Raw genomic sequence first — 144,179 nt, 5'->3', positions numbered from 1 at the left:
CATCTATGAGGGTGGGGGGAAAGGAGGGGGGCATCTATGAGGGTGGGGGGAAAGAGGGGGACATCTATGAGGGTGGGGGGAAAGGAGGGGGGCATCTATGAGGGTGGGGGGAAAGGAGGGGGCCATCTATGAGGGTGGGGGGAAAGGAGGGGGGCATTTATGAGGGTGGGGGGAAAGGAGGGGGCCATCTATGAGGGTGGGGGGGGGAAAGGGGACCATCTATAAGGGAGGGAGGAAGGGGACCATCTATAAAGGGAGGAAGGGGACCATCTATAAAGGGAGGGAGGAAGGGGACCATCTATAAAGGGGGGGAAAGGGGACCATCTATAAAGGGAGGGAGGAAGGGGACCATCTATAAAGGGGGGGAAAGGGGACCATCTATAAGGGAGGGAGGAAGGGGACCATCTATAAGGGAGGGAGGAAGGGGACCATCTATAAGGGAGGGAGGAAGGGGACCATCTATAAAGGGAGGGAGGAAGGGGACCATCTATAAAGGGGGGAAAGGGGACCATCTATAAGGGAGGGGGGGAAAGGGGACCATCTATAAGGGAGGGGGGGGAAGGGGACCATCTATAAGGGAGGGGGGGGGAAGGGGACCATCTATAAGGGAGGGGGGGGGGAAGGGGACCATCTATAAGGGAGGGTGGGGGGAAAGGGGGCCATTCATAAGGGAGGGTGGGGGGAGAGGGGACCATCCATAAGGGAGGGTGAGGAGAGAGGGGGCCATCTATAAGGGAGGGGGTAGAGGGGGCCATCTATAAGGGAGGGGGTAGAGGGGGCCATCTATAAGGGAGGGGGTAGAGGGGGCCATCTATTTGGGGGGGCAACATAGGGGGACATATATTATTAGGAGGTCACATAGAGTCAGGGCTACCCACTAAATGAGGGTGTAAAGGGGACAGTACAGATGTGCATTGTGTAGAGAGATGAGGATGGTGTCAGAGTGAGGAGACTAATATGTCTGTCTGGCAGATTCTGTGGATTCGTGGCTCTGAGAAGTTCTCATAACGGCCCAGGACGGATGGAGAAGATGATGAAAAGGGAAGAACTCCGATCAGAAAAGACGTCTCCTGTGAGTCACCTGATATAACTGCAGTGTAATGTATATGGTGTATAGAGCCTGTGTAGAGCTGGGGCCACCTCTATATGACTGGATGAGGTGATTTAGTATACTGGATTTGGTCAGTAACAATATGGTGGTGATGGTAGTGGTTGTGGTGTGGCGGTAATGTTTCCTCCCTATATACTGGTATTACTGGTAATATTGGTCTCAGTATACAGGATTTGGTCGGTAACAGTATGGCAGTAATAGGTAATATCTGTCTTGGTGTGTGTGTGTGTGTGTGTGTATGTGTATATATATATATATATATATATATATATATATATATATATATATATATATATATATATACAGTGGTACCTTGGTTTAAGAGTAACTTCGTTTAAGAGCGTTTTGGTTGAAGAGCTCACAGTTTTTCAAAATTGTGACTTGGTTTAAGAGCATTGCTTTGGTTTAAGAACTTCCTGTATTGGGTGGGAGCGCGAGTGGAGAAGGGGCATGGCCTGCATAGCGGGGTCTACAGCACTGTACTCTAAACACCTTCCAAATCATAGCAGATCCCCTTCAGGCTGGGGCTTACATCAGGGGACAGGACTGTGTGTGGGGGGGTAATCTCTCCATAGCTGTAACCCCTCTCTCCCCGGACAGAGAGTGCTGCATGTATGTGCCCACATCTGCCCTGCTCATTCCTTCATACTCCCTGCAGTCTCTGTCCACCCTTGTGTTTCCCATCCTCTTCATTACTGTACAGTACAGAATAATAAATATATTTGGGGTGTGGAACCAATTGTCTGCATTTACATGATTTCTTATAGGAAAATTTGCTTTGGTTTAAGAGTGGATTTGGATTACAAGCACGGTCCTGGAACGAATTATGCTCATAATCCAAGGCACCACTGTGTATATATATAATATATATATATATATATATATATATATATATATATATATATATATATACACACACACACAACAATAGCATCACTTGGTCGTGAAAGGAGGGGGGGGGGGGCCCAAGTTGGCCTCTCGCACCAGGGCCCAGGAGACATTAGCTACGCCCCTGGGCGTGCTGTGTGGTGTTACAGCTAGAGAAAACGGCGTGCTGTGTGGTGTTACAGGTAGAGAATACGGCGTGCTGTGTGGTGTTACAGGTAGAGAATACAGCGTGGTGTGTGGGTGTTACAGGTAGAGAATACAGTGTGCTGTGTGGTGTTACAGGCAGAGAATACAGCGTGCTGTGTGGTGTTACAGGCAGAGAATACAGCGTGCTGTGTGGTGTTACAGGTAGAGAATACAGTGTGCTGTGTGGTGTTACAGGCAGAGAATACAGCGTGCTGTGTGGTGTTACAGGCAGAGAATACAGCGTGCTGTGTGGTGTTACAGGCAGAGAATACAGCGTGCTGTGTGGTGTTACAGGCAGAGAATACAGCGTGCTGTGTGGTGTTACAGGCAGAGAATACAGCGTGCTGTGTGGTGTTACAGGCAGAGAACACAGCGTGCTGTGTGGTGTGTAGACACACACACACACACCAGCACAGATGACAGCATGAACAGCTCGGCAGCACTGCCATACGAGTCCTGTGCTCCTCAGAGCCCCCACACAGAGGCTGCCCCCCCCCCCCCCATCATATGTGACACACTTTCAGTCGTTAGGTTCCTCCCCCTACAGTTAAGGCTACCACGCATGCGCAAATGAGAACTTTGACCCAAATAAGGCCAGCGCTAGGTCAACTAGATGGACACACGGTCAGGCAGCAAAAACCGGGTAACAGATCACTCACCGCTAGGTTTCAGCGACCGATCTCCTGATTTCACAACAATCCGGCCTGGGGCCGAGACCCGGTATCTCGCTACCCTTACGGTGCGTACGCACGCCGGGTGGGGAAAGGAAAGAGGGGGCGGAAACCTCGCGAGAAGAGATCATAAATCCTCAGCTTAGAAATATCAGTGATTCTTTGCTGCCGCCTGGTGGTCGGAATAAGTTTTACAACAGGCTGAAGTTTTCCTATGAGAGCGAGCGAGCAGTATGCAGATGTTATAGGACACTGGCAAAGGGTGTGGCGAAGAGGAGCCATAAAGTGCCTGAAGATTACCATGTGGTAAGACAAGCTGGGCAGGATGAGAAGCTTCACCCTCCAGCACAGGGTCTAGAGGTGTGCCCATAGTCCCCATTAGAGAGATAATTTTAGTGCTACCTGCCTGATCTCGCTGACATTGCTTGTCTGCATCCTCTTTCTACCATTTTCACAAAGGTTTTGTACTGTACTGCAGGTTTATTCACCGCTATCTGGCGCTTTTGTTCCATAAGGGTGCGTTCACATGTAATGGATCCTCAGCGGATTTGTCGCTGCGAAATCCGCCGCGGATCCTGCCCTGTACGTTCAATGGCAGGCAAACTCGCAGCGGGATGCACATCCTGCTGGGATTATCTCCGCAGCCCGCCCCGTTAACCCCCCGGTCGCCGGAGCGTATACATCACCTGCTCCCCGCTCCGGCTTGCTTCAGGACTCTCGGTGTCTTCACGTCCTACTCAGCCAATCAGTGCACTGATAGGCAGAGCGGGACGTGCCGGGAACCCCGAAGCAAGCCGGAGTGGGGTCCAGGTGACGTATACGCTCGGGCGGCGGGGGGGTTAACGGGGCGGGCTGCGGAGATAATCTCAACAGGATGTGCATCCCGCTGCGAGTTTGTCTGCCATTGAATGTACAGGGCAGGATCCGCGGCGGATCTCGCTGCGTATTCGCAGCAAAAAATCTGCTACGGATCCGTTACGTGTGAACACAGCTTAAATGTGATTGAAGCGACTCTGTTACAGGCATTCCACGTTTGTGTTCCGTGCGGAACATAGTGTGGCCTACAGCACTGTACTCTGACCCAGTAAGTCTCCCTCACCTTCCAAATCAAAGCAGATCCACTTCCAGCTGGGGCTTGCATCAGGGGAGAGCACTGTGGAGGTAATCTCCTCAAAGCTGTAACCCCTGTATGTGCCCACATCTGCCCTGCTCATTCCTTCATGCTCCCTGTAGTCTCTGTCAGCCCTTGTGTTTTCCACCCTCTCCATTCCTGCTATAATGTGTCTGCACTTTCACTCAGCTATACACTTTGTTGCCTTAATGTGCCTGCACTCACACTCAGCCATTTACACTGCTGTATCGAAAAGTTTCTGTCACTGTCCTGCACAGCTCTGTGATTCTCACTTCCTAATTGGTCCATCCTGAACACACACCCCTCCCCATTACTGTCATGTGACCACACAGACCTCTGACAGCAACCCTGCTTCTCTATTTTAGCCTATTGTAATACTCTACTGCATTATGGGGATCTGAAGTTTCTTTCTGTATCTACATACTGCTGCTGTTTTTTCAGGTTTATGCACTTACTATACATTATACTCCACATGCTTGTTTCATTTTTTATATGTCATTCAGAATAAAAAATCATTATTTTTGAGTTGTGGAACCATTTGTCTGCCTTTCAATAATTTCTTATGGGCAAATTTGCTTTGGTTTAAGAGTTATTTGGATTACAAGCACGTTCCCAGAACGAATTATGCTCGTAATCCAAGGCACCACAGTGTCTGTATGTATGTGTATATATATATATATATATATATATATATATATATATATATATGTTTATTTTAATGAAGTTATGTTGTAAAGTAAACAAAGTGTGTAGAAGTGGCAATGAGTAACTGCAGCTCACCTCCTGTGAACCAGACCTGAGCTGCAGAAACATATCTCCACCGCTATACAGTACAGTGAACAGAGACAAACTCCATTCACTATGTAGTGCAGGTGCCATGTGTCGACACCCTGCAGATTAGTTCTTTAAACGCCTGATGTCATGCATGGTCTGTCAGTCACTGCTTTAAATAAAAAGTATACTGTTTGAGTCTGTTGCCCTTTTCTAAACAGTTGGGGTTGTGGGATATCAACATATTCTGAACAGATGAATGCCCAAGAGACATCTTTCATATACACTGACAGTACACCACACAAGCGTTGAGAAATCAGTCTCATGCAGACCGTTACTGTGGTTATTTCAGCATCCAGTGCATTTCATTTCCTGGGACAGGATTCACTCTGTACATTGAATTGCATCATGTTTTGTATTCCAAATGAAGTAAAGTGTATTTTTTACTTCCTTTTTACACACTCCACTTTCACTTTTTTCAAACACATTTTTCTCAATAAAGAGGGAGGCGAATTACTGACAGTCCTGACCAGAGATGAGTGAACTTGCCGAAAGATCAGGTTCACACAAACCTGAACAATTAGCATTTGAATCCTGCTGCCTGTAGAATATGGATGCAGCCCAAGGGCTGCCTGGTAAACATATATACACCCTCAGGCTATATACGCCCTATACACCCATTTATTGTCAACTGCCTCCTCCAACATCAATGACCGCTTGAAGTCTTTTGTGGTAGTTGTGGATGAAACTTTTTTTTTCTTTCAGATGGTAAAGCTGCCCATTCTTCTTGGCAAAAAAGTCTCCAGTTTCTGTAAATCCCTGGGCTGTTTTACATGAACTGTACGCTTGAGATTTCCTCAAAGTAAATTAATCATATTGAGGTCAGGAGACTGAGATGGCCACTCAAGAACCTTCACTTTGTTCTGCTGTAGCCAATGACAAGTCTACTTGGCCTTGTGTTTTGGATTGTTGTCACGGAACATCCAAGTACAGTACATCCCATGCGCAGCTTCAGGGCTGATAATGTGCTACATCATCTTGCCTTTACCTTTTGACCAAATTTCCTGTGCCTTTGTTGGTCACACATCCTTAAAACATCAGCGATCCACCTTCATGCTTTACAGTAGGAATGGTGTTCCTTTCATCATTGTTGACACTTTTCCAAATGTAACGTCTATGGTTGTGGCCAAAAAGTTTGATTTAGGTCTCATCACTCCAAATGACCTTGTTCCATAACCTCTTAAGGACATAGGACGTACCGGTACGTCCTATGTCCTCACTTGCACTTCAAAGCGGGGCCGCGCAGCGGCCCCGCTTTGAAGTGCCGCGATCCCGGGTGCCGCGTGTAGCCCGGGACCGCTGCTATTAGCGGGCACGGTCTGATCGCCGTGCCCGCTAATTAGCTAATCGGAGGCAGCTGTCAAAGTTGACAGCTGCCTCCGATTACCGGAGGCAACGTTTCCCTGGTGTCTAGTGGGGGAGATCGCTCCTCCGGGACCTTGTCCCGGAGGAGCGATCTCCGTTACTGATGCCGGCCGGGGACGCGTCCAAGATGGCGCCGTCCTCGGCTCGGCACTCGTTTACTTCCGGCTGCAGCAGCCGAAAGCAAACGAGTGCCGATCTCATGGATCTCTGCAGCATATCTATGCTGCAGAGATCTCAATGAGAGATCACAGTGTATATACTAGAAGTCCCCCAGGGGGGCTTCTAGTATATGTGTAAAAAAAAAAAAAAAAGTGTTGTTAATAGTAAAAAGCCCCCTCCCCTAATAAAAGTCTGAATCACCCCCCTTTTCCCAGGTTTTAAATAAAAGTAAACAAATAAATAAATAAATAAACATGTTTGCTATCGCCGCGTGCGTAATCGCCCGAACTATTAATTAATCACATTCCTGATCTCGTACGGTAAACGGCGTCAGCGCAAAAAAATCCCAAAGTGCAAAATTGCGCATTTTTGGTCGCATCAAATCCAGAAAAAATGTAATAAAAAGCGATCAAAAAGACGTATATGGGCAATCAAGGTACCGATAGAAAGATCAAATCATGGCGCAAAAAATGACACCTCGCACAGCCCCATAGACCAAAGGATAAAAGCGCTATAAGCCTGGGAATGGAGCGATTTTAAGGAACGTATATTGGTTAACAACGGTTTGAATTTTTTACAGGCCATCAGATACAATATAAGTTATACATGTTATATATCGTTTTAATCGTAACGACTTGAGGAACATGCATAACAAGTCAGTTTTACCCCAGGGTGAATGGCGTAAAAACACATTTCCCCCAAATAAAAGAAATGCGTTTTTTTTTTCAATTTCACCACACTTCGAATTTTTTTCTGGTTTCGCAGTGTACTTTATGCAAAAATTCAGCCTGTAATTGCAAAGTACAATTAGTGACGCAAAAAATAAGGGGTCATGGGGGTTTCTAGGTGGAAAAATGCAAGTGCTATGACCTTTTAAACACAAGGAGGAAAAACCGAAAACGTAAAAACGAAAATGGGCCATGTCCTTAAAGGGATAAGTTTTGAGCCTTGTTTTTGTGCTGTTCAGCGTATTGTAGGCAAGCTACTTTGTGGTATTTTTTCAGTAATAGCTTTTTATTTACGACCATGCAGCCCATTTTTATTCAAGCGCCTCCTAATTGTGCATCTTGATACAGCCACACCACTAGTTTTCAGAGAGTCCTGTGTTTCAGCTAACATTGTTTGTGGGTTTTTCTTTGCATCCCAAACAGTTTTCCTGGCAGTTGTGGCTGAAAATTTTGTGAACTTTTGATCAGGGTCATTTGGATGTTTTTGGTTGTCATGATTGACCTTTCATTGGCTACAACAGAACAAAGTGAAGGTTCTGGAGTGGCCATCTCAGTCTCCTGACCTCAGTATTATTGAGCCACTCTGGGGAGATCTCAAGCCAGCCTTGCAAGACAGCCCAGGAATTTACAAAAACAGGAGGCTTTTTCCTAAAAATAAAAAATGGACAGCTTTACCATCTGAGAATAAAAAAGAACCTCACCCACAACTACCACTAAAGACATCAAGCTGCCATTGATCTTAGAGGGGGCAATACCCGGCATTAAGAACTGTGGTATGTGAACTTTTGATCAGGGTCATTTGGGTGTTTTTGGTTATGATTTAAAAAGAGAAAACACAGTAGTTCGACAATAAATGGCTTCACCCAACCATTAACCATAAGTTGAAAATTTTTTTTGTGTTATTCATATTTTCTGAAAAAAAAGCAAGAAAGCAAAAATTCTGCCAGGGTCTGTAAACTTTTGAGCACAACTGTATAAATCCAAATGCTACAAGGAGAACCTTTCTAAACCCCAAATTTGGTATATATTGCTAAAGACAGCTGCTACAGATGCTCAACCTGACTTCAATGTATATGTGTGTAGATTCTGGGACCACCACATTCAGCAAAAGGTGAAGAGCCACTAGAACATTATTTATTTAAATGAGATATGACTGCAAATCACAGCTAAATGTATGAATAATGTAAAGAATCCTGAGGATAGGCCATTAATATAGTGAGCCTGGAAAAAAAAACTTTTAACCACTTATGGACCACCAATACTTTAAAGAGTACCTCTCACTAAAAATAGCTTTTCACGTGTCATCAGGCATGTCAAAAGTTACTGATCACAGTGGGTTTCACTGCTGACACCCACCACGATCAGGAGATATAGCCAGGCAGACAGTGCAGCAGCAGTGTGATCCACTCCCCGACTGGCTAATAATTCTGACCTTGTAGTCTTATAGACTTACATGGTTTGAATAAGCCGTTACGGAGATATGGCCGGGCAGTGAATGGCATGGCAGCCGAGCTCTCTCCCCGGCTGTATCTCCTGATCACAGAGGGTCTCGGCAGTAAGACACACTGTGATCAATAAGTTTTAACATTTCTGATGAGTTATTTATAGTGGAAGGTACTCTTTAAACGTTTCAGCAGTCCACAATTAACATTGTAAGCTTGGGAACGGGTTATAAGGTTAAGGAGGCTGACCTTCCTTCTCCCTGTCCCTCTGGGCTTGATTGACAGATATCTCCTTATTTGTGCATTGGAAGAGACCTGTCGATCAAGGCCATCAGGGCAAAGAGTAGCCAAAAGAGCTAACCTCCTTGATTTTTTACTTTGTTACTGATTTTAAAATATGATTTCTCTGAGAAACTGCAGTATATGTTATATCTTATTGTACTACTGTACTGAGGGTCACAGACAGCTCCCAGTCCGGATGACTATTTGCCGCCCTTTCCCAGTCTAGCGTGCCCGATTAAAACTACCTGCTGGTATCCTCGGAGAGCTGCACAGCCCATCTATACCGTGCAGCTGGGAACCATATCAGCACAGTCATGCTGATTGGTTTCCTTTAAGAAATATTATGACTTTAATGACTTTTTATGGACATGCACTGCATGATATGGCCAAACTACTGGAGCACCTTTAGCCAAGGTTCTGAGCCAATACCCTCCAGTGTTAGATTATGTTACAGCTGTTCAAGGTGGCTTGAGTCAAGTTGTGGATACGTCCTGGTTATATGATATTCTGTGACAATACAGAATAAAAAATTTATCAGACAACCACACAGATTACACTAGTTGGCAGCACATTTCCAGCAACATGTAATGCTGTTGTTTAAGCAGTCACATTGTAACCCAATGGTAAACACAGATGCTACGTTCCAGATCATTTTCACGTTTTTTTTACTGGTTGTTTTTAATGCTCCGGTTGAGTAATGCAGTTTTGCACCTGTGTCATTATTTGCAGAAAGCAAATTCACTTAAGTTGGCCAAGGGACACAGGTCAATAAAGATAGATATGAGTGTCCTGGGCAGAGTGCAGGAACTATTACATTTTAGTATTGCACAGAGTGTATTTATGTAGAAGTATACTGAGACATGATTACTCTGCCCACAAACTACTCATTGCTGTAAGGATCAGCAGAAGTGTCACGTCTACACGTCAACTATTTGTGAGAAATGATGGGATGTTACGAGGTGAACATTTGTGACTAAGTAGTTCACACACTTTTTTAAAGGTTCTTAAAATCCTAGCGTTTTTTTACCACTAAAGGGCCTATTACACCGGTCGTTAAGAGGAGCAAACGAGCGCTCTCAGCGCTCGTTTGCTCCTCGTTCCCCGCTCGCTGCTGACGCTATTCAACGCAGCTGCAGCGAGCGGGTGAGTGCAGGAGGGGCTGCGGGGGGGCTGCCCGGGTGATCGCTGATCGTCCGGGCAGCCCATAGGATACAGCAGCGTCTGCTGCCGATGCTCCTATTCAACGGAGCGACGGCAGCAGATCGCTGCTATATCAATCGCTTGTTTTTCAACATGTTGAAAAACAAGCGACTGCAACGATCAGCCGACATGAACGATGTCGGCTGATCGTTGCACTCTATTCCACGGGACGATTAGCGGCCGATATCGGCCGATAATCCTTTTGTGGAATAGGGCCTTAAGGCCATTGATTGGCTGTGGCTTTACATGCACAATGTATTCCAGAAAGGGACTCTGAAGTGGTGGGCGCACTAGGTTGGTGACAAATTCGAGTGACTAAAATGTTATTTTTTACCCTGGTCCCTGTCTGTCTACAATTTTTATGAACTAACCGAAAACACCTTAAGGCTGGGTTCACACTACGTATATTTCAGTCAGTATTGTGGTCCTCATATTGCAACCAAAACCAGGAGTGGATTAAAAACACAGAAAGGATCTGTTCACACAATGTTGAAATTGAGTGGATGGCCGCCATATAACAGTAAATAACTGCCATTATTTCAATATAACAGCCGTTGTTTTAAAATAACAGCAAATATTTGCCATTAAATGGCGGCCATCCACTCAATTTCAACATTGTGTGAACAGATCCTTTCTGTGTTTTTAATCCACTCCTGGTTTTGGTTGCAATATGAGGACCACAATACTGACTGAAATATACGTAGTGTGAACCTAGCTTTCAAAACAGCATATCATATTTACACCTACAACAATTTGCAGGGCAAAACAGTGTATATGTAGTCCCTCAAAGAGATCAATGGCATTACCAACCAAATTTATGCAGCACCTACATTGGCATATGATCTTATAAATCAATGACTGAATGCACAAAAAATCATGATAAAGTAAATTATATTGAACAACTTATCTATAAAAACAATTAAAAGAACATGGAGGAGACAGGGATACAAATAATGATAAGCAGCAAGAAAAGGTAAGTATAGAAAGTGCCTAGTGCACAGTGAGACAGCAATGAAATTTAACAAACTGTGCCTGAATCCTCCTGTCTGAGGTCCAAATTCCTCACTTGGTCTACGTTTCATACCATACCAATTCCTTAAGAGAGTGCTATTATGTACATCTATGTCCCATTATAGCAACTCTGTACCCACAATCTGACCCCCCCCAAACTGCTTGTACCTTCGGATAGCTGCTTTTAATCCAAGATCTGTCCTGGGGTCCATTCAGCAGGTGATGCAGTTATTATCCTAAAAAACAACTTTTAAACTTGCAGCCCTGTGTCAAATTGGCGTGGCCTAGAGTGACTATGCATTAGGCTGGCACAACCTCTCTGTCCCTCCTCCCCGCCCTCTTCATCATTAGGAATGCTCCAGTCAGGTTTTCTAATATTCATCACCTGATCACTTCACATGAGCTGGATAGTTAAGGCACCTGTGCAATGTTCAGACAGGTGAGGAAAAGAAGAAATTCTGTCAGGGCCATTCCTAATGATGAAAAGTGCGGGGAGGAGGGATGGAGAGACGGTGCAATGTTAGGGCACACACACTCTAGGCCACGGCAATTTGACACATGACTGCAAAAAATTGTTTTTTTAGAACAATAACTGCATCACCTGCCGAACAGACCCCAGAACAGATATTGGATTAAAAGCAGCTATCTAAAGGTACAAGCGGTTAGGGGAATCAGATTGTGGGTACAGAGTCGCTTTAATCCCTTCATGTCAGCCATACAGCTATATATGTTCCTACTGCTGATGCCTTGTGTATATGCCTGGCGTGAGGGGATTTTAATGTGTGCAGTGCTGCTTCAGTGTGAGCTGGGCATAATTCCTTAAACGTTTAGTTCTTAGTGAGAGGAGCGGTACCTGTCACTGACTAATCAGAACCCCTGCAGTGTGAGTGCGGGGGGTCCTGATAAGTTTCCTTGACAGAGGAAGAATATTTACCTTCATCCTGTCGGATCAGCAATCTGCTTCTAGAGTCTCTCTTAGGCAGACTCTACATGCAGAGCGCCAATGGCCTATGCAATAGCATAGCATTGATCAGTATAAGCAATCTAATGATTGCTTATGTAAGTCCTACAGGAGGACTTCAAAAGTGTTAAAAAATAAAAAATATTACAAAACCCCTCCCCCAATAAAAGTTGAAATTACTCCCTTAAAGTTAAGAAAGTCCAACTGCAAAAAAATTCAAACTGAAAAAGTGCATAGTGGCACAACACAACAAAGTTTGTGAATGCATGCCATAATAAATAAAAAAAAAATAAAAAAAATATTTTTTTTTTCTGTTTTAACCCCTTAAGGACAGAGCCTGAAATGGCCTTAAAGGAGTAGTGCGGCGCTAAGAAATTATTCACAGAATAACACACATTACAAAGTTATACAACTTTGTAATGTATGTTATGTCTGTGAATCGCCCCCTTCCCTGTGTCCTCACCACCCCCGCATGTGTACCCGGAAGTGTTAGTGCATTATACATTACCTGATCCGTGTCGCGCCCGTCCGCCATCTTGTGCCACAACGTCATTTTCGGCCGGCTGGCCTAACCTCTCCGAACGTAACGAGTGCCGGCCGCCCTCTGCCGCGTCATCAGATGCTCAGCCGTGATTGGCTGAGCATAACTGTGCTCAGCCAATCGCGGCTGAGCATATGATGACGCGGCAGAGGGCGGCCGGCACTCGGGATGATCGGAGAGCTTCGGCCGGCCGAAGATGACGTCTTGGCACAGATGATTAGGGAAGGGGGTTGGCACGTGACAGGTATGTATAATGCACCACACTTCCGGATACACGGGCGGGGGTGGGGGGACACAGGGAAGGGGGCGATTCACAGACATAACATACATTACAAAGTTGTATAACTTTGTAATGTGTGTTATTCTGTGAATAATTTCTTAGGGCCGCACTACCCCTTTAAGGACAGAGACAAATTTTATGAATATGACCTGTGTCACTTTATCCATTAATAACTTCGGGATGCTTTTACCTATCCGGCTAATTCTGAGATTTTTTTCTCGTGAGATATGGTACTTTACATTTCTGGTAAAATAGAGTCGATACTTACGAATAACGATATAACGAATCTTTATGAAAAACACCAAAATAACGTGAAAAATTGTGAAAAAATGCATTTTTCCAACTTTGAAACTTTTCTGCTTATACAGAAAATGATTATGCCACATAAATTATATATTAAATAGCATTAGCAACATGTCTACTTTATGTTGGCAGCATTTATTAAACTATCTTTCTTTTTTTTTAGACAATAGAAAGCTGAAAACAGCAGCATTTTCCAAATTTTCTGTAAAATTTCTAAATCTGATATTTTTAGGGACCTGTTCAGGTTTAGGCTATGTTCACACTACGTATCTTTCCGGCCGTAGTGAGAACCGCGAATATATGTGTGTAGTTTTGAGGTTGATGCGTTTGCTGAAAGTATACGATATACGGCCGCACAATGCACACTACGTATGAGCTTACGGCCGGATCGTATACGTCGCTGTGAAAAATTAACAAGATCATTGTTTGAGGACGGAAATGTTCCAACTCACGGCCGTGGATTTCCATGTGGTCCCGTACGGAGTACTTATTTCAGCCAAATTGAACATGATTTTTAGATCCAAAAGATTCTGTGTGGTTTACGGGGCTGGGCGAAGATTTCCAAGTAAATGACCTGTTTCAAATCGCTTCGAAACAAGCTAGGGAAGCATAACTGTACTACAAGCGTATGTTCGCGGTTCGCCCGCATGTTCGCAATCCATCCGCATGTCTATTTTTCCCACGGATGTAATTTCAGACGCACATGTACGGCTGCGTACGAACTATGGCCGGACTCATACGTAGTGTGAACATAGCCTTAAAGTATATTTGAGGGGACTGTATGTTAGAAAGCCCCACAAAGCACCCCATTTCAGAAACTGAACCCCCCACACTCTGCAAAAGCACATCCAGAAAGTTTTTTAACCCTTTAGGGGAGTCACAGAAATAAAAGCTAAGTGTGTAAGAAATTTGAAAATTTTAATTTTCTGTGCAGAGATTTTATTGTAATCCAATATTTTTCATAATTATAAACCTATTACGAGAGAAATGCACCCCAATATTGATTGCCCCGTTTCTGCAGTTTATATAAATACCCCGTATGTGGCCCTATTGTGCTATCTGACGCAACCACAAGCCTCAGATGTAAAGGAGAGCCTAGTGAATTTCAACGCTTCCGTTATATTTGGTCATTTTTGACAGTACCACTTTAGGTTGGCAGAGGCTCTGGGGTGCCAAAACCTAAAAAACACCCCTAAAAGGACAACATTTAGAAAACTGCACCCCTCAAGGAATGTAACAAGGGGTGCGGTGAGCATCTGGACCCCACAGGTGCTTCACAGATTTTCAGAACAATGTGGTGTAAAAAAGGAAAAATTCTATTTTTTACACTAAAATGTTGTTCTAGCCTTAATTTTTACAAGGGGATAAAAGAAAAAAAAAACACCAAACGTGTAGCGCAGTTTCTCCCGAGTACGGAAATACCCCACATGTGGACATAAAGTGCCAAGCGGGCGCAGCACGAGCCTCCAAAGGGAAGGAGCGCCATTTGGCCTTTGAAAGCTAAATTTCACTGGAATGGATTTCAAGGGTCATGTCGCATTTACAGAACCCTCGTGCTGCCAAAACACTGGAAACCCCCCACAAGTGACCCCATTCTGGAAACTACACCCCTCAAGGAATCTAACAAGGGGTGCAGTGAGCATATGGACCCCACTGGTGACGGGCACATGTGGAACAATGTGACGTGAAAGTGAAAATTTTCATTTTTTCAATTTCACGGCACAAATGTCATCAAGGGGTCCATATCCTCACTGCACCCCTTGTTAGATTCCTTGAGGGGTGTAGTTTCCAGAATGGGGTCACTTGTGGGGGGTTTTCACTGTCTTGGCAGCACGAGGGCTCTGTAAATGCGACATCGCGTTCATCATCCATTCTGGCCAAATCCAGCCTCCAAAATCCAAATGGCGCTCCTTCCCTTCGGAGGCTTGCCCTGCACCCACATGGCGCTTTATGTTCACATGTGGGATATTTATGGACTCATGGAGAATTGCTCTACACATTTTGTGTGTTTTTTTCTCCTTTAACCTCTTGTGAAAATGAAAAAATTAAAGCTAAACCAACATTATAGTGTAAAAAATGTAATATTTCATTTTCACGCCACATTGTTCCACATTTGTGCCAGTCACCAGTGGAATCCATATGCTCACTACACCCCTTGTTACATTCCCTGAGGGGTGTAGTTTCCATAATGGGGTCACTTGTGGGGGGGGGGGGTTCAACTGTCTTGGCAACACAGAGGCCTTTTAAATGCAACAAGGCCCTTGAAATCCATTCCAGCCAAATCCAGCCTCCAAAAGCCAAATTGCGCTCCTTCCCTTTGGAGGCTTATCCTGCACCCGCCTGGCGCTTTATGTCCACATGTGGGGTATTTTCGTATTTTCGAAATTGCTCTACACATTTAGTGTTTTTTTTTTATCTTTTAACCCCTTGTGAAAATGAAAAAATCAAGACAAGATCAATGATTTAGTGTAAAAATTAAACATTTTTTACACTAAATGTTGGTCTAGCCTTGATTTTTTCCATTTCAACAAGGGCTTAAAAAAGAAAATGAACACAAAACGTGTAGGGTAATTTCCACGGAGTACGAAAATACCCCACATGTGGACATAATGTGCCATATGGGCACAGGGCAAGCCACCAAAGGGACAGAGCGCCATTTAGAGGCTGGAATGGAGGATGGAGGCCATGTCGCATTTAGAAAGCTCCTGTGCTGCCAGGACAGTAGAAACCCCCCACAAGTGACCCCATTCTGGAAACTACACCCCACAAGGAATCTAACAAGAGGTGCAGTGAGCATATGGACCCCACTGGTGATGGGCACATATGTAGAACATGTGCCATGAAAATAAAAAATACAATTTTTTTAAATTTCACAGCACAAATGTGCAAGTCACAGAGGCTTTGTAATTGCATCATGGCATCCTCTAATGGGAATAGCGGCCATACCTATTTAGCTGGGGAAAAGGGACAATTATTAATTTATTTGGGGGTATTAGGCCAATTATTAGTTTATAAGGTTGAAAAGGACAAGAGCCAATCAAATTCAACCTGTGTTGATCCAGAGGAAGGCAAAAAAAAACCCTCGTGAGGCAGACGACAGTAGCCTCATCACTGGGAAAAAATTCCTTCCCGACTCCATAATGGCAATTAGAATAATCCCTGGATCAATGTGACCCCTGAAATAGGAATAAGGGAAGGAATTTAGAAAATGTAGAACTCCAATGACGTGTGGTGCGCCTTGAAGCGATCCAGTATGCAGAGGCCGGGGTGATCAGGACAGGTGTCACACTGGAAAATGGTGTCCTTCCTGATCCCCCTGTTACGCCACACTCTGCACTTCTTCTGGGGTCTCCTTTTTTCCAGTGTGGGGGATGTCACCAGGAAAATGTTGCCCTGGTGTGATACGGGGTCCTTCATATCCAGAAGCGCTGGGTCCGCTCCATGGCTGCTAAATATTAGGGCTCTGTTACTGCTTCTAATATTTTCAGATTGTGCCGCAAGCTACAGTAGCTCGGGCAGCGAGGGAACGGAAGAGGGGGATGCTGGTATAAGAGTTATCCCCGTACAGGTGGTAACCTTTGTCCAGCCGTGGGAAGATCAGTTCCCGAATGATCTTCCCACTAACTCCAAGGATGGGGGGGCATCTGGGTGCTGGATTCGGGTGTCCCTTCCTTCATACACTCTAAGGGTACGTGTACACTGCGAAATGGCAAAGGATAACCCTTTGTGCATTCCGCAGCTGGCATCCGCCGGCGGACTGATGCAGGCGCGCTTCTCCGCTCGTGTCACACTCCATTCTATGCATGGCCGGATTCCGCCCTCTGTCCAGAGAATGAACGTGTTCATTCTTTGGACGGACAACGGAATCCGCCCATGCATAGGATGGAGTCTATGAGAGGGGCGGAGACAAGCGCCTGCATCAGTCTGCCGGCGGGTGCCAGCTGCGGAATGCACAAAGGGTTATCCTTTGCTATTCCGCAGTGTACACGTGCCCTAAATCTGTAAGTTGTACCCTGAGGTACTCTCTCAGAGTTTGTAGAATTTCACGCCTTACCGTCATCTCTTATTGGGACGGTACTGGCGGAAAAGACGTGTCTGGGGGGCAGCGTACGCTACGCTACCCCCAGACACTTCACTGGATGATGAGGATGAGCATGAATGGGGGAAAAAAGGATCCCCCCCATTCATCCTTACTAGCTGTTTCAGTGTCGGAGGCAAAAATAACGTATGCGTCCGACGACTAAAACACCCCGGGGGCCATCTTTATATGGGGATTGGTATATGGGGTATGTAAATGTGTAGTGGTGTAGTGTAAAACTTTATTTTATGTAGTGTGGTGTAATGTAGTGTTTTTATGTTTTTTTGACAGTAAGAAAAAAATATACCTACGCCAAGAAAGTTGTTGCTGATAAATGCCGCACTTATGTGCGACACTTATCAGCAGACAGTGGCGGTAGGATATAGGGGGAAAAAACGCCCCTACGCCAAAAAGGAGGAGTTGCTAAACAGCGGCGCACTTACGTGCGATGCTGATCAGCACTCAACGGCGTTAGGGCGCATAAAAAGAAAAAAAAAAAGGTTTTTTTTAACCCAAAGCAACTGATCAGTGAATAATATTCACTGATCAGCCACTAGGGGGCAGTAAAGCGAAGCTGGCGAAGACTTCCGAAGTCCGAAGAGACGAGGATTTCCGGAAATTGCCGAAGACCCGAAGCTGGACCCAACGGAACCCGGTCGCGCCGAGGATGCTGCAGACCGCAGATCGTCGCTCCGGACGCCGGGATCAGGTGAGTATAGTGCACATACTCTACACACACCTGTTCTGCACCCCTCAGCTACCTATCTGAGGGGTGCAGAACCCGGAAACATTGTTTTTTAACAGTTTGATCGCCGTGATCACGGCGATCGTGGGAGTGGCATCAGCGCCATCTTTCCCCAGTACACTAATGGCGATTGGTGCTGTCTCGGACAGCACCAATCGCCATTGCTTTACGGGTCATCGGGTCGCTGATGACCCGGAAAGCTGTATTCAGCTGCTATCGGCTGATCTGTATTGATGAGCCGATAGCAGCGATCGTCGGCACTGGGGGGGTTAATCACCCCCCGTGCCGACGAGCAGAGATGGCCTGCTATACATTATAGCAGGTCATCTTCCCCGAACGCTGTGTGTGAACAGTTTACGCCCATTTGCGCTAAGTACCAGGGCGTGGGGGCGTAAGTTTCCGCCCAATGTCGTTAAGGGGTTAATATCTTTGTGATATTTTAATATTTAATATTTTAATGCTACGTTTACACGGAACGATAATTCCCCCGATCGTATGATTAACGGTGTCGAAGTAACGTTTTTTTTTTTTCCTAACGATCAGTGTTTAGACCAGCGATGGGCAACCTTTTGAGCTTGGTGTGTCAGTTTTCGGCAAAAAAACAAGTATAACTCCGTGGTGTGTCACTTTGCGAAAAAACACCATAATTTTGTGTTATGTGTAGTTTAAATAACTATTATTATTAATAATTAATAACTATTATAATAATTACTGTGTGAAGTAAACTAAAAACCACAAACACATACTACCCCACCTGACCCCCATCCCTCCCCATACACTACCCCACCTGACCCTCATCCCTCCCCATACACTACCCCACCTGACCCTAATTCCTCCCCATACACTACCCTACCTGACCCCCATCCCTCCCTACTCATACACACAATACCCCACCTGGCCCCATCCCCCCCCCCCCCCACACACACACACACACAATACCCCACCTGGCCCCATCCCCCCCACACAATACCCCACCTGGCCCCATTCCTTCCCACACACAATACCCCACCTGGCCCCATCTTTTCCCACACACACACAATACCCCACCTGGCCCCATCCCTTCCCACACACACAATACACCAACTGGCCCCATCCCTTCCCACACAATACCCCACCTGGCTCCATCCCTTCCCACACACAATACCCCACCTGGCCCCATCCCCCCCACACAATACCCCACCTGGCCCCATCCCTTCCCACACACACACACACACAATACCCCACCTGGCTCCATCCCTTCCCACACACAATACCCCATCTGGCCCCATCCCTTCCCACATACAATACCCCATCTGGCTCCATCCCTTCCCACACACAATACCCCACCTGGCTCCATCCCTTCCCACACACAATACCCCACCTGGCCCCATCCCTCCCCCACACACACAATACCCCACCTGGCCCCATCCCTCCCCACACAAACACAAACTTTACATATCACCTGAACCATCCCCAGACCCCAATCCCTCCCCGCACACACCTACAATCCTACTGCCGTCCAGGATCATGCTGTGGCACCAGGAAACGACACTGCAGGCAGGAGCAGGCGGGGCTGGAAACAGGAGCAGGCGGAGCTGGAGCGCGGCACCGCTCCGGCCGTACTCAGCTATTGTGCCGGGTGACGTCACAGTAGCTGAGTCCGGGCGGTACGTGGGGCGGGGAGTACGTGGGGTCAGGGTGCACTGTAAGGACGCTGAACTGCCTTGGAGCTTTATGCGGCTGCATACAAGCTCCAAGGCAGTTCAGCACACTTTTCTCTATGCGGCCGCATGGCTGACACGCGTGTCATAGGTTCGCCATCAGGGGTTTAGACGGTACGATATATCTTACAGAAATTCGTTTTGCGATCGCTTAAAGCCTATCTCCCACATTGGTTAAATCGGCAAACGACTGTTTACACGGAACGATCTGCAAATTTTTTGCGAATGATCAAAGACGATTTGAGAACTTGTTGAAAGATCAAAATGAACGATTTCTCGCTCATCGTTTGATCGTGCGCTGCGTTTACACGTACGATTATCGTTCGAATTCAATTATGCATTATGATGCTTTTACACGTAACGATTATCGTGCGAATTTGCGCGATAACGATAGAATTTGAACGATAATCGTACGTGTAAACACAGAGAACGATCAAACGACGAGCGAGAAATCGTTTATTTTGATCTTTAAACATGTCCTCAAATCGTCGTTGATTGTTCGCAAAAAATTTGCAGATCGTTCCGTGTGAACAGTCGTTCGCCAATTTAACCAATGTGTGAGATAGGCTTAAGCGATCGCAAAATGATCGCAAAACGAATTTTCCATACGATGTATCGTACCGTATAAACGCTGATCGTTATGAAAAAAAATTGTTACTCCGACATTGTTAATCATACGATTGGGCCAATTATCGTTTCGTGTAAACACAGCATAAGGCTATGAAATGAATGAAAATTGCATTGAAATCAATCTACAATGGCCGGAAATAATTGACCTGTCAATACGTTGTTTGCATTGACTTCAATGCAACACATTTTGTATGACAAGATCGGCTGTTGTTTTAATTGCCTTTATATTAAAACAACAGCCCTTGTTTTGAAATAACAGCCATTATTTGCCATTAAATGACATCCACTAAATTTCAACAGTTTGTGAACATAGCCTTTCTGTGTTTTCAATCCACTTCTGGTTTTGGTTCTAAAATACTGAGCAAAATTGCTGTGTGGGAACATAGCTTTAGGCGGTGGTGGTGGTAGGCCCTAGACAGAGTGTGCACGCATTATTATCATGGTGGTGTTCTCCAGGGGACCAAACCTGTGTCTGAAGTTAACATTCTTGTAATAATACAAGTGTTCATACTGTTTACACAGTACTACCTCTAGAATTTAATACCCTTCTCCATGCTTTCGTTAGTCTGGCACCTTGTTATCACCTGCTCTCCCGTCCGGCCAATCAGTGGCTGCGGCTGGGCAACACACTGATTGGCCGGACGGGAGAGCAGGACGCCAGACCCGTGCAGTGAGGAGAGAGGTAATGTATGCTTACAGTGGGGGAGCCGGGCGGGAGCAGAAGGGGTTAAGGGCGTTAGAATTACATACTCGCTGCGGTCGTTCAGAAGTGAGTGGGAACTGCCAGGACCTGCCGGACTTGCAGCGAGAATCTCGCTGCGAGGCCGTTCGTGTGAATATACCCTTGGGCCCCGTTCCCACTGAGGAAAGGTACATGTTCATTCTTCAGCGCGTACAGAGCAGGAGCGCGCGCCTCCCATAGACTCCCATTATGAGCGGGAGGCTAACGGCATTCCGCGGCGGACAATTCCGTCGCGGAATTCCGCTACCTTTCCTCAGTGGGAACGGGGCCTTATAGCCTTTTTTAAGCAGTGCACATTTCTCCAGCACTCACTGTGTGCACAGTCTTCCTGTCAAAGCCTGACATGTCTCCTAATTTGCTCACAATTCCCAGTCTCTCTATGATTGACATAAAGAGCCTTGTACATCAGTAAAGGAGGTGATGGGAGGTGAGGGTAAGCGAGGAGGTGTGCCAGGCAGTGGCACTTTAGCATCTTGGCTGAGGAATAAAAAGGCAATTCTATAATTTTGGCGACCACCATCCACCACCCTAATAGATACCCCAACAGCTAGCCAATAGTGTCTGCAGCTCTTAGAAGCAAATAGAGCTGACTAATTCCCTTAAAGGGAACCTGTCACCCCCCGTACCGGGGTGACAGGCTCCCGACCCCCCGTTAGAGACCCCTATACTTACCTCATCCCGCCGGGTCCCGCTTCTGGATTCGGTCGGGTCCCGGAGATCTCAGCCGCTGCAGCCCGGCGCGCGCGCTGAGAGATGAGTCCAACACCCATAGAGAATGACAGGAGAGTCCAGCGCTCCGTCATTCTCTATGAGCGTTGGACTCATCTGTCAGTGCGCGCGCCGGGCTGCAGCGGCTGATATCTCCGGGACCCGACCGAATCCAGAAGCGGGACCCGGCGGGATCAGGTAAGTATAGGGGTCTCTAACGGGGGGTCGGGAGCCTGTCACCCCGGCACGGGGGGTGACGGGTTCCCTTTAAGAATTTTTGATTATTTTTTTTTCTCTAATTTTTTTGTTATGTAAAATACTAAAATCTTGCAGTTTTAATATTTGCTACTATGCCCAATAATATGCTGACATTTCCTGATCTATATCACTTTTCAGCAGTTTCCTCTTAAACATTACAGGCAATATTACAATAAATGGTGACACCAGTATATAGATAAAATTGGATCAGACCATTCACAACATATGATGGTCACAACTCATCTCCCCCTTCCCCCTGCACAGGTCACATAGATGTTGATAAGTTCCCTCCGGTATGTGGTTTTCTATGTCCATATAGCTGCTATAGAGTGTTGAGTGTAGTATAATATGTTGCAAGTTGAAGTTAATTCGTGTTAGATTGTGAAGGGTGGTACTGCATTACACATTTTGCAAAAGACTGTGTTATAACGTACCAGGGAGTGTCTTGAAGTCCATGTGGAGAAAAAAAGTGACTTTCACATTAAGCGTTACAATTGTTATATCCAGAAGTTCAAGTTATCTTTTAAAAGTATTCAAGCATATAGTGCCACCTAGAGTAAACTATAACCACAGCACATGTTAAACATAAAAACATAGAAGCTTGTCGGCAGAAAAACACCACTTGGCATTTTAGTATTTCCCTTCTTATTATCTTAGGATATATGTTTATCCCATACATGTTTAAATTCTGTTATTGTAGATTTACCAACCACATCTGCTGGAAATTTCTTCCAAGCATCTACTACTTTTTCAGTAAAGTAATATTTTATGTCATTGCTCTAGATCTTTCCCCCAACTAACCTCTCACTGTGTCCTCTTGTTCTTGAGCTCATTTTTTTTTCTAAAAACACTTCCCTCCAGAACCTTATTTAGTCCTTTAACATACTTAAAGGTTTCAATCATGTCCCCCCTTTCTCTTCTTTCCTCCAGACTATACAGATTCAAATGCTTAAGCCTTTCCTGAAATGTTTTATGCCACACACCCGCCACCAGGGCCGTTTTAATACATTGGTGGGCCCAGTGCACAGCCCTCAAGAGTGGCCCCCCCCCTTCCCTTTCGGCACATTGTATAATGTACTGAATTTGCCCCCACACTGTATCAAGAGCCCCAATACATACAGTAAATACCTTATAACACTATTTCCACCATACAGTGATTACATATTACATAAAAACTGCACTAAACAAAACAGAAAGATATCACCAATGATACCATTACATAATACCGCCACATCATGACCCCTAACACTACAACCCTATAACAGAGTGCAGTTACATCCAGTGACTCACCGGAGGCGTCTTCTCTGATCAGAGTCTGTCACCTTTTCTTTTTCTCTCCATCCAGCCTGGGCCACCTTGAAGTCTTCTCCTGGCTGTGAATCTTCTCTCCAGAATCTGCCAGACAAATATTTTAGGCTCCAACACATACAGTAGTTAGGTCCCTTGTACCCCTTTACAGTAGTTACACCCCTCTGTACCCCTACATAGTTACACCCCTCTGTGCCTCCATAGTTTTAAGGTGTCCCTGTAGTATATAGCCCCTCATGTGCTCCTCCAGTTATATACAGCCCTCCTGTGCGCTCCCCCATTAGTATATAGCCCCCCTGTGCACTCTCCCCAGTAGTATATAGCCCCCCCTGTGCTCTCCCACAATAGTATATAGCCCCCCTGTGCTCTCCCACAATAGTATATAGCCCCCCTGTGCTCTCCCCCAATAGTATATAGCCCCCCTGTGCTCTCCAATAGTATATAGACCCCTATGCTCTCCCCCAATAGTATATAGCCCCCCTGTGCTCTCCCCCAATAGTATATAGCCCCCCTGTGCTCCCCCCAATAGTATATAGCCCCCTGTGCTCTCCCCAATAGTATATAGCCCCCCTGTGCTCTCCATAATATATAGCCCCCCTGTGCTCTCCCCCATAGTATATAGACCCCTGTGCTCTCCCACAATAGTATATAGCCCCCCTGTGCTTTCCCACAATAGTATATAGCCCCCCTGTGCTCTCCACCAATAGTATATAGCCCCCCTGTGCTCTCCAATAGTATATAGACCCCAATGCTCTCCCACAATAGTATATAGCCCCCCTGTGCTCCCCCCAATAGTATATAGCCCCCCTGTGCTCCCCCCAAATAGTATATAGCCCCCTGTGCTCTCCCCAATAGTATATAGCCCCCCTGTGCTCTCCATAATATATAGCCCCCCTGTGCTCTCCCCCATAGTATATAGACCCCTGTGCTCCTCAATAGTATATAGCTCCCTGTGCTCCCCAATAGTATATAGTTCCCCTGTGCTCCCCAATAGTATATAGCCCCCTGTGCTCCCCAATAGTATATAGCTCCCCTGTGCTCCCCCATAGTATATAGCCCCTGTGCTCCCCCATAGTATATAGCCCCCTGTGCTCCCCCATAGTATATAGCCCCCTGTGCTCCCCAGTAGTATATAGCCCCCTGTGCTCCCCAGTAGTATATAGCTCCCCTGTGCTCCCCAGTAGTATATAGCTCCCCTGTGCTCCCCAGTAGTATATAGCTCCCCTGTGCTCCCCCATAGTATATAGCTTCCCTGTGCTCCCCATAGTATATAGACCCCTGTGCTCCCCAGTAGTATATAGTCCCCTGTGCTCCCCCATAGTATATAGCTCCCCTGTGCTCCCCATAGTATATAGCTCCTCTGTGCTCCCCCATAGTATATAGACCCCTGTGCTCCCCAATAGTATATAGCCCCCTGTGCTCCCCCATAGTATATAGCCCCCCTGTGCTCCCCCATAGTATATAGCTCCCCTGTGCTCCCCCATAGTATATAGCTCCCCCATAGTATATAGCTCCCCTGTGCTCCCCCATAGTATATAGCTCCCCTGTGCTCCCCCATAGTATATAGCCCCCTGTGCTCCCCCATAGTATATAGACCCCTGTGCTCCCCCATAGTATATAGACCCCTGTGCTCCCCAATAGTATATAGCCCCCTGTGCTCCCCCATAGTATATAGCCCCCCTGTGCTCCCCCATAGTATATAGCTCCCCTGTGCTCCCCCATAGTATATAGCTCCCCCATAGTATATAGCTCCCCTGCGCTCCCCCATAGTATATAGCTCCCCTGTGCTCCCCCATAGTATATAGCCCCCTGTGCTCCCCCATAGTATATAGCTCCCTGTGCTCCCCAGTAGTATATAGCCCCCTGTGCTCCCCAGTAGTATATAGCCCCCTGTGCTCCCCCATAGTATATAGCCCCCTGTGCCCCCCCATAGTATATAGCCCCCTGTGCTCCCCCATAGTATATAGCCCCCTGTGCCCCCCCATAGTATATAGCTCCCTGTGCCCCCCATAGTATATAGCCCCCTGTGCTCCCCCATAGTATATAGCCCCCTGTGCTCCCCCATAGTATATAGCCCCCTGTGCTCCCCCATAGTATATAGCCCCCTGTGCTCCCCCATAGTATATAGCTCCCCTGTGCTCCCCCATAGTATATAGCCCCCTGTGCTCCCCCATAATATATAGCCCCCTGTCCTCCCCCATAGTATATAGCCCCCTGTCCTCCCCCATAGTATATAGCCCCCTGTGCTCCCCCATAGTATATAGCTCCCCTGTGCTCCCCCATAGTATATAGCCCCCTGTGCTCCCCCATAGTATATAGCTCCCTGTGCTCCCCAGTAGTATATAGCCCCCTGTGCTCCCCAGTAGTATATAGCCCCCTGTGCTCCCCCATAGTATATAGCCCCCTGTGCCCCCCCATAGTATATAGCTCCCTGTGCCCCCCATAGTATATAGCCCCCTGTGCTCCCCCATAGTATATAGCCCCCTGTGCTCCCCCATAGTATATAGCCCCCTGTGCTCCCCAGTAGTATATAGCCCCCTGTGCTCCCCAGTAGTATATAGCCCCCTGTGCTCCCCCATAGTATATAGCCCCCTGTGCTCCCCCATAGTATATAGCCCCCTGTGCTCCCCCATAGTATATAGCTCCCCTGTGCTCCCCCATAGTATATAGCCCCCTGTGCTCCCCCATAGTATATAGCTCCCCTGTGCTCCCCCATAGTATATAGCCCCCTGTGCTCCCCCATAATATATAGCCCCCTGTCCTCCCCCATAGTATATAGCCCCCTGTCCTCCCCCATAGTATATAGCCCCCTGTGCCCCCCATAGTATATAGAACCCTGTGCCCCCCCCCATAGTATATAGCTCCCCTGTGCTCCCCAGTAGTATATAGCTCCCCTGTGCTCCCCCATAGTATATAGCTTCCCTGTGCTCCCCATAGTATATAGACCCCTGTGCTCCCCAGTAGTATATAGTCCCCTGTGCTCCCCCATAGTATATAGCTCCCCTGTGCTCCCCCATAGTATATAGCTCCTCTGTGCTCCCCCATAGTATATAGACCCCTGTGCTCCCCAATAGTATATAGCCCCCTGTGCTCCCCCATAGTATATAGCCCCCCTGTGCTCCCCCATAGTATATAGCTCCCCTGTGCTCCCCCATAGTATATAGCTCCCCCATAGTATATAGCTCCCCTGTGCTCCCCCATAGTATATAGCTCCCCTGTGCTCCCCCATAGTATATAGCGCCCTGTGCTCCCCCATAGTATATAGACCCCTGTGCTCCCCAATAGTATATAGCCCCCTGTGCTCCCCCATAGTATATAGCCCCCCTGTGCTCCCCCATAGTATATAGCTCCCCTGTGCTCCCCCATAGTATATAGCTCCCCCATAGTATATAGCTCCCCTGCGCTCCCCAATAGTATATAGCTCCCCTGTGCTCCCCCATAGTATATAGCCCCCTGTGCTCCCCCATAGTATATAGCTCCCTGTGCTCCCCAGTAGTATATAGCCCCCTGTGCTCCCCAGTAGTATATAGCCCCCTGTGCTCCCCCATAGTATATAGCCCCCCTGTGCTCCCCCATAGTATATAGCTCCCCTGTGCTCCCCCATAGTATATAGCTCCCCCATAGTATATAGCTCCCCTGCGCTCCCCCATAGTATATAGCTCCCCTGTGCTCCCCCATAGTATATAGCCCCCTGTGCTCCCCAGTAGTATATAGCTCCCTGTGCTCCCCAGTAGTATATAGCCCCCTGTGCTCCCCAGTAGTATATAGCCCCCTGTGCTCCCCCATAGTATATAGCCCCCTGTGCTCCCCAGTAGTATATAGCCCCCTGTGCTCCCCAGTAGTATATAGCCCCCTGTGCTCCCCCATAGTATATAGCCCCCCCTGTGCTCCCCCATAGTATATAGCCCCCTGTGCTCCCCCATAGTATATAGCTCTTCTGTGCTCCCCCATAGTATATAGCCCCCTGTGCTCCCCCATAGTATATAGCTCCCCTGTGCTCCCCCATAGTATATAGCCCCCTGTGCTCCCCCATAATATATAGCCCCCTGTCCTCCCCCATAGTATATAGCCCCCTGTCCTCCCCCATAGTATATAGCCCCCTGTGCCCCCCATAGTATATAGAACCCTGTGCCCCCCCCATAGTATATAGCTCCCCTGTGCTCCCCCATAGTATATAGCTCCCCCTCCCATATAACATTGAAAAAAACAAACACTTTTACTCACCTAGGTCCTTGCGTTCCTCTTCTCTTCCCTCTTGTGGCCGCACTTCCTGCGGTCACAAGAGGCTGCACTCCCCTCACCCTCGCGCCGACGCAATAGTGACGTCGGGCGCTAGAGGGAGAGTGCGGCCTCTTGTGACCGCAGGAAGTGCGGCCACAAGAGTGACTGACAGGGAGGGAGCCAATGGCTCTCTCTCTGTCAGTGTCGCTGCTGCTGCAGCGCGGAAGCGCCGCAGCCGCACCGGGCGGGGGCAGCGGCGAACGCCGGGGGGGCCCTGCAGGGGGCGCCATGGAGGGGTAAGTAGATTACCCATCCATGGCGCTCCCCCCTGACAGGCTGGTGGCCGCAGCCCTGTGCGACCGCATTGGTCGCACATAGCAACGGCCGGCCTGCTCGGGAGGGCCCCTTTAACCAGTGGGCCCGGTGCACGTGCACCATGTGCCCTCTGGTTAAAGCGGCCCTGCCCGCCACCATTTTTATATCCTGTCTTTTGACCTGCTCTATTTTATTAATATGCTTTTTTAGGTGAGATCTCCAGAACTGGACACAGTATTCCAGATGTGATATCACTAGACCTCTAAACAGCAGGATCCCAATCTCCCTCTTCCTACTGATTATACCTCTAGCTATACAGCCCAAAATACAATTTCCACACCACCTGGTTGCACTGGTGACTCATTTTAAAGCAGTCAGAAATCACTACCCCTAAATCCTTCTCTTCTGAAGTCTTTGCCAACACAGAACTGCCAATATGATACTCGGATAGAGGATTCCCTCTCCCCAAGTGCATTATTTTACATTTGAAAACAATGAACTGCAGTTAACATTGTTTGGACCACTTATCTAGTAAAGTTAAATCATTTTCCAGATTACTAACACCTTAAGGAATATCAACCCCAGGGCCGGCCTTAGGGGTGTGCGACCTGTGCAACCACACAGGGCGCATCACTGCAGCAAACAAAATGGGGGCGCCAGGCCGGCTGCTGTGCCGACCTTGTATACTATAAGCATGTCTGACATGCTCATAATTAAATTGTGTGCCCTGATTGACAGCGGGACAAGCAGACGTGCCTGTGCGCAGCACGTCTGCTATGAATAATGCGCCCCCCCTCCCTTGGAGGTGCAGAGGGGCCTGTTGTGACTGGGTTGTGCCTGCTGTCACTAGAGGCCACTCTGTACCCCCAGGGGCGGCCGCAATATTCATAGCAGACGTTTTGCTGCTATGCTATCTGCTATGTCACCCGTCTGGAGGAAGACCCAGCCGCCGGAAGCTGTTCTGTGAAGAGCCTTTGGGGAGAAAAGAGGATCTGCTGGGGAGCGCTGTATGAGGTGAGTATGGTTTTATTTTTTTTTCTTATGGGGTACAGTGCATGGGAGGGATGCTGCACATGGGGGAGCTCTATAAGGGAGATGCTGCACATGGGGAGCTCTATAAGGGGGATGCTGCACATGGGGTAGCTTTATAAGGGGGATGCTGCACATGGGGGAGCTCTATAAGGGGAATGCTGCACATTGGGGAGATCTATAAGTGGATCCTGCTCATGGGGAAGCTCTATAAGGGGGATGCTGCACATGGGGAGCTCTATAAGGGGATGCTGCTCATGGGGGAGCTCTATAAGGGGGATGCTGCACATAGGGGAACTCTATAAGGGAGATGCTGCACATGGGGGAGCTCTATAAGGGAGATGCTGCACATGGGGAGCTCTATAAGGGGGATGCTGCACATGGGGTAGCTTTATAAGGGGGATGCTGCACATGGGGGAGCTCTATAAGGGGAATGCTGCACATTGGGGAGATCTATAAGTGGATCCTGCTCATGGGGAAGCTCTATAAGGGGGATGCTGCACATGGGGAGCTCTATAAGGGGATGCTGCTCATGGGGGAGCTCTATAAGGGGGATGCTGCACATAGGGGAACTCTATAAGGGAGATGCTGCACATGGGGGAGCTCTATAAGGAGGATGCTGCACATGGGGGAGCTGTAAATGGGTGATGCTGTATAAGGGGGGATTCTGCACATGGGGGTCTGTATAAGGGGGATGCTGCACATGGGGGGCTGTATAAGGGGGATGCTGCACATGGGGGAGCTGTATAAGGGGGGATGCTGCACATGGGGGAGCTGTATAAGGGGGGATGCTGCACATGGGGGAGCTGTATAAGGGGGGATGCTGCACATGGGGAGCTGTTTAAGGGGGATGCTGCACATGGGGTCTGTATAAGGCGGGTGCTGTATAAGGGGGATGCTGCACATGGGGGCACTTTGTAAGGGGGATGATGCACATGGGGGAGCTGTATAAGGGGGATGCTATATAGGGAGATGCTGCACATGGGGGAGGTGTATAAGAGGGATGCTGCACATGGGAAGGCTGTATAAGGGGGATGCGATACATGGTAGAACTCTATAAGGGGGATGCTGCTCATGGGGGAGCTCTATAAGGGGGATGCTGCACATGGGGAGGTCTATAAGGGGATGCTGCTCATGGGGGAGCTCTATAAGGGGGATGCTGCACATGGGGAGCTCTATAAGGGAGATGCTGCACATAGGGGAACTCTATAAGGGAGATGCTGCACATGGGAGAGCTGTATAAGGGGGATGCTGCACATGGGGGAGCTGTATAAGGGGGGATGGTCACATGGGGGAGCTGTATAAGGGGGATGCTGCACATGGGGGAGCTTTATAAGGGGGATGCTGCACATGGGGGAGCTGTATAAGGGGGGATGGTCACATGGGGGAGCTGTATAAGGGGGATGCTGCACATGGGGGAGCTTTATAAGGGGGATGCTGCACATGGGGGAGCTGTATAAGGGGGGATGCTGCACATGGGGAGCTGTTTAAGGGGGATGATGCACATGGGGGAGCTGTATAAGGGGGATGCTGTGTAGGGAGATGCTGCACATGGGGGAGGTGTATAAGGGGGATGCTGCACATGGGGGAGGTGTATAAGGGGGATGCGGCACATGGGGGGCTGTATCAGAGGGATGCTGCACATGGGGAGGCTGTATAAGGGGGCAGGGCCGTTTTAATACATTGGTGGGCCCAGTGCACAGCCTTCAAGAGTGCCCCCCCCCCAACCCAGCATTATCAGAATCGGAGCTCCACACACAGTATAATGCCCTGAATGCCCCCACACTGTATTAGGAGCCCCAATACATACAGTAGTTACCCTATAACCTTATAAAGATATCACCAATGATACCATTACACAATACCGCCACACCATGACCACTATCACTACAGCCCTATAACAGTTGCATCCATTTACTCACAGGGGGCGTCTTCTCTCAGAGTCTTTCACCTTTTCTTTCACTCCTTCCAGCCTGGGCCACCTTTAAGTCTTCCCCGGCTGTGAATCTTCTCTCCAGAATCTGCCAGAGAAACATTTTAGGCTCCAACACATACAGTAGTAAGGTCCCCTGTACCCCTATACAGTAGTCACCCCCCTCTGTGCCCCTATATAGTAGTTACACCCCTCTGTGCTCCTATATAGTAGTTACACCCCTCTGTGCCCCTATATAATAGTTACACCCCTCTGTGCCCCTATATAGTAGTTACACCCCTCTTTGCCCCTATATAATAGTTACACCCCTCTGTACCTCTATATAGTAGTTACCCCCTCTGTGCCCCTATTTAGTAGTTACACCCCTCTGTGCTCCCACTTAATAATAAGGTATGCTCTGTGCCCCAATATAGTAGTAAGGTCCCTATATAGTATAGGCCCCTCTGTGCAGCCCTAAGGTTAGTATAGACCCGTGTGCTGCCCCCAGTAGTATAGAAAGCTGTGTGCTGCCCCCAGTAGTATAGAAAGCTGTGTGCTGCCCCCAGTAGTATATAGAGCTGTGTGCTGCCCCCAGTAGTATATAGAGCTGTGTGCTACCCCCAGTAGTATATAGACCCCATTGTACTGCCCCCAGTAGTATATAGACCACTAGGTGTTGCCCCCAGTAATATATAGACCCCTTGTGTGTTGCCCCTAGTACTATAGACCACTAGGTGCTGCCCCCATTAGTATATAGCCCCTTCTGTGCATCCCCCAGTAGTATATAGACCCCATATGCACTGCCCCCAGTAGTATATAGACCACTAGGTGCTGCCCCCAGTAGTATATAGACCCCTTGTGTGCTGCCCCTAGTGCTATAGACCACTAGGTGCTGCTCCCATTAGTATATAGCCCCCTCTGTGCTCCCCCAGTTATATATACCCGCCACTGTGCATCCCCCAGTAGTATATATACCCCCTTGTGCTCCCCCAAGTAGTATATAGTCCCCCTGTGCACCCCACAGTAGTATATATCCCCTGTGCTCCCCCAAGTAGTATATAGTCCCCCTGTGCACCCCACAGTAGTATATATCCCCTGTGCTCCTCCAAGTAGTATATAGTCCCCCTGTGCACCCCACAGTAGTATTAATATCCCCTGTGCGCCCCTATATAGCCCCCTGTGTGCTCCCTGACTTATATATACCCCCCTGTGCACCCCCCTTTTATATAATCCCCCTGTGCACCCCTGTTATATATATCCCCTGTGTGGCCCTAGTTATATACCCCGTGTGCCCCCCCAGTTATATATATACCCCCTGTGTGCCCCTAGTTATATATATATCCCCTGTGTGCCCCCAGTTATATATATATACCCCCTGTGTGCCCCCAGTTATATATATATACGCCCTGTGTGCTCCCCAAGTTATATATATATATATATATATACACCCCCTGTGTGCCATCCAAGTTATATATACCCCCCTGTGTGCTCCCCAAGTTATATATACTCCCTTTATATAATTCCCCTGTGCATCCCCCAGTTATATATATACACCCCCTGTGTGCCCCCAGTTATATATATATATACTCCCCCTGTGTACCCCCAGTTATATATACACCCCCTGTGTGCCCCCAGATATACATATACCCCCTGTGTGCCCCCAGATATATATATACCCCCTGTGTGCCCCTAGTTATATATATACCCCCTGTGTGCCCCCAGATATATATACCCCTTGTGCCCCCAGATATATATACCCCCCTGTGCACCCCCTTTTATATAATCCCCCGTCACTTTGCGCTCCCCCAGTTTAAATATACCTCCTGTGTGGCCCCCCAATTATATATACCCCCCTGTTCACCCCATCCCCCCCCAGTAGTATATAGACCCCCGCTGTGTGCTGCCCCCCGTTATATAGCCCCCCTTTGGGCTTCCCCCTCCCATATAGCAAGTAACAAAAAAAACAAACACTTTATACTCACCTGGGTCCGCGCGTTCCTCTTCTCTTCACCTCACTCTTATGGCCGCAGGCAGTGCTTTGCCTGCGGTCACAAGAGGCCGCTCTCCCCTCTCGCGGTGTCGGCGCTGAGTGACGTCACTCAGCGCCGTTACCACTGCGGGAAAGCGGCCTCTTGTGACCGCAGGCAAAGCACTGCCTGCGGCCACAAGGATGACTGACAGGTAGGGAGCCAATAGCTTCCGACCTGTCAGTGCCGCTGCCTGTACCTATGAGCGCTCGTTTGAGCGCTCATAGCTACAGTACAGAGCGCCGCAGGGGGCGCCATGGACGGGTAACCTTACCCATCCCGATGGCGCCCTCCTGGCAGGCTGGTGGCCGGAGCCCTGTGCGACCGCAATGGTCGCACAGAGCAAAGGCCGGCCCTGCTCAGGGTGGGCCCCTTTAACCAGTGGGCCCGGTGCACGTGCACCATGGGCCCTCTGGTTAAAGCGGTCCTGTAAGGGGGATGCGGCACATGGGGGAGCTCTATAAGGGGGATGCTGCACATGGGAGGGGGCTGTATAAGGGGGATGTTGCACATGAGGTGCTATATAAGGGGGATTCTGCACATGGGGGGCTGTATAAGGAGGATGCTGCACATGAGGTGCTGTATAAGGGGGATGCTGTATAGGGAGATGTTGCACATGGGGGGCTGTATAAGGGGGATGCTGCACATGAGGTGCTGTATAAGGGGGATGCTGCACAAGGGGGGCTGTATAAGGGGGATGCTGCACATGGGGGAGGTGTATAAGGGGGATGCTGCACATGGGGGAGGTGTATAAGGGGGATGCTGCACATGGGGGAGCTGTATAAGGAGGATGCTGCACATGGGGGAGGTGTATAAGGGGGATGCTGCACATGGGGGAGGTGTATAAGGGGGATGCTGCACATGGGGGACTGTATAAGGAGGATGCTGCACATGGGGCAGGTGCATAAGGGGGATGCTGCACATGGGGGGCTATATATGGGAATGCTGCACATGGGGGCTATATATGGGGATGCTGCACATGGGGGGCTATATATGGGAATGCTGCACATGGGGGCTATATATGGGGATGCTGCAAATGGGGGGCTATATATGGGGATGCTGCAAATGGGGGGCTATATATGGGGATGCTGCACATGGGGGGCTATATATAGGGATGCTGCACGAAAAAAAAATTCCCACAGGGCACCATCTACCCTAAGACCAGATAGCCCTGATCAACCCTATTGCACACTTTTGCGTCATCAGCAAATAGACAAACTTTACCTACCAAACCTTATCCTATGTATAAACATATCAAAAAGAATAGGACCCAGAACAGAACCAGTCTTTGCTGAGAATATACACCCTTAACAACAACCCTATGATTTCTATCCTTCAGCCATCCACAAATCAACTGAACTATCCAGGGATTAAGTCCAATTTGATCTAACTTCGCTATCAGCTCTTTATGGGGAACTGTATCAAAGGATTTGCTTAAGTCCAGATATCTACGGCACCACCTTCATCCAGCACTTTTGTGACATAATCAAAGAAAAAAATGATGCCATGCTGGTTTAGATCCATCAAATTGTTGATTCTTGGGGATCCATTATCTTCTTTTTTAGAAGATCATCATTTTTACTACTACAGATGTTAAACTAACTAGCCTGTAGTTACTGGGCTCTTCTCTACTCCCCTTCTTGTGGATGGGTATAACATTGTTGTTGACTGTTCTCCAGTCATCAGGAACATCTGCTGTTAGGAGGGACTGGTTATACAGATCTGTCAGGGGGGCAGCAATCACAGATCCAAGTTCTTTAAGAACCCTGGGGTGGACACCATCTGGACCAATCGTCTTATTCAACTTTAAACAGGCAACTTCCTCTGCAACTTCAGCCTCTGAAAATACTGGAGCTGAACCCATACAACTTAAAGGGGTTGGCCACTTTATAGTAAAATAGGTCAGTACAAAGGATCAGTAAGTGTATTCAGTGGCGGTCTTTGGCACCAAGCACCCCAAGCGACCGCTTGGGGCCCCCAACATCCAGGGGGGCCCCCACGCCCCACTCTTGTGCTCAAGACCGCTGAACAGGGCCACTGCCCCGCTCGCTGCTGCCATCTGAACTGTAACTGTGAGCACTTGTAATGAGCTCTCACAGTTACATGCAGCAGCAGCACTGACAGGGCGGGAGACATTGGCTCCCTTCCTGTCAGTCACTCTTGTGGCCGCAGGAAGGGTTTTCCCTGCGGTCACAAGTGGCCCCTTTGTCCTTGTGGTGACGGCGCTCCAGTGACATCACTGGAGCATCGGCGCCAGGACAAGGGGAGTGCGGACTCTTGTGATCGCAGGGAAAACCCTTCCTGCGGCCACAAGAGTGAAGAGAAGACGCCCGAACCCAGGTGAGTATAAGTGTTTGTTTTATTGTGTTATATACTATATGGGAGGGGAAGCACACAGGGGTCTGTTTAACTGGGAGAGCGCACATTGGGGGTCTATATAAATGGGGGATCACACAGGGGGGCTATAGACTACTGGGGCAGCACACAGGGGGTCTATATACTACTTGGGGCAGCAGAATGGGGTCTATATACAACTTGGAGAGCACACAGGAGGTCTATATCCAAGTGGGAGAGCACACAGGGGGGCTATATACTACTGGGGGAGCACACAGGGGTCTATATACTACCGGTGGGGCACACAGGGATTCTATATACTACTGTGGGAACATACAGGGGTTCTATATACTACTTGTGAGGCACACAGGTGGTCTATATATAACTGGGGGAGCACACAGGGGTCTGTATACAACTGGGGCAGCACACAAGGGGTCTATATAATACTGGTGGGGCACACAGGGGGTCTATATACTACTGGGGGAACCACACAGGGGGTTTATATACTACTGGAGGAGCACACAGGGGTCTATATCCAAGTGGGGGAGCACACAGTGGGGCTTAATACCCCTGAGGGAGCACACAGGGGGCCTATATACAGTGGGGGAACACACAGGGGGTATATACAACTGGGGCAGCACACAGGGGGTCTATATACAACTGGGGCAGCACACAGGAGGTCTATATACTTCTGGGGGAGCAGACGGGGGGTCTATATACTACTGGGGGAAGCAAACAAGGGGTATATACTACTGGGGGCAGGACACAAGGGGTATATACTATTGGGGGCAGCACACAAGGAGTATATATTACTGGTGGTAGCGCACAAGGGGTATATACTACTGGGGCAACACACAGAGGTCTATTGTTTTGGAACGCGTGTCGAGGGGGGGCCCCAGACATAACTTCGCTTGGGGCCCCAGAAATGCCAAGACCGCCCCTGAGTGTATTCAATGTATATACTGACAGCAGCTCCCTGTTTACCTCATAGAGCTAAAATCAGACTCCTCTTCACCAGGCTGGGTTGCCCTGCTCTGTTTTGTTTCAGTCCACAAAATGGCTGACATGGAGGAGCATGTGACCATGCCCTGTCCACTGTGTTCTCCATAGACATATACAGGCTGTGTGGTGGACACTGGGGGCGGGGCCTGGTCACATGCTCCTCCATGTAAGGAATCTTATGGACCAAAACACCACAGAGCAGGGCAGCCCAGCCTGGAGGAGGGGAGTCTGATATTATCTCTATGAGGTACACAGGGAGCGGCTGTCAGTATATACAGTGAGCACACTTACTAATACTGTACACTAAGCAATTTTACTATAAAGTGGCCAACCCCTTTAAGCCAATGCTGTGTCCAACCATCCTGTGATTGTGAAGGCCTCCTTCTGAACCACTGAGCAGATGTAGCTATTTAAATAGTCAGCCAGTGTCAGACTGGCAGATTGGCCCACCAGAGGACTGGAGGATCCTCTGGTGGGCCCCCAGCTTTAGAACCTGCACAAACACTGACACATGTTGTTTCTCACTGGTTCTTTTTGGTGTGCCCCCAGAGTCATTTCCTCTGGTGGGCCCCACATACCCCAGTCCGACACTGCAGTCAGCGACCGCCTTATATCTGTCTATAGCCATATTCTCCCCATTACTTATTTTAGTAATGCTGCAGCTATTCTTTTTTCTCTTCCTCTCATATATCTATAAGAGAAACAGATCGCTGATCTCAGGGAGACCAGCCAAACGATAACACTGCCGACTGCTAGTGAAAGCGCTCAATGCAGTGAAATCCTAGAAGCATTGCCCCCTGGGAAACATGAATATGCAAAAGAAAAGCCTGTGGAGCCTCATTGAAGAGTCTCGAAACACAGGGCTAGCCAGATATCCCTCCAGGAAGGACCCAGCCAAAGGGTTGCTCCTGTAAGGAAACCACCAAAACCACTATAATAAGTGGCCCTATAAGTCAATGTAATGACAAGGAAAAACACCAAGGCCAGGTATCCATCCACATACAGCTGTTTCGAGGTGTTTCCCCTCATTGTATATCTAAAGAAGGTTTTTATTAACAGATTTTGCCATTTCTTCTTCATTTGAGGCTTCCACCTGTGTAGGCCTATTATGTGTAACTTTCAAATTGTCACAGTGCAGTACATAGCACTCTGCTCGCAGCCAATAAATAAAGAGAAAAAAAGGCTACATACCTGCTTGAGTTGTACGTCCACTTTACTACCTATACGCCAATGTATGCTTAGCTGCTGTTAGCTAAAAATTGTCGCACTGCAGTACATAGCGATCTGCGAACAATAAAAAACAAAACCACGCTAAACATTGTTACACCATGTAGACTACAGAACACGCAAAGTGCAATACATAAAACTTCAGTCAAATCTTTGTGTGTGACAGTGCTGGGCTAAGGTGGAATTCACATGGGGCAGATTACATGCAAAAATTTCAAGGAAAGGGGAAAAAAAATTACTGTGGGTACTGTATCCAAGTTAGTCAGAACAAACCGCACAAAGAGTGATTCGTGGAGGGGGGGGGGGTTCATGCCACGGTCCTGCTCAATTTAATAACTTGAAAAGACGTAAGTTATTGCGTTATCTGCGGCTCACAGGATTGCCCCCTTTTGGTCCATCCTCTCCTACCTGTCTCCACCCCTGGTTAAGCCTTCCACAAATCGAATTTGAGTCCCTATAGGTCAACTCTCCAAACATTGAAATGGACACCCCTGGGTTGAGTCTTGTGTCGTTTTGCCTTAATTTTTTTTAATGGCCCATAAAGCCGCTGGTTGAGGAGGAGGAAGTGAGCTGAACCATGCACTTCGTACACTTTGTTGAGTTGATAGGGGTACATTGGAATTGTCTGTCAGAGCTTGAGAACACACATGGCACTTTATGTTTTGCTGCTTTCCACCCTTACAGATACAAAGTCTGGGTTCATCCAGTGGCTGTTTATTTTGATAAACTTAAGCTGTCAGTTGACAGGGGGCTGAGCTTATCCGTGATAATGCCCCCAGCTGGGTTGAATAACCTCTGAGAGAGAACACTGGCGGCAAGGCAGGCCAGCACCTCCTAGGTGTAGAGGTACAGTTAAAGAAGCAGTTTCGGTTTGTTTGTTTTTTCGGCCCCCCGGGTAGCCGCTGTCATGTATACTTACAGAAGATGATTGGTGTCCCGTTCCCGTCGGTCAGTTCCCGTCCAGCGGTGCCGTTCAAATCGGGCGCGCCCACGTCCGCCAGCTGCTGCGAGTCCTCTTCTCTGACCAGTGATTATACGCCGGAAGTCACTCGTTCCATGCATTCGCTATGGAAGCGCGTGACTACCGGCGTTCAAATTACAAGGCCGAGAAGAGGAGTCACAGCGCTGGCGGACGTGAGTGCGCCCGATTTGAACAGCACCGCGGGACGGGAACTGACCGACGGGAACGGGACACCGATCATCTTCTGTAAGTATACATGACAGCGGCTACCCGGGGGGCCGAAAAAAAAACTGAACTGCTTCTTTAAAGCTACGTGTCCAGCTTGGACACCCTTTAATTGTAGGGCGAAGAGGGATCTGGGAGGACAGGGTTATGGTTGGCCAAGTACTTACTCAACACTTGTCCCTCCTGCTCCTAATGGCCCCGCAGTGATGGAAGTTTCCCGAGGGGGGGTGCCATGAAAGTGTCCCACACCTTCGAGAGTGTTCCCCTGATGGCTGTGGATTTCCTGGATGTCCCCAAACTCTGCTCGGAACTCTCCTCTCTGCCGCCAGCGATGTTAGGTAGGAAGATTTCCATCATGTTCTGAAGCTGTGCCTTTTGTCGTATTACGTCAAAAGATTGCTCCTCTCTATAAGAGAAGATACGTTATCCTTTGCTTATCCTATCCTTTTGCATGTTTCAAGCCCTGGGATTTCACCAGATAACAATAGCGTCATCGCAGCTGACCATCTTGGTGGACTCCTCAAATATGCATAACACATTGCATATGTCAGCCATCCATGGTCATCAATAGGTAGCGAACTGCGGAAGCTGTGTGGGAGGCACACGAGTGTTTTGGAGCTGATACTGCATTAACGCTGTCTGCTGCTCCCGAACCCTGTCCAATATTAACTTTCTTCAGGGTAGCAGCAGCTACAGTTGATTTATAAAAGGGTGTGCACTTTTAACAGTAGCTTTGGTAGCCTGGAAGAAGTTTTATAAAACATGGTTTAACAACAAGTTACAAAACGTGGGCCGGGCATAGTACGTGTGTGAGTTCTCCAAGCACCAGAGCCACCAACAGGTCTGCTGCAATGCGTGCAGCACCTCAAAGGCGCGGTGCTTGAGTTCATTGTTTTCCATCTTGCTAATTATTTCTGTTTGTCTTCTTCAGGTCATTCTTGCTTGGACTGAATTCGAAATTTAGCATCTTGCCAGCCTAGAAATTTCATAAGACCAGAACACCACAAGGAGGAGAAGGGATTCTCAGAGCTGTCTGTAAGGGTTGCAGAAACCCTGACAGAACCAGGGTCTGAAATCTTGGGTAGCATGTAGCTACCTCCACATTGTTGACCCAGTGTGCCGTCACACTGGAACACTTGCTTTTAGTTTAAAGGGCCGGTTACACCTTGTTCCCCTCTGGTCAGTGTCCTGCCGGGCTGCTACGTGGTCCCTTGGGTTGTTATCACGGTGGGCTGGAGTGGTGTAGTGACCCTCCCGGACTATCGGTACTTCCACCCAAAGACAGGGGAAATGTCCCAAGGAGTGTGTATATACTGTGTTGGTGCGAGGCGAAGAATCACAGAGTCTCTCTATCATAAATAAATCTAAATCATAAATCTGTTGTTTACTTTGTAAGTACTTGTGTGCAGCAGAACATACAACTTTGCTTTGACAGGGTATGTTACACTTGATAACACGCTTTGTAATACACTTGACAATACAGGATCCAGATCTGTGGTAGGAGTATAACGAAGGGTACAGTCGCGCTGACTGAGCTGCATGTTGAAAGATAAAAAGAATCAAAGAAGCAGAGAGGAGGAGGTTGTGAGAGTACCAACCTAAGTAGTTCTGTGCTCTGCCGGGATGTTGGAGGATGAGGTAGAGAGATACTTAAGAAGAAGAGAATACCTGGGCCCGTGTTTTGACCTTTGGGTCTTCGCACTACCTAATGCCCTACCAGTGTCTGGGGACACGTCCTAGAGGGTGACACAAGGTCCCAGACCTTGTTACCTGGGATGAGCGGAATGCTGAGGATTTCCTGCTGACAACCGCATTGCGAGATAGAGTTTCTAGGATCTTAGCAACTTTGCTCTATCCGGATCAGTTCCTAGCTTTCTTTGGCTTTAATGGATACTGTCCTGCACTGTGACTATCCTAGTCCACGGCGTGGGTTGAGATGATCTCTGACTTGTCCTCTCCTGTAGGGGGTTTAACACTGCATAGTGTCTAGTGAGGTCACTGAAGAGAAACTACTAATTGCGTCTTGTCCTGCCTCCTCACCATACAGGAACCTAACACTGATTTTTGAGGCTGGGGACCAGGGGCCAGGGCCCAAAGGGACCACTGTAGGGAGTGTTCGAGCTTGCGTCTTTCCCCTAAGATGTCTAACACAAAAGACCTCTACATTTCCTCTACCCATGTGTCTTCCTATCTCCAGCATATCTAAGGTGCGCTGTGAGTGGATGAAGAGTGCATAAGAAGAAGTAAAGTGAGAGATGATAGGACAGAAAAAGAAAAAACTCCTATAGGTTCACAGATCCGTGTGCCACACAAATAAACAATAAACCTTTTCACCTTCAGCCGTGCAGCATCTTAGTACAGACATCCATGATAGCAACATCTAGTGGTGAAACTTTATCACTACTTTACTTACAATATGTACAGGCTTTTGCAAAGGGTGTAACCAACAGCAACACCTGTGGTGAGACAACACACATTCAGCATTTTTTTTCTATCTACATTATTACTCAGGGTTCAAATTCTATATATCCTGTCTCTTAAAGGGGAGTGCTCAGACTGAGAAACAAAGTAAAAGCTGTACTTACCTGCCTGATCCTCCACTGCTTCCATTTAGTCCCCATTAATCTCCATGGTTACAGTCTAAGGCTATGTTCACACTGCGGCAACAACAGCCGTACTTTCTGCGGAGTGGAACACTGCTTCTGCTTCAATGGGATCCCGGCCGGAGCGTATACATATTGTATACGCTCCGGCCGGGATCCTGTGCAGCGCAGCAAAGAACTGACATGTCAGTTTTCTGCGTCCGCAATTCAATGAATTGCGGCCGTAGGAAACCCTGACAGTTCACACAGTGAAGCAAGCGGCTCATCAAGGTAACCAAAGCATCCTTGCAGGACGTTGTTGGGTCCATCGGGAACGACTCTGTTAATCATACATGGAGCCGCCCCGATGGCTCACTCCGTTCTCGGATTGACTTTGTGTTTGCCTCTCGAGCAGTCAGGCAGACTCTATGGTTCCCTGCTTCTTCTCTGACCACAGGGCCATTCTGTTTCAAGGGGTTCTGGGCCATGGTTTCCCATGTGGCCCAGGCTCTTGGAAGCTGAATTGTGCTCTGCTGGCTCAGGAGGAGGTTCTGGAGGAGCTTAGAGAGGCCTACATCATATGGCGCAACGAGAAGTGTTTGTTTGATCGTGTTAGTGATTGGTGGGAATTTGTTAAGGTTGTATTCCACAGTTTCTTTCAGGCTAAGAGTCGTCAACAGGCGTGTGGAAGAAAGAGGGACTTCAGGAGGCTGCAGCGCAAGCTGCGGTCACTGCAAGACCTTCTCCGCTGCAGCTGGGACGTGAAGAAGGAGCTGGAGGAGATCAAAAAGAGCTTGCAAAGGCACTTTGAGGAGGAATCCAAGCAAATAGTCTTCCGTTCCAAGGTGGAGAACCTGGAGAAGGGTGAGAAATGTAACTCGTTCTTTTTCAGGAAACTCCATGCCGGCCACACGCCCCTGACTGAGCTGCGGGACGAGACCGGAAGTTTGCGGAAGGGCAAAGAGAACGTGATGGGGGTTGTTACTGACTTCTACCGCAACCTCTACACCCCGAAGACCACCGACCCTGAAGCGGCCGACGAGTACCTGTCAGGTATCACTAACGTTGTTGATCCCACAGGTGCGTCGGCCATGGACGCCCCCTTGACGGTGGGGGAGCTGCTCTCTGCCGCTAAATCCTTTAGGCCTGGCAGGACCCCGGGCAGTGATGGTCTCCCAGCGGAGCTCTATGTAGTGCTGGGGGATCTCATTTGCCCGGACCTTTTGGAGCTGTACGAGGAGATGGTGGTGGTTGGCAGAATGCCTCCGTCGTTGAGGGAGGGCATGATCACGATCTTGTATAAGCGGAAAGGGGAGAGATGTGACTTGAAAAATTGGCGTCCCATCTCTCTCTTGAACGTGAACTACAAGATCCTTGCCAAGGTGCTGGCCAACCGGCTGAAGAAGGTCATCGGTCAGGTCGTCCATCTGGACCAGACCTGTGGCATTCCCAGCCGCAGGATCGCAGACAGCCTCGCCCTAGTGAGGAACACGGTCCATTACATCCAAAGCCGCCGTGCACACGCAGCCCTGATCAGCCTTGATCAGGAGAAGGCTTTCGATCGGGTCTCTCACGAGTTCATGGGCAGGGCACTGCGTAGGTTAGGACTTGGTGATATGTTTTGCCGTTTTGTTAATGTTATGTATTTCGATATTTTCAGCAGGGTACTGGTGAACGGCTGGAAGACTGACCCCTTTCCTGTTGTTTCGGGGGTCAGACAAGGCTGCCCTCTCTCACCTCTCCTTTTTGTTTGTGTTATAGAATCCTTCGCGGAGGCTATACGGCAGAATGGAGAGATCAGAGGGATCACCGTACCCGGACACGATCGACACGAGGTCAAGTGCTCGCTGTACATGGACGACATGACCGTCTTCTGCGCTGACCAGCGCTCGGTGACAGCACTCGTCCAGACCTGCGAGAAATTCGAAAAGGCTTCAGGGGCAAAGGTCAACTGCGGGAAGTCGGAGGCTATGCTCTTCGGGGAATGGCACCTGGCTTCCTCCGCCCCCTTCCCGTTTACCATCAAACCGGACTTCATCAAGATCCTTGGAGTCTGGTTCGGAAAGGAAGGCGCGGCCCTTAAGTCCTGGGAAGAGCGATTGGCTAAGGTCAACACAAAGATCGGGCTGTGAAGCCTCAGACACCTCACCATTGAGGGTAAAACACTGGTCCTGAGGAACGAAGTTCTGCCTGTGCTCCAATACACCGCATAGGCCTGGCCCCCTCTTGCCACCGTCTGCAGGGCCATCACCAGGACCGTGTTTAGTTTCATCTGGGGCTCCAAAATGGACAGAGTGAAGCGCTTCGTTATGCACAAGGAACCCCGCAAGGGAGGAAAAGGTGTTCCGGATATCTCTACCTTGCTGCGGGCAGCCTTTGTATGTGACTGTGTGCGGAGGACTCTGCAACAAAAGAATGGCTCTGCGGGCAGGTCCATGTCTCGCCTGTTCCTCCTCCCCCTCTGGAGGGGTCTGAGCTGGGACAACTGGCACACTTCCTAGTTCTACGGAGATGTCGTCAGGTTCGTGAGGGAACACCAACTGGAGGGACTTAAGCCTGACTTGTGGAAACCAAAAACTGTCCACAAGCTCATCAGAGCACAGGACACTATGGAGCTCGTTCCAGAGCTAACTGCGGCCACCGCAGACTGTTTGGACTAATGTGGCTTCGGCGAAGTTGACCAACAGGCACAAGGACTTATCTTGGATGGCCATTCAGGGGGGACTGCCTTTGAGGTCATTCATGCATGCCCGCAACCTGTGCAAGATGCGGTACTGCCCCCCAGTGCCCCTTCGTGGAGGAAGCATCTTTGCACCTCTTTTGGCAGTGTCCGTTTGCTCAGGGCCTGTTGGAAGCCCTGGAACTTGAACTCAGTGATAGTGTGCCCAGGAACAGGCTAACGCACTGCGCGGTGTTGTACAGCCTGTTCCCTGGGAATTTCGGCAAGGAGGCAACCCGGGAGGCCTGGCGCCTTATGAACTGTTTTAAGGACGCTATATGGCTTGCCAGGAACCGCCTCATTTTGAAGAAGGAGAGGATGTCCTTTCTGGACTGCCGCAGGCTGGTCCACAGCCTGCTCAGAGACTGTTCCATCATGGACAGATCGAACCAGGAAGAAGAGGATTGATACCCCTCTCCTTCCCCCTCTCCCCTTGTGTTGTCTTTCAATAAAGCTTCGGGCCTGTGATTTCCCCACCCTACCCCCCTCTTCCCCACTCCCCTTGTCTGTATTGCTTTATTGTTTGTTGTTATAGGATTGTTAAGTTATGCGGGAATGTTAGTGTAGCGGGTGGTATGATGTATAGCGTAGGGAGCCTGTGCTGTATGTTGTACCATGGTGCTGAGTATGTATTGTCTTATTTATTGGGCTGCGCTGCGTCGCAGTTTATGTATGCTTGACGACGACTGATTGTAATAAAGATATTTTCAATCAAAAAAACTGGGGGAGATTTATCAAACTGGTGTAACGCGTAGAATTGGCTGAGTTGCCCCTAGCAACAAATCAGATTCCGCCTTTCATTCATCACAGATTCTATGAAAAATTAAAGGTGGAATCTGATTGGTTGCTAGGGGCAACTGAGCCAGTTTCATAACCCCCCCCCCCCCCCCTCAACTATGTATATACACATATAAGTGCTCAGGGCTGTATTAACAGCTGCTGCTGCCCTAGGCACTAAACCTGGAGACGCCCCATCTTCACGCACCTATTGGCCATACCAGACCTGACCAATACCACCATACCCCCCAACCCCCTGGAAAAGACACCAGATTTACTGGCAAGTCCAAATGGGAGGAGGGAAACTAAAAAAATAAAAACAAAAAAAAATCGTTTTTTCTGTCCCCCTGCAAGGTGCTGCCCTAGGCACCGGACCACGGGTGCCTAGTGGTACATACGGCCCTGTAAGTGCTGGATAACACCAACACAAATATGGCTGCACTGTATCTGACACCTCTGCCAGGCTGTGTATAGGAAGCGGCGCCTACCACACAGTCATACAGTAAGCCGCCCTGTGAATGATACAAGTCCGGTAAAGCAGCCTGAGCCCCGGCTGTTATCACACTACAACTCCCAGCATTCCACACTGTATAATAAGAAGTCTTTAGCTCTTGCTATCCTAATGGACACCATGCACACAGGTCCCTGGCTCAGGACACCGCCTCATCTCCCGGTCACCGGCCGCGCACTTAGGAGCCCGCACCGGGCTAGAGCGCCTTAAAGCGCCCTTGGTGACGTCACGGCTGGTGGGCGGGGCGTGTGATGGCCGCAGCAGGCAGAGGTCTCTGGCCTCACGTACACAGCGGCTCTAGGTGTGTGGTTGCTGGGGGTGGGCCGGCTACAAGTCTCCCTGCACGCCGAATAGAGACTCTATGTGACGGCTCTTTCCAGCCGTGTAGCTCAGTCACAGTGTAAGGAGTCTAGGTAACTTGTGCTTCAGCAACCAATCAGCTCCCAGCGATACAGCGCGCACCACAGCTCCACCTAGGGGCGGCCGGGGATTTGAATGTGGCCGTCGCCCCTCCCCCTTCCCGCCCTCGTCCCTTCTCTCCGCGTCCCACCTCCTGGTTTTACTATCAGCTTTCAGAGCTTCCATTTACACACTGGCGGGGGGGGAGGGAAAACAAGAAAATAATAGAAAAGGCCACAAAAGACTAAACAATAACAATAGGAAGAATAAAAGAGAAGAGCCGGCCTGGTGCGAGCGGCAGCCTGGCATCTCGTGGAGGGCACACGGGAGGGATAGCAGAAAGGTAAGCCTGCTGTGCTCGGCGCTAGCAATGAATGGCTGCTGCTCGGCGCTCAGCACCACCGAGCAAACAGACAAATAACCCGCATTTAAAGGGGCCGCGCCCCCTGTAGCTGAGCCCTGACCCTGATGGGGATTATGATTTATGCACACAACGAAATGAGCAGGGGGAGGAGACAGCAGGGTGTATGATAGGCACATACATGTGTGCCCCCACCCGCCCATGTACTGCTACATGTTAACCCTTAGTGGGGGAGGAAGGGCCAGTGCTGAGCTCTTCTACCCAGGGCCACCCTATGTCCTGTGTATGTGGGCAGAGAGGCTGGCACCAGGGTGGAATGGAGACACTTCCTGGGCCTTCTGGCAGCACACAGCAGCTATTTTATTCTTTTATTATTATAACATTTTTGCCTTTTGTTATTCCCTAGAAATCGCCTCGTGTCCATCTGCAGATAGTGTGCCCCCTTCTTCCCGCCTGCCAGAGGGTACAGTGACCCCTGGAGGCATCAGGATGGCAGCGAGCGCCCCCATACTCTGGGCTGCTGCTGCTTCTCCTCTTCTTCTTTGCAGTATGTCTGTAATTCAGTCCTCCTTGTCACTTCCCCAGAGGCCTCCTTCCTCCTCTTCAGCCTCTGGTAGTCTGTGGCCTCCAGCATTCATTTCTGCTTTTATCTTTATACATTGGGATACTGTACACTTTCTTTGTTACAAGTATCTTATACATAGTGTGACATAGTAAGGATGAGGCGGGTGTAGTCAGACCTGGGAGGGGGGCTTCCTATGCCGTTTGCCCAGACCCTAAAGGTCGGGTTGTTTTATGTGGATTTCTTTTAATATTTTAATGGATAATCCGGATTTGTAGGCTTTGGATCCTGTGGTTTTGCAGCTAGGCCTCTTAAAGAGACAGATACTTTTATTAGCAGTTCTTACAATAAGCGAGGCTCCTGGGCCGGCTCCATCTCTCCTGGAGTAAAATGGCATTTTCTCTGGCGTTCACATGGTCAGGCGGGCTTTGTGTGTTCCTGACATGTTCATTCATTCTGACCTGCATTCCTAGGAAATGGAAACTTGTGCCGCCCCACCTTTACATGGAGGCTTTCTGACACCTTGTCAGGATCATGTAGTTATTGTAAGACGGCGTGCACTTAAGCTGGTTAATAAATCCATTTGTACTTTGACTTTTTAACTAATCCCTGACACATGAAACGTCTTCATCATTTTTCCTGATCTCATAAGAATAAAAAGACGGAGAGCCTGACAGATTGGTGTAGTAGAAAGGCGAAGTAAAGGAAGCAGGAGGCGGCGCTAATGAAGGGGTTTTATTTATTTGTATCATCTGATATTCTATACTTGGTTACATTTAAATAAGTTGTATTCTTTCTGTGCTGTTGTTTTAAGCATGTATTAGAGTTACAATGTAAAATATCATTCAAATTTAATTTTGTATATGACATTTGTGTTGTCAGCAGGTAAATGTGTTTATTATATATTTTTTTTAATTAAGTGAACTATGTTTGTAAAGCATACAGAAGGAGGAGGCAGGTACAGAGTCCCCACTGCCGTATTTAAAAGAGAGATTTTGACTTTAATGGCCAAAAGAAGGAAGTTTTTGTTTTTAGTGCTGGTCTTGTATATAAATTGTAGTATTACAGTGGGTTTCCATGTGTAGTGCCCAGGATGCTGCAACTAATCATTGGCATCAGCATCATGTCCATGTGTTACTAGCCGCTTCACAATATTTTACAGTGCTGGAGAGAAGAAAATAGACGGATTGGATTTACTGAATCCAAATCTGATGAATGGACCGTCAAATCACTATGGTTCACCATGCAGAAAACCATTTACATTTATAGGGTCAATGTGCAATGCCTGGTTGTAGAACAAGAAAAAACACACAAATTGTCGCCAGTGACTATTATATTTATTGGAGGGAAAACCTCTGTATTATTAAGAGGGAAATGTTCAGTGTGAGTTATTGTTAAGACTTTTATGCTTATGAGAATACCAAATATTTATATGTTTCAGGTTTTAAATTTGTTTAATAAAGTTTATTTTCTTTCATGTGTGGTTATTGTTTTGTTTTGTCTTTTTTTTTTTTTATATAAATGTTTTGCTTTTTATTTTGTCCCAATAGAGGACTTTGACTTTCAAGGCCTTATTACAATGAATGACTATCGGCCTTAGGCTGCAGTCCCACATTCTGTGTTTCGCACGGAACGCGGACGTGGAATGCCTGTAACAGACTTCTCCCCGTGCCCAGGCAGAAGCTGTAATTAGATGCTGGGAGCGCGGGGGAACTGTACAGATATGCGCTGCGCTGTAATGAATCAGCCGTGCGTCGCTGTAATTACAGCACGGTGTATATCTGTACAGTTTTCCCGCTCCCAGCACTTTATCACCGTTAGCACTGTTACACAGAACGTGTCAATGCAGCCTAACTTGGCTAGTTACAGAGCGTTCAGGCTGACAATTGTTCAGCGTAATAGCACATGATGAAAGGCAATAATCAGCTAACATGCACAATGTCGGCTGCCTGATGTTACATATGAGCGAATTTACAGTACAAACTAAGCAAAACGCTTTGTTAGCTTGGCAATCAACCGGCTGCCTTTGAAGTCTGTGCCACTTCGCCCCAGGTGCCTGGAAAAGCTGGTCCTGGGTCCTGTCCTGGGAGGAATTATCCAAGACTGGATCCAGTTTTCCCAGGCACCCGGGGTGAAGTGGCATGGACTTCAAAAGCAGCCGGCTGCTGTAAATTTGCTCATCTCTAATTGTGGTCTTTCAACATGTTAAAAGATCAGCAATGGTCTACTGCGCATTGATCACTGTAACAGGAAGGGCAGCAGCAGTCTCTGACTTTAGTGGGCCGCGCATGTGATCTTAGGATCTTTTTGATGGCCTCTCCCACTGTTCCAGGCTTGCTCCCTCCATCCCTCCTCCCGACCCTCTTCATCAATTGGAATGCTCCAGGCAGATTGTCTCCTGTTCGTCAACTGTGAATACTGAACATGGGCTGGATCGTTAAGGACGGTAGAAAATGTTCCAGTGGCATTTCTAATGATGAAGAGGGTAGGGAGGAGGGACGGAGGGGTGGTGCAAAATTAGGGCCCAGATACTCCCGTTTGGCACGGGCTGCAGGTTTAACCCCTTAGGGACCAAGCCTGTTTGGGCCTTAATGACCAGGCTCATTTTTCAAAATCTGACCTGTCTCACTTTATGCGCTTATAGCTCAGTGATGCTTTAACGTATGCTAGCGATTCTGAGGTTGTTTTTTCGTAACATATGGTACTTTATGTTAGTGGCAAAATTTGGTCACTGTCTTGTGTGTTTTTTGTGAAAAACATCAAAATATAATGAAAAATTTGAAAATTTTGCACTTTATGAACTTTGAAATTCTTTCCTTCTAAAAAAAAAAAAGGCACATGACAAAAATTATTAAGTCACATTATCAATAAGTCCTCTTTAGTCTGGCTTCATTTCGTAAACATATTTCACTTTTTTAGGGTGTTACGGGGCTTAGAAATGTATCAGCAAATTATCAAATTTTCATGAAATTTCCAAAACATTTTTTTAGGGACCAGTTCTTTTTTTAAGTTGATTTAGGAGGCTTGTATACTGTAAACCCCCATAAGTGACCCCATTTTGGAAACTAGACACCTTAAAGAATTAATCTAGGGGTATAATGATAATTTACTCCTACAGCCTTAGGCTAGGTTCACACTACGTATATTTCAGTCAGTATTGTGGTCCTCATATTGCAACCTCAACCAGGAGTGGATTGAAAACACAGAAAGGCTCTGTTCACACAATGTTGAAATTGAGTGGATGGCCGCCATATAACGATAAAGAACTGCCATTATTTCAGACGTTGTTTTAAAATAATAGCAAATATTTGCCATTAAAATAGCAGGCCATCCACTCAATTTCAACATTGTGTGAACATGGCCTTTCTGTCTTTTCAATCCATTCCTGGTTTTGGTTGCAATATGAGGACCAAAATACTGACTGAAATATACTGTGTGTGAACTCAGCCTAAAGGGGTTGTCAGGGCAGGATGCATTTTAGATATGTGCCCAGGGTGGGGAGTAAGTAAAAAAAAAAAGTAGGAGGCACTTACCCTCCTGGCTTTTACGCCACTGGTATTATACAACTCCAGTCCCCAACTGCGCGATGCTTTCATGTTCAGCATGCTTGTAAGTAGAGATGACCAAAGGTAGAGTATTAATGAAGCAGAGCGCTTCATTAGCTCAGGTTGGGGGACTGGAAAAGCTGGATCCAATCCTGAGAAACTTCTCCCAGTTTCCCAGGACTGGATCTCAAATTTCCCGTCACCCTCAGCAGCATAGAGTTTAAAGGCAGCAGGATAACAAAGCGATTCTGCTTCATTAATTCGCAAAAAAATTCGCAGATCGTTCCGTGTAAACAGTCGTTCACCAATTTAACCTATGTGTGAGATAGACTTAAGCGATCGCAAAATGATTTTTCCATACGATATATCATTCCATCTAAATGCTGATCATTATAAAAAAAAATCGTTACTTCGAAATCGTTAATCGTACGATCGGGTGAATTATCGCTCTGTGTAAACGCAGCATTATGGTGTCTGATTTGATGAACTCATCAGAATCTCTGCAGGTGTGAACAGAAACTACTTTATGTAGTTGTTTAATGATAACTGTTCGTACATGAAGGACTAAAGAAGTTGTTTGCATCATTTGAATGGCAAGCAAAAGAGACTGGTGTATTTTAAAGGAACCACTTTGACTCTGACATTCATATACCATCCCAAGTGTTCAATGTTCCTTAGAGAGTTCTTATTTTCCAAGTGTCTTAGAGGCTGTTGATTCAGCTATTATTGTTACTCAATTACTATCATCAGTCTCTAGTTTGGTTTCAAAGAGAATACTTTCCCCCTATACTCCTGGGTATACTAATCATTTGACACAAGACCTATATGTTCTAATAAATGCTTTCATAGATAATTATTATAACATATTTTCCAACCATAAGATAAAACTAAGCACTGTTTAGCAGTAGAGATGAGCGAACCGGGTTCGTGTCCAGTCGATCCGAACCCGAATGTTCGGTATTTGATTAGCAGGGGCTGCTGAAATTGGATAAAGCTCTAAGGTTGTCTGGAAAACATGGATACAGCCAATGACTATATCCATGTTTTCCACATAGCCTTAGGGCTTTATCCAACTTCCATCAGCCACCGCTAATCAAATGACGAAAGTTCGGGTTTGGATCGACTCGAAGTGGCCATGTTTTTGTAGCGCTGGACAACCCCATTAAAGCGACTCTGTACCCACAATCTGACCCCCCCCAAACCGCTTGTACCTTCAGATAGCTGTTTTTAATCCAAGATCTGTTCTTGGGTCTGTTCGGCAGGGGATGCAGTTATTGTGCTAAAAAATTACTTTTAATCCTGCAGCGCTGTGTCTAACGGCCAGGGCTTACATTTGTATATGCATTAGGCTGGCACCACCTCTCCGTCCTTCCTCCCCACCCTCCTCATCATTAGGAATGCTCCAGGAACATTAACTGCTGTTTGAGCTTTGCACAGGTGTCTTAACGATCCAGCCCATGTTCATTATGCACACAGGTGGGGAATAGGAAGCAATCTGCCTGGAGCATTCCTAATGATGAGGAGGGCGGGGAGGAGGGACAGAGAGGGTGTGCCAGCCTAATGCATATAGAAATGTAAGCCCCGGCCGTTAGACACAGCGCGGTAGGATTAAAAGTTGTTTTTAGGACAATAACTGCATCACCTGCCGAACGGACCCCAGGACAGATCTTGGATTAAAAGCAGCTATCTGAAGGTACAAGTGGTTTGGGGTGGTCAGATTGTGGGTACAGAGTCGCTTTAAAGGATTTTCCCAACTTGCAAATTATTCCTTTTTCACAGGATAGGGGATCACTATCTAATTGCTGAGGGTCCCTAGCTGCCTCATCCGACTGATGCGCTATATAAACTATAATGGAGAGCATCAGTTGGATAGGGAAGCAGGCTATATAGAGCAAAGCAAACTTCAGTCTGCTATAACACACCTGATTTTAGGACTGAGACCTAGTGCGAACATGGGATAAGTTTCTATGAATAAAGTTTGAGTTGTTGTAATCATTGTAGTCATAGCGCCCTGTATAAATTTGATGTTAAATGCTAACTTACAACTGTGTCTGTGGAAAGCAATAACAGTTGTGGGTATTGTAATGCATTTAAAGGGGTACTCCAGCAAAAATTAAAAATCTCCAGTCTTCTAGTATCAGTTGCTGTATGTTCTGCAGGAAGTGGTGGCTTCTTTCCAGTCCTGACACAGTGCTCTCTGCTGCCATCTCTGTCAGAGATATGAACTGTCCAGAGCAGTAGCAGATCCCCATAGAAAACCTCTCCTTCTCTGGGCAGTTCCTGTCTCGAACAGTGATGTTGGCAGAGAGCACTGTGTCAGACTGGAGAGAATACATTATTTCTGCAGGGCATACAGCAACTAATAAGCATGGGAAAACTTAAGATTTTTAAATAGAAGTAAATTACAAATCTATATACTATAACTTTCTGAAACCAGTTCATTTTAAAGAAAACTTTTTTTTTCACCAGAGTACCCCTTTAGGGTGTGTTCACACGTGCAGATTTGAATCTGCAGATTCAAAGCAAATCAATTCTGGACCATCAAATCTACTGCAGATTCAAATCTGCTGCAGATCCTGTATGTGTGAACGCACCCCAATCTCTAAAGAGTAATTCTCCAATATGGCTCTTGGAGTGGGTGTCCTGAATAGGTGACACATGGACAGCATTTGTCTTCATAACACCATCTCTATAATGCTGGCTATGGGGCAATGTAGTCAGATATGTGCTCTGTACCTAAGGAAATGTTTACAGGTGTATAATATGTCAGATCGTCTAGGTTTTGTTCCTTCACACTTAATAAAAGTATGTTAGTTGTGGGGTGTTGGGCGCCCAAATTGATACAATTATTTCATCACTTGTTTATACAAAACACCCTCATCTTGCCTTTCCTGTATTTCAGAATCCTAATAATAACTAAGCCCTCATGCCTTGAAGACTTGGCACTCCTTATAATTGATTTAGTTCACTATGTAGGTACATTATAGTAATGCAGAACATTGTTGTAACAGCACACTGGCATTGGTTCTCATTTTCTGGTAGCAGAATGTTACATCAAGCAAAATTCTTATCAGTTCCATAAGTTCAGAGTTTTGGACTTATAAGGAAAACATTGTCAGAAGTTTTTATGTGTCTGCGGCCCAAATGTAACCGCACCCACATCCTGAGCCCCTGCACCCTGTGCATAGCACAACTCTGGAGGAAGCTTCTGTTATATAACACGTTCCTATACCCTGCAGTATGCTTCTCACTTTCACTTCATCTTACCAAAAAATAAGCCTATTCCTAGTCAGGCCTTGATTAGACTTTTTCTAATTTTCTTAGCCATTACATTCTATCCTAGCATATGTTATTATAAGCTTTGTATAATTTATATGGATGTTGCTGAGAAATATAGATAATTTTTTTTTATGTTTCTGGTGTAGCAGGCCAAATTAAGCCCCTCCCAGATTATACCTGGTTACAGATTGGCCTAGGCCAGAGTACCCCAGGGTACTATAAAACTATATCCCCCGGAGTGTAAAATAGCCTAGGCCAAACTATACCCATCCAGGCCAGAATATATCCATCTAATGTCAAACCTGGGTATAGTCTGGTTCAGGCTACTGTATACCCCGAGGTATAAACTCTATACCTGGGAGTTTAAGACAGCCTAGGCCATACTATATCCCTCAGGGCCTTAATGTCATTACTTTACCGGTTTTCCCACCTCTGGCCCAGACCACAATATACCCCAGGAGATATATTTTCATATAGTATACCTTGGGGGATAAACTGTATACTTTGATGTGTAAAACAGTCTAGGCCAGACTTTATCCCTCCAGGCTATCACTTCACTAATTTTCTCACCTCTGGCCCAGACCACGGTATACCGCATGGGGTATATTTTCATACCTGGGGTTTAAACAGGCCTAGGCCAGACTATAACTGTTAAACCTATATAGTTGTCGCTTCACTGGTTTTCTCACACTTTCTCTAATTAGTTGAAAAGTGCGCTGTCTCATATCTCTGCAAGGCTTTCGGGGTCACCTGCTCAGTATATGACCTGCCATGTGCTGATCCATGTATGATACATCATGTGCTGATTGGTGCAGGACGCATCATGTGCTGATCAGGTGACCCATGGCAGAGGAAGCTGATGGAAAATAGCGCAAAACCCTTAATAAATCTTGCACAGGTTTTTATGAAGTGCACAAAATCTCATTAGCCAAAAAATTTTTGCAAATGCAGTGAAAAATGTCCCTGATGTGCTTAGACTTTTAAGATTTACAAACTTCTTAACTTAGCAGAATCCCCAATAAAATGTTAAAAAATAAAGTAATTCTGGTGCATATAACTCAATGCTACTGATTTCATGGGGGGAGAGGGTATGAATTGGCCCTAGGCCAAAATATACCCCGGGGTATAATCTAGCCTAGGGCAAATTAACCCCAGGTATAGTCTGGACTGGGGGTATACGCTGGCTTGTTACACCGGGTCAATTTCAAGTTTGTCATAAATACCATGTCTAACATACCTGAAACTTGCTGCCCACCATTAAATAACGGTCCAGGGGCGGACACAGACTGCAAAGAGCCCCTGTGCAAAAAATGTGCTTGGGCCCCCATAACCTGTTCGTTTCTCCACCTTTTTGCCTTGAAGGCGCACAAATATGTACGCCTAGGTGTCTGGTACATGTGTCCTGGTTTCTCAGGAGGGCCCTACAGCACAGATGCCAGGGCCCACTAAAGGACTGTACTGCAGTCTGTGCAGGCCCCAGTGTGGGACTGGGCTACCTGTGGCCCACCAACAGAACTGATCATTTTGGGCACCCAAATAAAGAACCCATCAGAAGCGACATGCTGACCTGGTCCCATCCTGTACTGATGTATCTGTGACCATACCTCCCTGAATAACAGTAACTACAACTCTCAGAATGCCTTACACTTATGAAGCTCTCAGAGAATGCTCGAAGTTGAAGTTTCCAAAGGGGACAACCCCTTGAGTTGTCTGCTCATTTGTACTTCAAATCTCAGCACATCCTGAGGACTTCAGACTGCAGTAAATCCTGGGAGTTGTAGTCCCTGCAGCTGTTGTACTTGGAGGGTCCTGGATGCATTATACCCTGGATGCTGTGTGGGGGATGAGAGTTAGAGATGAGTGAACCTCGAGCATGCTCAAGTCCATCCGAACCCGAACGTTCGGCATTTGATTAGCGGTGGCTGCTGAAGTTGGATAAAGTCCTAAGGCTATGTGGAAAACATGGATATAGTCATTGGTTGTTTTCCAGACAACCTTAGAGCTTTATCAAAGTTCAGCAGCCACCGCTAATCAAATGCCGAACGTTCGGGTTCGGATGGACTCGAACCCGAACCCGGTTCGCTCATCTCTAATGAGAGTATATAGAGTGTGGAAGTGACCCCAGAACAGCACTAATAGGGGATAGAACAAAGGGGCCCTTAATCACTGTTGGGGCACAGGTGGGATACATGTACTGTATGTGGCTGCACAGAGGGGGATACATGTACTGTATGTGGCTGCACGGGGGGAGGGGGGATACATGTACTGTATGTGGCTGCACAGGTGGGAAACGTGTACTGTATGTGGCTGCTTAGGGGAGATGAAATAGAAAAACAACCATGCTGCAGGGTGGAGGGGGGCACAAATATTGGCTAAAAGGCATAAACTTACAACACCAGAAAGGGGGGTGGGGGCTCTGTGCTTTCTCCTACACAGTCCACCCTCTATCTTACAACTTTCAGCTGCCTGACAGACACACTGACAATATTCACTCGCTGTCAGAGCTGCTGCTGTTGCTCCTCTTTACAGTCCTGTCCCTGGCAGCCATAACCCTGCAGGATCCCTCCAGCCCCTGTCATCATATTCTCTCTCTCCTCTCCTCCTCACACAAAATGTGCCGGACAGTAGAGTACAGAAGGGGCTGTCATCACATGCTCTCTCTCCTCCTCATACAAGGTATGCCAGACAGTGGAGTACAAGAGTGGGTGTCAGCAGCAGCGGCGTGCAGAAGGAGAGGAGAACCAGCCCCGACCAGGCACAGCATTCAGTCACTAAAGGGGCCCCACAGGAGCATGGGGCCCGCACTTCCCGGGTGCTGATTCTGCCTGGGGGGCCCACTACAGACATGTGTCATGCTGAGCTGACAATTAAGAGTTTGAGCCTGGTGGGCCCCTCTATTGGCCTGGGCCCCTGTGCAGCTGAACAGGCTGCACAAGTGATAGGTCTGGATAACCTACACCCAGTGCCTGTAACCTTTAGGCCATTTGCTCACACATCAGATTAGCTCTGATTTTCTGTGAGGAATTAGCTTTGGAAAACTGCAATGCAAATGCAATACATGTGGGGTCTTCAATGTGACATATAATCCACACAGATATGAGAGCTTGGTTTAGATCTGGTGCAGACTTTCTTCCTGGAATTCTTCTATACAGGCCGATAATTATCGTTGCCGATAATCGGCCTGTGTAGAAGGACCAGCAATCTGCCTTTGAGTGAGGAGTTGCTTGTTTGTCAAATGTTTTGTGCAGACAATAAAAGCATCACCAGTTGGCTTGCCTGTATGACCGTGTAAAAAAAGATGTGCAGCTGAATGGGATCAAATAAAGGGCCACATGATTGATTGAGCCCAGTAATGCTGGGTTTACACATAGCGATAATTCGCCCGATCTTACGATTAACGATTTTGAAGTAACAATTTTATTTTTATAACGATCAGCGTTTAGACGGAACGATATATCGTACGGAAAAATCGGTTTGCGATCGCTTACGCCTATCTCGCACATAGGTTAAATTGGTGAACCACTGTTTACACGGAACAAGCTGCAAATTTTTGATCGTTATCAGGCAAATTTCAATGATAATTGTTCTGTGTAAACGCAGCATAATGGTCTGTTTTCACAGAGCGATAATTCGCCCAACCGATCGTTTAACAAGTTTGAAGCAACAATTTGGTTTTTATAATGATCAGCGTTTAGACGAAGTGAAAAAAGCTGACATTTATAGGTGTAATATCAGTGTAAATTGTCTGTTAGCATTCTTAGAAATCTGGCAGTAAAAAGAATGTAATGTATTGAAAATAATCACACTATTAATTGGCGCTAAACTCCACCAGGAAGGAGTTTTATAACAAATACCATAGTATAATTTATTGAACAGCAGCACCATTAGAATACCAGTCTGTTCTGATAGCAATCCATTATATCATGTTTAATTATCTACTGACATTATAGAAAAATTCTTATCAGTAAGCTGGGGCAAACGTAATAAATTCTGACATGTGACCATATTCATGCATTGATTTTTTTTTTTTTTCCAGGAAAGATTCATATTTTATTAATAGACATACAAAAGTGTCCTCTGTACATCATAAATGTGATAACCTGTAGATTTATTATCTTTTTATTATCACCTTTCATTAGTTATACTTATTAGGCTATAAGGAATGTTTTAGATATACGGTAGTCTCAGTACTATTGATCTGCTTGTATCACAATACAGGTAAGTGGCTGAAACCCTTTTAAAAATAAAAGTGAAAAAAATATATACAACACTTTGTGTCTCAAAAGCCGTTGCTAAGGGTGGAGTCTGGTTGTAAACTCACAAGCTTTAGTAGACTCACCTAAGGGCCCTTTTACACAGAAAGATTATCTGACAGATTATCAGCCAAAGATTTGAAGCCAAGGCCATTGGATTTGAAAAGAGGAGAAATCTCAGTCTTTCCTTTATGACCTGATCCCTGTTTATAGTCTGTTCCTGATTTTGGCCTCAAAGATCTGTCAGATAAATCTGTCTGTGTAAACGCACCATTACAGTGCGTTTACATAGACCGATTTATCTGACAGATTCTTGAAGCCAAAACCAGGAATGGATCTGAAAAGAGGAGAAATAAGTCTTTTCTTTATGACCTGTTCCCTGTTTATAGTCGGTTCCTGGTTTTGGCTTCAGAAATCTGTCAGATAAATCTGCCTGTGTAAACGCACCATTACCCAGTCCAGAGATAAAGCCCCATTACACAGAGCAATGATCTGTCGAATCAGGCCGATTTATGCAGATTATCGCTCTAAGTAATAAAGACAACAATCAGCCGAAGAAATAATCTGCTAATTGTTGTCTTTTAAACATGTTTAAAAATCATCGATTGCGCTATAGCGACGTGCAATAGCAATGCACAGTTGAGGAATGTGGAAAGAAAATATAAAATTTTATACTTGCCTGTCCGTGCGCCCCAGTGTTGTCCTAGCTTCTCACTGCAGCTACCACTGGCACGTCGAAAGCAGCCTCTGAAGTGAAAGGCCCCTCAGCCAATCACTGGCTGCAGTGCTGTCCTGTCTTGGACAGTGATTGGCTGAGCGGCCTGTCACTTTAAAGATCGGTTTAGACATGCCAATGGCGGCTGCGGTAAACGGGGCCAGCTAGGAGGACACTGGGGAGCACAGTAAGTATGAAGTTGTTTTTTTTTTTTTTTTAAACATATTCCTTAGCCGCTCACTGGTCGTGGTGTTGTCCCATCTCGGCCAGTGATTGGCTGAGCGGCCTGTCATTTTAGACGTGCCAGTGGCGGCTGCGTTGAGTGGTGAGAAGGACACTGGGAAGAGTGGGGAGGTAAGTAAACTTTATTATTTTACACAGTCGAGTAAGGGCCGCACAGACATCGCAAACAATGTCCATGCAACCCTAGCTTCACAATCATTGAGCTGTGTAATAGGCTCGGTAAACCTGCTTACACTAAATTTCGGGCTGTCTGGTCCACCTTGGTGCCTGCATTTACCCTGAAGAACTCACTGCTGTCAGCAGTTCTCACAGTTGGTGATCAGCAGAGGTGTAGCTAGGCTCTCCTGCACCCAGGCAAAGATTCAATTTGGCGCCTCCCCCCCCCCCCCCCCCCTTGTGTGCGCAGTAAGCACAGGGGGGCCCATGTTGTCCCTTCACTGCTGATATATATATATATATATATATATATTATATATATATATATATAATATATATATTATTTTTTTTTTTTCCCAAGAATTATTATTAATAATAATAATAATAATATATATTTTTTACCGCCTGAAATTCCGGGATTCATTACCTAGGCTATTACCTAGGCTAAATCCCAGAATTCCAGACTGTACTCTGGCACTCTGCTCCTTCTCCACGGACCAGGCAGGCATCAGCAATTTAATGCGGCAGGTTTGTGAATGTTTGAATTCGATCAATCCTAGGATTTCCCGAGGTTCGATCAACTCCACTCAGCAGCGGATACAACAGCAGCAATACCTCCAGTAAGGTATTTTATCACCAAATTCCTAATAGAAATAATTTATAAAAATGACTCTTGTATCATGGTCGCTGTATATACAGATACAGGTGCTTTATAGATTGGCGTAGGGAACCTCGGCTCTCTTGATCTCGGATCTATTGGGAAGGCTGGCTACTATATGAGACTACAGGGTGGGCTGGCTACTATATAAGGGACTATTGGGGAGGGCTGGCTACTATATGAAACTACTGGGGAGGGCTGGCTACTATATAAGACTACAGGGGAGGGCTGGTTACTATGAGACTACGAGGGAGGGCTGGTTACTATATGAGACCACTGGGAAGGGCTGGCTACTATATGAGACAATTGGGGGGCTGGTTACTATTAAAGCACTATTGGGAGGGATGGCTAATATGTGGGGCAATTTTGGTTGGGTTGGCTACTACATGGGGCAATATTTGGGGGGTTGACTATTACATGGGTTGGGGTTTAATCATAGCAATTTATCATGTCATTTATCATAGTGCACAGCGCTGGGAGACGCACACCACTGACAGTGCTAGGAACACCGCACACTGCTCTGACAGTTCCAGGACCGCCGCATTCGGAATTGAATAATTATCAAGGTTGGCCAGCGACTTTGTCCAATTTTTTTATATTGGCCCACTGTGTATTTGAGTTTGACACCCCTGCTCTATAGTGTGTTTAGAATTTGTATGCTGCAGAGCTGTGCGTACTGTCTGTGAACATACTGCAAAGTCCTACTGTATAGTTATTAACACATGTTGGGTGCAGCACTTAGCTGAGAGCTTCTCTTCAGAAGAAAGATTCTATAGAACTATAAAGCTTGTTTCCTGCAGCATCAGACATCAGGGAAAAAAAGCTATGAACTGAGCTGTGCCGTTAATCTATGGGGGTCTCAGCATGAAGAATCTGAAAATAAATGAGATTACATGTCTCTGTTTTTTTAAATGACTACATCACTTTTTCACATAAGTGCAGTAGACTTAGAAATGCAGTCCGTACTACGTTTGTGTGGAACTTTTCTACAACCACATCCACCATTGCTAAGGGTCAGAAGGTAACACTAAGCTAAGTACATCCAAGCAGCACACTCCACATGCAGGGCTTATGTTTATTGAAACATTGTGGTCCCGGATATGTCCTACATGTACAGATCTACAATACTGTCATGGATTTCTAGTAAGAAGGGCAATGATTTTGTGTATATGTCGCTGTAGGTGTCTTTACATCACGTTTTAGCCGCAGCAGTCTGGATTTGTGCCTGCATGGTCTCCATCTCCTGTGTCTTTAATTATGGCTGGGTGAGGAGATAAGAGTGCCATGTGGTCGCCATAGTAACAGCCTCCATTTTCTAGAGGTGTTAGTTGGAGAGGGGTCTGAGGAGTCATCACCGGGAGGTATATTGGGGAGGGTGTGAGAGAAGCTGTGATTTATTGATTGGACATGACAGTAATGAAACAGAGACTGGTGAGGTGTCTTAGTGTGACCTGAAGATGACAAGAAGAATTGAGAGAGAAATGATATGTACCCAGACGTTTCCAGAGATCCTAACCAAGTGAAAGGTGTATTCAGCTTCACCTTGCTATGACCTCATGGACGCCACAGAATTAAACACTCTTGCTCCTGCCTTATCACCCCTTGGGAGAATTGGCTCTATGTGTGGCTGATGTACACACGGATGGTATGCTACGGGCTCAGGCGTTGAGCCTGCCCCATGGGCGGTAAATGTGTTATATAGCTGACAGCCGCCCACAGTGACAGGGATTGGAAATAACTATGATGGTGGCCATTAACCCCTCAGATGCAGCAGTCAGTATGACTCATGGCATTAGAGGGCCAAGACAGGGAGGGGGCTCTCTCCATAACCCATTTATGATGATTGCTTAGGTGTGGAAGCTGTTTAACCCATTAGATGCTGTAGTCCGCAACAGTGGCAGCAAAATGTACGGACAGAGGAAAGGAGCTTCCTCTGCAGCCCAGCAGTACCCCACAATGCGATTGCTGGTTCAGATAGTTGCCATGGCAGCCAGGGGCTTAACAAAAGCTACCCCTCCCCCCTGAGTATTTTGAGCCATCTCCCATGTTTCTACCTGCCTCCAGTCCTGAGTTACAAGTTTTTCTAAAAGCTGATCTATAACCAAGATGGCGCTAGCCAGAAAAACTACATTTCCCAGTTTTTGTGCATATACTTTATGAGGAATTCTGACATGCAATGTTTCTGTTCTTGCTCCGGTTGGAGCTTGTTCCTGTTCCTACATTGGCTCTGGATAAGAGCTTGTTATATTTCTATGTTTCTCGTCTTCTGTTAAGAAGTGTGTTGTACTTTTTCTTCCTAAAAATCAATAAAATACTTTGAATATAAAAAAAACTACATTTCCCAGCATGCATTTCACCTCAGATCAGGGCGCAAAAATTGACACAGCCCCATAGACTAAAAAGTGTTATAGTAATAGAGCAGTTTTAAAAAAAAAAAACATTTAGTGTTTTTTTGTTGTTGTTTTTTTACCAGCAGTCAGATAAAATAAAAGTTGTAATTTGTATATTGTTTTTATGGTACTGACTTGAGAAACTTGTGAGTTTTACCATAGGGTGAACGGCGTAAACATTAAACCTCCTAAAATGAAAAGAATTTTTTTTTTTTTCAATTTTACTACACAAATAATAATTTTTTTGGAAAAAATGTCTCATTGCAAAGTACAATTGTTTTCGCAAAAAATAAGGGATCATGTGTGTCTCTTGGTGAAAAAACACAAGCGCTATGGCCTTTTAAACACAAAGAAGAAAAAACAAAAGTGCAAAAATAAAAATTAAAACGAATGTACCACTAGTACGTCGCTTTTTTCACATGAATGGCCGGGGATGGCAGTGCCGCGGCCTGATTCCTGCGCACAGCGCTGGTTTATTCCCTAGGACCGACTTGCCATGAAGCACTGGGGGCTGGCCCGCTGCCCCCCAGTGTGACAATCTCCCCTCCCCTCTGTGACGCAGTTGCACGGACTATATCCACTAAAGGCAACTTGTGCCACAAATATGGGCAGCACTATGGCTTACCCTTTCTTTTCTTTTGTGGCACACATTGCTGCCTGAGTGCAGATCTGTAAAATTCTGGATGTGTATAAGGGTCTATAGGAATGAATTCCTTATTATGGCCAAATTTGTGGATTCGCAAATACGAACAGAAATAACAAATGTGTGAAAGAACATGTTTATTGAAAAGCAGTGATCCCAATATAAGGGTATCCCATACATGTTACACATCTAATCAGATTTGTTTTCTTCTTCTTTTCAGTGATTTCTATTTGTGAAACGTTTTGCAGGTTATAGAAACGGACACCAGACAAAACAAAGATGTCTGCACGAGGGGGGAAGAAGAAAACCACCAAACTGTCCCGCTCATCCAGGGCTGGAGTCATCTTTCCAGTTGGTAGAATGATGCGTTACTTAAGAAGGGGCACACACAAGTACAGGATAGGCATGGGTGCCCCTGTTTATATGGCTGCTGTAATAGAGTATTTGGCAGGTAAGTAACCTATGTTCTTAATATGTTCGTAGGCTAAGCAGTGGGAAGTGTTAGGCTAGTATCATTCAGAAGATTTTCCAGATTGACCTCTATGACTTTTACTGTGCTCTCAGTGCTGCCACCTTAGGTCTGATACATATGACACATGCACAAGAGGCTATATAGAGGCAGATAGAGTTCCTGCAGCTCCGCATTAGGCAGACTCTATATGTACTTCTGCATAGCAGTTTTTACCCTTGAAGGCTTGGCTTACAAGATGTCTAATCAATACTGAGTAGGCTGTAGAACGGGTGTGCCTGATCTTTGTTCCTTGGCAGAAAAGTTGCCACTAATAGTCTCCATTGACGTCAGGGGATATGTAAAAACTCGCCCTGCAGTTTTTTGTTTCTCCCATTGCCTTTTAAAGTGGAAAAGCACACAGCCAGGAGGAGTCCGGACTGGGACCTCTGTTTTCCAAATAATCATCTATGATCACTCCACTTGTGTCATGAACATGTGAAATTCCCCATGTGTTTTTGGGGGACAAAAGTAAAAAATAATTGGAACGTTAGATGTATAGATTTAAATATACATAATAATACATATAATTTAGTAAGCTGAATAAATCATGCTACAATACATAGTCTTTATCAATATGAGTTTATAGCTACTATAATTGTATTTACCATTTTGAAGTTTTGTTTTTGTGTTATATGGAGTTGTCTTTTATCTTCTACATTTTCTTGACTCCCAGCTGAGATCTTGGAGCTTGCAGGGAATGCAGCCAGAGACAATAAAAAAGGAAGAATTACTCCTAGGCACATCCTTTTAGCAGTTGCCAATGATGAAGAACTCAATCAGGTACATGTATAATGTTTCCTAAATTACAGAATGGAGTTGAACCTATGGAAGTTTTCACACCCAGTATTGAAAGAAGTTTGTGGTCCTGGTTTCCACTGGAGAGTTGTCTCAGGCCACATTCACACACCCGTAGTGCAGTCCTTGGCCGCAGACCGCACTACCGAATGTGCATCCTTAGTGCTCCGTGCTTCACGGAGCACTACGTTCACACATCATTACCCTAGCGATCCGTGCCGCAAGAAAACTGTCTGCGTTACATGTCTGTTTTTTTTGCGGCTCGGATCGCGGCCCCGTATACACGTACGGACGTGTGAACGGGGCCATAGGATAACATTGGTTTCATTGGTTTTCATGCCCGCAATTGCGGACAGAACAACGTATGTGTGAATTAGGCTTCACTCTCCAAGGAATCTTGTGGGACATACTATACATAAGGAGTGTAGTGTGCCAATTGTTTACTTCTGTAGCTTCAATAGAGTGTATTGGAGAATGACTGCATGTGTCAAATCTTTGCTGAGGACACAGCTCTTGTGGGTCGATTGTACATTACATCATGTTGATTTGCCATAAATATTCATTGAAAGAAAGCCCTTTCAACATAGAATCCAGTAGACCTACTGCTGCTGCTTGCCTTCATATTTTAAGTGTCACTGTCAATATAACTTTCAAAATCAACAGGGATGTGAAATAAAGCAAGTTTGCAATTCATATTTATTATTATTATTATTATTATTATTATTATTATTATTATTATTATTATTATTATTCTGTAAAACAAAGCTATACTTACCAGAAATTCAGGTCCAGTCTCCTGAAGGCAGCTTTTTAGTCTATGTTTTTAAAATGTCCATGTTCTCAAGCTGACGTTACATGCTACATAGCTGACTTCTTGCCAGATATAACCTTGATAATGAACTGGGCTTATATCTAACGAGGAATTGGTGACAGTACTACTGACCTGTTTCGCAGGTGCTAGAGAAAGGGGTCTCTCAGCATTCCTGTGCCTGTGTGGACTGGGGGTGTCTGTGTATATCTTTATCTACCTGGCCTTACATACATCTGGGGGAGTGCGAAACGTCACACCAGGCATATAGAAAAGTTTTGTTTACTACATCCCCGTGCATTAAAACAATATAAGGCACAATACCAAAGAGTGCATACTTGCCCCCCTCACAGCTGCTTCTGCTGTCAGATTTTCCAAGCCCGGCTGCTGTCCTGCGCTACCAGTTTTCGATTTCCCGACTACCCCACTCGACTTTGTTAGTGGCTAAAGGGGGAGGGAAACGTCATAGAAAGCTGGAAGAATAGGAGTGCAGCCAAAATTGGAAGATCTAACATGGGGAGCGAGAGAGGCATGTATGTGCTCTTTTTAATTATGAGCAGACAAAAGACAAAGTTTTCTTTTAGCCTAGAAAAACTCTTTAAAAGAAGATCTTCTGCTCAACTGTGTAGGTGTTGAGCTATACAGGGCATAGCTTTATAAAGCTGGTCTGAAAAGTCTTCCCCTATGCCGTGTATTGCAGCAACCTGTTGCTAAATGAACAGCCTCTGGTGTGTGCAGCTCAGTGCAAGATACACCCTGTTCCCTCATTTTCCTCATTTCTCAGTTTCATTATAGATCATCATCTTCCCTCTTATATTAGTTCATGTAGACATTTCCTCTAATGTTTCTGTCTCCCTCTCCAGTTACTCTTACTTGTTATAAAATGTTATGTTAAGTTATGCCCTCTAAAAGAAAAAAGTTTGGTGATCTAACTAATGTGGTTATTATTGGTGGGGCATGAACCTAGGACATAATATCATATGGTCAGAGCATTAAAAAGAATTAATGAACACCTGGGGAAATGGGGAAAAGGTAAGTATATAAGCCCAGATTTGTGAAGCTACATGAATTTCACACTAGTCTGGTCTGTTTTTAAGATATAAAACATGAGCTGTGAACCACCAGACAGTGTGAGTTATGGGGAAGCTTGATAATTTTAGGCCATATAGTGTGTTTAAAAAATATATAATTTGTAGGCTGCACCCATTTTTAGGTTTGCCGTTCAATATATTTAGCATTTGAAGAAACAAATAGATCACATTGCAGCCTTTACTACAGTAAAAGTTTTTCCATGCATTCCTTCTTTAGGTAAAACTTAACCCTGACAGAGCCCAATTGGCATTTTTCTTTCATTTCAGTTACTCAGAGGAGTGACCATTGCAAGTGGAGGAGTCCTGCCAAGAATTCACCCTGAGCTCTTGGCCAAAAAGCGTGGTGCCCGCGGCAAAGAGACTATCCTTTCTCAACCTGTGGAGAAGAAAAAGAAGAAGAGTAGCAAGACTTTGGACAAACTGACAAAGAAGGCAAAGGCTGGGAAGAACAAATTACTCAGAAAGGTAAGCATTATTACCAAGGCTATGGCATGTCAATATGAGGGTGCTGGGAAAAGGTACAGTTAGCATACTTTTTGCTGCTGGCCGGAGGTGTGAACAAATGTAAGACTGGTTTACAGAGGAGAGTGCTGCTAGTGAGATCACAAAACCATTATAAACAACACTCTATGTTTACACAATGTTTTGCAGCCGTCTCTTGATAATTATGACTGCAAATAACGGTAAATATTTGCGGCCGTAATTATCTAAAGACAGTTGTATTTTGGCGTCAAAATGACGGCCGTCCAAAAAGACTGCAGCAAAACAAAGATTTTTTGAAGAAGAGAAAAACGATAGTGGTGTTATAATGCACTATAGAGGTTCCTGACATACATAGCGTGACCAGCATATTGTAAGTGGTATTTCTAGAGAACCATCTTTGATGATAGCAAACTGTATAACAGAGGTGCATCGATATAGTAAAAAATAGGACCATTAGTAAAATGCAAGCAACACACTTGTGTCTCAAAAATAGGTGAGCATGTACTGAATGTGATTTATTGGAGATATTTTGCATATGGCAAGACTCCCGAAACTGCTATGTAATTTAACTACTATGAAAATATGTTATTCCTTCTGACACAAAATGTGTAGCTGACATTTTCCAGCACACGCCCAGAGGTGTAGGTGCCCCCAGAATGTGGTATAAGATTGTAGAATGGTTTGTGCAAGCAGTGGAAGTCATTAGAAAAGAGTAGATCAGAAATGGCTTATTGTACCCCAGTATCCTAAAAGGAGTGCGCATTCCCTGAAAATGTCTAGAACACAATTTGACAGCCCCTCCCGTATATAAGTGCTAGTCACACTAGGTGCAGGTTAATTTTTACTATGTTCCAGGCCCATTGTGCTCCAAGATATTACTTAAAGCGTAACTGTCATTTCAGGGTCATTTTTCTGAAAACATTAAATATCAACAGTACAAGCGATTTTAAAAAACTCTGTAATAGGTTTTATGTACTAAAAGAGTTTCCTTCTGTACTGAAAAAGCAATCTCCCAGCCTCCCCCCTCACATCAGAAGCAGCAGGATTTCTGTGTCTATTATGTGGCTATGGAGAGGGGAGGGGCTGTTAGGAGTGACTGAGCACGGAGCAGTCCTGCACAGCACAACACCCTGCAATCTTCTCTCAGTAAGTTCATAGATAAGCACTGACCTTTCTGACACCTGAATTAAGCGTTTTAGGTGCCCAGAGAGTCTACAAACAGCTGACCTTCATGTCACCTCTTCCTGCTCCCTCATCTCCCTCAGCCCCTCCCCCCTTCATAGGCTTACAATGGAGAGAGCAGAACCCGTCTTCACTGGCTTCTCTGTAATGAAGACGTGTTTGCCTGATAATGCACAGATAAGAAGTCAGGGGGGAGGCTGGGAGATTGCTTCTTGAGTACAGAAGGAGGCTTTTTTGGCTGATGAAACCTATTACAGAGTTCCTTAAAATCGCTTATACTATTGATTTCTGCAATAAAAAAAAAACATGACAGTTACGCTTTAACCTCTTAAGGACATAGGACGTACCGGTACGTCCTATGTCCTCATTAGCACTTCAAAGCGGCGCCGCGCGGCGGCCCCGCTTTGAAGTGCCGCGATCCCGGGTGCCGCGTGTAGCCCGGGACCGCCGCTATTAGCGGGCACGGTCCGATCGCCGTGCCCGCTAATTAGCTAATCGGAGGCAGCTGTCAAAGTTGACAGCTGCCTCCGATTACCGGAGGCAACGTTTCCCTGGTGTCTAGTGGGGGAGATCGCTCCTCCGGGACCTTGTCCCGGAGGAGCGATCTCCGTTACTGATGCCGGTCGGGGACGCGTCCAAGATGGCGCCGTCCTCGGCTCGGCACTCGTTCGTTTTCGGCTGCAGCAGCCGAAAGCAAACGAGTGCCGATCTCATGGATCTCTGCAGCATATCTATGCTGCAGAGATCTCTATGAGAGATCAAAGTGTATATACTAGAAGTCCCCCAGGGGGGCTTCTAGTATATGTGTAAAAAAAAAAAAAAACGTGTTGTTAATAGTAAAAAGCCCCCTCCCCTAATAAAAGTCTGAATCACCCCCCTTTTCCCAGGTTTTAAATAAAAGTAAACAAATAAATAAATAAATAAACATGTTTGGTATCGCCGCGTGCGTAATCGCCCGAACTATTAATTAATCACATTCCTGATCTCGTACGGTAAACGGCGTCAGCGCAAAAAAAATCCCAAAGTGCAAAATTGCGCATTTTTGGTCGCATCAAATCCAGAAAAAATGTAATAAAAAGCGATCAAAAAGTCGTATATGCGCAATCAAGGTACCGATAGAAAGATCACATCATGGCGCAAAAAATGACACCTCGCACAGCCCCATAGACCAAAGGATAAAAGCGCTATAAGCCTGGGAATGGAGCGATTTTAAGGAATGTATATTGGTTAACAACGGTTTGAATTTTTTACAGGCCATCAGATACAATATAAGTTATACATGTTATATATCGTTTTAATCGTAACGACTTGAGGAACATGCATAACAAGTCAGTTTTACCCCAGGGCGAATGGCGTAAAAACACATTTCCCCCAAATAAAAGAAATGCGTTTTTTTTTTCAATTTCACCACACTTTGAATTTTTTTCTGGTTTCGCAGTGTACTTTATGCAAAAATTCAGCCTGTAATTGCAAAGTACAATTAGTGACGCAAGAAATAAGGGGTCATGTGGGTTTCTAGGTGGAAAAATGCAAGTGCTATAACCTTTTAAACACAAGGAGGAAAAACCGAAAACGTAAAAACGAAAATAGGCCATGTCCTTAAAGGGTTAAGCAACAAGTTACACATGACTGTTCACTCACTTTTTTTTCAGTAATTTTCTGACAAATTGCTTATGTCAGGAAAGAAGCTAAAGATTGGTGGTTGAGAAAGCACCTTGCTAAGCCCCAGGCACTTGGTACTTCCCTCTCATTTCATCCAAGCATGTCTGGTCAGACCGAAGGGGATTTATTTTTTCCATATACAGACATAGCATGATATAGCTGTCACATAAGAAGGTGTCTTTGAAAGTAAAAAAGATTTGTATTGGAACAAAGTCTCACTTTTGTGATATAAGAAATCAACTCCCTGTCAACTGTATACTGTTATACACTCTTACCAAGTACATTGTCTTGTATGTTGGTGTCTACTAAGCTAGATTTTCTCTTATAGGAAAAACAAGCAGATGGAAAGGAAGGTGCATCCAGTTCCACATCAGATGATGGACCAGGAGATGGGTTCACTATCCTTTCTTCTAAGAGCCTTTTGCTTGGACAGAAGGTTAGTTGTTAATACTAAATACAATGGAATGATATATCCGAGCATAATACAGGAGAAAAGTGGAGAAGTTGCCAGTAGTGGAATGATGTTGTCTTTTTTTTCACTGGCCTCTAAAAATGAGAGCAGATATTTGATTTGTTGTTATGGTAGCTCCACTTTTCTCATTTTGATTATTCAGACCTATAATCTTTCTTTGTGACAAAATTATACATTTGGCATGGCACTCTATGTTTCAGAAGGATTTGTATATAAAAAACCTATTTATTTTCTCTAGTTGTCCTTGACTCAGAGTGATCTTGGTCACATAGGCTCAATGAAAGTTGAAGGCATTATCCATCCAACAACAGCTGAAATTGACCTCAAGGAAGATATAGGTAGGTTTTATGCTGATGTTTATATATTATAAAAAATAAAGTTATGTCTTTTAAGATCAATCTGTTATACATATGTTCCAGCACACATCAGTGTCGCCGGAGACAGGCAGCCATGGTCGCACAGCTGTCTGTCATTAACCCCTTGATGCACAGCGATCACAGTGTTTAAGGAAGTCACTGACAGGATAAGCACCTGTCACTGACTGATCGTGACCCACTTACACTGAAAGGCGGAGGTAAAACACTTACCTCCGTCCTGTCGGATCAGTGATCTGTGTATAGAGTCTGCTCTCAGGCAAATTTTATGCATATATCGCCGATAGTACTGATAAATGCTAACCCTATCATTGATCAGTATTTGCAATCTGTGCATTGCATAGGTAAGTCCCCTAAAGGGACTTATAAAATGTGTAAAAAATAAAAATAAAAAAGCTTTAAAACACAATAAAAAAAACTTATAAATTAAAGCCCACAAAAAAGTTTAAATTACCTAAATTACCTCTTTTCCCATTATACAATACAATATATAAAAAATAAACATATATATATGATGCCCCAACCAGCCCTGTAGGTGGAAAAATAAAAGCGTTATGGCTCTTAGAAGGTGAGGAGGAACATTGCTTCAATGTGACCTTGACATCTTTGCATCAATGACCTTGAAAGGGTTAAAAAACAACATTACAGTTAACACAATGATTCCGTTCTGTTGAACTGCATTTAGCCTTTCAGCTGAAAATTTTCACAGTTCAGTCTACCATGGGTGCAATAGGTACACTACCAAAAAGTATCTTCAGAGAGCATTTTTATAGGACAGCAGAGGAAGCACTTTTACGCCCTCTTGTGGTAAGATCCAGCTCTAATCAGACCTAATCTGTAATTGTTTACATATTTGCCTATAACTGCATACCAAGTTTTGCAGCAATCTGACATTTCTGTCTGGGTGCTCTGTTTTTTGTTTGTTTTTTTGTCAATGAGTGTATTTATAGAAACATGTAGGGAACACATAGATCATGCCAAGCAAATTGTGGCATTTGTGTGTGTGTGGGTGTCTGTGAGAAGAGACCCACGTATATAATGATAGGCAGGTAGTTTTAACTCTATTGGAGATTGATGTATTTATTGTATGTGTGATCTTGAAGTTAATAAATGGCTTTTTTCTGCCGTGCTGATTGTTGTTCTCATGTGCACAGGAAGTGCTTTAGAAAAAGCTGGAGGAAAAGAGTTCCTGGAAGCTGTAAAAGAACTCCGTAAATCTCATGGACCCTTGGAGCTGACTGGAGGTAAAGTAATATACAATTCTTTCGCAAGTACACAGTGGTAACCTTATTTTCATTTACTTTTTATTTATAAATGGATGCAGAGTGATTTATCCTGTTTACAAGATCATGGCTCTGCCATAAATTGGCAAAACATTCCCCCTAAAGTGTACCTATACACTGACCCGAACGGCTTGAAATTCCTTCTGCACTGGATGTTTGGGTATTTAAGGATACGACCACACTGGGTTGGTACTGCACGCAACCCCCTTTCTGATCCAGTTGGGTTTTAGCAGAAGTGGACAATTTTGGAAGCATCAGCTGATCATCTAGTGTGCTTGGGAAGAAAGGGGACAGACATGCTGGATCTTAACATATTAAATTCTTTGGATCTCAGGGAGATAAGCCACACCTCTGCCGATTCAGAATACATGCATGTGTCTGAGAGATCTGCAGAGACACCTGTCAGCCAAGCAAGTTTTTGGCTGACAGTATTTCCAGCTTTACATACTGGTACACTGATGTTAAATTTGGTGATCTGAATTTTGAGGGTAACACATTAGTGAACCCAGTGCAATGTTTTTATAAGTGCACCTCACCTGAACATTTTCTTCATTGTTTTCCTTGTCTACACAGTGATGGTATTGTAGACTTAATCCTATTACATTATCTCTTTTTATTTTTTTGCAAATTATGTCTTCAGTTATTTACTTGGTGGTCTTCAGTTATTTATCAGTGCTGTCATGATCATTTAGGTCAGTAGATGGCAGTCTGAATAACAAATAACAGCGGTTAATGCGGTTGTGCCAAGTTTATTAATCCTAAAAAGAGAAGTGAACATTAAGAAAATATGCCAGATCTACACTATATGAACAAGCATGTTAAATTTATGCCACAATTTTACCATGTTAATTGCATTTCTCTGTCTATAGCTGCATAGAAAAGAAGTAGCCTACAAGCTTAGTTCTTTGAGCTGCCACAGTGTTTTATACACTGACAGGAAACCAGCAGAATTCTGGGTTTGACTTTTTATCTCAACGGAAAAGAGAACATCATGTAGCTTAGTGACTGTAGAAGATAAGTGAAGTATCTGCAAAGTTACTCAACATTTAGCTTAACATTTCCCTCCAAATCCTTTGTTTAGTCATTCAATTAATGTACTTACTGCAGAAGTGATTAAATATTTTGATATGTTTTTTTTCTATGTACATTTTTGATGTTTCACTATTCATATATAAATTTTACCACTTTCTTTTTTAGCTGCCCTAAGTCAGGCAAATGGGTTAGCAGCCAAGTTTGTCATCCACTGTCACATCCCACAGTGGGGATCAGACAAGTGTGAAGAGCAGCTGGAAAAGACCATCAAAAACTGTTTATCAGTTGCTGAAGAGAAAAAGCTCAAGTCTGTGGCATTTCCTTCTTTCCCAAGTGGCAGGTATATACTTACATATTTTTTTTTTTTTGCTTTAGTAAGCTTTGTTCACATTTCTGTTCTACCTCTGAGGTATACATAAAGAGTACCTCTTGATTGGTGATAAGCAAACTTACCGAATGTGCGGGTTTGTCCAAATCCGAGCACTTGGCATTTGATTCCCAGTGTCTGGAGAAGTTGGATGCAGCCCTTGGGAGTCCTGAAAACCATGAATACAACCATAGACTGTATCCATGTTTTTCTGGCAGTTCTATGGCTGCATCCAACTTCTTCAGCCTTTGGGAGTCAAATGCAAGGTGTTCGGATTTGGATGAACCCAAACGTTCGGTTAGTTTGCTTATCTCTAATCCTGACATAAACCACATGTCAACCATAGGCTTCCATTATTGTATATTTATTTTTTCCCCTGCCTTATTAACAAAATTTGATAAAAGCTTTAAAATAAAAATATATAACTATAAATAGTTATATTTATATAAAATTAATAAATACCTTTAATTATATATTAATGCTTGTCTTCTCTATACAAAAAAATTATTTCTTCTGCCATTAGTAAATGAACCACCAACGAAAGAAATCTCCAAATTAATGAAAAATGTCCCAATGCAAAAGACAAAATGACCAACCAAAAAGAACAAACGCGTTTAGGACTAAAAGTCCACTTTATTACGTCCTACACAACTATTTTAAAAGCATGTGTGAACACAATGGGCCTCATTTACAAACAATGCATCAATTATAAGCTGTTATACTATTATTTGTCTGTTTTTTCTCGCCAAATTCATTAATGTGAACATGTGCACATGCCCTTAGTAAATCTGGAAGGTTTTTCACAGGACAAAATTAAAGCCCAACCATTCCGCCACACTAGATGTGACTGGTTTTGAACTGGTTTAGAACAGAAAACCCATTAAAAATGACTGTTTGCTTTATAAATCTGTCAGTTGTGGCGGGTTTTAAAGGACACACCCAGGACAAGTCCACTTGGTGGGTTTTGGGACAGAAATGACGGGTTTGTCTGGTTTGTGGACAAATTGTGTTCTACACCTTTAGTAAATGAGTCGATCCACTAAAAATGGACAAAAACCTGACAATTTGCTGCCGGGAACACATTATTAAATCAGGTCCAATATCTAACAAACCCTGTTCACTGTCTTAAAAAACAGAAGGGCTCCCAGAGAGAACGTAATAATGCATACAATATGTACAGGATTTGGCACAAGAAAAAGAATGCAACAAATGTGGAATATTTTCAGAAGTAAGCATAAAAGTCAATGCACTGATCATATAAGGTATGAAACCCAAAATGTGGAAGTAACAAAAAGTGCGTCATCATCACTCCATAAGTAACTCCCGACCACAATTATAAAATCCAAACTGAAAACTACATGTAACCCAGAAAAAAAAATGAATAACACAAAGTGGCTTAAAGAATCAAACAAAAGTGGGAGCCCTACTACCTGATGTATATTTTACTGCCCTCACAGCTTCATCTAGGGTTAATTTTCCTGTTGCACTGTCCAGCCTTAATTATCATACTCAGCCAGTCAGTATGAATCAATTATAAAACACCTATAGGTATAAAATAAACCATCCAATACTGAGAGGGAAGCAGCACCATATTATTGGAAGTAATAGCACAGTGTAATGCTGCGTTTACACAGGCAGATTTATCTGACAGATTTTTTAAGCTAAAGCCAGGAACAGACCATAAACAGGGAACGGGTCATAAAGGAAAGGCTGAGATTTCTGCTCTTTTCAAATCCATTCCTGGCTTTGGCTTACAAAATCTGTCAGATAAATCTGCCTGTGTAAACACACCATAAGACATCAATAAAACACACAGATAGGTCACAATGTGATAGTGTCTGGGTGGAAAACAGAAGCAAAAAAGCCAATGCATCTGTGCATTGACTTGCAATATATATATATATATATATATATATATATATATATATATATATAATATACTGTATATGTGTGTATGTATATGTGTGTGTGTGTGTGTGTGTATGTATATATATATATATATATATATATATATATATACACACACACACACACAGTGCTGCCTTGGATTATGATCATAATTCGTTCCGGGACCGTGCTTGTAATCCAAATCCACTCTTAAACCAAAGCACATTTTCCCATAAGAAATCATAGAAATGCAGACTATTGGTTCCACACCCCAAAAATAATGATTTATTATTCTGAATAACATGCAAAACAAATGAAACAAACATTCAGAAACAGCAGAATATGTGATATTATAAGTTACTGTACAGTAATGGAGAGGATGGGAAACACAAGGGCTGACGGAGACTGCAGGGAGCATACAGGAATGAGCAGGACAGATGTAGGCACATACATGCAGCACTCTCTGTCCGGGAAGAGAGGGGTTACAGCTACGGAGAGATTACCTCCACAGACTGTCCCCTGATGTGTGCCTCAGTCTGAAGTGGATCTGCTATGATTTGGAAGGTGAGGGAGACTTCCTGGGTCAGAGTACAGTGCTGTAGACCCCGCTATGAAGGCCATGCCTCTCCTCCTCCTCCCCAGCATAGGGAGTTCTTAAACCAAAGCAATGCTCTTAAACTAAGTCACAATTTTGAAAAACTGTGAGCTCGTAATCCACGTTACTCTTATACCAAGGTACCACTGTGTATATGTGTGTATATATAATATATATACACACACACACACACACACAACTTACAAATACACCAGCCAAGCCCAGAGGCAGAAACCATGCTGACCCATACACTGTGCATCACCATTAAAGGGGTTGTCTCACAAAAGAAGCTAGGTCAAAACTGATTTTATAAAGCATCTTTCAAATGTACAAGCAGTACTTAAAATGTATTGTTTGAGAGATATAGATTTACTGAATCTTTCATGTGCCTGCTTCATTATTATAACCTGTTGCCCTCAGTTACGACCAGCCTTTGGGCATCCACTATGTTGGGGCACTCATGCTTAATTCAACTGCTGCAGCACTTCAGTTTCCTGCAGCACTTCAGTCTCCTGCAGCACTTCAGTCTCCTGCAGCACTTCAGTCTCCTGCAGCACTTTTGCTTTTTTCGTGTTTGTATTGGACTTAATAAAGCTGATATATATTTCTTTATTCTACTTGTTTGGTAGGACTAGTAAAGCAAAAAACCCTTCCTATAATGGGGAGCACATTCAGAAGGACAAGAAGGACAAGTGCAAACCCATTATCTTGCTCTGGACGTCATTCATGAGTTGCAAACACACAAAGCTGAGGATGCGCGGTATGCTTAGTCAGGCTGACAGGAAAGAATTGCAAAACACATGAACATCCTGGGGGGGGATATCATTTGTTAACTGCCCACAGAGGAGTGTGCTGCTCAGATATGTGGTATAAGAAAACAACTTCCCTAACAGTAGCCCTTGTCTTATTCCTCTTCTGCTTCCTTCCAATGTGTCTGTACAGGCTCTGTCCCTGGTTAGCCTTTAATTAACACAGACGCAGCAGAGATAGTATGTTGGCCTTTGATATGTATATAGCCTATAGGGGGTTCATGTGTTTTGTAGTTCTTTTCTGTCAGGCCAACAGAGCATTACACACAGTTTGCACGTTAACAATATTGATGATTGACAGCCAAAGCAGGAATACTGGCTTTAATATGTCTTGAGCTCATGTCCTGATGCAACCTGTCCTGTTTGTGTGTTCTCCCTTATTACAGGTTTTGCATTTACCAACGTGATCGCATCTATTTTATTTAACCTTTCATAATGCATATTTAGTAAAAAATAAATAAATATATAATGTGGCTTGGGGTGTGGGTTAAAAATAAAATCACAATCTGTACACTGCAAATCAGCGGTATTAGTGACAAAGAGGACTGTGGCGGAGACCATGCAGTCAGGAAACAGCCAGTAGCAGCAGAGCGGACTGGGTAAGCACTAGCAACATAGTAAAGTCTACACAATGCCCGAACAACGAGCTTCTAGCCTGCTGTTTCGCTTTAAAGCGACTCTGTACCCACAATCTGACCCCCCAAACCGCTTGTATCTTTGGATAGCTGCTTTTAATCCAAGATCTGTCCTGCGGTCAAATCGGCAGGTGATGCAGTTATTGTCCTAAAAAAATTCCTTTTAAACTTGCAGCCTTGTGTCAAATTGGCGTGGCCCAGAGTGGCTGTGCATTGGGCTTGCACCGCCTCTCCATCCCTCCTCCCCGCCCTCTTCACCATTAGGAATGCCTCAGGCAGGATTTCTCATATTCATCACTTGCCTGAACACATGTGTTGGTTCGAAAGGCACCTGTGCAGTGTTCAGACAGTGAGGAATAGAAGAAATTCTGCCCAGGGGCATTCCTAATGGTGTATAGGGTGGGGAGGAGTGACGGAGAGGCGGTGCAAGCCTAGGGCATAGAAACTCTAGGCCACTGCAAATTGACACAGGGCTTAAAAAGGTTTAAAAGTTTAAAAGGTGTTTTTTTAGGACAATAATTGCATCACCTACTGAATGGACTCCAGGACAGATCTTTGATTAAAATCGGCTATCCGACGTTACAAGCGGTTTGGGGGGGTCAGATTGTGGGTACAGAGTCACTTTAAACCTATGGTTTAGATGCCATTGGCAGCCATAATATGTGCCCATTTTACACCACTTTAAACCTGCATGCTCTAATATTCTCAGGCTTTGTGATGCAGCTTTAATAGCCAGAACCAGGGGTGGACTCAGGAAAAGAGGAGACATGTTATCCGTCTTTATACATTTTTTTGGCTTTAAAAGCTCTATCTCAAAAACCTGAACATGTAAGAGCACCCTGAAAATCTCCCAAGAGAGCTGCAATTGTATCGTGTTGCAAATGATATATGTGACTAAATATTTTTCCTGCTTATCTCAAACCATACAGAAACGGTTTTCCTAAGCAGACCGCGGCTCAGGTCATTCTTCGAGCCATCTCCAACCATTTTGGCTCCTCCAGCTCATCCACTGTGAAGAATATTTACTTCTTACTGTTTGATAGCGAAAGCATTGGGATCTATGTGCAGGAAATGGCCAAGCTCGACACAAAATAGCAAGAATTCACAGAGAAGCTTCGCACACAAAGATGGCTGTAAACCAGTAGAAGATTGGAGACCTAGAGCTGATGAATTATTGTTAAGAAGGTGTTTAAACATGTTTGAAGTTTTGTGGTTTGAGGACAGATTTTAAGTTTATTTTCCCATGGTTGAAGAGGTATATTTGGGCTAATTCTCAATGAATTTCTCCTATTTCTGTACCAAGCCAGCACCCTGTTTGCATTTTTATAGAACCTGAAAACTATATCCCTCTGTCATTATCAACCATGTTGTTTTATTCTTCAAGGATGTTGTTCCTGATGTCTTCTCTTACTTTTCCTGTCTTATTATTTTAGACTTAGTGTACAACAGCTAAAAAAAACCTGTTTTAGATTTGTAGTATTGGATTTTACAAGAGAAATAAGACCACAATATTATTTAAAAAACTAAGCAAAGTTCTTACATTTTGTGTCTTGTGTTTTCTTTATTGGGTTAGTGAGGTTATACTATTGTATCATTGTCATTTCTTTTTATAATACTCCATACTTGGGATTTATGCAGTTTTATTGATAAAACATAAAACTCTGAATTAATATTAGACCCTTAGTTTTGAAACCAGTGGTACTGTATTCCTATATTGAACAAGTGCTCTGTGGAAGGATCCTTCAACCCACAACAGATAAATTAGATAAAATTAAAGGGGTATTCCTGGAAAAATTGACCCCAGGATAGGGGAAAGTAGGAGATTGCGGGGGTCCGACCTCTGTACCCCCCGGTGATCTCTTTATTGGGCCCGGTTTGCTCTGGTATGAATAGAGCCATGGTATGGTGTGTGACCTGCTGCTCTATTCATTCCTAAGAAGCAATGGAAAGAGCCGAGTGCGCCGGAAGAAAGCGGTACTCTGCTCTTTCTGTTGGCTCCATAGGAAAGAATAGAGGGGTACATTGTGCAACTCGGTCGTGCACTGTGTGAAGCTATTGTGGCAATATGAGGAGCATACTATCACAGAGTAAATATTTGACCTGGATACTTGGGTTAAAATAATGAAAAATAAGAAAGCAATGCAGAAGGGTCCAGATGGGTTACATTAAATGGTGCAAATATCAGAAAGAAGGGTGTAAACAGACTTCTTAATAACTTGACGTGTGGCTGAGGGTTGATTAAAGAAAAGGGCTGCAGGAACAAATGACTGCACGGTTATCAAGCCATGTAATAGGCTCTACAAGCAAGCACGGATCTAGCATATCGAAGGTGGGTTTACACAGCATGTTGGGCCATCTAATACAGCCATTAGGTAATGATTATTCTCATCTTCAGGCCATATTATTACACGGCCAAACACGCATTATAAAGCTTCTATTACATGGGCCGACCTGGAGGAGCACATTAGGGTCCATTTACACAGAAAGATTATCTGACAGATTATCTGCCAAAGATTTGAAGCCAAAGCCAGAAACAGACCATAAACAGAGATCAGGTCATAAAGGAAAGCCTGAGATTTCTCCTCTTTTCAAATCCATTCTTGGCTTTGGCATCAAATCTTTGGCAGATAATCTGTCAGATAATCTTTCTGTGTAAATGGACCCTTATGCTGCGTTTACACGGAACTATTATCTTGCGAATCTGCGCGATAACTGTTGAATTCGAACGATAATCGTACGTGTAAACACGACGAACGAGAAATCGTTCATTTTGATCTTTCAACATGTTCTCAAATCGTCGTTGATCGTTCACAAAAAAATCTCAGATCGTTCCATGTAAACAGTCATTGCGAAAGTCCGGCCGTCCACAGCCTGGCCCACAGCCCGGACCCCCGCTCATCCTACAGCCCTCCCCCGCCGGCCCGATCGCCACCCCCTCCTCTCCGATCGCCACCCCCTCCGCTCCAAAAGCCCTAGCCACGAGACGGGAATTTCAAACAGCTCCTCTTCAGCCAATCAGTGCTGCCGTGCATTGATTGGCTGAAGAGGGGAGCCAGGAATTTCAAACAGCTCCTCTTCAGCCAATCAGTGCTGAAGAGGAGCACAGATTGGCTAAAGAGCTGTTTGAAATTCCCGGCTCCCCTCTTCAGCCAATCAATGCACTGAAGAGGGGAGCCGGGAATTTCGAACACCCGCTAAGCCGAGCAGGTAAGGTATGCTCATGGCGTAATAGTATTGTAATAGGGCCTTTATACTGTATAAAAAATTTATATATATATGATCGGCTTTGGGGAATTCTGATAGCAGTCAGAGTACAAACAAGGGGATGCAATGCTTTCAATGTACACTTTCATGGAAAAAAACCAACAACAAATATGCTTGATGCCAATGCGTTTACCCTCCACTGCGTGGTTGTTTATCAGGGGATCACAAAAATAGTTATAAATCCGTACATTAACCAGTTCGCAGTCACTTATCACTTACTCTACTTAGAGCCCTCTTTACTGTTGGTGCCTCAGTTGACAACACTGAGCATTATTGTGGATAATACTGTATAACAGCGGTTCTCAATTCCAGTCCTTAGGCCTCACCAACTGGTCACGTTTTGAGGATATCCCATACAAAGAACACATAATACCTGATGCACTGAGTATAATTATATCACTTGTGAAATACTAAGGAAGTCCTCAGCACGTGACCTGTTGGTGAGGCCTGAAGACTGGAATTGGGAAGCACTGCTGTATAATATACCCTGTTGTGTTGATTGAGCTAATTAATTACCACCACCACCACCACTGTAGGCTTATTACTGTCAAGATGGATAATGTGGATCCCCATGGGTAGTCAATAACTGATCATGAGCATTTGATTAGCAATACCTGGCTGCTTTTTATATAAGCAATAAGGGTGAATTTTTTTTTTCACAAACTGCATGTAAAATTTGGCCCAGTGTTTTTAAATAAATATGGACACAGTACAATTTGTCATGTATTGTTGTAGTTACCTAGTTTTAAGACCTTCCAAAGACCACATTTTTATGATGTTGTGATATAAAAACAGCTCAGAGGCTCATCTCTTGGGATCTTTTTTTTTAACTTGTTGTTTTGCAAAAGACAACCAAGAAAACTGAACCGACCATGTCCACAGCCGCTAAAATAAAGTACAGCATCTACAAATGCAAGTCATATATATTGAAGGGAAAGGTACTAGAATTATGCAATGGCAGTAGTATTGCAAAAACTGTCAAAATGATGACCGAGGATCTACGCTGGTACATTTGCCGGGCTAATAGTGCACATAGGTCTTTCCGTCTTTATCTTCAGCTCACTGACTAGTCCTAAAGTTTCTCTACTCAGTGCTTGTTGCAAAGCTATACTCTGGTTTCTCTGTCTTTGCCTGTAGCCCATTAGAGCGTCTCACGCTGGCTGCACTCAGGCTTACTAGTTGAATGAACCCTCATCAGGGCCATCTGGCAATACATCTGGTAACTCCACACCTATCTCTGTCTTTTTATAACCTCTCCTGCTCCCTGTCACAGTGCAACACTGAACACCACATTGGTGGCTAGCATTTCATTGACCTACTCTGTGTATGTTTGAGCTGATACTTAACATCCTTTGAGCTGGTACGCAGTGATACTGGCAGGATCTGGTGGTGCCGATATGTGAATGGACTTTATATAGTTGGAGGATGGGAGAGAATGTCCTTCAGATATTACTTATGTGTTTCTAAGGAACCCTGTGTAATAGGGCTGATCAGTTTGGACTAGAGATGAGTGCATCTCGAGCATGCTCAAGTTTCACTGTTGGGCATTTGAATACCGGTGGTTGAAGAAATTGGAAAGGATGTCTGGGAAAACGTGGATACAGCGTATGGCTGTATTATTAATGTTTTGGCCACTAGGTGTCTCCCTTTCCTGCAATTGGCTGTCCACTCCCTGTTTTTAGAGGAACTCTTTTTAGTTAAAGTGACATCAAGATGGAACACACAACTTAGCATGTGCTATGTACAGGAAAAGGGGGGGGGGGAGAATTGGATTAACTCTCGCCTTTGTTCAAGCTGATGCCTTCTCCATCCTCCAGAGGATCTGCATGACCAGGGTATTGACAAGGCTCTCCATTAAACCCCTTTACCCAAATACACCAACCCCTCCCACCCCTTCATCTGGTAACCCCCGAAAAACCACAGACACCTTCTGGATTTTTATGGCCACAGCAGCCGTTTATTATAACATCCTCATAACATTATCCAATATATATAACAAATATATATAACAATTATATAACAAATATATATACCCAAACTCCAATGTATCTGACTACTACTCGACAGGGCGGTCCTCGGAGCCCCAAAACCCCACAGGCGGCTTTTGCCAAACTTTCCCACCCCCCGCACCCAGGATTTGCCTCTGGCCGACGAGCACTTAACCCAGAGACACCAACTAACACCCGGAGTGCAGGGCCACTGTAACTTCCTCTTATGGAGGTCGTATCCCCCTAAGCCAGTGGCTAACTATTGCCGCCCGGCCATAACCTTCTCCATAGACCCAGGGAGTCCGGAACCACTCCACAGTCCCCTCCCATCACACCAAATTTTTCTCCACCGACACCAACCCCGAGGACCCCCACCGCCACAGACGACAACACCTGACCTCCTTAGGTGTTGGCGTCCCGCCACACCCGCAATGCCACATCAATCCCATCTCTAAGAGATAGGGTCCACATATCCGTCCCAATGGCGTTCAGGTGAACCCCGTCCCTGCGCCAATAAGCACCCTCACCCTTCTCCAAATCAGTATGCCGGATTGCCACCGCCCCGTTCCTCGCCATAAAGCGCGCCATAGCCCTATTAACTTTAATGCGCGCCTTGTTAATGCTGGCTACTGAGCGCGCCCCCTCCCACCGCTTGCGAGGCACGATATCAGACCATATTGTCACAAGCTTCGGACACATGGACCACAACCTCAACATATCGAACTTCATGTCAGCCACCAGCTCCCGAATGGGGCGAGACCCCAAATCATTCCCTCCAACATGTAACAGCAGAATGTCAGGCACTCTGTCCAGTCTCACATACTTATGGAAATCCGGCAGGACCCCCTTCCACCTCATGCCCCCCGCCCCAGCCACCGTATTACCGCCTCCGCGCGGGGGACCCCCAGCTGTCTGCCATCCGGCCGGACCCCCGCTCGCAGGGCTCCCCAACGGACATAGGAGTGGCCCATGATCCATATCAAACACGGTGCGGGACCTGAGGAAACAAAACCAACAACTAAATCACGGAACAAACTGAACAACCCCCCCCCTTCCTACCTATTCCCTACACACGCTCAGGGCGAATGTAGGAACGAAAGCGTCGGGATTCCCACCTACCAATTTTGCGCACCACATCTTAACTCAGGCCCCACCGCGCCGCCCCAATTCTAAAAGAATGTCCACTATAATCCTTGGGGCTCAAACCAACCGCCCCCAAACCCTTCCGAAACACCGCGACAAATTGAAAGCGCGATAAAAATGATCCATCCCCATGACGCAACAGCGGCCCAGGGACACCCCTCGCGAGACCATAATCCTTCAAACACACTACCGGACACATCCGAGACCCTGGCACACCGAACAAAACCACTCTCTTGCCCTTCCCCAACTGGTCTGTCTTTGACCTCCGGATCCGGAACTCAACCCTGTCATCATAACAATCCACATCCTCCCAAAGTAAACCGCCCGGGACCGATGTCGATGGACTGACCAGCTCCCCTATGCGAAGGGCCCTGAAAAAGGCCAGTGAAAAAGCCACTCTAAATAACCTAGCCTCCTCCAGTGACCTACACACGTCCCCCAAACGATCCCCCACCACCCCTAGCATCTAAAAAGACACCGGGCGCCGGCGATCGCTCGCCCTGTACCCTTTCCTGAAACCCCTAACCGCTTGTCGAACCAAAAACGACTTGGTAACATCTTGAAGGCCCCGCAGTTTGCACCCAAAAGCCACCCCAGCCAACAACTTGTTCAAACGAGATACCGACCAGCCCTCCTCCCGACAGTGCCCCACTAGCAACAAAAACCCCAGGTCCCCCTCCCCTAACTCCCCCCAACTCCTCTGCCATTCCGACCACTGTAACCATGCTGCCTCATACCCCCCCAAGTGCCCGGCGTTACCGACTCCCTGATCAGCCGTCCAGCCGACCGAAGGGCAGACTCCACAGCTCCGCTGGAAAAGGATCCCCTTCCTCGTTCGCACCCGGGGCCAGAGCACGGAAGCGTTCCCACTGTGAACGAGAGAGAGCATCGGCAATTGAGTTACATTCTCCCGGAACATGAACCGCCGTCACCCATGCATTTAACGACAAGCAGTGCAGCACCAGGTGCTGCAAAAGCCGCACCTCCGGGGGCGATGACGCTGTCAACCCATTAATTGCCGATACCACACTCATGTTGTCACAGTGGAACCGCACCCTTCTATTTGGTTGAACTTGATGGACATTGGTTGAACTTGATGGACATGTGTCTTTTTTCAACCGTATTAACTATGTAACTATGTAACTATGTAACTATTCCTGAACCTGTTCCCCCAAATGGAAACCGCCACCACAATGGGGAACAGTTCGAGTAAGGTCAGATTGCGCACATGCCCCGCCCTGACCCACGACTCCGGCCACAACCCTGCACACCAACCTCCCTGCAAAAAGGCCCCAAAACCCCCAACGCCCGCTGCATCCGTAAAAAGCTCAAAATCCGGCGCATCGACTACTGCCTCCATTAGCAGGGATCGCCCATTGTAAGTGTCCAAGAACGAGTCCCACACCCCCAGGTCGTCCCGCAGCTCCTGCCGCAACCGCACATAATGATGAGGGAACCTAATGCCCGACGTCGCCTGAGCCAGACGCCGGCAAAAAACCCGCCCCATGGGCATGATCCGACACGCGAAATTCAGCTTGCCGAGCAGGGATTGCAACTCCTTCAGGGTCAGTTTACGCAACCTCCGAGCCCTCCTGACCCCCTCCCTCAGGTCCACCAACTTCACGTCCGGCAAGCTGAATTCCATGCGCACCGTGTCGATCCGAATCCCCAGGAAATTCAACGCAGTGACCGGCCCCTCCGTCTTCTCCGTCGCCAACGGAACCCCAAACGCCGCAAAAAGCTTTTCCAACGTATGCAGCAACACCGAAACCCCCCCCCCGATCCCGCCGGACCTATGCACAGAAAATCATCCAGATAGTGGATGAGTGACCGGACCCCGGACGCCTCTCGTGCCGCCGACTCCAAGAACGTGCTGAACGTCTCGAAGTAGGCGCACGAGAGCGAGCAGCCCATCGGCAAACAGCGGTCAACGTAAAACCCGCCCTCCCAAAAACAACTCAACAAAGGCATGGACTCAGGATGCACAGGAAGCAGCCGAAATGCCGCTTCCACATCCACTTTTGCCAACAGGGCCCCCTGTCCATAAAAACGCACCCACCGCAACGCCTCATCAAACGATGTATAAACCACCGAGCAGAGCTCAGGATCTATCCCATCATTCACCGACGCGCCCCTGGGGTGTGACAGGTGGTGAATCAACCAAAACTTTTTCGGTTCTTTCTTCGGCACCACCCCCAAGTTAGAAACCCGCAGCTGCTCAAACGGAGGGTCCCGGAAAGGCCCTGCCATCCGACCCAAACCCACTTCCTTCCCCAATTTCTCCGTCACCACCTCCGGATGAGCAGCCGCCGATCTCAAATTGCGTCCTGCCCTACCCCCCACACCCCTATCCGACAGAATCCGAAAGCCCTGAGAGAACCCGTCCTGAAGCAACTGCGCTGCCGCCTTGTCCGGGTATCTACTTAGATAACCCTGCATTGCTGCCAGACGCACCGGTGTCATCCCCTTTTCCAGCAGCATCCCTGCCGCCTGGCTGCTTGTTTTTCTTGAAACAGCGTGCCGCTCCGTGAGACCCCCCACAAAAGGAGCATTCGTGCTTGAATTTGGCCCCAAATTTACATACCTCCTCGTTAAAGAGGAAGCACAGCCCTCGCTGCACCGCCGCCGAATGCCCGGGCTGGCTGGAACCTCCGGCGGACCCTGGAAAGGACTGTCCCCCACCCCCCGCCCGCACCGGCGCCGTCACTCTTAACCACAGGCTATGTCCTTGTGATCCCAACGGATGTTGGGCCGCAAGGCCTTCCTCTGCCGAAACTGTTCATCGTACCGGAGCCAGGCCTGGCCCCCGTACACCCTGTAGGCCTCCCCTATCGCATCTAGGTAACAGAACAGCCCACAACAGTTATCCGGCGCTTTTTCCCCAACAACCCTCGCAAGTATGGAGAAGGCTTGCAGCCAATTAGCGAAAGTCCGAGGTATCAACCGATACCTCTTCTTTTCCTCCTTGTCCTTCTTCTCCTCCGAAGGCATAACCTTGTCAAGGTTAAATTTCTCTAAGGGCAACAGCGAAAAGATCTCCACGTACTCTCCTCTCCATATCTTCTTCCTGACTTCAAATGAGCCCCTAAGGGCCCTTCAAAGCACACATAGACTTCCCCTTTTGCAGCGTCCCCCAGCCGCACAAATTCTCCATCCCCATCCACTTCCTTGTCCCTGGCCGGAGCGACCTCAGCCCCCCTAGTCCCGGCCACCGCAGACCCCGAAACCCCAGCCTCCCCTAACCCCCCGGCGCTCCCCTAACCCCCCGGCGCTCCCTATGTTACTCCTCCCCCCCTCTCTGCCCAATCACCCCCACTGTTTATACCCCCAGGGACTACCCCCCACCATCACTCCACCCCTCCATTGCTTACCACAGTCTACCTCTTACACTTTTCCTCTAACCCCCTAATTCCTATTCTGTCAAATCCCTGTCATGAGGGACTCCCCTTAGGCTTTGCCCCAGTCTGTCCCCACTCTCTGCATGAAAGGTAGATCAAAAGTTCCTCAGTGCTAAGTGTAAGCTCTTTCTTGCTGTGCTGACCATGAAAGGTAGATCCAGGTATCTTTTGGTGCTGGTCCTAAGCGTGATAGGTTCCCTTTAGGGTGCTAACACACATGACCGATGCAACTGTGTTCAGTTGTTTACATCAAATCTGAAAATTCACTGTGATACAGTGTGTGTTTGTGTGTGTGTGTGTGTGTGTGTGTGTGAAGCTACTCTTAAGGTGTTAAAGGTGTTGTCTGAACATTAACACAAATGGGGCATCGGACTGCTGTGGTTACCCATGATCTCAAGAATTAGATCTTTTGTCACATGTTCACACTGCCTTTTGGTTCATTGTTTGAGCTACCAAAGATTGATTACTATGCTTGGTTATCTGTGTCTATGGAAGCTGCTGGAGATAGCCGGGTCACTATTCACATCTGTGTATACAAAAGAAAAATGTTTTCAATGAATCTCTGTTTAAGGGCCTTTCAAACGTGCCGATTATTAGCCAGGAGCGTTGCAAGAAACGCCTCTAATAATCACCTTGTGTAAAAGTGATAGTCGTCAGCTGAGTACCAGCAAAATGCCTCATCCTTGCCTCATCGTCTACTTACAACTTGCTTCAAAATTTATCGACGGCATAAAGTGGATGTGAGGCCAAAAACAATTAAGGCAAACTGACAGCACATATTTCCACGCTATCAGTTTGAGGATCACACAGCAGACCCTTACTCTGGTAAATTTTTTCCAGAATATTTGTAACTCATACTCTTAACTAACTTCATACTCTATGCAGCACAAATTATTTCCAGATGGTCTCTGGAACCTCCACAAGATGGTGCCAAACCTCCACCAAGAAAGACTCCATTTACTCCTTCACAGGAATGACCTCAGGTTGTATCTGAGAAGTCATCAAGAAGACAAACCCATAGTCCTTTTTCCACTATGGACATCAGTATCCCACTATCTTGTTCAATAATTCAAGTCTAATCAGGTTTTCTCTTCTTTTTTGGCCCCCCCCCCAATAGATAAATATACAAAAAAAATGTTGACTGCAAATCAGGACGAATGTATTGTACTGTGCAAAGTTTTTAAGCAGGTATGTGACAATGTGTCAAATAGGATTTCTTTCAGATAAAGAAGTGGTAATATTTAATATCAACTAACAAAATGTAATGTGAAAGTAAAGAAGAGAAATCCAAATTAAAGGGGTTGTTTGGGGGGCAGAGGACGGCTGAAGCCTTCTGCTTCCCAGTGCTCACTTCTTGAGATTTCACGTCTTTGAGGTAAGCCTTTAAATGGTCCAGACTTAGGCTGCAGCTGCCTATTCAGGACAGAGTGCGCTAATAGCTGATACCAGAGAACAATGATGTGCGAGTGCTGTATATATCTGGTAAAGTTGGGATATTTATGAAAATATTTCTGGTCACCTGATGCACTGCCATGCCAAATTTTCGAGTGCTTTTTCCTATTTATTCTGCTTTATATTACTTTCTTCATGGTCCATAGCTACCAATGAGAGCTCAGCTCTCATTTATCACATTGTTGTGGTAAGATTTGAGCTCTCATAGGTTTCTATATGAATCTTAATATTGGATAGTGCTATACATCTCCCCTATACTGTTCAGGCGTTTGGATGCCTTCTATAAAGACCACAGGCTTTGTATGTCCGGCAAGGTTGTCATCTTTACCTTTACATCTCCATGTAATAGGGCCCTTACTCTTGTCCCATTTATGATCCTTGTTTGTCAATATAAGCAGCTTCTAGAGAAAGTGGATTCAGATTTCTAAAACACAATAGACTCCTATCCATGGGACATATAAAAAACACAATGGCTGCCTTTATGGGATGTACACTGTTGGCTATACCACTCAAACCTATAGCAAAGAAAGACTCAGGAAATACCAGTCATGCTTACATTTTTTATTAAGCCTGATGCAGAATTACCACAAGCCAATAGTTAACAAGCCAAGTTAACATTAACAAAAAAAAACCCCTCAGCTATCTTATGTGTCAGCTTTGAATTTTTTTTATTTAATTGTTTTCATTTGAGTTTAGAATAATATAGAAAAAATATACTAATGAACAGCAATCTTTATAATGTGTAACTAAAAAGAAAAGCACACATAGATACGTGTAAGAACTGATGCATAGCACCGGTATAGGTATTGATATAATGAATATGTTCTTTATATAGACTGTGCATACTAGATACAAGTGCAAGTCAACCACATTGAAAAGTCTGAAAACATAAAGAGATATAAAAGAACATGTTTCAGATAAACAGCATATATTTGTATTGTAACACATATGAAAAGTAATCTTTGTTTTTTGATACAGTATAATAAGGGGTAATCTAGTTCAAACAACTCCCTTTCAGGTTCCCTTTCATGGCACATTGACCCATTAGACTGGCAATTGTATACTAGGGTTCTCTTGCTTTTGCCAGAGTCACACTATTTTATATAATAATAACTGGAGTTAAATTAGTATCATCCAGCCGTAATACAATACAATTGGAAGGAAATGCATATATAAAATCCAGATTTTGAGACCTGGGGTCAGATTCACGGCTTGCCAAGCTCTGATGACAAACGTCCACTCATAGTTTTTCTGATAACAGATAAAGGTGGTGACATTATGTTGGATGAAAAACGAATACTATTCTTCAATTCCTTGCTAGAATATAGGAATCAAGCTTGAGATTACTTATGTTCATTAGACATCATTGACCCATAGTTCTGTTAAGAAGGATGTGGTTTACTTTTCTTAATGGAATGGACATTGGGTGAATTTTCTAATATGATTTATTACTAATAAGTAAAATAAATGCATAGTAATAATAACAGCTATAAAGGCTCACCTGTTATTTAATAAATCTGTTGTATCAAGTCCTATTCAAGTTGAGTTGACCAGTAGTGGTAAGAACGGAAAAAACAACTACTGTGACCAATTGCTTTCATATGTTAGTCAAGGTTAAACAAAATAATTTTAGACCTTCCCATGTGGTATCATCTGTGCACTTAAGCGGATACACTTAAGGTACTACGTCAGTTACTTCCTTTAGTGATGTTTACAACCCTAAAGAATGCTATATGAAGAGTGATGAAGAGTCATAGTAATATATGTAAATAGGGAACACTACAATGCAGCAACAATGTCTTGTCTACAAAATTTCTGCTCTCATTAAATGTATATATTCTGACAGAGTTTACGATTTACAACCACTTTAATGGCAACATGAACTGTTTAGCACTAATAACTGGGTAAGGGTGAAGTAGTCTTTAGATCCAGATAACTCTAGAACTCTAACTAGACTCTAGACCAGACACCTAACTTCATATCTGAACTGACCATCCATTTTTTTTCTGAAAGTATATTCTGTAGCACACACACTCAAAAACATTGCTGATGATGGTTTACACACAGTATTTCATGTGATGAGACTAATTCCCTGCAATATACAATGAGCATAAATCCCTTTTACAATCCAGAATTTGAACAGATGCACCTAAGCTTCTGCTCCTTCTATTAGTGTAGAAAGAAATCACGGATCCTTGTGGCCTCAATCCAAGGAATATATGTTGAAGTTCTAGTGAAGACACTTGGTTTGTTCTCTACTGTGCAACCGATTGGTCCAAAGCTGACAATGCCATGGACTTCCCATCTTTCTCTTCCATTCTGACAAACAAGAGGCCCTCCAGAGTCACCCTGTAGACAATAAGATCTTCATGACATATATGCTTATGCAGCTAAACAAAAAAAAAATTACAGAGACAAAAAAGCTGAAAGGCGCTTCCTGGTGCAATATACTTAGAGGATAGGGATTCTGCTGTAGAGAGTGAATCTGGTCCGCTGGTATGTTTGTGCAACATCACACACTACCGAGCAGGGCCGTATTTACCACTAGGCACCCATGGTCCAGTGCCTAGGGCAGCACCTTGCAGGGGGCAGCACCAGGGAGATGGAGGGACAGAAAAAAACTAATTTTGTTGTTTTCATTTTTCAGACTTGCCAGTAAATCTGGTGTCTTTTCCAGGGGGGTGGGGGGTATGGTGGTATTGGTCAGGTCTGGTATCACTAATAGGTGCGTGTAGATGGGGCGTCTTTAGGTTTAGTGCCTAGGGCAGCAGCAGCTGTTAATACAGCCCTGCTACCGAGCGTATAAAAGAAATGCAGTGCAGCTCTCCCAGGAACACTAGTGGTGACCAGGTTGCCGGTCTGTGCAAATGGGAAGAGAAGATCACCCGGAGCAGGTGAACGGTAGAAGATGTTCCTCGTATACTGAAAGCACAACCAGTCAGAAAAAAACGCATAAATACCACTCAGTCTGAACTGGACCAAAACATGCGTAAACTAAAAGCTATTTATTGGTTAAAAAAATCTCAGAGAACTTTCATTAGGTAGTTTTTTTGTGTGTGTTTTTAACCAATAAATGGCTTTTAATTTACACATGTTTCGAGCGGCATTCATGCATTTTTTCTGTCTGGTTGCACTTTCAATATACAAAAACTTCTTCCGCCGTTCACGTGGTCCAGGTGATCTTCTTTTCCCATAATGAAATTATAGCATATCTATAGGATAAGCTTTAAAAGTTAGCTCTGTAGATTCAAACAAATGACCTTCGATTTTTTTTGATCAATAAAAGATAGAATTAATATTCTGTATAAACATTTTCTATATCAATGTTTATAAAAACACATTAGTAATGATGATCAATAAAACCTTAAGTAAAATGCCAGCAAAGTAAGTATAATCAGTAGAATAACCCATATACCATTCCATGATCAAAATAAATTTAGTAATAGTCTTAATGCTGTTTCTAAATCTCTGGCACTGGGAAGTTATCACCAGCTGAGTAAACTTGCAGTGGTCAATGTCATGGAAAGTCAATCAGTAAACTAGTTGAGGAAGTGTGTTCTGTGTACTGCTATGCTTTTGGGAGGCCTTTTTCTAGCAGAGAACAGGACTGGGAGACTTTGTGTAGACTTTGTGGATTTGAGTGTCTCGGTGGGGTTTAGAAAGATAGTGGCCCCTGTTTCTTCTATAAGGGTCTAAGAGTGGTGCAGTCCTATGAATTTGTGGACAGGGCACAAACAGTGGGAATAGCCAGAGGGGAGATGGAAGAGATGGACAGGTTAAAAGAAGAAACCCTCCTCCTCACAGTTTTTTGGTCTAGAGATATTGACAAGAAATTCAACTGTTCTGTGGCGTTACTGTGAGTTGGAGCAAGCAACCAAGGATAGTTGGCAGCAAATACATAACATGGGGTGCAACCCCAGGAGTGACACACATCCCATAGACTTACAGTGGCATTATTTGGAGGGATGAAAGCTGACATTTATCATGGGCGCAACCTGATAAGAGGACCAGTGGAGCATTGCACAATCCTAGTTCTAGTTATGAGCTGCCTCTATGTGTTCATAGCTGCCAAGTGTACTAAGCTTTTAAAGGGGTGATCCAATCATAACTACTATGGTTAAACGTGTAGGGCTCATCAGGTTAAATATTTTTGCAAATACATTAATTTAGATAAATTGTCTCCTTCTAATATGCCTGCTCTTTTCCTCCTATTGTTGACTGCTCATTGTCTAGGCACCGACCATCAATAAGCTTTAAAAACAGTGGTCACACTGATTTATATAGACAGATAGCTAGATATAATGTAGTGGGAGGAAAAGAGTGACACATCAGGAGAATGAGGCAAGTTTGATAAATAATTGTATTTGTGTACAGTGGTGCCTTGGATTACGAGCATAATTCGTTCCGGGACCGAGCTTGTAATCCAAATCCACTCTTAAACCGAAGCAAATTTTCCCATAAGAAATTATAGAAATGCAGACAATTGGTTCCACACCCCAAAAATAATGATTTATTATTCTGAATAACATGTAAAACTAATGAAACAAACATTCAGAAACAGCAGAATATGTGATATTATAAGTTACTGTACAGTAATGGAGAGGATGGGAAGGGCTGACAGAGACTGCAGGGAGCATGAAGGAATGAGCAGGACATATGTGGGCACATACATGCAGGACTCTGTCCGGGGAGAGAGGGGTTACATCTATGAAGAGATTACCCCCACAGTCCTGTCCCCTGATGCAAGCCCCAGCCTGAAGTGGATCTGCTATGATTTGGAAGGTGAAGGAGACTTCCTGGGTCAGAGTACAGTGCTGTAGACCCCGCTATACAGACCATGTCCCTCCCCAACTCGCGCTCCCACCCAGTACAGGGAGCTCTTAAACCAAAGCAATGCTTTTAAACCAAGTCATAATTTTGAAGAACTGTGAGCTCTTAAACCAAGTTACTCTTAAACCAAGGTACCACTGTATTTGCAAAAATATCTTAAAGGGAAACTGAAAGCATGGATATGCATATATTCGTGCTGCCAGTTTCCAGATGCTGATCACACGAGCATCGCATACATACCGTTAGTAATGCTGTAATCCGGCATCTTTAGAAAAAACATTATTTAGGGCTGACGGTGTCACAGAGGAGGGTCTATGACACTGTCAGCCCCTGCCGCCGTGCTCTGGCAGCGCTGTATCTTCGGGCTGCTGTCCCTTAAGGACCAATGATGTACCAGTATGCAATGGAAGCCTGTCACTTAAGGACCCATGACCTATTGGTACACCTGAGCTCTATGAAGTGAGCTCAGGAGCTGACCTCACCACATAGAGGGTGAGGACAGGCTCCTATCAGCTGCATTTCTGTCACTGTCTGATCAGGACCCCTGCAGTGTGACTGCTGAAGTCTTGATAGTTTCCCCTGACTGCCAGAGGTCTCTTACTTACCTCCATGCAGTCAGATCTGCCATCCTCTTATATAATGCATAATAATAATAAAGTGCGAACAAAATGTCCCATCTACACAAATATCGCACCAATAAAAACATGAGATTGTGGCACAAAAAATAAGTCCCCAAACAGCCCTGTAGGTTGAAAATTAAAAACGCTATGACTCTTAGGAGACGAGGAGGAAAAAACAAATGAAAACTGGCCTGGTCATTAACGCCAAAATCCACTGTCCTTAAGTGTTAATGTAAACCTATAGTCTAAACATATCTCCAATCAAGAAAGGATTCTGTTTGCTTCTCTAGACCTGTACCTAAATACCCTGACCAAGGTGGAGTGGCTTGATTTAATAAATTTTACGAGGGGCTACTGATAAGTCTTTGGCTTTGTGTTCTTGGTTTTTGTTTGGTAACGAATGTTACATCACATGAAAGCCTTATGTGTCTTATATATGTTTTCAAAATGTTGTGTATGTACCTTTTGGCAACAGTGTTCTAGACCCGCAAGAAAACAAAATGGTGGAGTCTAAGGCGATATTCACAGCAAATGAGAGCAGTGTAGTGATAAAGTTCTTGTTTCTGCAGGGAAAGTCCGCAAAAGATTTTTGTGGTGATATGTTACAGACATTGGGGGGATCAATGCCCTTCATATTCTTCAGGTAAGAGCTGGGTTGTCTAATTTAAAACAGGTCGCTTCAGCACCAACGATCAGAAACATCTTGGACGACCGAGAGTGACTGTTGTTCCGGAGATCGTCAATGTTGTGCACAACCTCATACAAGAGAATCGGCGAATTACAGCTAAAGGAATAGCAGACATCCAAGGGATTTCTTGTGAATGTGTTTGTGTCATTATCCATGAACATTTGAACATGAAGAAGCTATCTGCAAAGTGGGTCCCCAAATATTTGACAACAGATCAGAAAAGCATGTCAGTAAAAACTTCCTTGTCCATTTGTCAGCGTCTCCCAACTGACGTTCCTGGATGGGCTGGTCACTATGGATTAGACCTGGATTTATTTGTATGACCCTGAAACCAAGGAGCAGTCAAAAGAGTGGAGGCACAGTGGTTCTCCTGGTCCAAACAAGTTCAGGGTGCCAAAATCATCCAAAGGTGATGGCGTCTGTTTTCTGGGATAAGGACGTTATGCTGCTAGTGGAATACCTTAAAAATGGTTCCACCATCAATGTATGGTATTACATAAAACTTGTAGACCAATTGAAGGCAGCTCTGAAAGCCAAAAGACGCGGCAAGCTCTCCAAAGGAACCTAGTTCCTGCAAAATAACGCCTCCAGCTCAAGCGATCAGGGAAAAACTGGTGGTACTAGGCTTCCAGCTAGTTGACCACCCACCTTATTCACCAGATCTAGCTCCATCCGACTATCATCTGTTTCCAAACCTCAAGAAACACCTAAAGGAAACCAAATTTCACACCATTTCTGATGCCATGGCTGCTACAGATGACTGGTTTGGGGGCACAACTGAAATCCTTCTTTTTGCAAGGCTTACAGAACTTGGAATAACAATGTCAGAAGTGTGTTGAGATCAGTGGAGAATATGTGGAATGAATGTAAAATTTCATCTTCCTATGTCATTTCTTTCTGGGTAAAGCCAAAGACCTATCAGCAGCCACTCGAATTATATATACAGGGAATTTATTTTTTATTCTCAATGTACTGTAGCTGAGTTTACTAACTTCAGTGTGTGAAAGTCTCAGTAAAGCATGGAAATGCAAATGCAAAAACAAAAAAAACCAAAGACAAATGGCTATTAGTAAAACTGTAATAATTAGTCAGTAAATTGATGTTAGCCAATTACCTGGCAGGCAGCAGGGGGCCCTACAATGTCTCGAAAACCAGCACAAATCATTGATTCTCGTACCCTTTCACCCCAAAACTTTTTCTGTTTGCATGTTTTAGTGTCAATGATTGGCAGCTTGGCTTGATTCAGAACTTCTGACAATGTAAGGTTCTCTTTTCCACCTTGAAAAAAACATATGAAAACAATAATGGAAACAAATGAGTATACAGATACAACAAGACACCTAGATTAATAAACCCTAAAAGATATTTTTCTACCATAGCAGGAACATAAAATATTAAGGAAACTGCCTATATAATGTTCTAAATCTATAAAGATCCTAGAAAAAGAGAAATGTTTCATATAGAGAGAAAGAGAGGCTCACCCAGAACAATGAAGATTATTGTCTGTGTGAAAACAAAAACAAAAAAAAACAAAATAAAATAAAAAAAATGGAAAAAAACACAAAACAAAAAAAAAACAATAAACATACTATACTCACCTTCACTGTTCCACTGCAGCTGGCCCTTTTACACTGGATGATTATCATCATGAGTTCCTGTTAGCTCATAGTCTACCCATGTAAAAGGGGCCTTGGTCTATTTGTGCATTACCAATTGGAACAACAAAGCTATGTATGGTAGTGTATGGTACAGTATCTCACTGTTCCTTCTGTTTACTTTCTTTGCAAATTAAATGGATTTCCCTTTCTCTTAACCTAATAGGATATAGCTAGAATATGTATCATTTTATGATTGGTGAGAGTATGACTTCTAAAACCCCCACAATCCTGAGAATGCAGTGCTGCGACCACAGTATACAGCACAGTACACAGCACTCAGATGCCTTCACAGTTATCCTCACCACAGTATCATTTGGCCACCTATTGTTCAGGATAATCCAAGAACCATTCAAGTTAATAGGACCGACTGCACTTTTCTATATAGCTGTGTGGCTCTGCTGCCTCAGTCCTAGAGGTCAGAACTCCACAAATCAACAGGTGATAGCATAATATTACTCTAGTTGGGTTCCTATTATTTCACCCTACATGTTCCTTGCTTATACTCTAATTTTTATTAGTTAAGATACACATATTTTTTTTTTTTAAACAAAAAAATCAGTGTTAGGGTGTGTTCACACACACAGGATCCGCAGCAGATTTGATGGCGCAGACTTGATGCTGTGTTCAGTTATTTAGTTACATTGATATCAAATCTGCTGCGGATCCTGTATGTGTGAACACACCCTTAATTCTTTTTTTTATGTAAAAGCTTGTTACCTCTGGTATCTCCCCATCCAGTTACCCAGCAAAAATGACCTGGGCGTAGAGTCATTTCTTTCTTAGGTAGGCAGGCATACTGTATAAAGTGGGTGGTCAGTATGTCTCCTACAGGCTTGACTAATGCAATATCATAGTCTAGTTCATTCAGATGTGGGTAGCGGAAACGTTCATGCCTGTATATGCGTTTCACATCGTAAATTTTTTCCGTATGTTCTGTACGGTTGAGGTTATGCTTCCCAAGGACGATCCTCCAGTTAGCGGGATCTTCTGCCTTCCCCCTTTTTAATAAACAAACGGCAATTAGATAAGTCGAAAGTAGGGAATGGTGCCAACAGTAAATATATATATATATATATATACACACACAACATCTTTTCTATAACTTGCTCTGCTTTGCCCTGTTAATACTTATAGAGAACATGTTGCCACTCCTGACTAGTTTCCCCTGGCATAGCAATTTTGCAGCATCATACAACTAAATAATAACTGCATATAAAACACATACTCAGTATGTAGATAGGTTGGTCAACCTGCTTGGGAAGTCATGACTTGTAGACACAGAAAAACAGATTCAGCAAGGTAGCAGACATCCTCAACCCATAATATGGCCCATGCCTGGTGTAGCAACTCTATCACTTTTTTGAGAAATTGGAGCAGATCTTATATAATTTTCCAGCATATCCAAAACATGTTCAATTATATGAATTGGGGGTGATGGCAGTGTAAAGAATGTATTATTGTGTTTCTCCAACCAGTCCCTAGTGAACTGAGCTGATGGCATAAAACATTTCCCTGCTGAAATATGTCACTGTAGCCTGTAAAGATCCCATTAAAATGTGGGTGCAGGTGGTTAGCTAACAGGTCCATAGAGCAATCACCATTGATGGACTGTGGTATCATGACCAATAGTCCGAGGGGATACCAGGAAAGTGTTCCCAACATCACCAACCTGTTGATCCCCAGTATTAGATCATATGATTAGGCTACAACAATCTGCCTGCAAAGACACTGAAGTTACCACAATTACCCATGACTGGGTTAACATATTATCTGAGAGCCAATCATGACATAGCCCTGAGGTGGTATTATGTTATTGGTTATGATAAAATGTTAGATTCCAGCTGTTCCTACTGTAGTGACCATTCAGTGTACATCCTTTTATATTTGTTTTTATTTTGCTCTATAGGCATAGTAAACTTTAGTTTTGTCCATCAAAATAATAGGGCCTTTTAGGCTGTAGGGGCCGTTGTAAATATACTGTAAATGCAACATAGCCAGCAGTACTTTTCCATTATCTCATCAAGTGATTGATATCACACAACCAAACATTCCATTATTGTTCTGCAATTGTAAGACTTACTTCTGAAAACAGTGGGCCGCAGTGAGCACCCAATTTTTGTGAATGAGCGTCCCACCGCAGACGTGAACATATTTCTTATTTCCCCTAGCCCGAACCTTAAAAAGAAGCACATAATAAAATTATGATAGACAGCAATTAATACTGAATGTATAAATTCAAGTTCTGTTGCAGAAAACACCATTAGTGTACCTAAATTAAACCAATTATTCAGGACTCTAATATATTGTTTGTATGAACCAGTAAAATGCTTGTACAAACTTTGTTCTTCACTTTAATTAATGCCTATTCATTTACTTTCATGAGGTCCATTTATAAGACAGTACACTCTGTACCCGTAGAGATATAGGCAGAAGGAAGAATGAAATATAAAGGACAGCATTATATTACATGTCATTATATTACATATTATATTACACTAAGGAATCCTGACGGAATCCACTCGCAAACTCTTGCGGCCGTGCGTATTTCCGCCTGTGCCATAGACTCCATTCTGTGGTTGGGCGGATTCTGTTCATTCTTTGGGTGGAACCTGTTTATTCTTTGGGCGGACGCCGGAATCCGCGTGTGGCCGCCTGAGTCCGAGAACGGGTGCGAGTTGAGAGTCCCCAACAGCTTTTCTGTATTCTGTATTCAGTAGCGTGCACATACCCTAATTCAGCATTACAAAAACATGGCCACTTATTTCCAGAGACAGCATGATTCTTGTCTTCAAGTCCGGGTGGGGTTTTGCAACTCAGTTTCATTAAAGTGAATGAAGCTTAACTGCAAACCACACCTAAACTAGAGACAAGAGTCATGTTTTCTCTAAAAGAAAGAGGCCATGTTTTTCTAACACTTGATAACCCCTTTACGTTCACATGTACCGGATCCGCAGCGGATTTCTCGCTACGTATTTGCAGCGAGATCCGCTGCGGATCCCTGCCCAATAAGCTCTATGGGCAGACAAACTCACAGCAGGATGCATGTTCCACTGCAAGTTTGTCCACAGCCCACCCCATTAACCCCCCGGATCCTGTACTTTACCTTCTCCCCGCTCCGGCTTGCTTCGGGGCTCCTGGTGTCTTCACGTCCCACTCAGCCAACCACTGATTGGCCGAGCGGGACGTGCCGAGAACCCCCGAAGCAAGCCAGAGTGGAGACTAGGTGAAATATACGCTCCAGCTGCAGGGGGTAACTGGGCGGGTTGGTCTGCCCATAGAGTTTACTGGGCAGGAATCCGCAGCGGATCTCGCTGCGCATACGCAGAGAGAAATCCGCTACAAATCCAGTCTGTGTGAACATACCTTTAAGGGTTTTGTTAATCTGAAAATATAATAAAAAACTTAATAGATGCTCAAATATTTTACACAGAGGAAACAAAATGTATACCTGCAAGGAAACCTGCCATGGCCAGGAGAACGGACGTACTTCATTCCCGGACACAATCCTTCCAGCTGTATTTTGTTGAAAAAATGCAACCCCACAGTCTGCTGGCCAGTCTTACAAAATAAAGAAATGATTTCTTAAACAATCTCAACGTGATAATGACTGAAAGGTTATGATCAAATCAATAGTAATGTATATTAGATTCTAGAAGCTTGTGACACAATCCATCAACATACAAACTAGATTGCTCTTGAGCAGGAAACCCCATTAAGAGCAGGGGCTCCCAATATTATGGCTGGAGTCTGGGTTACTGTAAGGTAAACAGCAGTGTCTGCACATTCACACATTCGCACATTCTGATTGCTGTAAAATCAATGAGCACCTTTATTTTTCTATTTGGCACAGGAGCAGTAGCAGCCGCTATGGCTGCTATAGTAGTGGTTCTGGCCCTGGTACCAAAGTAAGGCCCCCACAGTTACTGCAAAAGACTTGTACCTCCTTCTGGTGAACAATTGATTGACTAGACTGCTGAACCTTGATTTACAACCTGTAACTTTTCAGCTGTTATGAAACTACAACTCCCAGCACACCTTAATAGCCACAGGCCATAAGTATTAGCTTTGCAACAGCTGGAGAATCAAAAGTTAGAGACCACTACATAGATCCCTGATTTATTACTTGGTAATCACTTGGTTGGTCACTGATTACATGTTCTTGGGACAAAAGGTATGCACTAGACTGCAGTCCCTGCGACATATGTCAAAGGGAAATTATGAAACAAGGGATTTGATAAAATCCCTAAGGGATTTGATTAAGTCATGGAAGATGTTAAAATAACAACTCTGTGGGGTGATTTCCCTAAAGAAAGTGATTTGATCAAATCCTTGAACTGTTTTAGTGAAAAGATTAAATAGACCATGCCGGCAATAAACAAGTTTTACCTTACCGCTTCCCTCCGGTGTCCATTTTCATTATTTTCCTGCAAAGTTTTAGCTCACCGTTCCCCTCCGCCATACTGTTGTATTACCTTCTACTACCTCACCGCTTCCCTCCGGTGTCCATTTTCATTATTTTTCTGCAAAGTTTTAGCTCACCGTTCCCCTCCGCCGTATTGTTGTATTACCTTCTACTACCTCACCGCTCCCCTCAAGCGTCCGTTTTTAATAATTTCCCTGCAACGTTTTACCTTAGCGCTCCCCTCCGCCGTATTGTTGTATTACCTTCTACTACCTCACTGCTCCCCTCCGGCTTCCATTTACATAATTTCCCTGCAAAGCTCTACCTGACTGCACTCCTCTAGCGTCTGTGCCAGCAATTAACAAGTTTTACCTCACCACTCCCCTCCGGCGTCCATTTTCATAATTTCCCTGTGAAGTTTTACCTCACCACTCCCCTTCGGCGTCCGTGCCTGCAAAAAACAAGTTTTACCTCCCCTCTAAACAGAGCTCTGCGAGTCCTGACTTGTTTACTTCATCTTTTATCTAAAACAGCTAAGGGATTTGATCGAATCGACCGGATTTCGGATCTCTTCGGGTTTCATCTATATGATACGGGGGTAGTGTATTTGGTTGAATTTAGGGCTGTACATGTCAGTAACATCATTATCTTTTCAATATCTCAATTTTTTTTTTTTGACTTCAATATTCACCATTACAGGGTCTATGCAGGAAACTCACCATTACAGGGTCTATGCAGGAAACTCACCATTACAGGGTCTATGCAGGAAACTCACCATTACAGGGTCTATGCAGGAAATTCACCATTACAGGGTCTATGCAGGAAAAAGGTCACAAATGCAGTGAAGGAGCAGCAGTAGTCATTGGAGGCCAGTGGAGGTCCAGCAATAGTCATTTGAGGCCAGTACAGGAGCAGCAGTAGTCAACATGGAGGCCGCTCCTCTTAGGCCCCGTTCCTACTGAGCAAAGGTAGCTCAGTATTTCATTCTTCAGCGCGGACAGGGCAGGAGCGCGCGCCTCCCATAGACTCCCATTATGAGCGGGAGGTTAACGGCATCCCGCGGCGGACAATTCCGTTGTGGAATTCCGCTACCTTTGCTCAGTGGGAACGGGGCCTTAAAGCTATACCGAGGTGACATAGGGGGTGGGCTACTGCAACATCCCTGCTGATTGGAAGTTTTCCAGGCATCATGGGAAAGCGCTTTTCCCGCCCGGAACACTTCCTGCTTTCTAAAATTCGGAGCGGACTTCCAAAAATCCGAATCCGACTGGACTTGGACTTTTGGGAAAACCCGACCCGGATCCCATACCGGCCGAACCGGTTCGCTCATGTTTAGAAATCACCCCACAGAGTTTTTATTTTACCATTTACCGTGACTTGATCAAATCCCTAGTTTCATCATTTCCCTGCGACATATACAACTCCATGTAAAAGGATATGACCCCAATGCTCAACAATAACTCACAAAACAGGCAGTAATTCTTTTTAAGGCTAGGTTCACACAACGTAAAAAAACCTGCCGTTTTTATATATATATATTTTTTAAAAAGGCAGTTTTTGCAGCGATTTAACTGACTGCAATGGCAATGCATTGAAGTCAATGGGAGGACGGACGTCCAATGCACACAATGTATTGAAAAACGTCCGGTTTTCTGTGATAAAAATGTCAGTTTTTCAATTTGCATTGTGTGCATTGCAGTCCTCCGTCCTCCCATTGACTTCATGCATTGCCATTGCAGTCAGTTAAATCGCATCAGAAACGGCTGTTTTTTGACGTTGTGTGAACCTAGCCTAATTCTGTTAGCTTTTTAATTCTGTCATTTTTGACAGTGGCATCTCAATGCCTAAATAAGCGTTATTGCTGAACAACTGATAGCAGCCATAAGTGGTTGGGAGCCCTGTCAATATGTCAATATACTTGTCATTGGGAGTTAAGGGGTTAAGCATCTTGGCTCAACACGTCCTATAGTCAATATTCAATGTCCCTGCCTTTCAGGACAGACTATGGGGGAATTTATCAAACATGGGGGAAGGTTTATCAAGCATGGTGTAAAGTGAAACTGTCCCAGCTGCCCCTAGCAACTAATCAGATTCCACCTTTAATTTTCCAAAGAGTCTGTGAGAAATGCAAAGTGCAATCTGCCAGTTTCACTTTACACCATGATTGCTAAATCTCCCCCTATGTGTATGCACTCTGGATGGGATTCCATTCATTCACATAAAATGTGTTTTTTGTTTTTTTTAATAAATCACGGCTGTTGTTGCAAACTGCAACAACGGCCATGATTTATGCAAAACATACATTGTGTGAACATAGCCTTAGGTTGTGTTCCCACACAGTATTTTTGCTCAGTATTTTGGTTAGTATTTGCAGCCAAAACCAGGAGTGGATTGAAAACACAAAAAGGTTATGTTCACACACTGCTGAAATTGAGTGGATGGCCGCCATGTAATGGCAAATAACATCTGTTATTTCAAAACAACGGCAGCAATTATTTGCCATTAAATGACGGCCCTGCACTCAATTTCAGCAGTGTGTGAACAGATCCTTTGTGTGTTTTCAATCCACTACTGGTTTTGGTTGCAAAATACTAACCAAAATACTGAGCACACATACTGTGTGGAAACATAGACTAAAAATAGAAATGATGTACAAAAATGCCTCTTTAGACTTCACTACGCACACACAGCACACACAAAGTAATGATCGTACAGCACTTATGTGTGACTACTAAAGTAATGATCATACAGCACTTATGTGTGACTACCAAAGTAATGATCATACAGCACTTATGTGTTACTACCAAAGTAATGATCATACAGCACTTATGTGTGACTACCAAAGTAATGATCATACAGCACTTATGTGTGACTACCAAAGTAATGATCATACAGCACTTATGTGTGACTACCAAAGTAATGATCATACAGCACTTATGTGTGACTACCAAAGTAATGATCATCCAGCACTTATGTGTGACTACCAAAGTAATGATCATACAGCACTTATGTGTGACTACCAAAGTAATGATCATCCAGCACTTATGTGTGACTGCCAAAGTAATGATCATACAGCACTTATGTGTGACTACCAAAGTAATGATCATACAGCATTTATGTGTTACTACTAAAGTAATTATCATACAGCACTTATTTGTGACTACTAAAGTGATGATCATAAAGCACTTATGTGTGACTACCAAAGTAATGATCATACAGCACTTATTTGTGACTACTAAAGTGATGATCATAAAGCACTTATGTGTGACTACCAAAGTAATGATCATACAGCATTTATGTGTTACTACCAAAGTAATGATCATACAGCACTTATGTGTGACTACTAAAGTAATGATCATACAGCACTTATGTGTGACTACCAAAGTAATGATCATACAGCACTTATGTGTGACTACCAAAGTAATGATCATACAGCACTTATGTGTGACTACCAAAGTAATGATCATACAGCACTTATGTATTACTACTAAAGTAATTATCATACAGCACTTATGTGTGACTACCAAAGTAATGATCATACAGCACTTATGTATTACTACTAAAGTAATTATCATACAGCACTTATGTGTGACTACCAAAGTAATGATCATACAGCACTTATGTGTGACTACTAAAGTGATGATCATACAGCACTTATGTGTGACTACCAAAGTAATGATCATACAGCACTTATGTGTGACTACCAAAGTAATGATCATACAGCATTTATGTGTTACTACTAAAGTAATGATCATACAGCACTAATGTGTGACTACCAAAGTCAGGGCTGTATTAACAGCTGCTGCTGCCCTAGGCACTAAACCTGGAGACGCCCCATCTTCACGCACCTATTGGCGATACCAGACCTGACCAATACCACCATACCCCCCACCCCCCTGGAAAAGACACCAGATTTACTGGCAAGTCTAAATGGGAGGAGGGAAACTAAAAAAATAAAAAAAAAATGTGTTTTTTCTGTCCCCCTGCTCCCTGCTGCCCCCCTGCAAGGTGCTGCCTTAGGGACCGGACCACGGGTGCCTAGTGGTAAATACTGCCCTGACCAAAGTGATGATCATACAGCACTTATGTGTGACTACTAAAGTGATGATCATACAGCCCTTATGTGTGACTACCAAAGTAATGATCATACAGCACTTATGTATTACTACTAAAGTAATTATCATACAGCCCTTATGTGTGACTACTAAAGTGATGATCACACAGCACTTATGTGTGACTACTAAAGTAATGATCATACAGCACTAATGTGTGACTACCAAAGTGATCATCATACAGCACTTATGTGTGACTACCAAAGTGATGATCATACAGCACTTATGTGTGACTACTAAAGAGATGATCATACAGCACTTTTGTGTGACTACCAAATTGATTATAAAGCATCTGCATTTTACGTCCAGAGAAGTTATCCCACAAAAGCTACACATCACTCCCAAATAAATAATAACACAGTACCAGTGGCGTAGCCACCGTGGTCGCGGGGGTCGCCGCCGCGACCTGGCCCGCCACAAGGGGGGCCCGCGGGGCCCCCCGATCAATCACTCTTGTGACCGCAAGCATTGTTTTGCTTGCGGTCACAAGAGTCTGGCTCCGTCTTCCCCCGGCTGCTGCACGGCTGCCGGGGGTGTCGCGTCTTACCCCCGGCAGCGCGCGCATCTTAGAACTCCCTGCGCGCCTTGGGCCCTGACTTCCTGTTTCCGGCGCGCAGGGAGTTCTGGGATGCGCGCGCTGCCGGGGGTAAGACGCGACACCCCCGGCAGCCGCGCAGCAGCCGGGGACAGACCAGGAGGAGTGAGAATCAACGTGGGAGTGCGATGACAGGTGAGTTAAGTTCTGTTTTTTTTATCAGCCTGTACGGGTGGGGGGAAAGGAGGGGGCCATCTATGAGGGTGGGGGGAAAGGAGGGGGCCATCTATGAGGGTGGGGGGAAAGGAGGGGGCCATCTATGAGGGTGGGGGGAAAGGAGGGGGCCATCTATGAGGGTGGGGGGAAAGGAGGGGGGCATCTATGAGGGTGGGGGGAAAGAGGGGGCCATCTATGAGGGTGAGGGGAAAGGAGGGGGCCATCTATGAGGGTGGGGGGAAAGAGGGGGCAATCTATGAGGGTGGGGGGAAAGAGGGGGCCATCTATGAGGGTGGGGGGAAAGGAGGGGGCCATCTATGAGGGTGGGGGGAAAGAGGGGGCCATCTATGAGGGTGGGGGGGAAGGAGGGAGGCATCTATGAGGGTGGGGGGGAAGGAGGGGGGCATCTATGAGGGTGGGGGGGAAGGAGGGGGGCATCTGAGGGTGGGGGAAAGAGGGGGGCCATTTATGAGGGTGGGGGGAAAGAGGGGGGCCATCTATGAGGGTGGGGGGAAGGAGGGGGCCATCTATGAGGGTGGGGGGAAGGAGGGGGCCATCTATGAGGGTGGGGGGAAAGAGGAGCAATCTATGAGGGTGGGGGGAAGGAGGGGGCCATCTATGAGGGTGGGGGGAAGGAGGGGGCCATCTATGAGGGTGGGGGGAAGGAGGGGGCCATCTATGAGGGTGGGTGGAAAGAGTTGCCATCTATGAGGGTGGGGGGAAAGAGGGGCCATCTATGAGGGTGGGGGGGAAGGAGGGGGGCATCTATGAGGGTGGGGGGGAAGGAGGGGGGCATCTATGAGGGTGGGGGGGAAGGAGGGGGGCATCTGAGGGTGGGGGAAAGAGGGGGGCCATTTATGAGGGTGGGGGGAAAGAGGGGGGCCATCTATGAGGGTGGGGGGAAGGAGGGGGCCATCTATGAGGGTGGGGGGAAGGAGGGGGCCATCTATGAGGGTGGGGGGAAAGAGGAGCAATCTATGAGGGTGGGGGGAAGGAGGGGGCCATCTATGAGGGTGGGGGGAAGGAGGGGGCCATCTATGAGGGTGGGGGGAAGGAGGGGGCCATCTATGAGGGTGGGTGGAAAGAGTTTCCATCTATGAGGGTGGGGGGAAAGAGGGGCCATCTATGAGGGTGGGGGGAAAGAGGGGCCATCTATGAGGGTGGGGGGAAGGAGGGGGCCATCTATGAGGGTGGGGGGGGGAAGGGGACCATCTATAAGGGAGGGAGGAAGGGGACCATCTATAAAGGGGGGGAAAGGGGACCATCTATAAGGGAGGGGGGGAAGGGGACCATCTATAAGGGAGGGAGGAAGGGGACCATCTATAAAGGGGGGGAAAGGGGACCATCTATAAGGGAGGGGGGGAAGGGGACCATCTATAAGGGAGGGGGGGGGAAGGGGACCATCTATAAGGGAGGGGGGGGAAGGGGACCATCTATAAGGGAGGGGGGGGGGAAGGGGACCATCTATAAGGGAGGGGGGGGGGAAGGGGACCAACTATAAGGGAGGGGGGGGGAAGGGGACCATCTATAAGGGAGGGTGGGGGGAGAGGGGGCCATCTATAAGGGAGGGTGGGGGGAGAGGGGACCATCCATAAGGGAGGGTGAGGAGAGAGGGGGCCATCTATAAGGGAGGGGGTAGAGGGGGCCATCTATAAGGGAGGGGGTAGAGGGGGCCATCTATAAGGGAGGGGGCCATCTATTTGGGGGGGCAACATAGGGGGAGAGGGAATACACAGAGGGGGGCATATATTATTAGGAGGTCACAGAGTCAGGGCTACCCACTAAATGAGGGTGTAAAGGGGACAGTACAGATGTGCAGTGTGTAGAGAGATGGAGATGGTGTCAGAGTGTGGAGCCTAATATGTCTGTCTGGCAGATTCTGTGGATTCGTGGCTCGGAGAAGTTCTCATAGCGGCCCAGGGCGGATGGAGAAGATGATGAAAAGGAAAGAACTCCGATCAGAGAAGACGTCCCCTGTGAGTCACCTGATATAACTGCACAGTAATGTATATGGTGTATAGAGCCTGTGTAGAGCTGGGGCCACCTCTATATGACTGGATGAGGTGATTTAGTATACTGGATTTGGTCAGTAACAATATGGTGGTGATGGTAGTGGTTGTGGTGTGGCAGTAATGTTTCCTTCCTATATACTGGTATTACTGGTAATATTGGTCTCAGTATACAGGATTTGGTTGGTAACAGTATGGCGGTAATAGGTAATATCTGTCTTGGTGTGTGTGTGTATATATATATATATATATATATATATATATATATATATATACATACAGTGGTACCTTGGTTTAAGAGTAACTTCGTTTAAGAGCGTTTTGGTTTAAGAGCTCACAGTTTTTCAAAATTGTGACTTGGTTTAAGAACATTGCTTTGGTTTAAGAACTTCCTGTATTGGGTGGGAGCGCGAGTGGAGAAGGGGCATGGCCTGCATAGCGGGGTCTACAGCCCTGTACTCTAAACACCTTCCAAATCATAGCAGATCCCCTTCAGGCTGGGGCTTACATCAGGGGACAGGACTGTGGGGGGGGGGGGTAATCTCTCCATAGCTGTAACCCCTCTCTCCCCGGACAGAGAGCGCTGCATGTATGTGCCCACATCTGTACTGCTCATTCCTTCATGCTCCCTGCAGTCTCTGTCAGCCCTTGTGTTTCCCATCCTCTCCATTACTGTACAGTACAGAATAATAAATATATTTGGGGTGCGGAACCAATTGTCTGCATTTACATGATTTCTTATAGGAAAATTTGCTTTGGTTTAAGAGTGGATTTGGATTACAAGCACGGTCCTGGAACGAATTATGCTCATAATCCAAGGCACCACTGTGTGTATATATATATATATATATATATATATATATATATATATATACACACACACACAACAATAGCATCACTTGGTCGTGAAAGGAGGGGGGAGGGGCCCAAGTTGGCCTCTCGCACCAGGGCCCAGGAGACATTAGCTACGCCCCTGCACAGTACTGTGCCTACATGATCATAAGGCACCTATATATAACACACAATCCCACACAACCTACATCTTACTACCAACTACATATCCTTTCTTGTCCGAAGGCCTATATTATCAACAAATGGAAATGTTACTCTAGCAACATATGATCATGTTTGTAGCCGCTGTCAGTAATGCCATGTGCAATGTGATATCATGTATAGATAATAATATAATGGCCACAGCATATTTTGACAGTTTTAGCTTACTTTCCTGTGGAACATTTTTAGTCATATAAACAAATTAGCAAATATTTTTTAATGCTCCAACACTAGCAGATGGCTCAGCTGGGGAAGGGGGACAGTTTTCCTCATCACTGAACCCTCAGGGATCCTCAATCATAAACCTTCTGTTATCATTTCTATATACTTAGCTATACAGAGACATGTTTGTATTTATATATTTCACATTTATTAAATTGGAATGTATGCAGTGTTTTACATCAATATACCAAGAAATGAAAAGTCACTTACCAAGGTGTAGAAACTTGGGGTGTATAATATGCTGGGGTGAGGTTGCCTGTGCTAATGACAGCACAAAGAGCAGGATAAGGAGATCCTTTACAATCATTTCCAGGTCCCAGTACTGCTGTACTGAGGGTAGTGATGGTATTTATACAGCAGAGGCAGTGTCATTATGAGCTTCACACAGGGGACACAACATGAAGTTTTGCTGTTACCAGGGTCCTGATGCACCTACAACAATACACTCTGATCAAAACACATTGGCCTGGATGGTTCTGCATGTGCCTAGCATTCTACTCAGAAACTAGGACTAATATCAGCAGTTTTATACTGGCAGACAAAAAACAGGTTCGGTGTAGCCTATGAGAAGTGTCAGGGCATAAATCTGTTTTAATAATTGGCTCTATGTACTAAATATAATGTAGTTTATTTTATTAGAAAATTGTGGCTTCCGCTGAGGTGAGTATAGGTTGTCTGCTCTCAGTGAACAACACCATTGGTTGGGGTCCCCCACTGATCACTTAGATGTAGCTGGGAGAAGTGTGCACTGCACTAAAAGCATTTTCTCCCAGCAAAGTCCATGTGACTGGGAAGGACTTTTATAGAAAGTCTATGGGTCTGTTTATTATCATGCACCCAGCGTTGGAATGATCCCTACCAATCAAAACGTTTGATATGTTTCTACGGCATGCAACCAAAAAGATGATTTTTTTTATGGCACTCCATAGGGCACTGTACAAAGGGCAGATTAAAAGTACAATATCTCTGAGCTGTTCATAAAGTGACTAAATGCCTATTTAAGTAGAATTGCTTATAAAACCAGGGGACGGTCTTGGCATTTCTGGGGCCCCAAGCGAAGTTATGTCTGGCCCCCCCCCCTCGACACACACTCCACAACAATAGACCGCTGTGTGCTGCCCCCAGTAGTATATACCCCTTGTGCGCAGCCGCCAGTAGTATATACCCCTTGTGTGCTTCCCCTCAGTAGTATATACCCCTTGTGTGCTTCCCCCAGTAGTGTATAGACGCATGTGTGTTTCCCTAGTTATATCTAGCCCCCCCCGTGTGCTCCCCCAAAAGTATATAGACCCCGTGTGTGCTGTCCCAGTTGTATATAAACCCCCTGTGTGCTGCCCCCAGTCGTATATACCCCGTGTGCGGCCCCCAGTTATATATACACCCTGTGTGCTCCCCCACTAGTATATAGACCCCTGTGTGCTCCCCCACTTGTATATAGCTCCCCTGTGTGCTCCCTCAGTGGTATATAGCCCCCCTGTGTGCTCCCCAACTTGGATATAGACCTCCTGTGTGCTCCCCCACTTGGATATAGACCCCTGTGTGCTCCTCCAGTAGTAAATAAACCCCCTGTGTGGTTCCCCCAGTAGTATATAGACCCCCTGTGTGCTCCACCAGTATTATATAGATCCCTGTGTGCTCCCCCAGTAGTATATAGACCACTGTGTGCTCCTCCAGCAGTATATAGACCCCTTGTGTGCTGCCCCAAGTTATATATAGACCCCTTTGGCTCCCACAGTTATATATAGACCCCCTGTGTGCTCCCCGTTATATATAGACCCCCTGTGTGCTCCACCAGTATTATATAGATCCCTGTGTGCTCCCCCAGTAGTATATAGACCACTGTGCTCCTCCAGCAGAATATAGATTCCTTGTGTGCTGCCCCCAGTTATATATAGACCCCTGTGTGCTCCCCCAGTAGTATATAGACCACCTGTGTGCCCCACCAGTAGTATATAGACCCTCTGTGTGTTCCCCCAGTAGTAAATAGACCCCCTGTGTGCCCCACCAGTAGTATAGAGACCTCTGTGTGCTCCTTCAGTAGTATATAGACCAACTTTGTGCTGCCCCAGTAGTATATAGACCCCTGTATGCCCCCCCAGTTATATATATAGACCCCCTGTGTGCACCACCAGTAGTATATAGACTCCTGTGTGTTCCCCAAGTAGTATATAGACCCCTTGTGTGCCCCACCAGTATTATATAGACCCCTGTGTGTTCCCCCCAATAGTATATAGACCCCCTGTGTGCTCCCCCACTTGGATATAGACCTCCTGTGTGCTCCCCAGTTGTATATAGACCCCATTCTGCTGCCCCAAGTAGTATATAGACCCCCTGTGTGCTGACCCAAGTAGTATATAGACCCCTCTGTGAAGCCCCAGTAGTCTATAGCCCCCCTGTGTGCTCCCCTAGTTATATATAGCCCCCCTGTGTCTTCCTCGTTATATAGCCCCACTGTGTTCTCCCCCCATTTATATAGACCCCCGCTGTGTGCTCCCCCTCCCATATAGTATATAACACAATAAAACAAACACTTATACTCACCTGGGTCTGGGCGTCTCCTCTTCTCTTCACTCTTGTGGCTGCAAGGGTTTTCCCTGCGGTCACAAGAGGCCGCGCTCCCCTTGTCCTGGCGCCGATGCTCCAGTGATGTCACTGGAGCACCGACACCACAAGTGTCGGTGCCACTTGTGACCGCAGGGAAAACACTTCCTGCGCCCACAAGAGTGACTGACAGGAAGGGAGCCAATGGCTCCCGCCCTGTCAGTGCTGCTGCTGCATGTAACTGTGAGCGCTCATTACGAGTGCTCATAGTTACAGTTCAGATCACAGCAGCGAGCGGGGCAGCGGCCCTGTCTAGCGGTCTTGAGCACAAGAGAAGAGCGGGGCGTGGGGGCCCCCCTGGATGTTGGGGGCCCCAAGCGATTGCTTGGGGTGCTTGGTGCCAAAGACCGCTACTATATAAAACCCACTGGAATGTTATTAGGATTGGGCCTAGGACATGTTTTCTTGGCTACATAATTACGGTAGAATTTATGCTTACCATATAGTTTAAAGCAGGGATGGGGAACCTTCGGTCCTACAGCTGTTGCAAAACTACAATTCCCATCATGCCTGGACAGCCAAAGCTTTACTTTGGCTGTCCAAGCATGATGGCAATTGTAGTTTTGCAAGAGCTGGAGGGCCGAAGGTTCCCCATTCCTGGTTTAAAGTAACCAACACACAGTAACTGGATAATACTACCCTACTAGGTACTGAGTTAGTGAGTAAAAATCACTATACACAGAAAAACATTACCATTTATACCAGTGTACAAAGGTTAAATCATTATCATTATCATTAAATTATCAGCATACCAGAACACAAATTATCTTTACACAGTGACTAATACACTGAACCAATACTGAAAAAAAACCACTGCGTACTAACCAGCAGTCCCTTTATACAGTGTCCATATAATGGTACATACCAGCTCAATTCAGACTCTGTAGACCATTTAAGTGATTATGGTTACATCCAGTGACTCACAGGTGATGTCTTCTCTGATCTGAGTCACCTTTTTTATTTTTATTTTTCTTCTTCATCCAGCTCAAGCCACCTTGGTCACATAGCATTTTACCAGCATCCCACTACCTCTACACAAACTACCCCTCTATAGTCCCCAAATTGTCCTTACTGTTGTGCATAGTAAAAGTGGGTAGTTTAGTAGGTCCCCCCCCATTAAGTAGGTATAGCCTCCACAGTAGGCAGGTAGTTTGCCTATTAAATATATATATATTTCCCAAAGTAGCTAGATAGTTCCCCATTAGGTAGGAATGCCCCCAGTAGGCATGTTGTTCCCACATTATGCAGGTATGTCTCCCTAAGTAGTTAGGTAATTCCAATATATGGTAAGTATGCCCTTTAGTAGGCAGGTAATTCCCTCATTAGGTAGGCATGGCCTTAGGAGGTAGTTCCTCTCTTCCCAGTAGTCATGCCCTTAAGGTAGGTAGTTTTCCTTCTACAGTGAACAGGTATGTTTTTATTTAGGTAATCCCCATGGCCAAGCAGACAGGAATGTCCTTACATAAACTACCGTTCAAAAGTTTGGGGTCACATTGAAATGTCCTTATTTTTGAAGGAAAAGCATTGTACTTTTCAATGAAGATAACTTTAAACTAGTCCTAACTTTAAACAAATACACGCTATACATGCTAATGTGGTAAATGACTATTCTAGCTGCAAATGTCTGGTTTTTGGTGCAATATCTACATAGGTGTATAGAGGCCCATTTCCAGCAACTATCACAGTGTTCTAATGGTACAATGTGTTTGCTCATTGGCTCAAACGGCTAATTGATGATTAGAAAACCCTTTTGCAATCATGTTCACACATCTGAAAACAGTCTAGCTCGTTACAGAAGCTACAAAACTGACCTTCCTTTGAGCAGATTGTGTTTCTGGAGCATCACATTTGTGGGGTCAATTAAACGCTCAAAATGGCCAGAAAAAGAGAACTTTCATCTGAAACTCGACAGTCTATTCTTGTTCTAAAAATGAAGGCTATTACATGAGAGAAATTGCTAAGAAATTGAAGATTTCCTACAACGGTGTGTACTACTCCCTTCAGAGGACAGCACAAACAGGCTCTAACCAGAGTAGAAAAAGAAGTGGGAGGCCGTGTTGCACAACTAAGCAAGAAGATAAGCACATTAGAGTCTCTCGTTTGAGAAACAGACGCCTCACAGGTCCCCAACTGGCATCTTCATTAAATAGTACCCGCAAAACACCAGTGTCAACATCTACAGTGAAGAGGCGGCTGTGGGATTTTGGGCTTTAGGGCAGAGTGGCAAAGAAAAAGCCATATCTGAGACTGGCCAATAAAAGAAAAAGATTAAGATGGGCAAAAGAACACAGACATTGGACAGAGGAAGACTGGAAAAAGTGTTGTGGACGGATGAATCCAAGTTTGAGGTGTTTGGATCACAAAGAAGAATGTTTGTGAGACGCAGAGCAAAATGAAAAGATGCTGGAACAATGCCTGACGCCATCTGTTAAGCATGATGGAGGTAATGTGATGGTCTGGGGTTGCTTTGGTGCTGGTAAGAGATTTGTACAGGGTAAAAGGGATTCTGAATAAGGAAGGCTATCACTCAATTTTGCAACGCCATGCCATACCCAGTGGACAGCGCTTGATTGGAGCCAATTTCATCCTACAACAGGACAATGACCCTAAACACACCTCCAAATTGTGCAAGAACTATTTACAGCAGAAGCAGGCAGCTGGTATTCTATCGGTAATGGAGTGGCCAGCGCAGTCACCAGATCGGAACCCCATTGAGCTGTTGTGGGAGCAGCTTGACCGTATGGTACACCAGAAGTGCCCATCCAACCAATCCAACTTGGGGTTGCTGCTTCTAGAAGCGTGGGGTGCAATTTCTCCAGCTTACCTCAACAGATTAATAGCTAGAATGCCAAAGGTGTGCAATGCTGTAATTGCTGCAAAAGGTGGATTCTTTGACGAAAGCAAAGTTTGATTTAAAAACAATGTTATTTCAAATACAAATCATTATTTCTAACCTTGTCAATGCCTTGACTTTATTTTCTATTCATTTCACAACGTATGGTGGTGAAGAAGTGTGACCTTTCATGGAAAACACAAAATAGTTTGGGTGACCCCAAACTTTTGAACGGTAGTGTAGGTCGTTTCTCCCAGTAAGCAGCTGTGTTCTCAAATAGTTTCCCTTTATGTTGGGCTGAGATCACAATCTGCAGTCAATGTAGGCTGCAGATCTGAAGCTGGTTTGGGCCAAAACTGACATATTTGGTCTGTATATGGGTATGCATGTTGAAATCAGCTTGCTCACCTGGGGATTTAGGGAAGGTGTCCTGGATTCCCCATTAGTAAGTGCATATGCATGAGTAAGTGCATGAGAAAGTGATTTTTAGCCCTGGGCCCTCTAGAGGACAGGGCCCGAGATGAAAGCCCATTTTGCATCTATTATAATCTGTTCTTGTACTGTACATATAAAGTGCTTAAGATACATATAATAACACAAACAGTACCTAACAGACTGATGCAGAGAGAGAGATGGTCCTGTCTACAGAGTTTACAATCTACAAAGGTAGGGAATGCAGGGATAGTACCGGCGTTGGTGGTGTGGAAAAAGTTGAAGACCGCCATAGAAGAGTGCAGCAGGGGAGGCAGTGTCAGAGGCCACAGCCACATTTCTGTTAGTCCTAGGTTGTGTCATCAGCAGTAAAGAGAAACAAAGACAGAGAGAGGAGATCTGAGAAGGATAAGGGAGCGGTGTGGAAGTGGACTGAGATTTGATGATTCTATGTGTTTAGTAGGGGTGAATTCATCTAAATAAGAGCAAAACTGGGCAGAACCCATAATAAATTGATATAGGAAAGATGGAAAGCTATGGGTGGGCAACGTATTAATGCAAAAATAATTTGGGGGGAATACCCCTTTAGTACTTGAAGCAATGATGAAAGCCTAATCAAGACCCAGATATATTGAGCAATAAAAATACATTTAGGTATGCCAGACCAATAATATGGATAAATAATAGCAAGACCGGTGGAAGATCTGATAATGGCTTTTTAGTATTCCACCATGCCTGTTGTGTTTTGCAAAATGCTTTCTCAATGAGTTTCACATTATTAGTCTGGTATATTTAAATTGTATATATTTGTATAACTCAGTATTGTCTTGTGTACTCCTGGTTGAATGGAGCTGCTCCATTGATCTCTATGGAACTAAAGGAGATAACAAGTGCTATACCGTGGTCCCTCAAGTTAGGATATTAATTGATTCCAAGACGAGCATTTTATGTTGAAAATGTTATCTCTTAAGGCCAAAACTATAGAAAACTGGTAATTGGTTCTCAAGCCTCTAAAATGTCATTCCAAATTAAGAAAAAATGAAGATTTAAAGGGGTAGTGCGGCGGTAAACAATTATTCACAGAATAACACACATTACAAAGTTATACAACTTTGTAATGTATGTTATGTCTGTGAATGGCCCCCTTCCCTGTGTCCCACCACCCGTGTACCCGGAAGTGTGGTGCGCTATACATACCTGTCACGTGCCGACTCGTCTCCGATCTTCAGTCTGCGATGTCGTCTTCGGACGGCCCGGCCAAATCCCTCCGAGCGTCCTGAGTGCCGGCCCCCCTTTTCAGCGCCATCAGATGCTCAGCCACGATTGGCTGAGCACAGTTATGCTCAGCCAATCGCGGCTGAGCAGCCGATGACGCGGCAGAGGGCTGCCAGCACTCAGGACGCTCGGAGGGATTCGGCCGGGCCGTCCGAAGACGACATCGCAGACTGAAGATCGGAGACGAGTCGGCACGTGACAGGTATGTATAGCGCACCACACTTCCGGGTACACGGGTGGGGGTGGTGGGACACGGGGAAGGGGGCCATTCACAGACATAACATACATTACAAAGTTGTATAACTTTGTAATGTGTGTTATTCTGTGAATAATTGTTTACCGCGCACTACCCCTTTAAAGAAAAATAAGCAGATACCTAATATGGATAAAGCAATATCTTACATAAAACAGTCAAAAACAGCTACTGAAAACTGTAAATTACTTTCTATGTAGAGGACTTGAGTGTTTTTAGGATCCTGTGCAGATCAAGACGGGTCCCAGAAAAATAAAATGAAGCTGCCCTCACTGGGTGCCCAAGAGAGCAACCAATCCTGGCACAGGAGAAGAGCAGAACAGAACATGTAGTATCACACTGTACTGTAGAGAGTCTACAAGACAGCCAAGCAATGTATGCACTGCAGTAATACTGTGGTTTTACTAGTAAAATGGCCACTTTTATTGGTCGATCATCTACTTATTCACATGTGCCGCAGATCCTTACTGTCTGTAGCATGGTATGTTGAGTTGGCTTGCTCGTTGACTGATCGCTGACAATTTTACACAGGTCAGTTATCTTGTGAATAAGCATACCTGGGAATGCTAATTCACCATAATCAGCCCATGCAATACAGAAATTCTGCTAACTTCTATTAGGGCACTGACCTTCATGAAAATTACATAAACCTATATTATGCAGAAAGAAACAACAAAAAAGGAAAAAAATGGGGAGCGATCTTTCAAAAACGACTAGATTGCACACAGTATCCCATAATGTATCTACTCACTTCTCATAGGAGAGATGGACCTACTCCCCCCTGTTGCCCGGAACACTCGTCTCTCAACAGTGACTGAACCTCACTGGAAAACCGTTCCCTTACTCTGATGTTCAGACCGAGGCTTCCCGCTGCAAGACTCGTGCCCGCCTGAAGTTCCATGGGATCCTCCTCCAGTGTATATCTTCCCGGATCCGTCTGTGCCTCTTTTGGAATGAGAACTGTGAGTTATGTAGTAAATAATAAAACTGTACTTTATTGTGTCCAACGCGTGTCGGAATCTCAAAATCCTTCGTCAGGGACAATAGAAAATCTACATAAAACATCATCTTATACACTTACTCATTAAACAATCCCCTCCTTACCATGACTTCACTTCCTTAAAAAAAAAAAACTTCACTTTTTCTCTTAATACATCTACTAGTTTTAATAAATGATTACACTATTCTGAACAATTATTGCACTACTAGGTGCAATCCAGGTGGTCTGAGATCTCTATTTTCTCTTGAGATACTGTACTTACTATGCTCTTCTTGTTATTCTCCAAATAGGGGCAGGTTTTGCACATTCTCTTATTTTCTCTAATTCCATTATTTTTCTTTTTGTACCATCTTCCCTACCTGTTTTTTTCAATTCTAATTTTGGGCTCTCCTATAAATCATATTTGGACCTTCCTCTATGCAGTCACTGAATCTCTTTGTAAAATAGTCCAATTTTTCTTTAGAATAATTTTTATTTTTGCATGATTAGTTGAATATCTGTTAATGAAATTAATATAATTTTTCTTCATCTCCTGGATTTTTTCTTTTTTTCTTTTTCTTCTCTTCTTCTTTTTTCAGTTCCTTTCTATCAAGATTTCTTGCATTTCTCCTTGCACCCTCTATCATTTTCAAGGGATTTTTTTCTGTAAAAATCTTCTTTCCAATATATTTGTCTGTTCCTCAAAGATTTTTTTCTTCAGTGCAATTTCTTTTCATTCTTACCATTTGCCAAAATTGAATATTTCTTTCCAACTTTTTTTTATTTTCACTCATAAAATGCAAATAACCATTGGCATCAATAGGTTTAAAATAAGTTTTCGTGTTAATATTACCTTCTTTTATATAAATGCTTAGATCTAAAAATCTATGTAAAAATCTATGCAATCTCCTGCTGACTAAAATTCTCATACCCCATAAAATAACACACATAAAATCTTTTAGATCTTTTTCCGTCCCTTTCATATCAGTAGCAAATCATCTATGTATCTTCCATAAAAAATAATATAAAAATTAAAAACACAATGTGAACCTAGCCTTATTTTACCTTTATTTTTTTTTTCTAAAAGAACTATCCTATCTATCTATTGATCTATCTATCTACATACATTAGTTTTTTTCCAATTCTATATATTATTTTGCAATTCTAGATTTTCAGACCAGTACAGAGAGTAATGGTTAATATGACCTTAGTATTTGTGACTCAATGGAAGGCACAAGAAGGTATTACATTGTGCGAAGGATAATTGGATTGTGGGAGAAACTGCCAAGAAATTTTGCAGCGTCCAAAAGAAGCTTTAAAGGATTCAAATGCAAATTGGATGTTTACGTTGAGGACACAAATACCACTGCTGACACAGCAGTAGACAGGAAACACTGCTATAACGGGTTAGTATACATTCTTTAATATGTTCCCCCCGCCCTCCTGCACCTGATTCTTTTTATTTCTCCTGGATTTCTCTTTATTAGATGGTTCTGTGGACATGATTGATATATGTATTATTACTAGCTAACTTGACGTGATTGTATATAAGTATTAACAGTGATTAGATACAAATACTTAATCATATACTTAAATAAAAGTTGGCTAAACCCGGTGCCAAAGCACCTTTTGTCTATGGGATTTCAAGATGCCTGATGTTCCCGCAAAAAAAAATATTAATAAGGTGGAGCCAGAGGTTTCTGACAGTGACTTATTTCATTCTACCCTTTAAAATAAACTTGCACACCCTCTGATTACCGAGAAAAACAAAACAATACAATGACCGACCCATTTCATACCCAAAGATAATATACAGAAAAGATCATTCTGGTATTTACAGTCTACATAAAACCACTGTATATGTATAGTGCCCAAATAATAGTTTGTATTAACCCCTCTGAACCGCTGCGGTCCCGGGTGCCGCTTGTAGCCCGGGACTGTGGCTAGTAGCGGGCACGGTCTGATCACTGTGCCCGCTAACTAAGTATTCAGATGCAGCTTAAAAGTTGACAGCTGCATCTGAATACTACTTGCAGCCGTTACCTGGTGGTCTAGTGGGAAGATGGCAACATTGTTGCGGAGGAGCGATCCCCGCGTCTGGTGCCGGCCGGGGTCTGCGCTGTTATGGCACTGATTCTGGCTCGGCACTCGATTGCTTTCGGCTGCAGCAGCCAAAAGCAATCAAGTGCCGATCTCATTGATCTATGCAGTATAACTATACTGCATAGATCTCAATGAGAGATCAGTGTACTTATACTAGAAGGGCTTCTAGGGGCTTCTAGTATAAGTGTAAAAAGAAAAAAAAAGTGTTATTATTATTGGTAAAAAGCCCCCACCCCTAATAAAAGTTTAAATCACCCACCCTTTTCCCATGTTATAAATAAAAATAAATAAATAAATAAGCATGTTATGTATCGACGCGTGCGTAATTGCCCAAAATCTTAATTTATTTAATTCCTGATCTCGCACGGTAAACGGCGTAAGCGTCAAAAAATCTCAAAGTGCAAAATTGCGCATTTTTGGTCGCATCAAATCCAGAAAAATTGTAATAAAAAGCGACCAAAAAATCACATATGCGCAATCAAGGTGCTGATAGAAAGGACACATCATATCGCAAATAATGACACCTCATACAGCCCCATAGACCAAAGGATAAAAGCGCTATAAGCATGGGAATGGAGCGATTTTAAGAAAAATATATTTGCTTACAATTTGAGTTTTTTAAAAGCCATCAGATAAAATAAAAGTTATACATGTTACATATAGTTGTAATCGTATTGACTTGAGAAACATATATAACAAGTGAGTTTTACCCCAGGGCGAACGGCGTAAAAACAAAAACCCTCCAAATAAAAAAAATGTGTTTTTCTTTTTTCAATTTCACCACACATTTAATTTTTTTCTGCTTTTGCAGTGTACTTTATGAAAAAATTCAGACCGTCATTGCAAAGTACAATTAGTGGAGCAAAAATAAGGACTCATGTGGGTTTCTAGTTGAAAAAATGCAACTGCTATGGCCTTTTAAGCACAAGTAGAAAAAAACGAAAACGCAAAAATTTAAATTGGCCCAGTCCTCTAAGGGTTAAAAAACCCCTAAACAATAACAATCTTACAGATCCAGCATAATACTACAATACTTTAAATCCCAAACATTACCACAATACATTTCAAAAACGTTTTTTGTGATTTAGTGTTCCTGGGGTTCCTGTCTTAAATTAAAGGACAACTCCCACAAATTTTTTTGTTAGCTTATTTAACACACATTACAAAGTTATATAACTTTGTAATGTGGTTAAATACCCGGTCTGGCCCCCTTCCCCCACTTTCGGACCCCCGACCCCCCCGCCCGGAAGTTAAAGAATATATACATTACCTATTACGATCGTCACGGTCCTCTTCTCCCGGGCGGCATCTGGTGACGACGACGTCAGAGCCGGGGGGCGGTCCGGGTCTTCTTCCTCCTCGGCGTCTTCATAGAGAGTGAATGGGACGGAAAAGACTGCTGGTGCACATGCGCACCAGCAGCCTTTTCATTGGCTGGAGCGCATCACATGGCTTCCAGCTTGCTCAGCCCTGATTGGCTGAGGTAACTGGCAGCCTTTTCCATTCCCAGGACCCAGAAGTCAGAGACATCGCTGGACGGCGGACGGCGGTGACGGTGAGGCGGACGGCGGGCGAATGGAGTGGCGATCGTCACCGGAGGGATGGTGAGTATGGTGTCTGTGTGTGTCTGTGTTTTTTTTTTTTTTGGGAGGTCCCGCGGGAGTTGTCCTTTAAAATTAAAGCACGGCTTTTGGTATACTGATGCATATGTATTTAAAAAAAACATATTCAAACCAATTCAATAAGGTGGTATTCCAATCTCCACTAATGTAGTAAACTTGTAGGGCTTGTATTTTTGCAGATGCCTTAATTTAGCATACTTGGACTGCCATCAGGAATTTCGAGAACCCATACAGTCGAAGTGTCTGGACCCTCCAATAACAAAATATTTGGGACGTATCTTTGACTCTATGATATCTCCAGGGAGGTGTGCAGATGCTGCTGGAAGATCGGGTGGCCTTAGATACACCCAACACCATCCAGGTTCCATGCATGAGACTTATTAATTCAAATAAAAACAAACACAGTCTCTTAAAGGGGTTGTCCGGCGATAAAAAAATTATTCACAGAATAACACACATTACAAAGTTATACAACTTTGTAATGTATGTTATGTCTGTGAATGGCCCCCTTCCCCGTGTTTCCCCCCACCCACGCTAGACCCGGAAGTGTGGTGCATTATACTCACCGCATATCGTGTCGTCCACGGTCTCCGATCGTCAGCAGTGACGTCTTCTTCGGGAAGACGTCACTGCTGACGATCGGAGACCGTGGTCGGCACGCGACAGGTAATGTATAGCGCACCACACTTCCGGGTACACGGGTGGGGGTGGTGGGACACGGGGAAGGGGGCCATTCACAGACATAACATACATTACAAAGTTGTATAACTTTGTAATGTGTGTTATTCTGTGAATAATTTTTTATCGCCGGACAACCCCTTTAATCTCCCAGCAGCAGCTGCACCTGCACGCCGCTCCGGTAACATCACCTTTTTGACAGGTACCATTTAAAAGGAAACTATCTGCAGGTTTGTACATACAAATTTTTTTCTTTTAAATCAACTGGTGTCAGAAAGTTATATAGATGTATAATAATCTACTCTTCCAGTACTTATCAGCTGCTGTTTGTTCTGCAGGAAGTGGTGTATTCTTTTCAGTCTGACACATTGCTCTTTGCTGCCACCTTCAGTAGCGTAGCTATAGCGGTCGCCCCTTCACCTCACTCAGCCCCCTCAAGCCCTCATTTAGCGCCGCTGCCCTCACCTATCTCTGTGCCACCCGCCTGCGCCTGAGTAACCCCACCACCTCACCCAGCAGTGTTTCAGAGGCTGGGGCTGGGACGTGATCTCTCCCTCCAGAAGGCATAGTGATGTGACGTCATCCCACCTTGCTGGAGGATCCATCCCTCCATCAGGCTGGAGGTCAGAAGAGAGAAGACCAGCTCCCCACCTGGATTAGGTAAGTATAATGTTGTTGTTTTTTTTTTTTTTGTGCTGGGGCAATGCCGGGGGGCATTATTACCATGGGGACACAGCACAGGGGGTATTATTAGCATATGGGGGTACAGGGGACATTATAACTACATGGGGGGCACAGCAGGAGGCATTCTTACTATGTGGGGGGGGGGGCAGCAGGGGATCCTACATACAGGGGACAACCCACATACCTACTAACATTACTGCACATGACACCAAAAAGTGGCATTACTACTGTTTGGGACCTTATTGGTGGGAAAAAGGGAAGGAAGTGCGGAGCCTAAGATGTTTGTCTGGAAGGTTATAAATTGTTGAATTGTAGCTGCAAGAAATCGTCATGTGGTCTGGGCCTGATGGAGAGGAAAAGGAAAGTGACGCCTCAAGTTGAAGAAGACACCTGTGAGTCAGGGCCCTATAACACGGAGAAATAATCATTCGAATCAGGCTGCTTCAGCCAATTATGCCTCCGTGTTATACAGACAAGGATCAGCCAATGAAATGATCAGCCTGTCAGACGATCAATCTGTCAGCTCAGAAAAGCTGCAGCGCACAGTGTCGGGAAGCAAGCAGAGGGCAGGAGAAGGCTGGGAGCGTAGAGAGGTAATGTATGAACAGTTTTGAACAAGGGCTGCACGGACATCGCTAACAATGTCTGTGCAGCCTTTACTAAACAATAATCAAGTTATGTAATAGGCTCTGTAAATGAGCGTCGATCTAGCAGATCTACTGATCGGGTCCGGGGTAGAACATTATTTGGTAGCGGTGTCCCAAGGTAATAAAAAAAGGCTGGGCAACAATGCTCTAAGCCATAACACACACACTGCTTCTTCCTAGCTTTGTGTATACAGCATACAGGAGATGTGTGTACATCATACAGGAGACATGTATACAGCATACAGGAGACGTGTGTACAGCATACAGGAGACGGGTATACAGCATACAGGAGACGTGTGTACAGCATACAGGGGACATGTATACAGTATACAGGAGACGTGTGTACAGCATACAGGAGACATGTGTACAGCATACAGGAGACGTGTGTACAGCATACAGGAGACCTGTATACAGCATACAGGGGACAAGTGTACAGCATACAGGAGACGTGTGTACAGCATACAGGAGACATGTGTACAGCATACAGGAGACATGTATACAGCATACAGGAGACCTGTATACAGCATACAGGAGACGTGTGTACATTATACAGGAGACCTGTATACAGCATACAGGGGACATGTGTACAGCATACACAGTGGCGGTCTTTGGCACCAAGCACCCCAAGCTTGGGGCCCCCAACATTGTACTCAAGACCGCTGGACAGGGCCGCTGCCCTGCTCACTGCTGCCATCTGAACTGTAACTATGAGCACTCGTAATGAGCACTCATAGTTACATGCAGCAGCACTGACAGGGCGGGAGACATTGGCTCCCTTCCTGTCAGTCACTCTTGTGGCCGCAGGAAGGGTTTTCCCTGCGGTCACAAGTGGCCGCTCTGTCCTTGTGGTGTCGGTGCTCCAGTGACATCACTGGAGCATCGGCGCCAGGACAAGGAGAGTGCGGCCTCTTGTGATCGCAGGGAAAACCCTTCCTGCGGCCACAAGAGTGAAGAGAAGAGGAGACGCCCGGACCCAGGTGGGCATAAGTGTTTGTTTTATTGTGTTATAAACTATATGGGAGGGGGAGCACACAGGGGTTTGTTTAACTGGGGGAGCGCACATCGGGGGTCTATATAAATGAGGGGAGCACACAGGGGGGCTATATAACAGGGGAGCACACAGGGGGGCTATAGACTACTGGGGCTTCACAGAGGGCTCTATATACTGCTGGGGGCAGCACACAGGGGGTCTATATACTACTTGGGGCAGCAGAATGGGGTCTATATAGAACTTGGAGAGCACACAGGAGGTCTATATCCAAGTGGGGGAGCACACAGGGGGGCTATATACTACTGGGGGAGCACACAGGGGTCTATATACTACTGGTGGGGCACACAGGGGGTCTATATACTACTGGGGGAACATACAGGGGGTCTATATACTACTTGTGAGGCACACAGGTGGTCTATATATAACTGGGGGAGCACACAGCGGTCTGTATACTACTGGGGCAGCACACCAGGGGTCTATATAATACTGGTGGGGCACACAGGGGGTCTATATACTACTGGGGGAACCACACAGGGGGTTTATATACTACTGGAGGAGCACACAGTGGTCTATATCCAAGTGGGGGAGCACACAGGAGGTCTATATCCAAGTGGGGGAGCACACAGGGGGGCTAAATACCGCTGAGGGAGCACACAGGGGCCCTATATACTAGTGGAGGAGCACACAGGGGGTATATACAACTGGGGGCAGCACACAGGGGGTCTATATACAACTGGGGCAGCACACAGGAGGTCTATATACTTCTGGGGGAGCACACGGGGGGGCTATATATAACTGGGGGAACACACAGGGGTCTATATACTACTGGGGGAAGCAAACAAGGGGTATATACTACTGGGGCAGGACACAAGGGGTATATACTATTGGGGGCAGCACACAAGGAGTATATATTACTGGCGGTAGCGCACAAGGGGTATATACTACTGGGGGCAACACACAGCGGTCTATTGTTTTGGAAGGGGGGGCCCCAGACATAACTTCGCTTGGGGCCCCAGAAATGCCAAGACCGCCCCTGTGCACACAGGGGACATGTGTACAACATACAGGAGACTTGTATACAGCATACATGCGATGTGTGTACAGCATACAGGCGACGTGTGTACAGCATACAGGCAACGTGTGTACAGCATACAGGAGACGTGTATACAGCATACAGGAGACGTGTGTACAGCATACAGGAGACCTGTATACAGCATACAGGGGACATGTGTACAGCATACAGGGGACATGTGTACAACATACAGGAGACCTGTATACAGCATACAGGCGACGTGTGTACAGCATACAGGCGACGTGTATACAGCATACAGGCGACGTGTATACAGCATACAGGAGATGTGTGAACAGCATACAGGAGACGTGTGTACAGCATACAGGCGACGTGTATACAGCATACAGGAGACGTGTGTACAGCATACAGGTGACGTGTGTACAGCATACAGGGGACGTGTGTACAGCATACAGGAGACATGTGTACAGCATACAGGCGACGTGTATACAGCATACAGGAGACGTGTGTACAGCATACAGGAGACGTATGTACAGCATACAGGCGACGTGTATACAGCATACAGGAGACGTGTGTACAGCATACAGGAGACGTGTGTACAGCATACGGGAGACGTGTATACAGCATACAGGAGACGTGTGTACAGCATACAGGTGACGTGTGTACAGCATACAGGAGACATGTGTTCAGCATACAGGCGACGTGTATACAGCATACAGAAGACATGCATACAGCATACAGGAGACGTGTGTACAGCATACAGGAGACGCGTGTACAGCATACAGGAGACGCGTGTACAGCATACAGGAGACGTGTGTACAGCATACAGGAGACGTGTATACAGCATACAGGAGACATGTATACTGCATACAGGAGACGTGTATACAGCATACAGGAGACGTGTGTACAGCATACAGGAGACGTGTGTACAGCATACAGGGAACATGTATATAGCATACAGGCGACGTGTATACAGCATACAAGAGACGTGTATACAGCATACAGAAGACGTGTATACAGCATACAGGAGACATGTATACTGCATACAGGAGACGTGTATACTGCATACAGGAGACATGTATACAGCATACAGGAGACATGTATACAGCATACAGGAGACGTGTGTACAGCATACAGGAGACGTGTGTACAGCATACAGGCGACATGTATACAGCATACAGGAGACATGTGTACAACATACAGGAGACCTGTATACAGCATACAGGCGACGTGTGTACAGCATACAGGCGACGTGTATACAGCATACAGGCGACGTGTATACAGCATACAGGAGATGTGTGAACAGCATACAGGAGACGTGTGTACAGCATACAGGCGACGTGTATACAGCATACAGGAGACGTGTGTACAGCATACAGGTGACGTGTGTACAGCATACAGGGGACGTGTGTACAGCATACAGGAGACATGTGTACAGCATACAGGCGACGTGTATACAGCATACAGGAGACGTGTGTACAGCATACAGGAGACGTATGTACAGCATACAGGCGACGTGTATACAGCATACAGGAGACGTGTGTACAGCATACAGGAGACGTGTGTACAGCATACGGGAGACGTGTATACAGCATACAGGAGACGTGTGTACAGCATACAGGTGACGTGTGTACAGCATACAGGAGACATGTGTTCAGCATACAGGCGACGTGTATACAGCATACAGAAGACGTGGATACAGCATACAGGAGACGTGTGTACAGCATACAGGAGACGCGTGTACAGCATACAGGAGACGCGTGTACAGCATACAGGAGACGTGTGTACAGCATACAGGAGACGTGTATACAGCATACAGGAGACATGTATACTGCATACAGGAGACGTGTATACAGCATACAGGAGACGTGTGTACAGCATACAGGAGACGTGTGTACAGCATACAGGGAACATGTATATAGCATACAGGCGACGTGTATACAGCATACAAGAGACGTGTATACAGCATACAGAAGACGTGTATACAGCATACAGGAGACATGTATACTGCATACAGGAGACGTGTATACTGCATACAGGAGACATGTATACAGCATACAGGAGACATGTATACAGCATACAGGAGACGTGTGTACAGCATACAGGAGACGTGTGTACAGCATACAGGCGACGTGTGTACAGCATACAGGCGACGTGTATACAGCATACAGGCGACGTGTATACAGCATACAGGAAACATGTGTATAGCATACAGGAGACCTGTATACAGCATACAGGGGACATGTGTACAGCATACAGGGGACATGTGTACAGCATACAGGAGACCTGTATACAGTATACAGGCGACGTGTGTAAAGCATACAGGCGACATGTATACAGCATAGAGGCGACGTGTGTACAGCATACAGGCGACGTGTATACTGCATACAGGAGACGTGTGTACAGCATACAGGCGACGTGTGAACAGCATACAGAGGACATGTGTACAGCATACAGGGGACATGTGTACAGCATACAGGAGACATGTGTACAGCATACAGGAGACGTGTTTACAGCATACAGGAGACGTGTGTACATCATACAGGAGACATGTATACAGCATACAGGAGACGTGTATACAGCATACAGGAGACGTGTATACAGCATACAGGAGACATGTATACAGCATACAGGAGACGTGTATACAGCATACAGGAGACCTGTATACAGCATACAGGCGACTTGTGTACAGCATACAGGCGACGTGTATACAGCATACAGGAGACGTGTGTACAGCATACAGGGGACATGTATACAGCATACAGGGGACCTGTATACAGCATACAGGCGACGTGTGTACAGCATACAGGAGACCTGTATACAGCATACAGGAGACGTGTGTACAGCATACAGGCGACGTGTGTACAGCATACAGGCGACGTGTGAACAGCATACAGGTGACGTGTGTACAGCATACAGGAGACGTGTGTACAGCATACAGGCGATGTGTGTACAGCATACAGGAGACGTGTGTACAGCATACAGGAGACATGTATACAGCATACAGGAGACGTGTGTACAGCATACAGGCGATGTGTGTACAGCATACAGGAGACGTGTGTACAGCATACAGGAGACGTGTGTACAGCATACAGGAGACATGTTTACAGCATACAGGAGACATGTTTACAGCATACAGGAGACGTGTGTACAGCATACAGGAGACGTGTGTACATCATACAGGAGACATGTGTACATCATACAGGAGACATGTGTACAGCATACAGGAGACATGTATACAGCATACAGGAGACCTGTATACAGCATACTGGCGACGTGTGTACAGCATACAGGCGACGTGTATACAGCATACAGGAGACGTGTGTACAGCATACAGGGGACATGTGTACAGCATACAGGGGACCTGTATACAGCATACAGGCGACGTGTGTACAGCATACAGGAGACCTGTATACAGCATACAGGAGACGTGTGTACAGCATACAGGCGACGTGTGTACAGCATACAGGCGACGTGTGAACAGCATACAGGCGATGTGTGTACAGCATGCAGGAGACGTGTGTACAGCATACAGGCGATGTGTGTACAGCATACAGGAGATGTGTGTACAGCATACAGGAGACGTGTGTACAGCATACAGGAGACGTGTGTACAGCATACAGGCGATGTGTATATAGCATATAGGAGACGTGTGTACAGCATACAGGGGACATGTATACAGTATACAGGAGACATGTATACAGCATACAGGAGACGTGTGTACAGCATACAGGAGACGTGTATACAGCATACAGGGGACATGTGTACAGCATACAGGGGACATGTGTACAACATACAGGAGACGTGTGTACAGCATACAGGCGATGTGTATACAGCATACAGGAGACGTGTGTACAGCATACAGGAGACGTGTATACAGCATACAGGAGACGTGTGTACAGCATACAGGAGACATGTATACAGCATACAGGAGACGTGTGTACAGCATACAGGCGATGTGTGTACAGCATACAGGAGACGTGTGTACAGCATACAGGAGACGTGTGTACAGCATACAGGAGACATGTTTACAGCATACAGGAGACATGTTTACAGCATACAGGAGACGTGTGTACAGCATACAGGAGACGTGTGTACATCATACAGGAGACATGTGTACATCATACAGGAGACATGTGTACAGCATACAGGAGACATGTATACAGCATACAGGAGACCTGTATACAGCATACAGGCGACGTGTGTACAGCATACAGGAGACCTGTATACAGCATACAGGAGACGTGTGTACAGCATACAGGCGACGTGTGTACAGCATACAGGCGACGTGTGAACAGCATACAGGCGATGTGTGTACAGCATGCAGGAGACGTGTGTACAGCATACAGGCGATGTGTGAACAGCATACAGGCGATGTGTGTACAGCATGCAGGAGACGTGTGTACAGCATACAGGCGATGTGTGTACAGCATACAGGAGATGTGTGTACAGCATACAGGAGACGTGTGTACAGCATACAGGAGACGTGTGTACAGCATACAGGCGATGTGTATACAGCATATAGGAGACGTGTGTACAGCATACAGGGGACATGTATACAGTATACAGGAGACATGTATACAGCATACAGGAGACGTGTGTACAGCATACAGGAGACGTGTATACAGCATACAGGGGACATGTGTACAGCATACAGGGGACATGTGTACAACATACAGGAGACGTGTGTACAGCATACAGGCGATGTGTATACAGCATACAGGAGACGTGTGTACAGCATACAGGAGACGTGTATACAGCATACAGGAGACGTGTGTACAGCATACAGGAGACATGTATATATATGGGGGGGGGGCAAGTTGACCTCTTGCACCAGGGCCTAAAAGACATGACTTGAACTGTCCAGAGAAGTAGAGGTTTTTGGTTGGGATTTGCTACTGCTCTGGACAGTTCTTGACAGGGACAGAGATGGCAGCAGAGAGCACTGTGTCAGACTGGAAAGAATACACAAATCCCTGCAGGACATCAGTTGATTTGAAAGAAAAAAATTATTTCCAGAGCTTGGGAACTTTTTTTTTAAACACAGTTTAGCAAACATTTGCACAATTTGGCAACTAACATCATTTACATAAAAAACAAAAACAGTTACCTTGCCTTACCATTTACAACTGCTGTATACTGCCCCTATCTATATAGGTTCTCCTAATTGCAGTAGACCTGGAGGTTGTTATCCACTCTGTATGGAGCTGTGGGTCGGCTATTTAATGATGCAAAAAAGATTTTGGTCAGAATACTCCTTAGCTTCACACATTACGGAATCGCAGCAGATTTCATGCTGCAAGTTTGCAGTGAACGCCGCTGCAATTCCTGTTCTGTCAGTTTGAAAAGGATTACATAGTATGTAAACACTGCCCACCTTAAAGTGACTGTACCACCAGGCCCAGGCTGGAGGCGGGCCGACCCACCCTTAGTGGGAGGAAACCCCCGCCCCTCTATGATAGGGTTCCATTGATTCTAATGGAGTCACGTCATTGAGGGGCTGGGGTTTCTTCCCACTGAGGGTGGGTCGGCCTGCCTCCAGTGCTTCAGCCTGGGTCTGGTGATACAGTCACTTTAAGCCGCGGTGGCTCGGTCCATACTTTACTGGTCCACGCTCTGACTTGCTTCTGGGGCTCCCGACATCCTGACGGCCCACTCAGCCAATCAGTGTGCTGTCCCACAGTAGCCACTGATTGGCTGAGTGGGATGTCTGGGAGGCGGAAGCCCCAGAAGCAAGCCGGAGCGTAAACTGGTAATGTATTCACTGGGCCGCCACGGGTTAAGGAAGACAGTGTTTGATCCGCTTTTGATTGCATTATTTATTACTAGAGATGAGCGAGTAGTGAAATATTTGACTTTCAAAAATTCGAATCGAGTAGTCACCGAGATTCGACTATTCAAATGTCTATGGGAAAAAAAATTTGCGGCACTTGGAAATCCAAATTCGACCACTTGGAGGTCACCAAGTCCCCCATGTAACCTCCCTAAACAATGCCAACAATGACACTGGGACATCAGGGGAAGCATGCCTGGGCGCACCCAACACCCCAAATTCGCAGTATAATCGCAGTTGTGAAAGAAATATATGGCAACGTTTACACATTTACTTCATATTTCTTGCGCAGCGTTACATTCCAAGGTGCGTCCGTAGAGCGTCATGTTATTCGCGCGCATCACGCTTCATACTGTACGAACGTTACTGGAACAGTATGTATGACATTCTATGGCCCACCTACCCTGCTTGTGCTTGGTTTGCGGGGTTGGCGGTCATTGACCGTGCACGTGGTACATGAGGCAATATGGTTTGATCAAATTATATACTAACTTCTGATGTTGATTTTTAATGTAGCTGATAGGCTTTCGTATCAACCATGGGTGCGATGTGCAGCTATTTCTGTCCTCCAGGCTTGTGCATATTTTATGTATTCCGTCCCTTTTTTCATTGTGGCTAGCACTCCTCCCTTGTAAGACCCATGTGATCCAAATTAGCAGGAAGCACCTGTGTACCTCCTCTTTCTCCCATTCTACCTACTGGTGGTTTGGTGAGTAGTAACACCTTGTTCACACTTGTGTTGCTTGGTGGCTGCTTTCTCCACCTGCAGGGTTTGGGGGGGGGGCCCTTGGGGTTTGGTCTTGTGACTGTGAGGTTGTGGGGTTGGCGGTCATTGACCGGCACAGTGTCGTTTAGCGTAGGGACTCATGTATATCAGAAGACCTGCACGTGGTACATGACGCAATATGGTTTGAACAAATTATATACTAACTTCTGATGAATTTTTTTAATTTAGCTGATAGGCTTTTGTATTAACCATGGGTGCGATGTGCAACAATTTCTGTCCTCCAGGCTAGAGCACATTCTTACAATGACTATACTGTATTTTGGTATCATTTTACTATGTGTGAACATAGCTTCAGATGGGGATGCTTTTTAAAAAGTTAATTTCTAGAAGGTTTTCCTGCTCACATGTCATGATTTGTTTCTTTTTTTTTTTTTAAATAGCATTAGGGCTATTTTCCCACTATGTGCTAACAACAGGCATTCTTTAGTGAACGGCCATTGTTTAACGCTAAAACACGGCCATTGTTGTAAAAACACATCCGGAGTTATTGATCATGAACATTAATGGCTATAGTTTTACAAAAACAGCCATTGTTTGGGCTCTTCTGTACATAGTGGGAACCAATCTCAAAAACTGAAATTAGGCCATTAACCCCTTGAGGACCCAGGACATAAATGTACGTCCTGGCACAGCCACTAGGGGAATTCAGAGGGGGGTGCGCCGTCAGCCTGCTCCAAACCGCCGCTCTCCCAGCTGCTATCAAAGCAACAGTTAGCAGGCATGGCGATTGGACTGTGCCCACTAACTGTTGCTATTGATAGCAGCCAGGAGCCAATTAAGATTACAGCTGCATTTAAATGCCTTGTAATCCCCTTCATTGGTGGTCCCGTGGACGGATTGCCCCCCCCCCCCCCCCCCCCCCCGCGATGCGATTGCAGAGGGGGGATCCATTGCCAGCTGTCAGTGTCAGAATCCATAGATCTGGGCTGCAGCAGCCCAGAGAAATACAGCACTGATCTAATACTGTAGATCAGTGCTGTATAAACTATACTACACTGATCTCTATGAGTAATAGAGATGGTAATAGAGAAATTTTAAGGAACATTTAGTTTTTTTAAAAAAAAAGTTTAAATTTTTTAAAAGCCATCAAATAAAGTAAAAGTTATATAAATTCTGATTCTAATTTCTGATTTCGCAGCATATTTTATGCAAAAATTAAGTCTGTCATTGCAAAGTACAATTAGTGGTGCAAAAAGTGGTCTGTAGGTGAAAAAATGCAAGCATTATGGCCTTTTAGAGACAAGGAGGAAAAAAACGAAAGCGCAGAAATGAAAATTGGCCTGGTCTTCAAAGGGTTAAACATTGCAGTACACCAAAGCACACACTGCCCAACATTCCCTATATTCCTTCCCACTGTGCCACACTAATCTCCCACGCTGTATCTAAATCTGGCTAAACTAGTCATTGGGGAAGTCCCTGTGGGGATGAACTAGTCGCGGTCCTGGGGCTGTACAGCGCTGTAATCATGCCTCTCACCCACCTCTGTGTGATGTCCAGAGTGGCACGATTACAGCACTGTACAGCCCCAGGACTGTGACTAGTTCAGCCACAGGGACCATCCCGGTGCCTAGGTTAGTCTGATTTATATACAGCATGGGAGATTATAAAAGTAGGTTGGTGGTGAATAGGGGCCAGTGACACAGGGAAGAGATATATGTTTGGGCAGTGTGTGCTTTGATGTATTTGCATTGTTTAATGGCTTAATAGCGATTTTGGAGCTGATTGGTTCCCTTTAAGACCCGGATGCTGGCTGCAGCTTCAGATTAGGTCACAGTGCCAGGATTTAAGAAGCTGTATTTAAATGGATAAAGCAGAGCGTGAAATGAAATAGGCTTGTCCTACTAACTGTGCACATTTAAACAGGTCTCTTTTAACATCATTGACTGCGAATATTTTTTGTGCATGGTGGTTTGTAGCTGAAACTTTTAAAATACTTTTATTCAATCAGTGGTTGTCATATAACCACTTACATGCCACTTAGTACAAGGCGGTCAATACAGTTCCAGTGCAATAGTATCACAGAGGCGACTGCATGCAAATCTAAATAAAAATGCAAAGTAAAAATATCAACAATATAAAATTGTGTGAAAAACATTTAGTATGGATTCTTTAAGGATGATATGCAGAGTAGAAGTCACTTTTTGAAGCAAGGTAGCCAAGGCACTGCATTTCTGGTATTTTTTATTCTATTCAATGTGGGGGATAAAAAACATTAAGGAAACTCTTATTTGCCCTTAGCAACCAATTACAACTCAGTTTTTATTTTTTAGCAAGATCTGCTAAAAGCTGAGCTCTGATTGGTCAGTTGGAAGTTTTTCTTTATTTCCCCCAATTCAATGCTGAAATTTTCTGAAACACACTGGGGCTGATTTACTAAGATTGTCGGATTTTTAAGAACTCTACACCTCAGGGTTTTAGTTTTCCAAAGTGACAGATTTATTAAGGTGTCTGATTGTCCTCAGTAAATTTGTCTGATTTTTCTGATTTTTCAGACAAAACTAAAACTTGAGAACATAATAAAGGAGTAATACTTGTCTGACCTTGTGCCTTCCACATTGCAGTGTCACTGCTTATGGACCCCAAATGGCCTTCTTCTAGTCCTGGTCAGGCAATGTTACGACCCAGGTCAGAAATGCCTGCTCAGCCTCATACTATCCAATCACACTATATTAAGGGCCCTTCCAAATTATTAATGCCCCTCTTTGCAGCAATAAAAAGGCTGTATACTCTGTCGAATACTGCCTGGAGAAGGTTTAAATGCAATGCATACTTAAAGTGACACTGTCACCCCCTTTTTGCATTTTGATTTTCTACACAGGTGTAAAAGGTAAATTTAGCAGTTTTCATAACTTATGATATGTTATCATATGTTAGGTGCTTGCTCAAGTAAAAAGTGATCTTTTATCAACCACAGATTGTGCTAAGTGGGCGGGGTTTCACAACAATAGTCCCATTAGCCCCGCCCACAGCGCCACCATTGACCCCGCCCCTCCATGCCATCATAGGAACATAGGCCCTGCCCCCTCACCGGCCATTGGAAAAGGCTGGCCTAAAGGTCTAGGCCCCACCTCCTCTAGATCGGCCCATACTAATGGGTGTCGAGGGGCATTGCCTATGTAGCAACGACGTCACAGAGGGGCGGGTCCAATGGTGGTGATGTGGGCGGGACTACATGGTACTGTTGTCGTGAAGCCCCGCCCACTTAACACAATCTGCAGTTGATAAAAGATCACTTTTCACTTGAACAAGCACCATAACGTATCATATAAAATAAAGTATGAAATATGCTTAATTTACCCATTACACCTGTGTAGAGAAGTCAGAATGCAAAAAGGGGGGGACAGTGTCACTTTGAGCCCTTGGGTGCCAGACTGTAAGTAGCTATCTGTACAGATGCTGCATACTGCAAGGAGCAGAACATCTGTCAAAATGATGGGAGTTCTGCTCCTGCCTTTTTTTGTTGTGTTTTTCAGATATTGGTATCCTAAGGATTGCATCAGATTACATGCACTATGTCAATGACCAGATTTAAAAAATAAAAATAAAATGGTCACCGAGGGTTGCGGGGGTGTTTTCATTTGAATAAAAAATATTTTTTAATTGTGTATTGTACTTTTTTCTTTTACTTTACAGGCTTAGTACTGGAAGTCATCTGATAGATAGCATCCATTACTAAGCAGGGGCTTAGTGTTAGCTGACAAAATGGCTAACACTTAACCCTGCATTATTACCCCAGTTGGCCTTGCCACAAGGGTACTGGAAAAAGCCCATTATCAGTAGTCCCTTTGTGTAAAAAAATGGCACTCCTGTAATGGACGATGGCAGGCTAATATTATTAGGCTGGGAGGGCCAAAATAAATGGTCCTTTCCACCCAGGTACTACTAGGCTGCTGCCGTTTGATTTTTTACCTGGCTAGTTATGGAACTGTAAGGTGCACCTCATTTCCATAAGCAGCCAGGTTTAAAAACCAAACAGCAACAGCCTAGTAGTACCAAGGGGGGAAGGGCCATTTTTTTTGCCCTCCTCCCTCGCCTAATAATACCAGCTTGCCACTGTCCAGTCAAGGAGCACTATTCTTTTGACGCTCTGGACTACTGCTACCCAGCTATTCCCAGTACCCCATGGGGGGTTACTGTTAGCCATTTTACCGCCTAACAATGGATGCCATCCGTCAGATGACTACCAATACTAAGCCTGTAAACTTAAAACACCCCCACACCCCTCATTGACCATTTTATTTAAGAAAAAAATTGTCTGGTCATCGACATAGTTCAGGGAGAAACACAACAAAAAAAGGCAGGAGCAGAACGCACATCATTTTGACTGGTGTTCTGCTCCTTACAGTATGCAGCATCTGTACAAATAGCTGCTCACAGTCTGGCAACCAAGGGGTTAAGTAAGGATGCATTGCATCCCTATTTATTAACCCTTTGGGTGCCATACAGAACAGTCTTGCCCCCAGGGAGTTAAGTGAGGATGCATTGCATCCCCACATAAACTTCAGGAGACCACACAAAAAAACAAAAAAACCTGTAAGACTTTTTATAAACTTCTGTGGACTTTCAGCTGATATCTGTCTGCTGGCGATTTTGCAAAAATAAACAAACGCCATGGTGTTTTTTGTTCTTTGTTTTTCTGAAAATTCGAGGCAGTGTGAAACCAACCTGAAGGCACAGTATTGGATGGGAACTTATTAACTTATTAAACTGTGGTGGCATAGAATGGATGGGAATGATATCCCACAGTCTCTGTGCCAGCAGCCTTGCAGTCAGAGTTGTTCACCTGCAGCTGCCCTGGAGAGCTAGATGCGTTATTTGCCTGAGATTTGAGGATGGGTGCCACTGAGGAAAGCCAAGCAAACAGTAATTATTCTAATCCAGTCAGTCCATGTATTATACGGGGTGGCTATTTATTACATGACCTTATGCTGTGTCAGACAACCATAGCTTCCTCACCTGCTTATCATTATTAATACTATTCAGATTATAATTGTTTGTGCCTTTTAATTTTATTAATAGACAAATCTAAATAAAATGTGCAGATCAAGGCCCTTTCCCCTATCGATACAAGCATATGGCACACAAGAGGTTTCTTTAATTTTATTTTATGAAAATAGCAATTAACTTTACATTGGTAACATGAATCAAATAAAAAAAAAAACCAAAAGCAACTGCAGAAGCCAGCATATCCATGTGTCATTTCCTACAAAAGGCTGTTTTGTGTCTAAAGCAGGGCTGTGGTTGTGTTATTAACAAAAGTGTCAAGTGTTTTGTGAGTAATGTGAGGTGATCTGTGTGCCCCAACCAGAGGAGAGTGCATTTTAGCACACACAATTCTGGAAACCAAACATGCTGAATGTGAGGGCTCATGTGCACGGCAGAGCTCTGTTGACAGAGCCCATTCAGCAGTGCAGGATGCCTATAAAACTTCTGTACTGTACAGCCATACAGTATTCATGCTGTGTCAGCCTCTATATGTATGAAGATATTCTCCCTTAAAACCAGTGCGACCAGGGGAAAATACCTCTGTACATGCAGAGTCCAAGGATGCATGGAATTACATGGAATGATTTAATCTATATGAAATCATAGGCATACAGATATAGGCCAGGTTCACACTACGTAAGACACCGGCTGTTCTGTGACAAAGCCGAGTCACAGAACGGCTGGTGTCAGTAATGTTCATCCCGGCCGCTACTGCAATTCTTTTGATTTGAAATGGGGCACGTTCCGGTCTGCCCGCATTTCAAATCACCATAGCCGACAATGTAAAGTGCGTCCGGAGCCATGTTTTACATTGTTTGCTCTGTCAATTATTGAATTAAATAGTGGCCGCACAAAACTGACATGTCAGTTTTTCCTGCGGATGAAAAGATTGCCTAACGAAGTGTATACAGAGTGTATACACTCCGTTCAGGATTCCATAGACTTCAATGTAATCGGCAATTTTATTAAATAACGGCCATGGTCGCAAAACTGCAACTATGGCCGTTGAGTAATGAAATTATACATAGTGTGACCTTAGCCATAGAGTAAAGACCTCATGGCTATAAACAGCCAGTTAACAGAACCAGGTAGAAATGGGATGCCATCCTGGCTCCATCTGCACTCAATTATATCTTTGTCTTTAGGATGTAGGTACAACTGAAGAGCCTAACTAGCACTAGAGGAGAAGGCCTCCTGCTTTATCACACAGGAGCAGGCCTGATCTTATGCGTCACTGGATGACAGCATAAAAAAGGAACATGGGAGTGACCTTACTTGTATACTTTCATCATAGCCAAACATTAGCTGGCTAAAGTACAGACAAAAAAAAAGTAATCTACACGTGCAAGTGCTTACCATACATACTCCCCCCAGCATATAAACAATAAAAACCTGCTTAATAGATATTAAAAAATGAGAATCTTAGCAAACTATTTGATCAAACAGAGTGCACCATGTCACCACAATAAGGTGTCCTCAGAGACACAGAGACATGGCAGAAGATTTATCAAACATGGTGTAAAGTGAAACTGGCTCAGTTACCCCTAGCAACCATTTAGATTCCACCTTTCATTTTCCAAAGTGTCTGTGAAAAATGAAAGGTGGAATCTCATTGGTTGCTAGGGGCAACTGAGAAAGTTTCACTTTACAACATGTTTGATAAATCTCCCCCATGGTCCCTACTCTAGCATTTTCATACTAGCAATGGCCTCTCCTGGGCTGAATAAGCCTACAACTGGGCAGAAAGGATCCAAATAATCTCTTTTTATAGCACCCTTGGGACATGGGTGGAGTGCAAGCCAACAAGAGGTAGCCACACACCCCACATTCAACAGAAAAAATGGGAAACTTGGCAGCACATCTATGACTCTATGCAACAGCAACCCAGAGGTGCAAGCTCTTACCGTATATACTCCTCCCAGTGTACACACGGCAAACACCTGCTCTGTAGATATTAAAAAGTGAGGATCTTAGCAAACTATTTGATCAAACAGAGTGTACCATGTCGCCACGTTAAGGCGTCCTCGAGACATGGTCCCTACTCTAGCATTTTTATACTAGCAATGGCCTCTCCTGGGCTAAATAAGCGTACAACTGGGCAGATAGGAGCCAAATAATCTCTATTTATAGCACCTACAGGACATGGGTGGAGTGTGAGCCTACAGGAGGTAGCCACACCCCACACACTGTTCACACTGTAGGTTCCATGTCGCATGTGGCTAAAGTGCAGACAAAAAACAAAGAAGCACTTAGCTGTTGTGTTTTTTGTATTTTGTCTGTACTTTAGCCACATTCAGCGTGCAACCTACAGTGTGAACAGTGTGTTGTATATGTGTGTGTGTTATAAATAAAGATTATTTGGATCCTATCTGCCCAGTTTTAGTCTTATTATTAGCCCAGGAGAGGCCATTGCTAGTGTGAGAAGGACCATATCTCTGAGGACACCCTAATGTGGTGACACCTTTCCCCTGTGAAAATAGCAAAGTCCAACAGCACTAGAGTAAAAAACAATGAAGAAATAGTATCAGATGCACGCCTCACCAGACTGGATCAAGTCCGAAAAAATCTCCAAAGAAGTAAAAAGACAGCATCCAAAAAATAGTGAAAAAACGTGTAGCTTTATTCACCAAGCCATGCAACGTTTTGGCTGTATCTCAGCCTTTCTTATGCTTGAGAAAGGCTGAGATACAGCCGAAACGTTGCATGGCTTGGTGAATAAAGCTACACGTTTTTTCACTATTTTTTGGATGCTGTCTTTTTACTTCTTTGGACCTCTTCCCTGTGGACGGTGACCTGCCGGGCAGTGAGGGGGTCCCTTGGGTACTTATCACGGTGGTCCGGAGTGGAGCTATGACCCACACGGACAATCGGTACCGCCACCCACAGAAAGGGGAGATGATCCAAGGATAGAGTAGTGACTGTAGGTGCCGGAACAATAATCACTGAGTCCTGTTATAATAAATAAAATCTTCTTTACTGTGAGAATACTTTGTACAAAAGCTGATCATAGACTGTAGACGTGACAGAACAGACTCTGCGCTAAGAGCCTTTGGAGTAGAAGAAGTGAGCTGACTTGGTTGCGTACTAAGAAGTAGAGTGAGCTGAGAACAGTAGAGAGGAGTTTGTGCTGAGAGTTCAGAGTAATCACTGATACAACCATTATTACAGTATACAAGTAACAGATAATACCTCAACACTATGGCCACTACCATCATTACAACAATATGACTAATACCACCATACTGTCACTGAATAAAATCCACAACACGAACACAAGTATTACCAATAAAATGAGTATACACAGGACAAATAATACCATGACCACTGCCGTCATCACCATACAGTGACTGGATAATACTGCTGTACTGTCTATAAATAATATTCCCTTTACACCACCAGTATATAAAATGCAATATTCTACCTCAGCATTGACTAGAGATGAAGTTCAGAGAATTTGGGTTCATGTGAACCTAAACTTACTGTAAGGTCACTCATCTCTAGTAGTGACCAAATAGAGGTAGAGATCCAGCTATACAAAGGATCTACAGACCTTAAAGGGGTAGTCCACCCAAAAAAAAATTTCTTTCAAATCAACTGGTGCCATGAAGTGCCAGAGATTTGTAATTCACTTCTATTAAAAAAATCTTAAGTCTTCCAGTACTTATCAGCTGCTGTGTGTCCAGCACGAAGCGGTGTTTTCTTTCCTGTCTGACAAAGTGCTCTCTGTTGCCTCCTTTGTCCATGTCAGGAACTGTCCAGAGCAGCAGCAAATCCCCATAGAAAACCTCTCCTGCTCTCCAGACTGGAAATAATACAACTTCCTGTTGGGCATACAGCAGCTGATAAGTACTGGAAGGCTTGAGATTTTTTAATAGAAGTAAATAACAAATCTCTGGCACTTCATGGCAGCAGTTGATTTGAAAGAAATTTTTTTTGGGTGAACTACCCCTTTAAGAGTGTGTTCACACATAAAGGATATGCAGCAGATTTGATGCTGCAGATAGCTTTGTTACTCAATGACGGAACCCAACATCAAATCTGCTGCAGATCCTGTACGTGTGAATGCACCCTAAGGCTCGATTCACACGTAGTAATAGTGCGTCCGTATGTACGGATGTAATAGTGAGGCCGTATATTTGATGTTTCGTGTGTATGCTGGGAAGTATAGGATATGCGGCTGCACAGTGCACACTCCGTATGAGTTTCTGGCCTGATTGTATCCGGGTCCGTAAAAAATGAGCAAGACCATTATTTCCGGGCCGAAATGGTCCAAGTCGACCGTAGGAAGTAACATTCGGGCCTGGCGGAACCTCTGATTACTGCCGGATCAATCTGGATTCTCATTAGAATAATTCATCAATGCGTAACGCCCCTTCAGTTTAAAAGGCCCAAGTGAATGGGCTTCAATAGGTGACCATCCTTTTAGGTGTCCCGATCTGGAGCGATGGCACGGCGAGCGGAGCATGGTGGTGCTGGTCGTGGGCGACGTGGTTCCTGGCAGCGGGACATTGATGTTCCACGCCTGATCGCAGAGGTAAGTTTGATCGAAGAATTACACTCATCTTTCTAGAATGGTTTTACTTGGAAAATAGGATGTGTAGTCTCTTTCTGTGTATCTATTTATCCCTCTCTCTATCTATATATCTATGTAAATATATGTCTAATAATATGTAATGTATGCGAACCCAAATACATATCTCTGTTAATATATTTATGTGATGTGTTAAAATGTTTTACTTGGACTTAGAAATGCACATGGTCGTCTCGGCCAACCAAAACGCACCTAAGCCACATGTAACACACATATGAATGTCAACACTGTTAGTGGTCTTAAATATAATCGTTTTAGTCATGCGACACGGGCGTGGGAATGTGGCCTGCAAAAAACCACAAAGTATCGTCATGTGTTTCCTTATCTGCTATAGTATTAATTTCTAGTGCAGTTCCCATATAAAACCACTACTTACATATGTCGAATTTAGTATCCCTATTGAGTGTAGGGTTGTTTGATTTCTTACATGTATCAATTGTATTTAATAACAGTGACATGTGTACAAATGTAGACAATTTTTCTGCACAAATCAGTATAGTGCGTTTTTGATGCGTTTTTTGTGTGATATAGTGCATGTGAATCTGAGTAAGCGTGCGCACTACACCGTACACAGTATAGTCAAGTAATGTTTGTGGAATCTTTTGCAAATCGAGTCGAGCAAGGTTGCGTTTTTGATGCGTTTTTTGTGTGATATAGTGCATGTGAATCTGAGTAAGCGTGCGCACTACACCGTACACAGTATAGTCAAGTAATGTTTGTGGAATCTTTTGCAAATCGAGTCTAGCAAGGTTGCGTTTTTGATGCGTTTTTTGTGTGATATAGTGCATGTGAATCTGAGTAAGCGTGCGCACTACACCGTACACAGTATAGTCAAGTAATGTTTGTGGAATCTTTTGCAAATCGAGTCGAGCAAGGTTGCGTTTTGGATGCGTTTTTCATGTAGCTCGTTTTTGCACGTAGTTTCATGTTATTGTGTGCTCCTCCTCGAATGTTCGACCTAATGCTATACCTAACCTTACATGTATTTAATTATTAAAATATATTTGTCACTCTATATCAGCGACTGTTTAATACATAAATGTTGACCATAGTTATTACAAAATGTCGAGATCTCTAACCATAGTCGTTGTGACATGTTTTATCCACACACTAAGATAACAAAACACCACACACACACCAGAACAAACACCGCAGCAGTGAAATAGTTAGCTTCACTCGTTTGCACATGTGTTCATGTATTTTCGAAACAATGTTGATTTTCTCTTTCATCAGGTGTGAATGCAAAGCTGGCATTGATCTGGTCTTGTGGCCTACTAATTAGTGCTAGTTAAGATACAAAGCCTTTCCTAAATTCAATCATTAGACACCAATCTTGGTATGTTTTCAGAAGTGTGTTCAAAGAGTTCTGGCATTCCTTGGTTTAGTGAGTCTTGGCTCAGTGGTTATTAGGCTGTGTTCCTTAGATTACACAGGTGGTCTGTTGGAATCCCAACACCACTCTATGTAATGTCATAATGGAAAACATGTTCTTATTCTAATCGATGTAGACACACAGAGAGGTGAAGTCAGATGGAGATGTCTAGTGATTTCTGTCTTTCTATATAATTTTTCAGGTGCGGTCCCGTCCCCATTTGTGGGACTTGACTGTGCGTGGCTACCACGACCGCGTCCTGCGTCGCGAGACGTGGGAGACGATAGCGGCTGTGGTAGTCCCACAGTGGGGCGATGTGACGGACAGCGAGCAGCTGCGGATGGGTATGTCGTGTTGTCAAATAATGTATGACATAAAATTGTGAGAACAATGTCCGATATTTCTACCAAGACCTCGAAATATCTATCAATTATTAAAATCTATCTATTTCTAATAAATCTTTGCTTTTGTCAGTCCGAGCAGTGGAGACACGCTGGTCTAGTGTCAGGGACCAGTACCAACGGGCGATACGCACGGAGGAGAGGGGTGGGGAGCCGATCTCCATGCGCTATGCGCCTTTGTTGGATTTTATCCCGAGCCGCAGTCAACGGCAGTAAGTATATTTTTCTTATTCCATAATGTATATAGTATCATATAGTGTACAATATGTAATACATGAGATAAAATGTTATATGGGAGTAATGAATTTTAATTCTGCCTTTGGTTGTTCAGCAGAACCTGGTCCATACTCACTAGCAGATAATCTCATCCGATTTCACCAATCTGCCTCTTTATGTATATGTTTTATAGGAATGTGCAGACAATTATCTTTAATGTATCCCGATAATTTGACTACATACACTATTGCCATTCTTTATAAGGCCCTAGTTGTGTCATGTTTGTTAGCCTTCATGCTGGTGTATGTGACTGTCCAGAGAGGGTTAATGTATCCTGACCAATCACAATAGTCCCCTTTGCTCACACTCAAACAAATGCTTACACACCACTCTGACTCGTGCTTCAACATCCTGTCATTTCTCTAAAATATGTTAGTTTCTGTCATGGCGCTAGAACAACATCTCGTGATTTTTGCAGATCACGGTCACTCCCTCAGTTGTTTAGCGTGTGCTGTAGGTGGCAGAGCCAGTAAGCATGGTGAATGAAATGGCTGTTTCCATGCAGCGGATAAGGTTTAATATTTTGTGTCCTACAGTACTAAGCAGTCCGAGAGCTGTTCTCCGGCCCACACTATTCACTTCCTTTATACTCAATGCTGGGCGGCCTGCTGCTCTGTCACTGTCTCAGTGTGGCCTGCGGGGATCTATGACAGGTACACAGGCCTCTTACTGGCCGCTTGTGTATCTGGTCACATGACTAACTCAGGCTCCTCTCCCTGCTGGGCCACATTAAAAAACACTTGTTGTTGTGTTGTCACCAGAATGGTTCCATGCCCACAACATGCCCTGAAGATGAGAGCATTGTTTCCACACTCAGAACGGGGAACATTTTTGGCTAATGTTTTTTTGTTTAAGTTTATTAGAAAACACTAATGTGAATGAGTTAATATAAATAGTTGTATGTCCTAACATAGGATGCGCATAGTACTACATAATGTCTTCGTGTTACCAAAACACACATTTCGACATACTGTATGTTATCAAAACTTAAACATTCGATATATGAAGTACCTTTATGAATGTGTCCATATTAGCTAACCTTTCTGTCTCTCCACAGAACCAGTGGCAATTTCGCAGACCCACCGGGAGGACAGGATGCTGCTGGTTCTGATGTTGCAGCATCACAGCAGGAGGGGGATTGTGCCACGCCACCGCCATCACAGGAGCCTGGCAGTCCTACTCTTTCTGAGGGCACGGAGCCGATGCCAGGACCTTCTGGCTCGACTTCCATGCACGAAGAGGAGGAGGCTGCAGCACCATCAACATCTGGTGCAGGTCCTAGTGGTGTGCCCCTGGCAGCTCGGCCACGTCAGCCACTCACGAGGCCCACTACTACCACCACCAGGAGGCGTCGGGAGCAAGAAGAAGCTCATTCAGCACTGAGTGAGTTGGATCAATCTGTCGTCAACTTTGTCAGGCGGTTTGATGGAGGAGATGATCAGAATGATTTCTTCTGCTACTATCTGGGAGTCCGTTTACGGAATCTCCCTACTAATCTGGCACGTAGTGCGCGGATGGTTACAGAAGTGCTGCTGTCGTGTCACGAGCAGATTGACCCCGATACTTTCCCCGACCCTTGCTATGTGGGCGTCCTCCTACAATCTGTGTATGGGTTACACTCACGGAGGCCACATATCCCGCCGGAGGGCTTTCTTTTCCCCGAGACCACTGCGCCCCCACCTGTGCCCCCACCTCTCTCCCCCCTTGTCCCCCCAGCATTGTCCCGAGAGCCACCTGGTGCCATGCCCCCTCCATCTGAGGGTACTAGGGCCGTTCCTAGGCGCCAGCCACGGCGTGGACGGCGCTCTCGGACATCTCGTTACCCACGACGTTTATGATTTCTACTATGTGATGTATGAGGCAATACATCATAATATTATTATATTTTTTTGGTTTAATTTTTCTATTTTTTTTTTTTTTTTT

The 144,179-nt window shown here is 45.0% G+C and overlaps 3 protein-coding genes across 8 annotated transcripts in view; 1 reads left to right on the top strand and 2 right to left on the bottom strand.

Moving 5' to 3' along the window:
• The window catches only part of NCOA4 (nuclear receptor coactivator 4), a 27,022-nt gene extending 24,056 nt beyond the window's left edge, over positions 1-2,966 (bottom strand). Inside the window, exon 1 of the mRNA XM_069980678.1 lies at positions 2,845-2,966. The gene's annotated coding sequence lies outside the window, so the exon portion shown is untranslated. The remainder of the gene's footprint in view (positions 1-2,844) is intronic.
• Positions 2,967-45,610: 42,644 nt separating this feature from the next.
• On the top strand, positions 45,611-77,833 carry MACROH2A2 (macroH2A.2 histone). 6 transcript variants are annotated; one of them, XM_069980672.1, is made up of 10 exons: positions 45,612-45,844; positions 59,738-59,839; positions 62,527-62,757; positions 63,491-63,597; positions 65,779-65,976; positions 69,167-69,274; positions 69,549-69,648; positions 70,839-70,928; positions 72,165-72,339; positions 77,222-77,833. In XM_069980672.1, exons 3-10 carry the CDS (start codon positions 62,586-62,588, stop codon positions 77,385-77,387), a joined length of 1,116 nt encoding a protein of 371 aa, XP_069836773.1. In that variant the 5' UTR covers positions 45,612-45,844; positions 59,738-59,839; positions 62,527-62,585; the 3' UTR covers positions 77,388-77,833. The 6 variants fall into 6 exon arrangements, with proteins under 6 accessions (XP_069836775.1, XP_069836773.1, XP_069836770.1 ...); XM_069980674.1 differs by lacking the exon at positions 59,738-59,839 and having other exon boundaries at positions 45,611-45,844; positions 62,555-62,757; XM_069980669.1 differs by lacking the exon at positions 59,738-59,839.
• Positions 77,834-88,269: 10,436 nt separating this feature from the next.
• On the bottom strand, positions 88,270-108,287 carry LOC138798675 (elastase-1-like). Its single transcript, XM_069979213.1, has 6 exons — positions 108,093-108,287; positions 98,782-98,891; positions 97,414-97,508; positions 96,051-96,331; positions 94,790-94,953; positions 88,270-89,886 (listed from the first exon to the last, which is right to left on the bottom strand). The coding sequence occupies exons 1-6, from the start codon at positions 108,187-108,189 to the stop codon at positions 89,707-89,709; spliced, it is 927 nt and encodes a 308-aa protein (XP_069835314.1). The 5' UTR covers positions 108,190-108,287; the 3' UTR covers positions 88,270-89,706.
• Between the last annotated feature and the right edge of the window lie 35,892 nt (positions 108,288-144,179).

The sequence above is a fragment of the Dendropsophus ebraccatus genome, chromosome 8, assembly GCF_027789765.1.
Source record: "Dendropsophus ebraccatus isolate aDenEbr1 chromosome 8, aDenEbr1.pat, whole genome shotgun sequence".
NCBI lineage: Eukaryota > Metazoa > Chordata > Amphibia > Anura > Hylidae > Dendropsophus > Dendropsophus ebraccatus.
This window is presented reverse-complemented; position numbering and strand designations above follow the sequence as displayed.

What these genes read in the sequence shown, in the direction of transcription:
- MACROH2A2 (XM_069980674.1), top strand. Translation starts at nt 62,586, where the DNA reads ATGTCTGCACGAGGGGGGAAGAAGAAAACCACCAAACTGTCCCGCTCA. An exon ending in TGTAATAGAGTATTTGGCAG is followed by an intron (nt 62,758 to 63,490) that starts GTAAGTAACCTA and finishes CTTGACTCCCAG; the next exon opens with CTGAGATCTTGGAGCTTGCA. An exon ending in TGACCTCAAGGAAGATATAG is followed by an intron (nt 69,649 to 70,838) that starts GTAGGTTTTATG and finishes TCATGTGCACAG; the next exon opens with GAAGTGCTTTAGAAAAAGCT.
- LOC138798675 (XM_069979213.1), bottom strand. Translation starts at nt 108,189, where the DNA reads ATGATTGTAAAGGATCTCCTTATCCTGCTCTTTGTGCTGTCATTAGCA. An exon ending in CCCCAAGTTTCTACACCTTG is followed by an intron (nt 98,892 to 108,092) that starts GTAAGTGACTTT and finishes TTATTTTGTAAG; the next exon opens with ACTGGCCAGCAGACTGTGGG. An exon ending in CATGGCAGGTTTCCTTGCAG is followed by an intron (nt 97,509 to 98,781) that starts GTATACATTTTG and finishes CTTCTTTTTAAG; the next exon opens with GTTCGGGCTAGGGGAAATAA.